Below are 142,818 nucleotides of genomic sequence, written 5' to 3'. Positions count from 1 at the left end.
TTACAGTCTACTTAAAAGAATAACTAACTATGACATGTGCATTATATATAGCCCATTCATAGACATTTCTTAGATTTTAGTTCAAATATAAGTGCAATAAACTATTTAAAGATATATATATACACGTGAAATATAAAAAATATATATAGGTGTAATAAGTATTTCTTCCGTTCCATTTTGCTTGCATGGTTTGACAAAATACACATATTAAGTATTTAGTCAATAAAAGTTATTTTGCTCTTTTTTGTACTCTTAATTCATTGGAGATATTAATAAAAGTCCCTTATCATGGAAAAAAATAATTGTTTACATGTATAAATTTAAAAACCTTATAAATATTTTGGGACATAAAAAAAAAAGAATAACAAGTAAACAAAATAGTACGGAAAAGAGTATAACTTTTCATATTGAAAATACTAAATGAGTATATCAAGAAAACCATTACATGTGCGTTGATAACATGTAATAGTTGAATAAACATTTATTGAGATTAATTGCAATTTATGACTCAAAAAAACCATTTTCTTTTTTCTTTTTGTTAATTAGTTGCGGTTTGTTGGTCTCTCACTTATATAAGAAATGAAAGATCTCGAATTTAAATAATCTCGATTAAAAGAGCTTTCACCAATTTGCTAAATTAATTTGATAAGTTAAGGGAGGGTTATCTATATAATTTAATCCGCAATGTTATTTAGCCCATTGAACTTCCCAATGAAAAAAAAAAAAATCATAACACGTGATAGTCCCTCTATTTCATAAAAATAGGTTGATTTCTTTTTTTTTTTTTTTACTTGTATCAAATTATAGTCTTATTTTCTTTCATATAAAAAAATAATATTTATATTTTCTTCTTCTATCTCTATTTAACATGTATTTTTATCACCAATCAGTTGTTGTTTGTTTAGTTTCCCCGCGTCTTGTAGAAGATGTGAGGAACGAGAGATTTCAAGTTTAAATCTTCTCTACCATAAAGATTATTTAAAGAGAAGTGTTACCCCCTACTGTATAGTTCACAATATTATTCCGAACCATTAAATTTTCTATGAAAAAAAATGCACCTTTATCGATTTAATATTCATCTTTACATGTGTGTGTGTCAAAGAGGATGAAGTGAAAATTGAGCAAAAAGATGAATTCTGATAGCTAGCTTCTAAACGCGTGAATATGTTACAATCTAGAGATAAATGCTATCAAGCACACTTTTTTTGGTAGAATATGTTCAATTTTTGGATGGAAAATGGTGATTTTTAGAACGAAAGGACACTGTAGTAAGTTTAAATAAATGTTATAATAATTTCTAAAAAATAGGGACACAAGTGTTAACCAATTTAGAAGCATTAAATTTTTGAATGCACAAAAATACAATAAAAGCAAATTTAATAACCAACATTAATCCGTAACTTGAATTTAATAACCAAAATACATACAAATTTATTTCTCAATTGTCATGGACCCAACACAACACTGGATGGATATTGTCCGCTTCAGGCCCTCTGGCCCTCACGGTTTTGTTCTTAGGCCAGGAACCACATCTTAACCCAAAACGCGTCCAACCATGTTAGCGACCACCCCTCTTTATGTATAGATCGTTTACCCTGTCCTTAGCCGATGTGGGATGAGGCGACTCTTCGCCCCTCCCACCATCAAGCCAGAGGGCACAGGGCCGGCTCTGATACCAAATTGTCATGGACCCAACACTGGATGGATATTGTCCGCTTTGGGCCTTCTGACTCTTACGGTTTTGTTCTTGGGCCAGGAACCACATCCTAACCCAAAACGTGTCCAGCATTTATTAATTATTACTTTTCCTTATTGGAGGGAAGAAGTAGGTACATTTTGTGGTAGCTAGTTCATGACGTGAAAGCTTTCTACTCTCTATGATATTAGAAAGCTTGATATGAGCTTGGGTTAACGCAATGAAAAACTTGTGAAATTAAAAAGCACGAGTCTATATAAATTTGTAATTCTTTTTGTTTGCGCTATTTATCCAACATTTGGAGGTTTGATTTAATTGATTGATCCAACTAAATAGTTGATTCATATCTTAAAATTAAGTTTTGGGTGTTTGATAAACTTTTTAATCTATAGGTGATGGCTGATATAAGTCTCAATCAGCTTTTGATTCTATCAGTTGTATTTTAAAGTTTTTTTTTTTATATTGATTTGTGTTTTTATATTATATTTTTTTATATTTACACGAGATATCCAGGCTCATGTCCATTTTAACAGTTCATAGACCTGACTAATTATCACTTACCCTCAGAGGTAAAGGGGTTGGACCAGGCGGGAGATGCATGAGAGACGTATTTCTTTTCCAAATGAAGATTTTTATGATCATTTTATTTGTACTTATTTAAAAATAAAAATTTTAATTAATATTTTTATTTATATAATACATTAAAATAAAAAAATAATATGTTTATACCTTATATATATATAAGAGACGTATAAGAATTTATTATAATTTTATAATAAAGTGTTATTACAAATAATACTTACATATGAAATTAGAATTAATTCATAAGTTTGATTAAAAATAAATCATTCATACGAAAATTAAAGCATTAATGATTAAGAAATTTGTAATATACACGTTAAAGAAAAAGTTGCTTAAAAAATAATATTTGGATATAAAGTTGAAGAGAAAGGTGTCCCAAAAAAATTAGGGTATATGTCCACACCATTTCTCTACATCTGAGTTATTAATAACAAAAAAAGCTGCATCATAACAAGCACATTTATCTTTTGGGACCATAACTTTTGAACCTTTATACTTACTTTGAGTCTTCTTAATCCTACAGCAACCCTCCAACAATTTTGGTTGGTTTAAAGATTGCAACTCATAACTACCTCTGCTTCAATTTCTAACTGTAAACTCTTTTTTTTTTTTTTTTTTACTGTATGTGTTTGTCAAGTTTACTTCAACCAAAAAGTAAGGAACACCTAAACTTTGAAATTACAAGCATGAGAAAAGAAAATAGAAACCACATTTTTCCCCAAATGTCATTTCTTTATCCAACATCAGAAAGATGCATTTCTAAGGATACTAATTACCAATTTTCAAATTAGCAACTAAAAGCTTTAAGCAATCCCTAACCTCCTAAATTTGTACTTATAAATATTGATTGTACACAAATTAGGAGCTTTTGAATCCCCACATTAATATGAATTTTACTACTATCAACTACTAATAAAAAATTTTTAAAAAGAAATTTTTATTTAATTATTAATGATTAATGTGTTTAATTAGCCGAAATCAATTATCAATTATATGAAACAATAATTGAACCAAACATATTCTGAATTTATATTTAATTAATCACGTAGAGGATTAGAAATATATTTTTTATTTAATTATTTTAATCAGCAGCTGATAGAAGCATCGATATAAATTTTGGAGTTTTGTTTTTATTAGCTGTTAGCTAATTTGCGTTATATATTGTATTTAAATTATATTAATTTTATAAAAAAAATTAATATCAAAATTATTTTCTTCAAATTAAGATTTTATATAATTATTTTATTTTATTTAAAATAATAAATAACCATTAAATATCATTATAAAAATTTTAATTAATATTTTGTTATTTATATAATATATTAAAATAAAAAATAAAATTTTTACCTTTCTTATACAAGCATGTATATACTCTTAAAAGACGATTAATTCAGCTAATTCATATAGCTGATAGTTGATTCATCCCCAACACCCAAGTTGTAAGTGTTGTTAATCTCATCAGCTATAATTTGGAGTTTTTTCGTATCAAGTGCTAAGTGATCTTTTTATATTTTAATACTAACTGCTATCAGAATTTTACCAAACACCAATATTAATCACCATTGTTAACCATCAACCACAATTTATCGGCAAATTGCTATTAGTTATCAGCCGGTATGAATTGCTATACCAAATGACCACTTAATTGTTATCTTACATATTAACAATAATCCTATTACAATTTTATCAAACAACAAATAAATCAACAAGCCTTATCAATTTTCAACTAATATAAACAACAAAATCAAATAGGTTCTTCATTTTAGTATTTGCTACATATATAATTTATTTTTCTCATTATATATTTATATATTTTTTAAAAGGATTATATATTTATATTTGAGTAACTCTAATTAGATACCCTTTATACTTTGAAGTGAAATTTTTGTGTGTATTTTTCTCAACCACAAGAATTTTCACTAATTTGGTGAGTCAAGAGAAGACTTCTCTTTTTGTGCAGTCTATCATGTTATTTCGACTCGTTGAGCCTTCTAACGAATAAAAAATTAGATACCCTTTATATTTTGAAGTGAAATTTTTGTAATTGCTGTTAATTAGTTGAACTTTATCTATAACTCTTTATGGAGAAGTCGACCTAAAAGTTAAGTGAGACCCAACAATAATTTATTTATCTAAAACATTTCTCATGCAAAAGATTACATGTTTTAAAATATTTAAGAAACTTCTGATTCTTTTTAAAAGAAAATCATTACATGAAAAGAAGTACGGTCAGGGAGCGTCCAAAAATTCAAAATTTCTGCACCTCTCTTTTTTCTTTTTTCGTTTTTTTTTTTTATGGAGACTTTTAAACTTTTTGTCAATAAATCAACACTTAAAAATTGAAATTCGCAAGTAATGGTCCCTTCATTTAAAAAGAAAATGAAGGTGGAAAATTAATTCACACACATAATTTTTCAATGAAAATCACAATTTAATTGTTGAAATTTTACACTTTTTTTTTTTATGTCTTTTGAATTTTCCCACCATCCATTATGTTAGGTTGAGTCCTGAAGCTTGATGATGATAATTGGACCGTCTTGTAACCACTCGAATGTTTAAGCGAGTAACGGAGATAAGAGATATTTTTTGATGGTGTAGATTAATTAAATTATTAATTTAAATAATTGGAGGACATAAACATTATTCTAGAGCAAATTAATGTTAGTTGAATTCCATTATTGACTAGTTCATGGTTAACATCAACATGGAATCAGCCTTTGATGGAGGGTATCACCATCATCATCGAAAACTCTAATGTGGTTAGGGGTGTTCTAGAATTTAAGAAATAAATAATATAAGTGAATTTAATAAAATGTGGAGAATATTTAGGAAAAATAAGAAATTACTAAAATTTTACATAATCTAACCAAAAATCAACACTAAATATTTAAAATTTTAAATTGAAACTAAACCGATTAGCTGTTAACTGTTTTAGTAGCGTTTAGTTATTTACCATTTGAATAAATTTTTATAAAATGCTAAAAGTTAAATGTTACATGAATTAACTTCTTATAAAAAATACTACTTTAATCTCGAAAAGTTAATTCAAATTCTATGTTAGCAAACACTATAAAAGTAGCGTTTAACGTTTTAATTGGTCAAAAAGCTAACTGTCATTTAAAAAGTTGTTGCGGAATATGGGTCAAAATCGCACATATTTTTGTTAATTGATTTCAATATAAAATGCTACTTTTTTTTATTATAAAATATAATAGGAGGAAAATCAATACATGTATAAATAATATGCACAATTTGGGTCCCTAGAGCCATATATACAAGGGCCATGACCTATATATGTAATGTAGCTAACATTAAGCATGTAGTTGTCTTTTTGCCTTTTCTCCTATGATTGGTACATGTGATGGATTTATATACTTGTCTTAATGGCACATGTATATTTATATGTGTGTGTGTGTGTGTTTGAAATGGGTCCAATATATAAGATTTGAAAGTTCATAATATTGGATTCTTACTTCTACATTCTACCAAAGCATCTCACTGAACTGGCAATACATCACTGCACTCCAACACCCACATGCACATGAGTTCCTGTATGTTTTATAAAATCTATTTTAATATATATATTTCCCTTTTTTTTTTTTCAAAGTCTTGAATTTTTTTGTGGGAAATTAATTAAATCAATGGATGCATATATAACCTTTTGGAAAATTAGAAAGAAAAAGGAATCAGTAAAATTAATTGAATTAAAGAAATCAATAACCTTTTAACTTGTTCTTGCTATTAAAAACCTTCTTAAGAATGATTGAAATTAGCAGATGTTTTATGTATATGGAGAAGCCAATTTTCTCTCTCTAAGATCGCTCGTAATTTCCCTTTTAGCACCCATGTTTTAGAGACTTCCCTCTTAAGTTGGATGATTGGTTGTTACATGATTCTATTGGTACTGCAATGTACTCTAGATTGTGCTTGTCTTCTTAAAGGAATCTTTCTTTTCCGTGCTTGATTTATTCCTTTCTTGCTAGATTTGTAAAAAAAAAAGAACCATATGCCATATGACATATGTCCATACATGGATGCACATATATAATATTTAATCAAAAGAAAACCTTTTAAGAAAAATTACCAATTTCTCCTTATAATTTGCAAAAACTTGCATATGGATCTTTGTTTCAATGAAATAAAAAAATCTGAGAATCATAATATCAATAATCATTATGCTAGTTTTAGCTGTAAGGGGGACAAGAGGTGATGAGGTTGATTATAGAAAAGAAAGCAAAAACAGAATAGAACCATCAAACTAATAGACATAACTTGTAAAACTACAATGCATTTTGTAACAAATAGAAAGCCAATTGAAAAAAGACAAGTGAAAAGAATAGGGACAAAAGAACTAGAAAACATTGCATATCTCTAAAATCTATAATAATTGAATGGTTGATGGGCCTTATTTAAAAGGTAATATACATATGTGTCCATTAACATAGGACATTGACAATTTGACATATAGACAATGGCTAGCCAAGGATAGAAATTAAGTGACAGTGTTTTTTTTTTTTTTTTTGTTATAAGAGAGAGAGAGAGTTGGTTGCCTGTCTTTCATTTCATGCTAGCTTTGTGAATAAAATTTTCAGTTCTCATCATTCACATCAATTTTTTAGGGTTTTCTTATCTTATAGCAATCATCCATGCATCAAATGATAAATATGGAGGAGGTCTACAAAATAGTGACTGGGTGCCCTTAAAGTAGTGGGCTTTGAGGGCACATTTCTCATATCCTTTTTTGATATATAGTTCTTTAAAAGGACTGTTGCCTTATTGGAATTGGACCCATATCTCATTTTTGCCCCCCAAATGGTTTCACTTTGTTAAATTGTTATATCAAATAAAACTTATGCCTAAAGAAAACATCTTTGCATCTCTTTTTAGAGGCAAACTAAACACATAGACAAAGCTTAGGTTTTCACAAGAGGGGGCATGTCTTATCATGCATTGATATTTTTAACATTCACTTACTCTTTAGCCTCAAAATATCTCTTCTTGCCTTCTTGGCATGGAATTAGAACTATGAAGTCTCTACCTTTCCTTATGCTAAGTAGAAGCAACGTGAAAGATAATTTTATAGGAGATTTCAAGTTTGAGTCCTCTCGACCACAGTTGTTTTTACCAATTTGATAAGCGAAATGAAGGATTACCCATGTTGTGTAACCCAAAGTGTTATTTCGATATATTGGACTTTCAACGAATTAAAAAAGAAAAATCATTTTGTCATTCTTTTAGAATTAGCAAGTGCAAAAGTATCATCTCAAATATATTAATTTGTAATCATTAACAATTATTTTCAAAAATATTAATTAATTTCGGTTTAATATTACTGGAGTTATTATTTAAAATGTGAGTTTAATTAGTAAAGAAGTATGTCTAAATATAAATATATTGTAATCATTAAATCCTAAAATAGCTAAACAACCATAACATCTCCACCAAAATTCATTCATTTCATCTAATTGATTTTTTATTATTAGGTGCAATAATAGAAGCAATAATGTATAAATGTTAAATGAAAACTAATTAAATTTACAAAATGGTGATGTCTTCAATATCAAATATTCTAAACTGTGTGGTGCTTTCTAGCTGTGTTGTTTCACTTGGCGTAGAAGTTATCCCTTGAGCTTGTAGAAAGTTACTTTATTTTTTTCAATGGCTAGTCAATATCATCTTACCTTTCTTTTTTTTTTTTTTTTCCTTAAAAAATATTTTTAATTGCTTTTCAATTAGTTTTTCCTGGTCTCCTGCACAAAAACGACATTATTACCATTTAGGTTGGTAATTCAACGATGGAGTAAATTTCTATAGTATGAAAAATAGAAAAAGATTTGCCTATATGGGTATGTATGAGCATCCATATACTAAATCAATAGCAAAATACCGTTTTGTAATTTATCCATTTTTCAAATAAAAAGTCAAGAATACCCTCATTTTCACCAAATAGCTCTACCCTATCAGCTTGATTACCCGTACACTAGGAGTAAGTAAGTCTAAACAAAATATTATAGCTCAATGCACAAAAGGACACCCCCGTCATTGTCCCAAATGAATTTTAATGAGCCATAGCCCATTATGATAATGGGCCTCTTGAACGTAATGTTTGTTCGAAGCCCATAAACCATTCCTATAATCACCCTTGTTTTACATGATAGCAAATTGGCAATTCCAAATTAACACGCAAACAGGTGACCTGGGCCCTAAATTTTGAAGATGCAGCCCAAATTAGAAAGCCCACCGGGATCTAATAAGGAACAAATGCTCAATATCATGGTCTTTATTATTTTAATAAAATTACTAATTTTATATTATGAGAATTTTCACAGTCTGATGTTGGAATGTTAAATTAGGTTACAAATTAATCTTTAAGATTTTAAAATCAATTATACCTTATTGCTTTGATTATAAGGAACTCCTTACTCATTTAAAAATTTTTATATTGATGTTAATATAAATTCTAAAATTGCTAATTTTGAAATCATAAATAGCTTAGCTTATTGTAAGACAAATTCCAAGTTCTTTTTTTCAATTAGGCCCAACTAATAATAATAATAATGTTTTTTATCATAGAATTTTAAAAAGAAAGAAGTGTGTGAAGCTTAGAATATATAACGTTTAGAACATTTGATACCCTTATGTTGTAAGCTAAGAATATATTAAACTCGGTTCGAACATACCCAGCTAAAGAATTGGGTGGATGGATCATTGATTTAATGAGTGGATTAATGGGTGGATCATAAAAATATTAATAATATATTAATTAAATAATTATAATTTAAAATAATTACAATAAAATAAAAATAATTAAAATATTAAAAAAATTCTCTGAATTAATCGGGTCTGCATGGATCGATCAATTCCACCTTCAATCAACCAGTTCAATCCAGTTTTTTTTTCCTTAAATGGTTCAAAAGCAAAACCGACTTGTATTTGAGGCTGGTTCACCAGTTCTCTGAGTTGACCCGTCAGATTAGGCCGAGTTTAATAATTATAGTTATGAGATATATTCTTGACTATGTTATGTTTGGCAACAGCTTTTTTAAGTAGCTTTTAGGATTTTGACTGACGCAATTTTTTACAGTGTTTGATAATATAGCATTTATACTAGCTTTTAAAAATTAAAATAGCATTTTATAAAAAATTAATATATGTAACATTTAGTTTTTAGCTTTTTATGAAAAACTATTCAAACAACTAATAGCTGAATACTACTAAAACAACTAACAACCATCAAAACATCTAATTTTACTGAATAGACTAGATATACTAAGTAGAAAAATAGTGATGATGGTGAAATGATTATACAAGCTGAATATAATTATGCTCCCATAAAAAAATATTAATAAAAAAAAATACAAATCATAAGAACAAATTAACAACAATAATAAAAGCTCTTAATATAATACCTAAAAAAAAAGGTAAACATAAAAAAGAATTCACACCAATCACCAATGAAGAGAAGCAAAAGAAATGTAAGAAGAAAACAATCCTATAAATAAAAATCACATACCCTTAATATAATTCAGTACTCTATATCACAGTAAGTCCTTTGAGCAATCTTTGTAGAAGGAAAGTGTACCGGCACTGAGGGACACAAAACCTTCAGAGTTCTATGCCTCAATTTCAATACTCCAACCTTAAATCTAATTCTTGCATGAAGCATAACATCTAATTGAAACTGTCCTGATCTTCTTTCAAGCCTCAAGTCTCTAGACAACCCATTTGACAATGCCACCTCTCTGGCTTCAAGCTTTGGCTCCAGCTGAGTAATATTCCGGCGAGGTTGATAAAATGGCTCAAGAGTGTTAAAAGCAATGGTTTGATCATCATAAGATAAAGAAACTTCAATAGAATCATAATATATAGAGATTCTGCGATTAGGGTTATGTGCCCTAATGACGAAGTCAAATGAGGCATTTAGGTGGTTATAGTGGAGGTTAAAGTTATTGATCGAACCATTTTCAACGGAGTAGACAATCTGTTTTGGCTTGATTACTAGCCAAGTGATTAGCACAGCTATACCCACAAGCACTATTAAGGTTAGTATGACTATAGCAATGATTCCCAGCATTTTCGAGTGGGCCGGCCGGCCAGAGGCTTGTGCTGTGGCCGCTGCAGGCTGTTGGGTAGTATTACCACCGGCCATTGTGAAGGATATGTGGATGTATGGTTCTTCTAGGAGTGATCCAATCTGGTTATAGTTTTATAGAGGATAAAGAGAAGGCAGGGATTAATACATTGATTAGGGCAAAGATAATCCAAGATTATGCTTTGGTGGGAAAGGATTTGCTGGACCTATATTAAATTAATAGGTTAGATACAAGAATTGAGAATCTCTCTTTTAAATTTGAAATTTCCCCTTTAATTTGCTTTTTTTCTTCATTGTTATTATATCACTTTTTCTCTTTAACATTTCTTGTGAGAAACTCAAGAGATCTGAGCGATTCTTTAGGTCAGATTGTTCTTTTCTTCAGATAGAATGTTTCAAGATTCATTAGAAATGTACTTCATGATCAGTTAGACATAGGACACTTTAAAGCTTTCATTCATCATTCCAGCGCATATTTGTTCACTCTATTCATAGTATAATGCTTTAATTTTTTTTTTTTTTTTGTTTATTTATTTCGTTTTTGAATCAATATGAAAAGAAGAATATGCTGCCACAATAAAGATTAATAAATTATATTATTACTTGATATATACCTAGTGTGAGGCTTAATTAATCAATATGAAAATGCTGGTTTTCTAAGTAAACTTTATCATTTTTGGATGATTTTGTTCAAGAGTTGAACTGATCAACTGGGATTTGAAACATCGAAAATGGATATATATATATATATATATATATATATATGCCATCTTTTGAAAGTGGATAATTAAGAGTTCTGTGAGTTTGTTCCTCATCCTACTTCTGAAGCTATCTTTTCATGGGACCTTTATATGCTGAAGCAACCTTTTTAAGTATGAAACTTTTCTATATACTTTGTTTTCCATATACCAATTCTTGCTTTGTCTCCAAGTGATGCCAAATCTATCCATTTCTAATTTCCATCAAAATAGGACAGGATAGTAATTTTGAACTTAACTAGTCTCCCTTCTCCCATCTAAGAATGAAATTCTTGCAAAAAATGGCAATAATGAGCTTATCATAGTAGCTTCTTGAAAATACTTGGATTTAGCAATAACATTTATAATATTTCTCTTCTTATTTTTCTGGTTTACATATCAAATTTCACGCATTGTACTGAATTATTTCTCTTATCTGATTGACGATATTTATATAATTTGATATTCAAGAATTTGTAATAAGAATAAATTTTTATTTTTAATCTAACTCAAAGAATCAAATTCTAATAAATAAAAAAGAATACAACACATCAGTCCCATTTAATTTAGCTCTTAATTATTTGCTTATGCTTCCTTTCGACGAACCATTTATGTTGAATTTAAGTAAACTTTTTTCAGGTTTCTTCCGGTAAACAGAGTTATTGGAATCCCCTTTTTTATCCGAGGGAGGGAGAAGCTACTATTGACCAAAGTCAGAAAACACAACCAGTCACTTGTACTGAGAGAAAGATTTATAGACCGTTTGGAATAAATAAATCATGGTTGTAGAATTCATTCGTAAATGAATTCCAAGTAGAATTTATTTGCAAATGAATTTGTCATATTTACTATGCTACAATTTAAAATAAAAGATTCAATTGAATTCACAAAATTATGTTTGGAATGAATTCTTAAATGAATTTTCGTTCATTTTTATTTCTTATAACCCCTTGACATAATTAATAATTTAACAAAAATAAATAACTAACACCAATTATATTTATTATGTACAATATAAAAACTTGACATTTTTTATTAAAATATAAATAATAAGTTTCATAAAAATAAGTATACTAATATTCCACGATAATTATTTAATTATATATACAGTAACATTCATCATGATAATAATTTTAATTGATGTAACAAATTTTGTTGATTTAAGTAATTAATTTAGAAACTAAAAAAAAAATATTAAGAATGTTATTATTGTTTTTAATTGCATGAAAATAGTTGTTGATACTCGGTTTTTATAGTTTCACGATAATAATAATTAACGTTGTTATTAGACTTCAAAAAGAAAAAAAAAAACTTCACTAATTTCAAATTTTCCAAAAAAAAAAAAAAACAAAAAGGAAATAAAATAAAAATATAAACTAACGTCATTATTGGATTAAAAAAAATAACTTGTTACAGTTTGGAATTTTTCAAAGAAAATAAACAAAAAGGAAAAAAAAAGTAAAAATGGTTGAGTTTATAGTGGAGAGTAATTTTGTCAATAAATATTTCAATGGTCAATTTTGTGAAATTCATTTACAAATTCCATCAATTTTAGTAGAATTTGAGTTAGGCAACCCAATTCCATAAAATTCAATTCATAGAATTCAAATCTGTATTATTTTTCTTTCCAAACATTATATTTTGAATTTCTAAATAAATTTCACAAAATTTTATGGAATTCATTTATTCCAAACGGGTCTTAAAGTTTTAGCCTTAATCAATCAAAACACAACCAGGCCCGGTGGGTATCGGAGACATCTTAAGGGATTTAAATGGCTTTGTTCTTTGCATTTTCTATAAAGGTACTGGAGTCATGGATTCAAATCAAGTTGAAGTGCTTGAAACTTTACAAGCATTGGAGATTTATGCTTCTTCTAATACAGATCTGTCCCTTTAATTATTGAATCAGATTCAAAAAATATTATTTTATATATGGGTTATAAATAAACTTTCAAGACTTCGGCAATGGTGGATAAATTTCAATAAGCTGGATTCCATCATTTTTTCTTTATCGCATGTGTTTTTCATCCATGCAATCAGATCTAAAAATTCATTTGTTGATACCTCAACAAAGAAAAGAGTTGATTAAGTGAATCCTTTTTTAGCTTGACTTTAATCTCATTTACTAGCTCTTGGGATAATTGATTGGGAAGAGTTTTATTTTCCCTCCTTGCTCCTTTTCCTCACTCATGAAAGAAGCCGAATTGTTTTTAATTCTCTATTTCTGCCTGTAGGCTTTTCTCCTCATTTTTAGATTTAGATTTTGAGGGTATATGGGGGAAAATCTGCTGATTTGGATGTAGAATCCTGGATTAGGGGGATTTTCCTACTTGCTTCAGCTATTTTCTAATAATAATATATTTATATTTGTTGATAAAAAAATTTATTTGCTTATATATATGCGTGTGTGTGAGACATATATATTAATGCTAATCGTGTCCTAATATTTAAAATTAGGTATCTTTGATATTCCTATATAGGTAACGCTATTTGAGTCTCCATATATAGTGACTTTCACATGTCATGCATATCAAAATCCAAATATCTTTCATTTCTTTTTAATATTTCCCCCCACATGGGCATTACGCCATCACCAAAATGAAATTTTTATCCTCATATATACTTTTCCTTTTTCAAGAATAGTGGAAGGAAACCATGCTTTATTAAACACCAGTAATGGAGACAAGCAGAAAAGCCATTGCAGGAACACTAGGATTTCAGAGTGAATGCCAAAAACCATCTCACGGTGTCATCACGCGCTAGACGGCTTTGCAATTTTGCTAGGATCGACGTGTGTTATTTGATTGGCCAGTGATGCTAGCCTGTCCTGATTGGAGCGTGTGGCGCGTTAGGGTTACAAAAAAGATGGTGTGTTCATCAGAAAATGCTGAGCAATGGGGTTGGTAGCCGCATATCCTTTGGAAGATGCTCCCCTTGCTAACTCATAGGAGAAGGAACCTAATTACTTTTAATTATTCACACTAAATGTTTAGGATTTTGTGGGTTTTATTAAGTTTATTTTATATATTATTTATATTGCGATTAACATTTTAGAAAAAAAAACATGTCATTATAATATAGAAATAAATATTTAAAATTTTACCTATTTTAAAATTTGACATTTTAATAGGAATGTACCGCATTTCTAGATAAATTTTACCCGTAAAATAGAGAATTCAAAATTTAAAGTCACTATTATATATTGGACACCTTGCCTGGAAAACAGAGAAAATCACTTTGTTTCTTCCTTATAAAGATAAAAATTCCACCTTTGATCATCAACATCTCAATCCACCTATAACTAAATAACGCAGCATATACATATATGAGCTACTTGAAGTTGAAGGTGATGATCACTAGCCATTTCTCTTAGCATTAGTGCCACCCCCCACATGTCTAAACCCCCACTAGGGTTTGGCTTTGGGTTGGTGGGAGGTGGCGCTATAAGCTCTAAACAAAAAATTTGGGAGAGTAAAAGACAATTAGTCTCCCACAGGGCAACCTCAATCCTTTGGCATTTTCAACTTATGTATCGGTGATATTCTCTTCCTTCTCTTAGATTGGTAGCTTCATGACTTGACATGGAGTTCCAAGATTTTGAAGGTATTAATTATTGATAGATCATCTTGAGAGCAAGTTAGATTCAGTTTTTTGTTCTTGTTTTTCATGTTGATTAGATTCTTATGTTCTCTTGTTTTTGTGCTCTAGAGATATATATGTATCTTTCAAGTTCTTGAACTGTATTCAAAATTAAGTGTAAGTTTATACGTTTAGAGCACAGATTTCGTTCCTTCTGGTGCTAAATTTAGTGCTTGTTCTTCTCCTTTTTCTTTTTTTCTGTGGAGAGTACACAATATATATGCTTAGCATAAGATTAAAAATTTCCATAATCCAATATAAACTATATAAATATAAATTATTGATATTTAATCTATAGTCCTAATGTTACTTTTTGAGCAAAAATCAGAGCTTATTGCATATGATGAAAGTTGAGTTCGTTTTTTTTGTAATTTGTCCTTGATTGCAAATGTTTTGTTGTGAAAACGAAATGATAAGGAAAATAAATGTCTAATTTGAAAATTCTTACTTTTAGAATAAATCCAATGTAATTTAATGATAATTTTTAAAGATTATACTCAAAAAATAAATATTATTCAATAAAAATTAAATTATTTGAATATAAAAATATATTAAACAAGATTTAAATTTTTTAGTTGGAGTTCTATTATTATGATTGTAGAACTCTTTGAGGTAGAGTTTAGAGATAATAGCTGATGGGTTGAAAAAATCCAACAAGAGAATGAAGAGTCAGTGATCCTGAAAGAGTTGCTTTACGCTTAGAATGATCCATCTCCGTTTAATTTTTATTTCTATCTTTTTTTTTCAAATTTTTTATGTAAACCACCGGTATCCAGATCCTATTATCAGGGAACGCCTAATTCGAATCGGGATTTAGTCACAGTTAAGGCTCTTCGCCTCTTTCTACAAGTGTGTTTAGTAGATATCGAACCGAGAGTTCTTCTTCCATACCTAGGGGCTCAACCCATAGGTTTATTTCTATCTTTTATAAAGATAACTAGTTAACTGGGTGAGACTTACAGATATTTTAGGAGATTAAGTGGAAATAAAATCTCCATCTATTTAATGGCCTGTTTGGTTCAGCTGTTCATACCAGTTGATAATTGATAGCAGTTACTGATAGGTGGTGGTTGATAGAAATATTTAGTAGCGGTTGCTATTAAAATATAAAATGACTATTAAGGACATAATTGTTTTTATATATTATGATGTATATATATATATATATATATATATATATATATATATATATATATATATATATGTATAAATTTTAAGGTGAATATATTATTTTTTATCTTAATATATTACATAAATACAAATATTAATTAAAATTTTAAAATAATATTTAAGAAATTTTTTTAAATACGTATAAATAAAAGTATCATATAAAATATTAATTTAGAAAAAATAATTTTATTAACAATTATTTTTTTATGAGGTTAATAAAGTTCAAAATAATATAAATACGAATAAACTAGCAACTGATACAAAAAAGCTCACAAACGTAGCTGATTGAGACTTCTATCAGCTGCAAGTTACTAATTAAAAAGTTTACCAAATACTTACAACTTAGCTTAGAAATAGCACTGATTGAGACCTCTATCAGTTATAAGTTGCTGATGAAAAAGTTTACCAAACTAAACTAATATTAAGTTTTGGTGAAATATATTTTTTGATTTTAGTATATTTAGACTAATTGTCTTTCTTCACGATGTGCTAGGCTTCTATTAAATAAAAAAAATTGTAAACTTTGCTGTATGCAGAATTCTCGAGACTAGATTGTATTTAGCCCAAAAGAAAAATTATATTGGACTTAAGCCCACATCGGACTTTAAATCGAGCATTCCATTAACAAACTACTAAATGGATTTGTTAATTAGTCAATTTAAAATATTGTCAATTTTATAACTATAGCTATATTTATCTTCGTTAAGACCAACCCCGACAAGAGTTTAGAGAAATCAATAAACCATGAGAAATCGAATCAAACCGGAGGAAACCACTAAAATTTGGAATCTTCTATTGAATCAACTTTGAACTACTTAAAATTTTAGAAGAGGCTATAAGTCGAACCAGAAAAGATCTATCCTTCTCACTCTTCAAGCGATTTGTTATTGCTTGCAGACTTGCAGTAATTAACCACCTGTTGTCATCCATTTCTAATCGGTGTCAGCCCTTTAAACGGCTATGAAAGCTACCAATTGAAGCTTTCCATTCCATTAAACATAATTCCTCACTAAATGTTCATTATGTAACCCTTATTTATGCAATTGTTCAAAGAGAATCAGAGTTGTTATAGTGATTGCAACTCCGTGATCATAGCTTGACAACCGACAGCTGAGGACGCGATTATCAATTTTTCCTTCTTTAAACTTGTATTCTTGACCTTGTTTTGTGGGTTGAGTATGAGAGAAGAATTCTGTCACTGCAAACTCTATGGTTGTTGAACTATACTGCTGTCCTATCACTTTATGAGTTAAAATCAGCTCAAGTCTCCCTCTATTACACGTTTCCTCAATTGGCTTGAATTCATTTGTTTAAAATGAAATAACTTTGTAAGAGTTTTCAGTCATGACTTTGCATTTTTATATTTTATTTTGGTAAGGGGGCATAATTATAATTAAAATATGAGTGTATAGGATCACAATAGGTTTCTCATAGACCTGAGGATGCCATAAGCCAAATTGCGTAAACTTTTTAGAAAAATTTATGCATTAGGCCATAGTTCAATAAATAAGGAAACAACCTATCATGATAAAACACCATATTTTTAAATTGCTTAAAGCATTTTCAATGCTAATATGGATTGTGACTGATGTATCATATAAAATAGAAAGTGTGAACGGTGATGTGGCTAAATGTCTATTTATAGACGTTGAATTTTAAAAATTTTTCTCCAATGCACTGCTTTCATATCCTCTTGCATATTCTTTCTTTTTTTTCTTTTATGGGTCCACAATATATTATACAACCAATCACTATAGAGTAATAAATGTCCACATTGTCTATGAGACCCTCTAGAAATAGAAGGCGTGATAGACAATATCTATCTATATTTTTTTGACACTTCATCTTAACATATCAAATATACAATAGCATTGAAGAGTTTTATTTCTTTTTTAAAAAAAAATCTTCCATTTTTCTGATGTGACAATTAAATAAGAGCAATCTACATTAGTTGTTATACCCTAATATCCTATAAAACCAAGGCACAGTTCGAAAATAACTTTTAACGTTTTGACCAAGTCAAAACTTTATCTCTATTAATGAAGGCATTTATGAAACATTACACATTTAGCATTTAACTTTTAATTAAATTTTTTTGACAACCATACTCATTGTTTTTCCCTCTGAATTTAGCTAATTAAATAACTAATGTCTTTATCAAGAGTGGATACGGAGGATCGGTGGTTATGGAGTTTGGAGAGCCAAGGTATATACTCGATACATAGTGGTTATCGGTTGGCTGTGGATCTTTCAACAAATGCGAATATTGTTGTTTCTTCAGTATGGGGTCTAATTTGGAAAACAAAGGTGCCAAAAGAAATTCTGCACTTTGTTTGGTGGGCTGTACAAGAGGTCTTACCTTATCGTGTGAATTTGTGCAAGAGAAGAATTGATGTTTCCTCTCTGTCCTTTTTATGGTTTATATGGTGAAACAGCCAAGCATGTACTAGTGGAGTGTTCTTTTGCAAAGGACAGTTGGCTTCTCTCTTCGCTAGGATGGCGACAGGCTACATCTATGTCAGATTTGATATTTACTGTCGCTGCTGCAGGTCTAACAAATCTCAAGGAAATGTTTATCTTGATGTGGAGTATATGGTGGTCCCAAAACCAGTTGATTTGGCAGCATCGCCCCACTTTTGCTAACCAGGCGGTGCGATATGCAGTTCAATTAGTGCATGAATGGCAGTAGGTATAATCGCCTTTATCTTCAACTCATGCACAACAATCCCATGTTACAAAATGGAACCCGCCATCTGCTGGTACACTTAAATGCAATGTTGATGTTTCTCTCGCTAATACTCATATTGGTTTTGGTAAGAGATCATAAGGGTTATTGTTTAGGGGGCAAATCAATGTCTATTTTGGCCATGTAGGATGTGAAATTGGGTGAAGCCCTTTGAGGCTCTTAGTTGGTTGAAGCAGCAGGGTCTCTATGATGTTAGCATTGAGACGGATTGTTTGCTTTTAGTTCAGGCATTAAACGTGAATAATTTGGATCTTTCTTACTCTGGTTCGATTTGTTATGGATTGTAAAGCCCTTCTTAGAGAGCTTTCATCCTTTTCTTATTGTTTTGTTAAGAAATCTGTGAATCAAACTACTTATACGATAGCTTGGGCAGCTGGTTCTTATGCTGATTTTGTATGATGTTTTAGCTTTTGATTCCAATAATATAAGCTAGCCAGCTCATTTTCTTTCAAAAAAAAAACTAATTTTTTTTTCACTTTAAGTTAAACATTTATTTTTACTGGGCACTTCTAATTTAAATTGTTATATAAACAAATACCAACTAAAAGTTAATAACTAACGCCTAACAGTTATTATAACAGTTAACCGCTACTAAAACAACTAATATTGCCGAATATATCTTAACTCATCTTTCGCCTCATTTAAATGGGCAAGGGATATATCCATCACCTTAACTATTAATGCCAAAAGCTAACAGGAGAAAAATTAGCCATTAGGCAAGACAATAAATTGCCACAAAAGCAAGATGATAACAAATTAACAAATCCATTCCTTTCATCTTAGTTCCTTTACAAAGACAATTCACTTGATTATATTTATATACTGATGATGAACTATATTTCTCAATCAAATAAAGTTCTTTTTAGAAACATACTCTTTATACCAATACCAATATTTTTTATATTTACATTGCATAATATGTTATAATTTTATTTATCATAAATTTAGTATTGGATTTCTTCTAAATTTCTTTTAACTAACTAACTCAAATAGTATAACGTGTTTATATTTGAGTTAGATTTAAAAAAAAATTGAAAAAATGTTCATTTTGCACCCTCAACTTAGGTTAAAAATTCAAAATGCTCAAATTTTAACTTTCTAGCCAAATAACTCCATAACTTTGTAAAAGAAGTTCAAACATTTTAGCGGGCATGTATATTTGAGATTAGGGTATGTGAGTGAGATAATAAAAATGAATATTTTCTTTCTCTCTCTCTCTTCTCAATTGATTATTCTATCCTCAACACAGACTTTTCTCTTGCTCTCTATCTCTCATTTTTTATTTTATTGAAACGAGATCTGATTGAAGGAAAAAGAAATCTTCTTACTATTAATCTGTGAGTTTTGATTATATAAAAGAATAAGAAGATAACAGAAAAGCAATAACAAAGGAGGAAGTTGTAACTGCCTATAGAGCTGTGCTAACAAACTAAAAATAAGTTACAACTAATCTATTGCCAGGTAAGCAATTAGTTACTTAGTGGGCCAGTCTTTTTTTTTTTTTTTTTTTTTTGCTTTCTTTTCATTTTTTTTTTGCATCTGCTGTGAATTTGTCACTTTCATTTATGGTTAATATCCCCCTCGCAAGCTGGAGAATGAATATTCACCATTCCCAGCTTGAGCACAAATGAGTGGAAGGATGGGGGAAGGAAGGGGTTTGGTGAAAAAGTCAGCTAGTTGGGCTGAGGAGGAGATGGGAAGGAAGTGAATGAGACCCGAATTGACTTTTTCCCTGACAATATGGCAATCAAGCTCAATATGCTTGGTTCTCTCATGGAATGTAGGGTTGGCAGCAATGTGTATAGCTGATTGATTATCACAGTAAATGCTAACGGGCTGAGGGTGTGGGAAAGAAAGCTCAGTCACATGTATTTTAACCATTGGACCTCACAAGTTACTGCTGCAAGGGCTCTGCACTCAGCCTCATAGGATGATCTAGAGACAGTTTGTTGTTTCTTAGATTTCCAACTGATTAAGGAATTGCCAAGATAAACACTAAAGCCAGAGATGGATCTTCTAGTATCAACACAACCGGCCCAATCCGAATCACTGAAGGCTTTAAGAGTGCAGGAAGAAGAAGCAGGGAAGACAAGGCCTTTTCCTAGGGCTGATTTGATGTACCTCAGTATTCTATGGAGTGCTTGTAAATGAACTGTAGTAGGCTTGGATAAAAATTGACTTAAGTGGTTGATTGAGAATGTGATATCGGGCCTTGTGGTGGTGAGGTACAGCAGTTTCCCTACCAATCTTCGATAAACAGCTGAATCTGATAATGGGGATCCAGAATGAGAGCTTAACTTCTGGTGGGAATCCATGGGAGTGGAAGCAGGCTTAGCTGCAAGATAGCCTGTGTCTGAGAGAAGCTCTAAAGTGTATTTCCGCTGACACAAAGAAATACCCTGCTGTGACCTTGCAATTTCAAGACCTAAGAAAAACTTTAAAGGACCGAGATCTTTAATCTTGAACAAGGAATCAAGGTTCTGTTTGACCAAATCAATCTCAGAAACATCATCACTTGTCAAGAGGATATCATCAACATATACAAGTAAAATGGTAAAGGAAGCTAACTTGTTTTTAATGAACATAGAGTGATCATATTAGGACTGTGAGTAGCCAGAATTGAGAAGGACTTCAGAGAACTTTGAAAACCATTTCCTGCTTGCCTATTTAAGGCCATAAAGGGACTTTTGTAAAAGGCAAACTTGCTTAGGATTAGAAAGAATTAAGCCCTGGGGGCGGGGTCATATACACTTCCTCTTTGAGATCCCCTTGCAAAAAGGCATTATTCACATTTAATTGGTGAATATGCCATGAGTGAATGGAGGCTAGAGCCAATAGTAATCTGAGAGTAGTCATTTTTGCAACTGGTGAAAAAGTTTCCAAGTAATCAAGACCCTCCACTTAAGTGTACCCTTTGGCCACAAGCCTAGCCTTGTACCTCTCTATTGAACCATCAGACCTATGCTTTATTTTGTAGACCCACTTGCAGCCAATAGGAATTTTCCCTGCAGGTAAATCAACTAGCTTCCAGGTTTTAGTGCAGGCAAGGGCTTGAAGTTCAGCAGCCATAGCCTCTTTCCATTGAGCATGATTGTTTGCTTGAGCAAATGTTTTAGGTTCAATAGAAGTGGAAATGTTAAGAATATAATGAGAATAAGAGGGGGAAAGGTGAGTATAGGAAATGACAGAGAAGAGAGGATACCTTGTACCTGAGCATGCTGATTTTGCTGAAACTAAGTTGCAATAATAATCTCATAGGTATGTGGGGGTTTTCCTAACTCTAGTGGAGTGACGTGTAGCTAATGGAAGGGGTTGTGTAACAGGAGAGGTGTTAGCTGGGTTTTGGGATGGCAAAGTGGGTGACTGTGAATATGTTTGTGGGGTAGCTAAATGTGTATGAAATGGGGAATCGGAAGGTGTGAGGTGCTGCTGTGAATTTGGAAAAGGATATAAGGTGTCAGCAAGGGAATTCAAAGAGGTAATTACAGGTGTGGAAGAGGGGTGAGAAAAAGGGAAGTGACTTTCAAAGAACTGAACATGTCTAGAAAGAAAAATTTCTCTAGTTGTCAAATCTAGGAGAATGTAACCCTTTGTACCAGGTTTGAAACCTAAAAATACGCATTTCCTAGCCCTGGGGTCAAGCTTAGTTCTGTGACTGGTAAGAGTGGAGGCAAAGCATAGAGAGCCAAAAACTCTGAGTTCATTAAAATCTGGTGAAGTATTATAGAGTTTTTGAAAAGGGCTTTTATTTTGAATCAGGGGGCTGGGAATTCTATTAATAAGAAAAACTGAGTGAAGGACAGCATAGGACCAAAAGGCTTTGGGCAGGTTAGACTAAAACATAAGGGCTCTTGTGACATTTAAGAGATGTTGGTGTTTGCTCTCTACAATCCCATTTTGCTGGGGAGTCTTAACACAGGTAGTTTGGTGGGAAATACCTTTGTAACCGTAAAAATCATTCATTAAGAACTCAGGGCAATTATCACTTCTAATGGATTTTACTTTAGTATTAAATTGAGTCTCAACTAGATTAATGAAATCTTGAAGTAATGATATAGTTTCTGACTTAGATTTCATAGGATAAATCCAGGTGTGCCTACTGTAATCATCTATGATAGTGAGAAAATATCTATGACCATGTACAGATGGAATGGACAAAGGTCCCCAAATATCAACATGTAACAATTGAAAAATAACAATTGAAGCAGTGGTGCTAAGGGGAAAAGAGAGTTTTCTTTGTTTTGAAAAATGACAAACATCACATGGTTCATGTGTATTATTATTACAATTAACAAAAGGAAAATCTTTAGAAATAGCCTCAATTCTAGAATGAGATGGATGGCCTAGTCTAAAATGCCACAGATGATTGGGAGAGAAAGTTGAAATGGATTGTACAATTGAATTGAAGATTGAAGCACTCTTGGTTGTATTTGAAACTGGTTGCTGCAAGATGTATAAAGCGTCTCTAATTTCAGTTGAACCAATCATCCTCGAGGTAGTTTGATCCTGTATAAGGCAATAATTGTCTTGTAAGTGTAGCATACAATGTAAAGTTTTGATAAGTTTGGTAATGGAGATAAGATTGAAATGAAATTCTGGCACATACAACACATCAACAAGAAACAAATCATTACTAAAATGCACTGTGCCTGAATATCAAGCTATTATATAGGTATTGTTGGGTAATTTCACTTTAATTGGTCTGAGTTTCTTCTATGAGGTAAAAAATGAAAGAGAAGTGGATATATGGTCTGTGGCACCTGTATTTAAAATCCAAGATCCACGGTCTGTCACAGAAGCAAGGAGAAAATGATTACCTACAATCTTTTGATTACCTTCTGAAGCAATTTGTTCGAGTTGTTTGGTTGGAATATCATTTGTAGTGGTGATGTGATTTACCAAGCTATTAGACATAGATTGATCTTGAATCAAAGATAAGAGTTTCTGGTGTTGCTCAGGGGTGAAAAGCATAGCTTCATGAGAGTGTTGCGTAGGAAAAGAGGCTGCAAACCAAAGTTATTTGATTTTTCAACGTTTTCTGCAGAAACAGCATTGGCACTTGCAGTGGAAAAAATTAGGATTCTTAAACTTAAATCCTGGTGGAAAGCCATGCTTTCTATAACAAGTTTCAATGGTGTGACTTTCCTTTCCACAATAAGAACAAACTTTAACACTAGTATTGCTATGAAACCTCTTCCTCTGAAGGAATTGTATTGTCCTCTGCCTGTTCCTCTGTGAAACTCAGATTTTGTGTTCCCAAGGTTGTTATCATTTCTCATTACTCGATTAACAAGAACTTTGGGCTCCACAGACCCTACTATCTGCCTTTCTTGTTGTATTACTAAGGAGAAAACCTTGTTAATTGAAGGTAAGGGTTCAATTAACATGATCTGAGTTTTGACGTTAGAAAAATTCTCATTGAGTCCCTTTAAAAACCTGACTACATAATCTGCTTGCATATAGCTCTTAAAAGTCGAAATTGCACCACAATTGCAGGTTATTTCACATGAACAAATAGGTATTGGCCTAAAATTCAACAGTTCATCCCATAAGATCTTTAACTGTGTAAAATATTCAGTAACTGAAAGATCACCTTGCTTGAAGCCATAGATTTCTTCTTGCAAGTCTGAAATTCGTATAATGTCGCCTTGAGAAAAACGATCTCGCAAATCATTCCAAACATCAGCAGCGATGTCTATCCACAAAACATTCTGAGCAATTGAAGGTGAAAGTGATTTAGTAATCCAAGATAACACCATAGTGTTGCATCTCTCCCAAGTTGAGTGCATCAGGTCTATTTTTGCTGGAATTATGATTGAACCATCTATAAAAGAGAGTTTGCTTTTGGAAGCCAGCGCCATTTTCATTGCCCTGGCCCAAGAATGGTAATTTGATCCATCAAGAATCGGTGATACAAGAATCAATGCAGGATTCTTGTTTGGGTGAAGGAAGAAAGGATTGGAAGGATTTTGAAGGTGATCCGCCATTGCAGATTAAAGGAAAATTTATGTAACTTTTCAAGCATAAGTTAATAACAAGAAGCAAATGAAGAAGCTTCTAGAAAAATGAATGCAGGAAAAGCAATTGCTCTGATACCATGAAACGAGATCTGATTGAAGGAAAAATAAATCTTCTTACTATTAATCTGTGAGTTCTGATTATATACAAGAATAAGAAGATAACAGAAAAGCAATAACAAAGGAGGAAGTTGTAACTGCCTATAGAGTCGTGCTAACAAACTAAAAATAAGTTACAGCTAATCTATTGCCAGGTAAGCAATTAGTTACTTAGTGGGTCAGTCTCTTTTTTTTGCTTTCTTTTCATTTTGTTTGCATCTGCTGTGAATTTGTCACTTTCATTTATGGTTAATACTAATCTCCAAATTTCTCTTAACATTCCATCTTTAAAGCCATAATTCTCCGGTTCACTCTATCTTCAAATTGTTTAATTGCTTGAAATTGCTCATTTTTCTGTCTGACGTAAATCTTTACCATTCTCAACTTGATATTGATTTTCAACTAACCATTAGAAATTTCGTTCTTGAGTCAAAATTTATTGGGAGTTTTTTTTGTTTAATCATGATATGTTTGTAAGTTGGTTGTCTCATTTTTTATTTATTTTATTTTTTTAAGGATTGATTGAACTTTTAGTTGTGGGATTTGCATATGGTTTCTAATTTTATTGCAGAAAAGGATAAAATTTACTGTTAGGGCTTGCCAAATTCATTTACATCAAGCCCATTGATTGTTGATTTTGTATAGTATTTGAAAAGTTATTTTCAAACTCTATACATGGCTTCAAAAATTGCTTCTTTAGATAGTTCTCGACTCTTCTAAAACCTAACTTTCTCATCCTTCTTCTACTTTTTTTTTTTTTTAATTAAAAATACCAGTTCCCTTGTAGAAGCTGCAATAGTTCTCCATCACCATTTAAACGCAAGATATCCCATATAATGTTTTATATGGGTTGATTTTGATTGATATATAAGAATTTGACAATGATATCCAAATTGATGAGCTTGACATAGATTACAAGTTTAGATTGATCTTCTCCTTTTTTTTTTTTTCTTTTATTGTGCTAGTTTAATAGTCGTTTGAGCTATTGTTACATGAAATGTTAATTTTCTTTAGTCTTCTTGATTCAAGTTGATTGGTAAACTTGATTATTTTTGTCGTGTTAATTTCCAGAGTTACTTATTAGAAAAGCCAAATAGGCATAAATAAGCACACAAAATGGAGACCTTATCTCTTTTGAAAAAAAGAATTTAATTCTTTTTATATTGTGTGCTCCACCCTCTTTTTCAGCATAATAAATGAACTATTTTGGACTCTTTTCCATAAGTTATGGGTTTTTTGGCCAAAAAAAAATGGGTATATTGAACATTTAATCTAAGTTGGGGGAGTAAAATGGGCCATTTTCTAAAAACTTTTGATATTTTTTATTAATGTAAAATTAAATTTTATCTCTCTTTCATGTTAAAATTCTTTTTAAAAGTGATTAAATTGACCAAATTAGGTATTAAAATATTTTACCTATATCAGATTTCCGTTTTTCTTTATATGATTCGATTGGTGAACATTTTTTTTTTTTTTTAATGATGATCGGCAAACCTAAATTTGAATGAGTTTATAAATGAGATAATTATATCTTTAGTATATGAATTTTTATGTTTTTTCTATTTTGATATGTCAACGAAAACAGTAACGATTGAGCGTCTCAATTTATAGAATTTTACAATTAGGGGTGTCTCTAAATGATATGGCTAATTGGAAAATTGATTTTGCATACGTGGCCCATTTTTTACTAAGGGGCAGTTGACTTGGCGAAACATGAGCTGAAGTTTTTGCCAAATAAGCCAAGGGTGACATGGAAACCACGAAAATCTCCATTATAACTTCCATTTAATGCTTCCCAACTACCTCCTTCTCTTCCTTCTATTTTCTATTGATCAAATTCCTAAAATCAAATGTATCTTACTTTTTTTATCTAAAATGCATTCCATTGAATCACAACCAAGTAGTTCAAAAGCGTGCAAACAACCGGTGTATAACATTCCAATGAACAACATATAACCTGCAAACTTAATCTTTAAAGCCCTATTTTGCTTAACATAACTCTGCAAGTCCAGGAAATCTAACTATGGTATCCAATCTCCAACATTCAAAACTCCATTAAGCAAAAACAAATCAGCTAACATTTCTTAAAATTCTTCAAGCGCTAGTATGTAGTGTACTCATCGGTGGCAGTTTGAGGTCTAGAGGCAAAGATCTGATAGTTTGATTTTAAGATTTGCTTTGCTATTTCTGTTGATGAGGCTACTGTGAATGGGAAGGAGCTGAACTTAAGTTGCATTATAGGTCCACATTTTTGTGACAATCTGTGTAGAGATTGATGTGGGAGAGGGCCATGGTTTTGGGCCTATGGAAGTTTCTGGGAATGGAATGCATTTGAGGTAAAAAAAAAAAAAAACGATAGAATTTGATTTTAGGGATTTGATATATAGAAGGAAGAGAAGGAGGTAGTTGGGGAGCACTAAATGGAGGTTAAAATGAAGATTTCCCACGGTTTTCATGTCACCATTGGCTTATTTGGTGAAAATGAGTTCAATTGGCTTATTTGGTGAAAATTCAACTCATTTTCACCAAGTCAGCTGCCACTTAGTAAAAAATGGGCCCGCACATGCAAAATCAATTTTCTGGTTAGCCAGTCAACCGTAGACATTCAATTGCAAAATTTTATAAATTTAGACATTCAATCGTTACTGTTTTCTGTCGAGACACTGGAATAAAAAAAATATAAAAATTCAGACACTAAAGATATAATTATCCCGTTTCTAAATTGATTAATATATATTTTGAGTTTTAAAATATTATAAGCTCTGATCCTCAATTAAATTATTAAGAAAAAGTTATTTTCCGAAAATAAATGAAATTTAAAATTTATAAGATAAATTATGGTTATTAATATCATATGTTATAAGAAACTATATTATGAAAGGTTTTTTTTTTTTTAAAGGAATATATCGTGAAGGTTATTTGGTGATACGTATGTAACACTAAGATATAATTGTAATAAAAAATCAAATTCTATCAAAATAAGTGGATTTTTCAAATAAATTCTATAAAATTAAACTATCTAATTATAAATAACAAAACTAACCTTGATTAAGCTGTAAGAGATGTTGTGTTATTTTTTCCCAATTGTTCTGCAATTTGTCTGCTTTAATCAGATTATTGTTTTTGAAGTTGATGTTCATTTATCAATAAAGTAATTTCAACTTTTTGAACGTATCTTTTTTTTTTCTTTTTTGTAAATTCAGATCGATTGCAAATAAAAAAAAAAATACAGATATATTTTAATCAAAAATAAATTTACATAATTTATTTTTTTAATTAAATTTGGTTCCAACTTCTATCATCTGTCTTATTTTTATAACTTCCACATAATATTTTCTTGATTGTACAATTAATAAAAAAAAAAAACTCCTTTAGGGGCATACCTACGTGATTCGTATTCCCTAGCAGAGGCCCTTTTAGAACAAAGGCTTCTATATCAGTAGCATTTACTCAAACTGCAAAATCCAAATGGAACTTAGGAGAAAATGTTAATTTCTCATATATATATATATATATATATATATATATATATATATATATATATTAATTTGTTTACAAATAAATTTCACGTTAATGATTCATTTGTTCTAAATAATAAAATATAGTGTTAAACTCTGAAGTCCAATGGGCTGGTGTCAGAATAAACCAAGAAAGCAGACCTTGATGAGCAAAAAATTAGAAACTACAAGGCCCAAACCCGGTTTCATTCAAGGAGGGGCAGTTTCGTCATTCTATTAAAAATACAGGCAGCATCCGTTCTGTGTCTCTCTGTACGTTTCTCTCTCTGACCCCACCTTCTCATTCTCTCTCTAAAATTTCCTGTTTTTCTTCTTCGAAAAACTGACGTCTGCGTTTCTCGTATCTATCCTATTTTTTCTCTAACCCTAAACTTTTCTATTTCAGTTACTAAAATCCGTACAGATTCTCCTCTTCAATTCAATCCAATCCAAAATCGTATACCGGCATATTTACTTATATTCATATGTAATTTATTCATGGGCAAATATAATAAATATTTGCTGAGATGATTCAAATCCCAATCTGAAGACAACCTTCGGCGTTTGAGAAGGAAATTGGAAACGCCATCTGATCCATATATGGCGAACGGAACGGACGTCAAGGATATGCTGGTGGCTAAGGTTCGACCAGGTCTAAAACGGGAGTTTGAATTTGCGTTCAGGGCTCTCTCGGAGATCTCTGGTTCGTTAGGTCGGACCCGTGCTAAACGGGTTCAGAGTGGAGCCTCCCCAACGAATGGAAGTGCGGAGAGATCTAATAACAAGAAAAGATTGAAGGCTAGTGGCTCAAAGGAGTCCGTGAAAGGGGAAAAAGTGAGGGATTTGGAGGAGAAAGTTGTGGGTTGTGGAGAGGAAGTGGAGGTTGTGAAGGAAGAGGAGGCGAAAAGTGATTTGGTGGAACTGGGGAGTGGAGATGAGGAGGCAAAGGTTGGATTGATTGAATCAGTTCCTCTTTTAGGAAGGGAAGTCAATGGTGTAGATATCGAGATTGTGGAAGAGAAGGATAATAGAGTTGCTTCAATGTGTGTAGAAGAGACACAGAAGAAAAATGAACTCGAAAAGCCAGTAATAAGTGAGGACATGCAGAGAAATGATGTTAATTGGAATGGTGTATGTGAGGAAAGGCCTGGTGGGTCATTAACAAATTCCTTGAATAATGAGGATTTAGAGGACAAGATTAGCTTGGATAAGGTTATGATGGATGAGGGTTTAAGAGTGGGTGATATGAATGATACATACGAGGAAGGAACTAGTGACTTGGTGCCAGTTTTAATGGAAGAGGAGTCAAAGAACAAACTGGAGAAGGCGACGGTTTTAGAAAGCATCAGTGATTCTGAATTAAAGGGCGACAGAAACATTGTATGTGCAGAAGGGACTAGCAATTCATCCGCAATTGTTGCTAACAGCGAAGGGGTTGAAATACAATCATCGCCAGTTTTGGTTAATGATATTAACGGTAAGGTGGAGGAGAAGCCTTTTAGGCGGTTTACCAGGTCATTGCTGAAGCCAAAAACAGAGACAATGAAAGAGTTCAATGCTAAACTTGAGAATAAGTTGTATAAGGTTATAATGGATGAAAGTTTAAAAGACTGTGATAGGAATCATGAATGCGAGGAAGGAACTAGTGGGTCGGTGCCAGTTTTAATGGAAGAGGATTCAAAGAACGTAATGGAGAAGGTGACAATAAACTTGGTTCTAGAACGCAACAGTGATTCTGAAGTAAAGGGCGACATGAAAAATGTATGTGAAGAAAGGATTAGCATGCCTTCTGCAGTTGTTGCTAACAGCGAAGGGGTTGATATACAATCATCGAGCTTTTTGGTTAAAGGTAACAATGGTAAGGTGGAGGAGAAGCCTTTTAGGAGGTTTACCAGGTCATTGCTAAAGCCGAAAACAGAGATAGTGGAAGAGTTCAATACTAAAGATGAGAATACCTTGGATAATTCAAAAGAGGTTGATAGAAATGACATATGTGAGGCGGGAACTAGTAGGTCGGTGCCAGTTTTAATGGAAGAGGATTCAAAGAACGAAATGGAGAAGGTGACAGTAAAAGGGGTTTTGGAAAGCAACAGTGATTCTGAAGTAAAGGGTGACAGGAACAATATATGTGAAGAAAGGATTAGCATTTCGTCTGCAATTATTGCTAGTGGCGAAGGGTTTGATAGGAATCATACACGTGGGGAAGGAACTAGTGGGTCGGTGCCAGTCTTAATGGAAGAGCATCCAAAGAAGGAACTGGAGAAGGCGACTTCAAACGGGTTTTTAGAAAGAAACTGTGATTCTGATGTAAAGGGCGACAGGAACAATTTATGTGAAGAAGGGGCTAGCTTGTCTTCTGCAATTCTTGCTACTAGCAAGGGGGTTGTTATACAACCATTGCCAGTTTTGATTAATGATAGAACTGTTAAATTGGAGGAGAAGCCTTTTAGGAGGTTTACCAGGTCATTGCTGAAGCCAAAAATAGAGACAGTGAAAGAGTTCAATTCTAAAGATGGTGTAGAAGGAAATAATGGGAGCGGGAGATCAAGTGGGGCTGATCATATAGGTAGTTCATCTGCTGGGCTTTCAAAGATGTTGAGGATTGATTCATCAAGGAAGTTCCCTACAAAATTGAAGGATCTTCTTGATTCAGGTATATTGGAGGGACTGAAAGTGAAGTATATGCGTTCTAAGGTACGAGTCATCATTCCCATAATAATTGATATGAATTACTTCTGGCTGGTCTTGTTTGAATTCTTAGCGAGGATTATTTCTAATTGCAGGCTAGGGGGGCTGGAGAGGCAGGGTTGTGGGGAGTTATCAAGGGATCAGGGATTCAATGTTTTTGTCGTGTTTGCAAAGGACAAGAAGTGAGTAACATGTATACTTTTGAAATGTTGTTATCCTGTTTGTATAGTTGAGCAACGGTATTTGATTGAATTATTAAGTGTACTTTGTTCCTGGATTGTAAATTTAGGTTGTTACACCTGCTTTATTTGAGTTGCATGCTGGCAGTTCAAATAAACGTCCACCAGAATATATTTACTTAGAGAACGGGAACACACTTCGTGATGTGATGAATGCTTGCAAGGATTCATCATTGGAGAATTTGGATGCAGCTGTGAGGCTTTCTAGTGGTTGTTCATCTTTGCAGAAATCTACCTTCTGCCTGAATTGCAGAGGTTTCTTTTACGCAATCTCTGTTATAATTTAATTTCTTTCTGCATGGGTACAATCTCAGATATTAAATGTTGGTGGAATCTTTGGTGGTTTGTAGGATCTATTGCTGGGACTGGCACTGGAAAATCAATGGTATTATGTAGTCAATGCATTGGATTCAAAGAGTCTCAAGCTGGCATGCCGGTAACAACAGATAATGACAAAGGGTATGCAGCACTTTATCACTCTGCTTTGAATGGTCACACCTAAATAGTTGGCAATCAGTAAGAATCGGGTAACATATTGGTCATTGTGTTTATATTTATATTACATTAGTTAATAATCTGTGTTGGTTAGACTTGTTATTGTTATTGGATGAACCCCTCCATTTTACATGGTATGCTTTTCCTTATACTTGAGGGATCCATATGTAATTAGTAATTGCTTATGTTCTTTTTCAGTAGATATTGATCATATATGAAAGCAAATTCCACATTTTCCTTTCTTAGCTTTTAATTATTAAAGTATCATCTATGGTTACGGCTCCACCAAGTCTCAGTTACTTGACAATATTTGTATTATAGATCATCGTGTCTTCATATGATTTGCTATCTTAAAAGTTGTTAATTGGTTTATCTTCTGTTTGAACATTTATTTTGTTGAACCTAATGAAACCTTTGCCTGTAATCAGGATTTGTGTTTTAGCTATACAGATACTTCTGCACATAGAAAACTGGGTGTTTGTGTTTGAAAGTAGATTCCTGCAGGCTGGAACTCTTTAGGCCTTTTCTAGTTTGCATCTTATAAAATTACTACAGAAATTTTGTTTTATTTTTTTCTGTTCTTTTGCTTCAGAACTCCAAAACAAATTCCTCTTCCAAAGTCGACTGAAAGTGCGATAAAGTGCAGCACATCACGAAGCAAGAGTCAGGGGAGGCTTACAACGAAGTAATCTTTCTCATTTTTCTCCAATATCTGGGATTCATCTTGCTTTCTTATATTAACTATTTTTTACTTAATTTTTATCAGTGTCTAGTGTTCATAATCTAGACAAAGGTCTAAGTTATTGGTTGTTCCATGTATTTTTCAATAGGGATTTGCGGATGCATAAATTGGTTTTTGAAGAAGATGTCTTGCCTGATGGAACTGAAGTTGCTTATTATTCTCGAGGACAGGTGTTGCTACATGATGTGAAGTCTGTTTTTTATGCATTTGATTCAAATTTATTTTTGCTGAGTTGTAATGTGTTGTTGGGCAGAAACTATTGGTTGGTTACAAGAAGGGTTTTGGCATATTTTGTTCCTGCTGCAATGCTGAGGTTTTTTTTTTTTTCTTCTGTTGGATTCGTTTCTTTGATGAATATTCTGTTAGAGAGTGATTTCTTAACATTTAATGAGCAGGTCAGCCCCTCCCAATTTGAATCCCATGCTGGTTGGGCATCACGTCGAAAACCGTGAGTTTATCTGTTCAAAATCTTTTGTTTATCTCCAAACTGATGCTGCCATTGACACTGTGCTATATTAATCAGTAATCAAAAACTTATAGTTACGCACCAGTTGGCATGTTTTAAATGGCAAGCCCTGCAATCACTAGGATTGCCTACTTTTCAATTCGAAGCAATGAGAAATTGGAAGCAAAGTTTTTTTTTTTTGCATTTCTATTTTATTTAACCTTAATTTCTTGCTTGCATTTTTTTTTTTGTTTGAGCAGCTATCTACATATTTACACATCTAATGGGGTGTCTCTTCATGAATTGGCATTGTCACTATCAAAAAATCGGAAGTTTTCTACTCATGAAAATGACGATCTCTGCCAGATTTGCAAAGATGGTGGGAATCTTTTGTGTTGCGATACATGTCCAAGGTCTTATCACAAAGGTGTGCATGTGTTTTGCTTATTTGCAAATGATTTCTAATATGTTACATTTAAATAATGAAGATGAACTGAAATACAGAGGGGACAATAGTTGAATAAAGGATCCACTATTGGCATTGCTTTGTTAGGTAAAAAGGAAATTTATAGAAAAACAATAAAGTGTAATATCTTTTTGCTGTAAAGGAAAGCACCATTGAAGAAGAGACAACAATTTTATTGAAATGATAGTTCATTTCTTGAGCCTTTCTGTTTCATTGTATATTCATCTAATTTTGATATTAATCCATGACTCATTGCAACTTTATAATCTATAAGCCATTGCAACTCTGTAAGGTGACAGTGCTTTGGGCCTGGTGTAGGATTGGAAGAGTGGACTGAGAAAGTTGTGACTAGCTTGTATTTTCCTAGGAGAAAGATGATTTGGAGAGAGATAGCTATTTGTCAAGGAAAGTTATGGTTGTCATCCATAAGGAAAGTAGATGGGGAACTTCTTGTTGGTATCTGTTAGCTCTAATTAAGCTCTGTGCAAACCATGAATCTTTTTATTTAGATCAACAATATAACATCACAAGCATTAGTGTGGAAATATCATAAACAAATTTAGGAAATTTTTTATATTATTTAAGAATCAGTAGAAACATATTCTCATGGTTTAAATATTTTAAAAACATTATTGCTCTTAAAATCAATAATAATGTGCATGTTTAACATTTTGAATTAATTTATTTCCAATATTCTTTTTGTATTGTTTTCTTTATATTCGAAATTATTTAATTGCATTTGGTGTCTCAATAATTCAATTATTTACAGCATTATTTTAGTTTTTAGTCAAGGATGAATGTTTCTCAATGAATTTTTGGTTGAAATAATTTTTTAATAAGAAATACTATTATATTGTATTTGGATTTCGGTATGATTTTTTTTCTTTGAACTGGTTTAGATAATGAGGATTCTGTCGAGTAACTGATATTGCTAATGTTTTATTAATAATAATAATAATAATAATATTATTATTATTATCATCATCATTTTGAGATGCAAATATGGGACGGAATGAGAGAAGAAATGGAAAAAAAAGGTCTAAAACATTGCCGTTGTACCGTATTGTAAATCAACAACTATTGTTGAAATTATCATTATAAGATTTCAATCATACAATATGAAGGCCTCAGTTGTCCATGTGAGTTTATTAGAAGACATTTTTTGCAACACATAAAATATATTACCCAACTAAAGACTTGATCCCCAAAGTCACTGTTCCTATGAACAGTGGTTTTGGGATTGTTTTAGTATATATATAATTTTTATTTAACTGTTAACCAGTTGGGTAAAGTATACCTTTGTATTCTGAATTTGTTAAATGACGTGAGTATTAATAGGCATAATACATCAATAAATAATTAGATATATAATTATGCTAATGTTATTGCAATGGTATGTGTCTTTGTCTGGCTTCATAACTTGAATTCCTGATCCAATTTAATGTAGTATGCTCAAAATTGGGTACCTAGGTTTCCATGAAGGTAATTCTGCATTGTAGTTTTACATTTATTCAGCATTGTTACCCATGAACATTCAGGTTGATTATCATCCTCTGTTTTGGTTATTTGATGTTCAATTATATTTCAATTGCAGAATGTCTTTCTCTACCAGAAATTCCGAAGGGTAAATGGAATTGCAAATTTTGCTTCAACAACTTCCAAAAAGAAAAGTTTGTGGAGCGTAATGCTAATGCAATAGCAGCAGGAAGAGTTGCAGGAGTTGATCCTATAGAACAAATAACAAGGCGGTGCATTCGTATTGTCAAAACGCTAGATTCTGAATTTGGTGGATGTGTGATATGCAGGTGCAGTTCTCTTATTTCATCATGTTGAATGTGAATGCATAGTCCTTTACCTGTTATTTTGATTCCTGTTCTTTGTTTAAACATATAATACCTAAGTTATCCTACAGTTAATATTAGATTGCATTTGCATCTGATGTTCTGATGTCTTGTTAGAGCTGTAGGTAGATTTAATTGATGCTAGGTGGCACAAGGTTGGTTCAGTATAAATCCTTTGATTTGGCAAATTTGATGCACAGAGTTGCTGTGTATGTTCTTTTCTTGGTTTGGGCCCTTTGATGTCTGAATGCATTGCTTAGGCCTGAGTTGTGAATTCTTTCCTCTTTTTGGCACACTGTTTTATGTGTTGCTTCAAGTGTAGTTTTTTAATATAAGCCTTATCTTTGCAGAGGCCATGATTTTGCCAAGTCATTTGGTCCTCGTACTGTTTTACTTTGCGATCAGGTACTCTTTGTTATATTATATTATATCTGCACTTGTAACATTTTTTTGGTTTTCTAACCATGCTGTTTACTAATTTTATTACAAAATTACCTGCTCTAATTTTTGCTGAATTTCTCTAGTGTGAGAGAGAGTTTCATGTTGGCTGTTTAAAGGATCAAAACATGGAGGATCTAAAGGTGCCACGATTTTGTGTTTTTATCATTCAAAAGTTTCTAGGATCTAGTTTTTATTAAATGAAGAAATATTGATATAATTTGTTCTGCAGGAGTTGCCTAAAGGGAATTGGTTTTGTTGCACAGAATGCAGCAAAATTTATTGTGCTTTGCATAGATTGGTTGCTCGTGGAGAAGAGAGGCTTCCAGATTATTGCCTAGATGTTATAAGAAAGAAGCATGGGGGAAATGATTCAGAGACTGGGGAAAAGAAGAATGAAGAAAGCAGTTCAGTTACTGGGAGTGGCATTGATGTGAGATGGAGGCTTCTTAATGATAAAATTGATCCTTCTGGTGACACTGCAGCTTTGTTATCTGAAGCCCTTGCTATTTACCATGTGGGTGACTTGACTTTTGCTATACTAAGACTATCTGTTTGAAAATAATAGGAAATGAATATGCTGTTGTTGTTTTAATAAAAGTGTTCATATTGCTGAAATTTGAGTCAAAAGCTACACAAGGAGGTTACACATCTGCTGCTTGCCGTTTGGGCCTGTGTAATTTGATATATTCCTTTCAATTATATTATTTAGGAGAATGCCATATTGTTATTTAGAGTTTAATTTTTATTTTTTAATTATTTTCTATACCTTTGATGTTTGCAGGAACGCTTTGATCCTATATATGTAACTGGAACTTCTAGCAAAGCTGACCGTGACCTCATCCCAGCAATGGTTTTTGGGTAAGCAATAATATGCACTAGTCTCTGCATATGGTATCTTGAATGTCTTCCTGTTGTTTCTTACCCATTTTTCACTTTTCTTTCTTTCTATGTGATTATTACTGCTTGTGCCGCATTGCATTTTCTGGTGAATGATTGTATTAATTTGTTTTTGTAGAGAGAACCTCCAAGGGCAGGACCTGGGTGGCATGTATTGTGCCATATTGCTTGTCAAGTAAGAAGCTTGAATGAATTTTTTCCCCCTCATATCTTGAACAATACTAATTACTTCTACGCTTTATGCAGCAAAGTGGTCGTGTCTTCTGCAATCATTAGGTTTTTTGGGCCGGAAATGGCTGAACTTCCTTTAGTTGCAACTAGTACCAAAGCCCAAGGACAGGTGATATGATATATGCATTGCTTGAATCACCCTTCATATGTTTTTTCATTGTCTGTGTATGTTTGAGGATATTTCATTTCGGACTAAAGTGGCCTGTTTAAATCTGTAGGGATACTTTCAGGCCTTATTTGATTGCCTTGAAAAGCTACTTGGGTTTCTCAACGTAAAGAATCTTGTGCTTCCTGCAGCAGAAGAAGCTGAGTCTATTTGGACAAATAAATTTGGCTTTGACAAATTGACCCAAGAAGAGGTGTGTGCATGTCATCATGTTTTGCATAGTACATCTTTATATCCACCTATATATGCATGTGCATTCTGTACTAGTATCCTAGTACTTTTGGACAATCTCATTCTGTAATTTGCAATAGTTGTAGCTATGAACATATATAGGCAACACATTTGTACATTATGTTTAACATATACAATCTGTTATTGCAGTTTATAAAATTTAGGAAAGAATATCAAATGATGGTCTTTCAAGGGACGGCAATGCTGCGAAAATCAGTCCCTAAGTGCCGGATTGTTGGTCGACCAGAAGGCGGTTAAATATTCTGAGGGATGTGAATGCTTTTTGTAGAAGAGGGGGAAGCAAATTTTTTCAGGAGTCTTTTCCTTGTGTACATGATCGGGTTTTTGCAGTGTAGTAGTGTACAGGAGATGTAGATGATGTTATAGATGAAGCTTACAATTCTTTTTGTAGAAGGAAAGTGGAGAAGGATCATTCATAGCCATAGGCACATTTAATAGAAGATAATACAGGAGTAAAAGTTTTGAAGGAGCAACAAATTTGGCTGTTGACTAGCTAAGTTTTGAAGTAGTTGAATAGATTTTGGGAGCTTAATTTTGTTCTTGGAAATGAAATTCTTTTGGATTTTATATTTTGCTTGAATGTTAACAACGCCATGATGCAGCAATTGTATTTGTTGATATTTGATTTTGGCATGTCGATGAATGGGAAGCAAAATATAGAACCAAAATGGTCTTTCATTTATTTGTTTGTAGGTCCAATTTCAAATTGCCAAACAAATGTTTCGTTATTCAATTACTCAAATTATAGTTATTTAATTTTTTTGAATAACAAATGTTGAAATTAAATTCGAAATTATTCCAAGAATATGTAGTAATGATAATTTTATATATTATTTTAATAAATAAATATAACTTTTAAGTATTTCTTCCTCTTCACCTAAAATTGTTATGCTCTCACTTTGGCATTTGAAATTCTTGAAGCATTTAAAAGGTATATTAATATTATAATCAGTTTTTTTCACTTCATAATAAAAATATTTTATATTTAATCTGCTTAATAATTTGTTTATGGTGTACTTTGATTATAATATGATAAAGAGAGTAAACTAGGAAAAATATTATTTTATGCATATTACAAAAAAAATAATATTAAAACAATAAAAGAAAGTTCTAGAGGAGCCGTACAGCTCCAAGGAAAAAGTAGAACTTCGTACTAAGGAAAGGATATCGAAAAAAGGAGGAAAGGAATTGAAATGTTGTGTGAACAATATTTGGAAAAATAAAAAACATTTTAAAATTTTCATTTTATTTTAGTTTTAGAGGAGAAATTATTTTTTTATTCGATTTCATTTTCATTAAATTCAAAAAAAAATTATTCAGATGGTCAATTTGACTTCTGTTTACTTCTATATGTTATCCGATTTGATTTAATTTTTATCTTTAACATTTGTTTTATATATTCAGTCAGGGTGATTATTAGGTTGGTTCCATCAAAATTTGATTAAAAGCTAGAAGCGGGAGGTATTCAAAATTTGAAATTCAAAAATCTTACACCTTTCACATTTTCAAATTAAATTAATCCTTTTTTTGGAAACCACATTTACTGTATGCCCCAATGAATTATTTCTATTTACGCTATTGTCCGCTTAATATCACAACCGATATATCTCTACGCTTTTTTTTTCACTCTGTTCATTTCTTACTCTTTCTCTCTCTCCCTCTGTAAGGTACGATTTGTCCTTTTCAATTCTCTGCTTATTGATCGGTCTACTTGCGATTCCATTTCATGTCGGTTTCTGTTTCTTGATTTGGAATTATTTCGTTTCTTTTACAGATCAAAAATCTCTGAAGAAAGTCGAAACAACTGACTCGAAAGTCGAATTTGATTCTAATCAAAAGCCCTAGTAAAAATGGGTCAGATCCAGTATTCTGAGAAGTATTTCGATGACACTTTCGAGTACAGGTATTGATATTACTAATCACTGTCGCTTTGATTTCTTCGTTTCGATCCTTGCTCTCTTTTTTTTTTCTTTTCCTTTTGAGTTTTTTAGTATTGATTGGATTGTGATTCTGTTTCCAATGGTATTCGTACAGGCATGTGGTGCTCCCTCCTGAAGTCGCCAAACTTGTGCCCAAAAATCGGCTTCTCTCTGAAGTGAGTCGATTGGTGTTTGTTTTTTCTTTTTTCATTTTTCTAGTTTGAATTTTCTGGTTGATTAGTAAATTGTGAGTTTGTCTTTTTTTTCTGAATAATTAAATTTAATTTGTTGCTTCAGATTCTTTATTTGGGTTAATTCTTCAAATTTCAGATTTAATTCGATTAGTAATAAGCTGCTCTACTTTTTAGTTCCATGTAAATCTAGAAATGAAACTCAACATCATAATGAAAAAACAATCGTGTCTTGTTAAAAAAAATAATTAACAAAAATAACTGAAACAAAGATATGAATTGACATGGTAGAAGAGGAATATGATATGATTCAGGAGTCTTATAGCTAGGTTTTTCTTGTTTTAGTATTTTTGTAATTATCTTTTGCTAATTTTCTTATTAAGATGTAACGTTCTAGGATAGTAAGCAATATAGAAGATGTGTTTTTCTTTGTAAGTGGTGTTTTTGAGTATATCAGCTGTTCAGTTGCCATCTGAAATTCTAAAAGATATTGTTTTTGTGTTTTGATTTGTTTATATAGAATGAATGGCGTGCCATTGGTGTCCAACAGAGCCGTGGTTGGGTGCACTATGCAATTCATCGCCCTGAGCCACACATCATGCTCTTCAGGAGGCCACTCAACTATCAGCAGCAGCAGGAGAATCAAGCTCAGCAAAATATGCTTGCTAAGTGATTATTTTTACCCTCTTGAATATGTCAAATACAAAGAATAGTTTGGTTTATGCGCTGTGTAAACTCTATGGATATGGATAATTTGGGATTTTCTAGTGGTGTGTTGTAATTTTCTCCTCTGGAGAATTTCGTTTTTAGGGTTCTTATTTCTTCTTTATATTAACCATGTCTTTGATGATTTCTTGTGATTGGCAGATCTTGATTATCGCCTATGGTTTACTTTTAGCATGTCATTGGATGATGTTTGTGCCTAATGGTGGATTTTGATTGATAGTCTTGTTATTGCCTAATGGTGTGTGTGGTTCTGGTGGTTGTTGAAGATTATCACCGAACCTCTTCGCAACTTATTTTACATTGCTCCTCAAATCTTGTATATGATTGAACTGTTTGTGCCAGACAAATTCTGGACCAAGAGAACTAACTCAGTAAAGCATGCAGTGAAAATTTTCGTACTCGGTTTTTCCTGGCAGGGAAGCACCGTAGCAGGGGCTATTCAACTTGTGCTAATTTTGCCCGATGAATATGAAAAAGTGATTTATTTGAATGCATATTTTTCTTTTAGTAATAAGTCTTAACAGCATGAGGATATATTTTTGAAATTGTTTTTGAATGTTTTTGCGAAATTGTAGCAAATTGACAGTACTTAATAATATACTTTTCTCAATTAGTGAAATTGTCTGGAGAAATTTAAGTTGTTTCTAAAATATTCCTGGTGCCCTCTCTGTTAATGAGACCCGGCTACGTGATTCTTCTCCAAAAAAGGTCTACAATACTTGACGCATTCCATCTCAATCTGGTTACACAGGATTGAATGAACTTTTATAGCTTCAAATGACAGCCACGGTATGACTACATATGGTTATTGGTTTCATTTTGATTTTTTAATTTTGAAATATTAATTAATAATATATGATTATATATATATATATATGATATTTAATGATCATGTATGAAGATAAGATTATAATATTTATTAAATTATAAAAAATAAAATGAGATGCTCATTTTTGCTCGTCGTTTACTTTTCTTTGTCGCCATTCTTAATGATTGGTAATGGGAATGGCTAAAATCACAATCAGTCGCGTTATAGACCTTAAAAAATATATCGGAACATAATATTTGTTTTAAATAAAATATGAAACTCATTTTTTATTATTATTAGGTTTGTAAAACTAGCGTAGATTTTTTAATTAAAAATTGAATAAATATTTTTCTCAAAATTGCCAAATATTCAAATCCAAATAATAGACAACACACCCTCCGCAAATAAACTGGGCCTAACCATTGCTAAATGAACCCAACCAAGTTAGTATTTCAAATCCATAGTTTGGGCCCAACGCCTATGCAATCGTATATTCGCCTTCTTCTTCTCCTTCTCTTCTTCTCCTCCCTTCTTCATTCCCAGTGTCCTGTAAAGCTCACTATCTTCTGAAACGACAAATTTCTGTTTATGCCGCCATATTTGACGATTCTTGTCCACTTACAAGCTCTTTAACTCGCTGACTCAGAATTTGTTTTGGCACCGGATCGGTCAGGTAACTAAGATTCCTATTAGCCTTTTTCCCCTTCGTTATTATTTTTTTAGCCAATTGAAATTATGATTAACTTGGTTGCTAATTCTTAGCTGTTTTAGAGAAAATTTTTCCTTTGATGTAGTATTGATTGCATTATTACTATGACATATCAAGGTTATGCAATTTGTACAATTAGAAGCTCTTTTATGAAATTATTATTTCTAGTTAAATACCTAATTAGTTTTTTTCTTTATAGCTAAGCATTTTAATGGATCTGAGGCCTGAGGCCTAGAACTTTCCTTGAAGCTTCTGTTAGATTTTTACAATGGATTTGCCAAATTATTGAAAAAAGAAAGAAGCAATTTCAAAGTCAAAAACTGAATTTGGTATTGGAACTGTAAATTTATGGTGACATCAAGTTTAAGGTTTTAAGCCTGTAAGTCATGATGTTTATTCCTAGCATTAATGGTGAATTAGTTGTATTTTGCAACCTTCTATATGGCATTCTTAATAGCAATAATAATTTCTTTTTGTTCTTCTTTGTCTAGATTATCCCTTTACTGGTTTGACATTGATCTCAATGACCCATAAGCGCAATGTAATTGTTGCAGCTGGCTTACTAGCTTTTGCTGCTGCAGGATTGGCATTTCCCTTTTACATGGCGTAAGTAAATGTTGCATTCTCAATTTCTCATTGATATTGCGGAGAATTTACCCTTTTTTAAGAATAATATGAACTGTGTTATACAGATCATCTAGGAGTAGGCCAGTGATTGATTCATCAAAGCCACTTCCACCACAAGCAACTTTTCGAGGGCCTTACATAAACACCGGATCACGTGACATTGGACCTGACCATCACACTTACCCAAAGAAATGATCTAGTTTTCTATACCATTGTTGTTGGGTGGGGGGTCAGAAAAACTCCAATCTCTTTTTGTGAATTTATCGCGACGTTCTTTTATGGTCATGCTATTTCTTTTTCTATTTGTTTCCCTCCTTTTGTTCTTTTTTGGTATAATACATATGGGGAAAAACTCTGTGGAGTCTGTACTAGGAATTCTTCTTTGATTACATTTCGAGTGAATGAGCAATAGCTTGAGAACTACTCTGTGAAAGTGCATAAATCCTGGGGATGAAATTCTTTTTTTTTTGTGAGTGGTTAATTCTTAGAATATTGAACAAGATTGTCTTTTTAAATAGGTGATTGAAAGCATTAGGAAGAAAGGAAAGCAGCAGATTTATTGCCAAGATAAATTGTGGGCTGCAATGGATTTTGACTTCATTACTCTAAACCCTGTACTAAAGAGGGATCTACTGCTGCTGTTGGCTTTTTAAATAGAACCTTCTTATAGTACAAGCTTTCTAAGCTCTAGTACAAGCTTTCTGAGCTCGCTTGGCTATTCTGTAAAACAGACATTAGCATTCTGTCATTTATCTTGGTACAGTGAAAAATGGGAAGAGTGGTAGTATTTCAATCATCTAATTCTGCATCAGAGGCATGCTTCTTTTTCTTCTTTTGTTTTTTTTAAGTAAATGAGAGTAGTAAAACCAGAATTTCTGTAAGTAGTTAATTTTTTATAAGACAAGGACTAAGTAGTTAATTTTACTAAATTAGACGGATTCAATAGTAGTAATTTTTCTACAGAAACTGATTTCCTCATGTAAATCGAATCGAACCAATTACTTGAGCCAAGCCAATTGAGTTTGATTCAATTCAATTATTTTTTAGTTTTGGCTATTGATAAATATAATTTGGTAAGATTTTTAATTTTCTACTTTTCAAATTGCATGATGAAAATTGGATTAAATCAAAGAAATTTCAATTTCTTCGTGTGAAAATAAAAAATGAATTAAATACTTTAAAAATCAAATCTAACTAAAGTCGTCAACTTAATTCAAATTTTTTCAGTTTAATTTATTTTTCTTAACCTAGCATGGAAAAGGCATATTGCTAGTTCCATCCAATGGAGTGAAGAGAATAAAAAGGCAATAATATTCAATAAATTTAAAGTTAATTTAAACAATTTAATAAATTGGTAAAAGTTGTACTTAAACCGGAGAAGTTGAATTGCATATGTAAATAGAAAACTATTTTCTCAGTTTTTTAATAAAACAATTTTCTTAGAAAATGAAAACTAGAAAACAGAAAATAAAAAATACGTTCACTTGATAATAATAAAAAATTATATTTTAATTTAACTTCATAAATAATATTCATAATTTTCATGATTAAAAGAAATAAAATATTTAAATAAATTTAGAAATTTTGTACGTTTACTATTGATTATTTATAATAAAAATATCATTTTTTTATCAATTGTAAAATTTTTTAAAATAAAGGATAAAATATATTTGCAATAATAAAATTAATTATTTATTAAAGCATAATATAAAATTTTATTTTACTTAAATATTTTTATTTTTTCAAATGAAAATATTTTATAGAAAAAATTATTTATAGATATTATAATTTTAATAATGAAAATGTCATTTTAAAAAAATGAAAAATAGTTAAAAAACATGTATTTTGTTATAAAGGAAAACTTTAGAAAACAATTTAAAGTTATTTTTTAAATCTTAATTAAATTTTGGAAAACTGAAAAACTATTTTTTAATTTTTCAATTTTTAGTTTTTCAAATAGAAAACTGACCGATTTGAATACAAAACTCTATTTTTTAACTTTTTAAAAAATTTTTCTAAAAAACTATTTTAATTTTCTACGGCTCAACACACCTACTGCCCTAATTCTTCTTGGTAGAACAAAGAAATTTAAGTGCACTTTCGTAACCTATTTATTGTTCTGTTCAATTCCAAAATTGTGGCTGTAAAGCCATCCATCTGTATTTTGACTCATCTTGGTCGGCATCATCTACGGACAGAAATGTGACACGTCATGGAAAATGGCATGACTGAAATTGTAGCCAGTGAGAAGATTAATTTGGGGATTACATGCCGTCGACGTGTTAAAATTTATAAGGGGGTGGTCCGTCCATCACTAATCACGAGGTCGAACACACAAAAGAAAAATAAATTCCTCCTGCGAGTATCGGCTTGCTGCTTCCACATGACAAAGTTTGAATCTTTTGTTTTCATTTCATGTCTAGAAAGTGGTAAAGATATTTCCACACTCACAGTAGAAGCTTGCACGCAAACTCCTCTCTGCTTTCTCTCTCTACTGTTTTGTCTCTCTCTGAAAACATCCCCTGATAGAAACAAACCAGAAAAGTTGCTATAAGCTAAACCGAGAAAAGAAGAAAAATCATCATTGAACTACTAATATGGCTTTAATTGTCTCTGCTTCTTGCATACCCAAGTCTTTACTATCACCAACATCAACAAACCAAACCCATTCCAAAGACTCTAGCTTTTTGTTTAACAGAAATTTTATTAGTGAAAAACTGCCAAAAAGAACCCAAAACTTCTCTCGTCTACATGTGGCAGCACCACCATCACCATCACCATCTATACAGAAAGAAGAGGAAGGAGAAGAAGAGTATAGAGTTGATGATGAGAGTGGAGAGGAGAGTTCTGATTCGAAATTCTCCTGGCGGGACCATTGGTACCCGGTTTCTTTGGTTGAAGATTTGGACCCTAGGTTGCCAACCCCATTTAAGCTTCTAGGTCGAGACTTAGTTCTCTGGTTTGATAAGGCCAATCAAGAATGGGTTGCATTTGATGACAAGTGTCCCCATAGGCTTGCTCCTTTATCTGTAAGTTCGTAACTTTATGATTGTTCACAATTGAAGTGGTTTCTTTGGTTGATTTACGATGAGAGATGTGAATACTCTTTTTCTAGTTATCGATTGAAGAAATGAAGTGGAAGTTACAATTTTGGTTCATTTATGTTCTATATCATACTTTTGATTTACTACAATTAAAAAAGATATCTTATATTGAGGTACTTCATTCAATGATTTGAGTTTCCAAAGTTAATTACTATATTTTGATCAAAGCTAATGTTGGACGCAAATTTGTTTCATTGGGTGCTAGATGAAAAAAAAAAAAAAAAAAAAAACTTGGATACTCTTTTTGGCTTATGATTTCTCAGGATTTCTTGCCAGCCAAAGATAGGAAGTAGTTTTATGGAGTTGATCTTGATCGATAGGTTCTTGCCTTTTGCTTTTTAGGAAGGCAGGATTGATGAAAATGGGCATTTGCAATGTTCATACCATGGATGGTCATTTGATGGATGCGGATCTTGCACAAGGATTCCTCAGGCCTCGCCTGAAGGTCCTGAAGCTCGTGCAGTCAAGTCCCCAAGGGCTTGTGCAACCAGATTTCCGACAATGGTGTCCCAAGGTCTTCTCTTTGTTTGGCCGGACGAAAATGGTTGGGAAAGAGCTCAGGCCACCAAGCCACCAATGTGATTAATCCTTTCTTATTTCTTTGTTCTGATTAAGTTTATATGATGATTGGATTATTGAATCTGATTATGTCATGCTTATATGAACACGCATATTTTTATTTTAATTGTTTAGGTTACCCGATGACTTCGATAGACCTGAGTTTTCAACAGTTACAATTCAGCGTGATTTGTTCTACGGCTATGATACACTCATGGAGAATGTCTCTGATCCTTCTCACATTGATTTTGCTCATCACAAGGTAAAAATGCTAGTCTAAGAATTGTAATTGTGAAGACTTGTCATTAAATACACAGAAAAATTTATAGCTTCCTTTGGTGTTTGAAGAACTTACTGCATAATTTAGTACCCATATTTAGTGTTAAGATAATCAACAGTTACAAATGTCACATATTGGAGTCAATTTTACAACATCCTGCTGTTGTTGACAATTATGCACACACTATAGAGATTGCAAGTTGCTAAAGGAAAAGTTGTCATACACCAACTTGTAAACTTCAAGGATCTCGATGGAGATCAACTCAGTGTTTTGAATTATCTGTTGAATATCATTGAGAAGTTGCAAATGTGAATGTTAGGGATCGACAAAAAGTAGATGACTCCGTATCTTTATTCTGCATATGCATTACCAATGATTGATCCATTTTTTTATCTTCTGTGCATAACAATCATAAGCATTTGGGAGGGTTTTAGAAGATGTTTAGAGGCAAGCTCTCTCATTCTCCTGTTGGCTAAAAAATTGTTTCTTCCTTAATATTATTTCCTGTTAAAAATTTAGCTGTAGATTATTTCGTTTTTTCACAAGGAACAAATTACTTGTGTGTTTATGCACTTCATGCTCTCAGTAATCTTGTCACACTTTCAAATGTGTCTTTTAGAGTGGCTTTATGCATATTTGTTGGTAATTCGTCTTTTGTACATTATCACCTACTTCTTCCTTTTTTCATTCTGGTAAATGTTGTTTAACATGGAAAATATCCTCGCTGTTGTTGAAGGCAGAAATTAAAACTTTGAAAAGTAAAGACATTAAATTATTCCTTATTATAAGAATTTAATGTATAGGTCACAGGAAGGAGAGATAGAGCGAAGCCTTTGCCATTTAAGTTGGAGGGTAGCGGCCCTTGGGGCTTTGCTGGGGCTAATGAGGGAAATCCACGGATCAGCGCAAAGTTTATTGCACCCTGTTACTACATCAACAAGTAAGTGTTGCCCTAATAAACTTTATTTTTTCACTCCTCTTTAATCTTTGATCTTGACAAATATTGCTTCTGTGATTCATCAGTTATTATTGGGGACCTGTTATTGGTTTGCTTTAACATATAAGCTTCAAGCGTCACTATCTCAAATGGTTGGTTAAACAAACTTTATCTTCATGAATGGTCCTTGTTTCAAGACTTGAGTTTTGGGTTCGTTGAATTCTCAATTACACAAATGGTTAAAAAGCTATACACAGATTTTTATTTTGAGGTTTGAGGTTGCTGTTTGGTTGTACAATGGAATCTTTTCTTTCTTCTTAATTTTTTTTTTTTTTTTTTTTTTTTTTTTTTTTTTTTAAGGTACAATGGGATTTTGGGATTTTGTTTAGTCTTTAGCTGCTCATTCAAGAGGATTAGGTTAGCTTGACACTTGTTGTAGTTCAAGGCCAGTAGACTACAATTTCTTGTTGTGTTTCCTTTAAATCTTCTAATTTGTTTTACACTTTGAAGCATTACTGATTCTGAAATTTCCATACTCGTTTTTTTCCAGAGTAGAGATAGATACAAAACTGCCTATAGTTGGCAACCAGAAATGGATAATATGGATCTGTTCCTTCAATGTCCCAATGGCACCTGGGATTACCCGCTCAATTGTTTGTAGTGCTCGTAACTTCTTCCAGTTCACAATGCCAGGTCCTGCCTGGTGGCAGGTGTGTTCATTTTAGCTGTGCTGCTTCATTTTCTCCCCTTCTTTTAATAAATCACATGAGTATTCCAATAGCTCTCACCATCTTTTATGGTATAACCTGTTGCTTGTTCTTTTGTCACTCAATGTTTATTGCTCCTTATAAAACTATTCTGTTATGTGGTTAACTCTATGGTTCTTCATTTTGAATAACATGACTTAAAATATCTGAGAAATCAATATGAAGGAACTTCACACCCATGTTTCGGGGTTTATATAACATCCAAAACATGGTTCTGATAATTATAATAAATTGATTATTAGTTCACAAATGAAAATGGTGTGAAAATCAAAGTAGGTCCCAAGTTCATCTGTTTTTTTTTGTCTTTTATGCTTACATTGAAATAATAAATTCACAGGATTTCTGCCCTATGTCATTTGTATCAAAACGTTCTATGCCGCTCGGCATTCCTCTTCATTTTTCTTGTTGGTTGGCATGGTAGCCAATATTTTTCTCATTTGAAGCAAATTGTGATTATGTGATGGGGATTATAGAGGAGAGAAGCCCATTGATAGTAAGGATGCTTTTTGGCTAGTCTTGTAGTGTTCTTATCTAGTGATACCATTTTATCTTCTGCCTGGAAGAGGAAATATGATGCCTTTGACTTGAGGGTTGAGAATGGAAAAATGACTTCATTAGACAGTTTATTTTGGGAACTGATATGTTTGGACATCTGGGGATTCTTCCTTCTGTAGTGATGAATTTGACTCCATTCATTCCTTATACTTTGAAGCTTCTGCCAAGCACATGGCGTTTATCAATTTGATTGTGATAAGCTATATAAAGACTGGCTAGTTCAAGTTGTGCAGCTTAAATTTGTGAAAGTACGATTTTATAACTGCAGACTAGCAAGGAAAGATTCTCTTTTGCTGCTTAAATTTAAAACTGCATCCTTAATATGTACCAAGTTAAATCACTGTCGATGACAAGAATTAGCTATGCAAAGCTTAGTTTCATCCATTTCTTTATAGCCTAGGGTGGAGTTTATTCCGAGATGTCTATGAGCATTGCTACTGTGAAAAATAAACTGTTATTTGGTTATGTTAGGTGGTTCCAAGATGGCACGAGCACTGGACCTCAAATAAGGTGTATGACGGAGACATGATTGTTCTTCAAGGTCAAGAGAAGATTTTCCTTTCCAAGTCAAAAGAAGGATCTGCTGATATAAATCAGCAATACACAAAACTCACATTTACACCCACTCAAGCAGATCGCTTTGTCTTAGCGTTTCGCAATTGGCTCAGGCGACATGGTAACAGCCAACCCGAGTGGTTTGGAAATACCAAGCAACCTTTGCCATCAACTGTCCTATCAAAACGTCAGGTACTAAAACCACTAAAACCATTCAACAGAAATACATACGAAGTTTGTTATGAACCATTCGCATATTTTGCTGATGAAATTTAGCATTTGAATCTCATTTGTATTTGCTTCTCTTCTCACAGATGTTGGATAGATTTGAACAGCATACACAGAAATGCTCATCATGTAAAAGTGCCTACTCTGCATTCCAGATATTGCAGAAAGTTCTAATTGGTGCAACTGTTGCTTTCTCCGCTACAGCTGGTATTCCTTCAGATTTGCAATTTAGGGTTTTATTGGCTGGACTTGCAATTGTAAGTGCTGGCTTGGCCTACATTTTGAACCAACTTGAAAAAAACTTCGTATATATTGATTATGTACATGCTGAAATTGATTAAGAGAAGGAAAGATAGAAACTTTGTATATTGTTAAACTTACAAATTAGAGGATTCATAACAGTTTTTGCAATTTACAAACAAAATTATAGGTCTATAAACTTGTAAAAGTTTCTAATCAGTTCCAATGAAAATTATTTCAGTTATAAATCTTGAGAGAATTTCATACCAATTTTCCAAGATTTGCTTACAATAATTTCTATTGTATGAAACCTTATACAATCTGCCTGAAGTTCCACCATTAGAGTTGAATTCTATAAAATTGTGAAATTGGGATTAATAATCCTAACTACGACTGAATTCCAAATCAAAAACATTTCAAATTTAATGACTGAAAATCACCAAGAAAAAAGTTATAGAAAAGAAAAAACGTAATAAAATATATTAGATTAACTTGCTAATGATTCAAAGAGCTACATTACATTATTAGTTACAGGAACCAACAAACAAAAACCAAAAAGAACCTAAACAACCCTAACCAACATAAAAATCCAGTCTTTATATATAAAAAGACCAAACTTTCAACCCCAAAATCCCAAAACAAAACCTAAGAGCTAGTGAACTTAGTGACTGCCTTAGTACCTTCTGAAACAGCATGCTTAGCCAACTCACCAGGCAAAACAAGCCTGACCGCCGTTTGAATTTCCCTAGAAGTAATAGTAGGTTTCTTGTTATACCTAGCAAGCCGCGCTGATTCTTGAGCAAGCTTTTCAAATATATCATTGATAAAGCTATTCATGATCCCCATAGCCTTGCTTGAGATCCCAATATCAGGATGCACTTGCTTCAACACCTTGAAGATGTAGATCTTGTAAGTCTCTACGCTCTTCTTTGATCGTTTCTTCTTCTTATCGGCAGCGCCACCTTCTTTTGGCAGCTTCTTCTCGGCTCTTGGCTTTTTCTCAGCCGGTGCTTTCTCCGCCTTCTTTTCTTCTGCTGGCTTCTTCTCTGCCGGTTTCTTCTCTGCTTTAGGTGCCATCGGAATCGTTAAGAGATTTGAAGATTTTAGGAATTTTGATTCTTCTACAACGAGTGAATTGAAAATGAAGGAAGGTATAGTATATTTATAGGGGGTGAAGGGTAAGACTTGATTGGTTGGATGGAATTGGCGCGGATTGATGACATGGAAAAAATATGGACCGTGGGATATTTGGGGTTTAGATTGACGCCGAGGATCTTCTTTTAATGGCTAGTGGGCTTTGAAACACGGATCCGGATGAGGTACGGATACCTGACGTGGACGGCGAATTTGAAGAGAGGAGGAATTGACGGTTAGGATTGATTTTAGAAGAGTTCTACAAAAATCTGCATTGCGCCGGTTTGAAGTTTAAGTAAGTCTAACTAAAATTTTGAGTTTCGCGGTTATGCTGTTTAACGCGGGTCAAGCCTTTAATGAGGTTGTTACTGGCCGTCACTATGGAGAAGTAAACGTCCATTAATATTTGTCCACGTGTCTATTCTGTGCCCTTTATTCGCTTTGAAAATGCAGTCGTTCGATGACGGTAGGCGTGTGTGTCGATTTTACCTGGAGAGCCATTGATCAAAGCGAAACGACATGTAGGTCAATACTTATTTGTACTTCGATTTACTTTTCCAGGTCCTTTGAAGACGAAAGGCCTGCTCCTTTACTGTGAAGGCCCGTTTGATTCAACAGTTCATACTATCCGATACTGATTATTAATAGTTGGTGAAATGGTGATTGATGGCTAATAATGATTAATTGTTTATTGCTCATGTTTAATAAATTTTGATAGTGGTCATTGTTAAAATATAAAATAATCATTATAAATATAACTATTTTTCTATTAGATATATATAAAATTTTGAGGTGAATATATTATTTTTTATTTCATTTTATATAAATAAAAATATTAATGCAATTTTGCATACTAAGGCATAGCATAATGGATAGTGCATATATGACTAACATTAGATCTGAGTTCAAATCCCCTTTCCCCCCAAAACTCAAAAAAAAAAAAAATATAAATGTAATATTAAAATGATATTTAAGAAAAAAAAATTTTTTAAATAATTATAAATAAAATGACCATAAAAATAATAGTTTGAAAAAAAATAATTTATTAGAAGTTAATAAACTCTAAAATAATATAAATACAAATTAGCTAACAAATTAGCTATACACGAAACGTACAAAACAACTATCAGCCTTCTAAAAGGACCGTTAAGTATGAACATAATTTACAAAATAACAACCTATTCAAAATAAAATGCTAACAATCTCATAATTATCATGAAATTCTCAATATTTAATATTTAAATTTTCTTTTGTTCCATAAAGTATTTGAATTATATTGAAAATGTAGACTATTCTAAAACAAATATGACATATGATTGAAAATCTTGGTAACTCCTTGAACATTGTTAAAGCCTAGAATAATTATGCTTTCATAAGTTACAATAAAATATAATCAAAAGTATGTCTAATATAAAGTTACACTAAAAATGCTTTTTATTACATTATATCAAATTGTATTATAACTTACGTCAATTCATTATAGTCAATCCAATCCGAATGATTTGACTCAACTTAACGGATTTTAAAATATAATAGGTTGAATTAGGTCAATTGTATTTATAGATAAAGTCGGAATAAGTTACGGATTCATTAAATAAACAATATAAATCCGGTCCAATCTATAAAAATTATAATAAGTACATATAAATATTTATATAATAAATCTTACATGACTATAAATTTTGTAAATTAATTTAGCTCAATTTTTATTTTTTATGTTGCTTAACCATAAATACTTAATTGCCCTTGTAAGTAATTAGTCCATTCAATTATAGCCCAATGTCATATTATTGGACAAAATAATTTTACCCCCAAGTTTTAATGATAATAAATAATTAGTATATAAGGGACAACACCTACTGCTTATCTGTTGACTCTTATTCAACACAAGAAAGAAAAAAAAAAATCAAATATTCTTAATCTTACGTTGTTGTTTTTAGGTTTTGTTACATTATTTATTTATCTTATGATTCCGAATAGCATTTATCTAAAAAAAAAAAAAAAAAAAAAGATTTCAAGTATCTAATTAAAGCACCATTTTATCAACAAATTAATGATATTGGTATTTTTTTAAATTGCTTGTTTTGTAATATCGCAATTGAAAAATTAATATTGTAATTTGTGAAACTTATAATATAATTAATTTACTTAAGTATAAGTAATTTTGTTAGTTAGTTATCTTAAATAATTGTATTTTGTTTAAAATTTTTTACTAAAAGGCTCACGTCCAACATGTATTCAACTCAACTCAACTTATTTACAACTTGTGAATTCACGTATTTGAAGAATTAAATATGGTAAAAAAAAATTGTTAACCCTAAGCATCATAGTATTTATAAGTATAATTTATTTTTTTTCTTTCAAAAAATAAAGTATAATTTATTTTTGTAATTAGATAATTCCAACTTTACAAAAATCAGGGTCCACTCAGATCCAAATATAAAATAAGAATTATATTTTTTTCTCTAAAAAATTAATAAATTGATTAAATTTCTAAATTAAATAATAAAAATTACAAAAAATCAAACAAACTTATAAAATCTTTGTCTTGCGAGATAACATTGCCAAAATGTTTAATGAGCCTTTCATTGTTGAAGTGTGTGGGTAATTAATTCTACATTGGATAAATACATATTGATAAAATGGTATATAATGAAGAGGGTAAACTTACCAAAACGACTTAGGTCATTTTGTTTTAAAGGTAAGTTAACTCTTTATAAGTCCAAATATTAAATGAATTACTAATTAAATTTGATTTGATTAATTTGCTCTAGGGCCTAGATTCTTTACAAGGCATTAGAGCTTGGGCCCTGTAACCTACATGAGGGAAGTTTCCGTGTGGATCATACTCTGATGGGTCTATGCTAGCTTATCGAATGCTTGTCAAGTGGCTTAATTGCCACTGATGGATGCAAATTTGGTCATCGCATGCTTATTAAATAGTCTAATTGTCACTTGAGAGGAGGGTGTTAAAGCGCGAGGGTAATCCCACATTAGATTAATGCATAAACCAACTAAAAAGCTTATTTCATTATATGTTAAAAAGATAAATCCAACTCATTATAAACTTAAATATTAAATAAATTATTAATTCGATTTGATTAATTTGCTCTTAAACCTAAATTCTTAACATTCATAAAAAGAATTAACTTCTTTAGTTAATCGGGATGGACTTTTTTGAATTTCACTGGTAATTTGATGGAGTTTAATTTTTGTGCAATTTCTGACGGAAGCTTAGTTGTTCTTAATCATCCTCCTTAATTATATGTACAAATACACTAATGTATGTTTCATGAAACACTTCCTCTAAATACTATTATAAATATTACACTCCCAAACATTATAATTAACAAAATAGTGTTTTAACCTTGGTAAAAATACTAAACTTTAACCTAAAATTAGATCTAAGTTATTGTCGCCCAAATATTGGCATTGATTGTTGCCTATATCTTGATATTTTGTTCTTAGATCTAGTTCTGAATTGTTGTTATCACCATTATGGTGATTTTATCGAATATATTTTATTATTTGAATAATTATGCAGAAAAAAATATAGATCTTCTCTCTAATAGTAGGAAGAAATTTGAAGGTAATCAGATCGGACCTGTAGAAAGACTATGGAGTCGAACAGTGACCATAAATAGCCACCAAACGGAGCAAGCGATCGCCTATGACACAAATATTATGCTCTGTTAACTCGATCAGATACTTTAAATCAAGATTATGTTTTTTTATTCTTTATATAAATAGTTTATTATTTATTATTAGACTTTATATATAAAAATATAAAAATATATTGATCTGTATTCCGTATCTGTATGCAGTTTCCAATAATGAGATTTCTAATTTGATTTTTCTAAAAAAAAAAAAAAAAAAAAAAAACTCTACCATGAAAACTCTTGCTGGATAAGAACTTAACTCTACACAGAATTTAAGATGCTCCAAAATTTTTACCAAAAAAACTCTAGAGATGAATTTATACGTATCTAAACTTTTTTTTTTTTGAAAGGAATATTTATCTAAACTTTGGTTGAAGTATTATCTAATTTCCATATTAAAAAAACGTTTTGATAAATTCATCATGAGAAAACAACAGCACATACGCATAGCTATTACGTTTCCATGTCAAGATCGATGAGTTAGAAGTAGAACTGTTAATACATGAACTATGAATTTGCAAAAGCGTAATTAACTACCTCCCTCATGCATGGTATCCTGCACAGAAATTAAAGACACAAAAAAAAAAAAAAAAAAAAGGTTAGATAAACCTATATATATTTAATACTATGTGTGTGTATATTTTCTTGAGAGCCATTTTGTCAGTGAGACTTGAATCCACAAATTGAAGAGCTAACCCACTCCAAATATATAGTTGCTTCTAGGGATGATGGAATGACTCCACCTGTTGGATATCCGGTCCGATCCAAGTTGAATGCTTCAGATTTTATCCGATTCATTTGGTGGTGAATCGGATATGGATTTTTAAAATAAATTTCATATATATATAAATCAGATATGAAAATAGCATAATTAATCTAATAAAATCCGATTCATGAAAATAATTTTTCTTTTTTCTTATATTTTTAAAATTGTTGATGGTAATTCTAGATGTGCAGTATCATTTATTATTCTCTTCTTTTTTTTTATCTTTAAATTATTATCTCAAACTCTTTTACCATTTTTGTTTATATTGTTTTCGATCTCTATTTCAAATAAAAGAATATGAGTTGAATATTAAGCCCACCAGTATGATTTCTTTTGCATTTGACAATTTTTAAAGTCTTTCTAGTTGTCATAATATACAATATTTTTGACTAGTGTTAAGATTTTTTGTGTTTTCAAGCACAATAAATAATATGAATCTTATTAAATTATTATTTTCTTTTTCTTTTTCTTTTAAACATAATAAAAATTGGATAATATCCGGTCCAACTCGATCTGTTCTGACATCTGATCCGAATCCGAATGGACATAAATATATGAAAATCTTCATGAATCAAATATGTATTTTGCATAATCCGATCCAAGTCTGATCCATAATCATCCCTAGTTGCTTCTTGCCCTACAACATAAGCGATGCATATAATTCTAAAACCCCAATTACTATATCTTCATATGTACTCTCTGAATTATAGTTTATCTAACATCTCCAGCCCTCCCCTTTTTTGAAAAAAAGAACAAAAAAAAGAAAAAAAAGAAAAATTATCAATCTACATGCCAGATTGAATCGTGGAGTTGATTGTATATTTTGTTAGTTTTTCAACCACTTTGTCTCATATCTATGTGTAATCTTCCTTTAGACAATATTTATATTATTTTTGTCTCTCCTATTTATAAATTCTGGCTTCGCTCCTATCCTCAGCACATAAAATAAAAAAAACTAATTAATTTGAAGCATATGACAAAGAACAAATGGTCTCTTAATCAATTGAGAAGTAATGTGTTTGATGAACATATATAAGAGCTTGTCTAATTAACTAAGCATACATAAAATTGAAAAGGACATATTTTTATAGTAAAATAAATATTTCATATTAGTTTCATCACATTTTACATGACTAATGTGGCAGATGGTAAATAGATTACATAAAAAAACTCTGAGGAAATGATAATCATGCTTATGATGATAATTAAATAAGTAACTAAATACATATTGCTATATACAAGATATTTATTAATTTACCTGATCTAGTTGCATTTGAATTCCATTTCTGTTGTAGCTGGCTTTGTAGAAGAAGAAGTAGCAGTAGTTGCTGGAGAGTGTCCAATAAACAAAGCAACATGACCCATTAATTTGTCTTTCCTAGAAAATGTTGTGCCACAAGAGCATTGCCATTTAACATCTCCACAATGCTTCTCATGAGTTCTCAAATCAGACAACACTGAGAATTGCTTCCTATTACACCTCTTACAGACATACATTTTAGGGCAATGACTTCTCTTGTAATGATTCTTCACACAGATCATAGACTTCAATGGCTGAAACTTCACATGTTTTTTATTCCACCTGCACCCTTCTTGCGGACACGAATATTTTCTTGGCAACTTCAAACGTGACTCCTTATCATTATTATCAATATCATCTCCTTCACTTCTACTATTCTTCATTGGATTGCTTAAAGCTGCGTGAGTCTTATATTCATCTCCATGAGCTCTCATATGCATCCTTAAATTCGCATCGCGCTTAAACCCCTTACCACAAACTTGACAGTAATGAGAGTACTTAGCCAATAAATCTGCTGCATCTAACTCAATTATGTCGTAATTCTTCATTACGGATGATAATTTCTCTTCTATATTATTTTCTACATTTTCTCTTTTATTTTCCATCTTATTATTATTATTACTAATAACAACCATACCTCGATTACTATTATAACTATTGTAGTTTTCACCATACCAATCAAAGGTTTCGCTAGAGAAGTAGCTTTTCCCTCTATCACTGCCACCAAAATTTGATTGCAGCAACTCGTTTTCTTGAACCCTATTAGCATTAGCTACAGCCGGTCGGTGCAGTTGATTGGTGCTAGGATTACTAGTACCCATTTGTTGGCAGGTGAAAACCATTGAAGATGCAGTAACAATGATTTCTTGAATCATGGTGCTCATTCTTGTTATTGCTAGAGACGTTGATTCAGGCTGTTGAGCAGTTTGATCCGGCGAGATGATGATACTAACCAACGATTGAACTTGGTTAACCTTTTCTTTGAGGAGGGAGAGACTATAAAGTAGAGAATTTGAATGAGAACTAATTTCCATGGTTGAACTTGCTTCAACAATAGAGCTCGAAACAAAAGTATCATCAGAATATATATCTAAACCTTGTGATAAATTAGGGTAACAAGGATTATTATTATCACTTGTCTGCCCTAAAATCATTTTTATCAAAAAAAGATGAACACCCTTTTTGTGTATAAGTTTTGCCTGGATAGGTTTTGGGTGTTCTCTGTTAAAAAGCTTGTCATCATACAAGACTAAGCTATATATATATGTGCAATGAAAGTATAGTTATCTAACTTGCAACAAAGACAAATTAAAAGAAAGTGATGACAGAGAGATATGGAAGTCAACTTAGAGGCAGCGATTGAGTTCATCCCCAAGTAAAACCTCCCTCGTATGTTACCAATCCAACATAGAGACAACTCTATCAAGAGATTAAGACAAGTTGGCAAGAATATGTATTTTATAACATTAATAAGCAAAAATCATTTACTTGTGTATTAATTAAATATTGTCTGCTCTTATAGATAGTCTGACAATTACATTTTTATGCTTTAGATTACGTTGTGCCATTCATTATATTATTCTCCTTTGAAGATAAAGGAAAAATAAAATAATAATTCTGAAAATAAGATCATTTTCCCACGTCAATCTCCACGCAGTAGTTGACATTTTCAAATGGAGCGATGCTTCCAGTGATAATTAACTACAAAGAAAATATTTGTCTAGACTCGGTTTATAGCTCTATTTATAGACTAAGCCAATAAAAATAACAATTAACGATAAGTCTATTCTTAACGAGACTCATTTTATCATTTTGCCCGTTTTTTCACAGCCAAATTAAGTATGCTTGATTGGTTTTTCTTTTTATCATATCAGAAGATAAATTTAGAGTGCAAGTTGAAGGATTTTGAATTATTAAATTTTTTTAGGATTTTCAATGAGCTTGGAAAAAAAAAGAATAAAAGACATCTTTGACTGAAAATCTGGTTTTAATTATTTTCACTTCAAAATATATGGAATAAGAGTTATCACTAAATTAAATCTAACCCAACAATTAAAATCTTTTCTAATTTTCTTGTTTAATACTATGGTTTCTGTTTTTCAATTCATCTGAACACATGTACATGGCATATATGAGTCACTAATTCAACTGTAAGAAATTGCTAACTCTAATATATGGTTTTATGTTCAAATAGTGGTAAAAAGTTTATAATGGGCCAAAAATAGAAATTTTTCTATATTACATATAAATGTGAGAATACGGTAAATAATGAGATTTCGAATAATGCTTCTAAAAAAATTTAAACATCAACTACCAATTAGAAAATTATAATTTATTAGTTGATTGGATATAATTTATTAAAATTATTTCTAAAACAAATAGATATAGATAATTAAGCATTTCAAAATTTTAAGTTTTATTTTTTTTCTAAATTTATTTTTTAATAATATACATATATGATAATGAGACATTTAAAAATTTTTAATATTTTATTTTTTAAATATTTGATTCTGTTTTATTATAATCTAAAATATTTTATTTAGGAGAGAGATAAAAAATATTTATCTTTTTATAATTTTTTTTCCTTTATATTTGTATAAATTGATCGGATATATTTTTTAAAAAATAAATTTCAAATAGAAATTTTTTAATTTTTAAAATTTATTTTTAAATAAAATGAACATGTGTGTAAGATGACCAACAGTTGAAAATTTTAATTTTAAAAATATATATAATATTTTTATTGTGATATATATATATATATATGATATTGTAGAATTATACATATACAATTATAATGAATTTTAGATAAATGATGACATAAATTGAATTGAAGTGTATGTATATATACACTGTTGTTTTATTAATTAGCCGTTATATCTATATTATTAATCTCATATGAATTTTGTTTTAACACTATAAAAATCTAAATATTATAAGACAAAAATTATAACCAATATTTAATATTAAAAAAATAAAAACGAATATAAATAATAAGTAAAAGCGAGCTATGACATAAAAAATTGAATAAATACGATTAACGAGTATAGTCAATGTACAACGCACGTCATAAAAGACTAATAACTTTAAAATAAGAAAAAATATAGCTATACTTTTAACTTTTAATCTTTTATGCGACAATCATTAAATCTTTCAGCTTGTAAAATTTTTATTTATCAAACACTTTAATTTTGATAATTGCATCTATTAAATATTTAAACTTATAAAATTTATTTTTTGGATGCTTATAAAATAGCTAATAGTACGATTTTAAAATGTTAATTTATTCAGTAAATGTAATTCTATAAATTGAAATACTTACTCGGTTAATATTGGAGGTGCCATTAAATTCTTTTCATATAAAATTTAAATACTAAGGCTACGTTTGTTTCCCTAAAATAAGTTGCAGGAAAATAACTTACTGAAAAATATTTTCATAGAAAACATTTTCTTTGAAAAATATTTTTCAAATGATTTATTTTCCGTTATTTTGTTGTAATATTGAAAATTAGTTAAAAATATTAACGTCTTTATCTCATAAGACCATAAAAAATATTAATAATAATAGAAATTTTATAATTTTATTGCTAAATATGAAAAGAATGCAAAAAAATATATATAAAAATTATGAAAGCCGCCGGTGGTGGTAGCCGATGGTGGTGGTCGGTGGTAAATGGTGGCTGGTGGTAATAACTATGATGAGTAATACATTAAAAAATATGGATTTATAAGGTTCATCAATGTTTGAAAAATGTTTTACTCTCTCGAGAATGAGAAGTTATTTTTCTTAAAAAGTGACTTAATTTTCTTTTAATCAGGAAAATATTTTCTGTTGACTTATTTTCCTGAACGCTCCAAACAACGAAAAATTGCGAAAAATATTTTATTGCAAGTTATTTTATGGAAACAAACGGATCTTAATAATAATAATAATAATAATATATACTAGTATTTTTTTTTGTGCTAGACTATAAGTGTTCACAGCCTATTGGATTCAGTTTAATCCTACTTGTACCGTGTTAGGCCTTTGAGAGAGATGTGCATGTACTCTCAAGAATAATTTTTTTCAATTACAAAACTCCAATACTTGTCCAAGGGACAGTGTATTAATTATACTTATACTCGAGGACTATTTACTTGAGATGGTGTTATTTTTACTTCATGCAAAGCCCAAAAGCATTTGATGATTTAATATGAAAAATATTATAAAAAGTTCATTTATAACTTCAATGTATTCAATGTACCAAAGAGCAGGGATGAAGCTAGGAATATTTATAAAGGATGGGAGTATACTCCAATAAAAATTTTGTAAAAATAATTTTTACAAGAGAGGGGCAATTGACCCTCTCCTCCATCATGTAGCTTCGCTACCGAAGAGTGACTTTACTCTGTGATTTTCTTTGTTATATATTTGTTCAATTCCTTAATTTGGAACAAATAATAGTTGGATGTGTAAATTAGAAAGTTCAAATAATATATGACAAACCCTTTATTATAATTTTTTTTTTCGGTGATGTTATTTCAAGAGTATAAATTGTTATTAGCTGAACAAAATTTTGTGTAAACTATCGGACCCCAAGTACCAATTCAGTTCAAGGCTTAACCATAATTAAGGTTTCTCGCTCCTTTTTGCAGGTGTATTTAGCGGGAATCAAATCCGAAATCTCTTTTTACATACTCAGTCTGTGTTACTAACTGAGTGACAACCCGTAAATAGTTGAGCAAAATCTATTAATAGATAAAATTACACTTTATATTCCTTTTACTTATCTCATTCTTACATCACTCTAACGAATTCTCACGTGAATGTAAAATTACCTGATTCTTTACTTTAAATGGTGCTAGAGTTAGAAAAAAAAAAAAAAAAAGAAAATCCTCTTTTACTTCCTTATCCTTTTTGGATTTGTTTTTTTACGAATCCATTTCCTATTTCTAAAAAGTTGATTGAAAAATAATGGAGGGTGAAACTTCATGAATAAGTCAAAAAAAAAAAAAAAAAAAAGGTTGTTTGTTTAATAAGGTGAAGAAGGAGAAAATAATGGAGGTAAGTGAGAAATTAAAGTACTATGAATGTGGAAAGTGAAGAGAGAGATTATGAAACCTACTCTTTCTATAGCCTTGAATATGTATTGAGAAAAATAATATGTATATAAAGGGCAATTTTGTTAATTAACAAACCTTGCCATGCTAATAATAATTTATAACATCACCTTTTTTTTTTAACTGAAAAATTATATTAATACCCACAAATTTTAATTGCAAACTCTCAGTGCTCCAAGTAAGTAAACCTATATAAGGAAAATTTATATTCGATAAGCTAACATAAATAATCTTAATTTTTAATTTAAAATCTAATAATAATAATAATAATAGTAATAGTAGTAGCTGTTGTCTTGAAATTTATTTAAATCTTTCCAACTAAGACTATATTTGGCAACAGGTTTTTAACTAACTTTTAGCATTTTTGATTAAACGCTATTTTTTATAGTTACGAAAAGTTAACTCTTGTAATATTTAACTTATAGCGTTTTATAAAAAGTTACTAAAATAGCAAACAGCTAAACACTATTAAAATAACTACATTAACAATTAATTTTTCCAGATAAACCCTAAGTAACCTTTAAAAATTAGTGTTTTGGTTGATTTGCTTGCCTGCGGATTCTGATAGACGTCTATACTGTCACTACCAACATCAAAACAATCTTCTAAAATTCCTGGGTTTTTTTTTTTTTTTTTTTTTTTTGGGGGGGGCGGCGGCTATGAATTTTATTATTGTTGTTTCTTACTACATAAACTAAAATTAAATTACTCTTAGGGATGATTAGGCCCAACTTAACCTCCTTCTTTAAATTATATTTATTAACTTCACCAACTCATGGAATTCGTAGCTAACTAATTAACTAAATTACTCTTTCAAAAAAAAAAAAAAAAATACAAAACAAACAACCTAAAATATTCTAATTACTTACAAAATATGTAATAATAATTAATAAGGGGGTTGGTGGCTGATTGCCTTTAGGGATTTGTGTGTGTTGTGAATTTGACATAATCAAACTATGATTAACAATTAGCTAAACCTCTTAGCTTTACATTTTTAATCTTGAAACACGTCAAATTTTGTTGGAACTAATAGTATCCTCCATGCGTAAATTTTGCATAAATTGTGTTATTTCCATATTAGTATCAATAATTTTTAAGAATTTCATTTTTTATATATACAGTATTAATATTATGTGTAATTTGTCATCACTTACTTCTTTAGCTTACTTAACCAAGTCTAATTAGAATTATCTCCATATCAATTATAATTTTATTTTTTCTTTTGATTTAAGAATTTAATTTAATTTTTTAAAATATTTTATATTAAATTTTATTAATTTATTTTGAAATTATAATGGATTTAAAAAATGAACATTTATATAAGCAATAAATTTATTTAATTATTTAATTGGATCTAAATCAATTTTATTTTATAAGTAATGTAAAAGAAAGGGTATGAATGCAATTCAAAAACTTAGAAGGGGTGACATTGTAGTTTACAAGGAACGCCAAGACGACAGATACGAATTCTAAAAAACACAACACAAAGCCCGAGCGCCCAACGGATAAGAGTAAGACCAGTGAAATAGAGAAGGAAAGGTTTTCCCGGGAGAGAGAGAGAGAGAGAGAGAAACTGGCAATGGCATCACCGTCAACGGCAGCAACTCTATCGTGGAGTTCTTCCTCTTGGCTTCATAGTTTTAGTGGACCCATTAATGAAATCTCCAAATTGCCTGACAAAAGAATGCCTATGGTGGTTTTTGCTCAAAAGAAAGCAAAAAAGACCAGAAAAGTAAGCATATTATTTGAAAACCTGAAATGGGTTTTTATGATTCTCGTTTTCTCTTATATGGGTTATTCATTTAATCACTCATTGCACTGTTTTAAGTTGCGAAAAAAAAAAAAAAAGACCCAGGTTCTGTTATTTTGCTCCATTTTATGTGTAGCTGGTAAAGCTTTTTTGATGGGTATTTTTAATTTTTGGTGGTGTTAGATAATATTGAAAGAGGATGTGGCAGATTTGGGGAAAAAGGGGCAGCTAATTGATGTGAAGGCTGGATACTACAGGAATTTTCTTTTGCCCATGGGCAAGGCCCAGATTGTCACTCCTATTCTACTCAAGTATGTTTCTTCTATTTCTCTGTTGATTATGAATTGCCTTGAATTTTTGTTGAAGCATCTTTACATTGTTTGAGAATAGAATTAGAATTGTTTTCAAGTAACGCTATGTCTGGTACCTGATGTAATTGAGCATAATGTAATCAAATGTTTTAGCTCATTTCTTCTTCAAACAAAGAACTTAAATTTGATTTGATTACATTTTGCTATGTTCAATTAAGTGTTATCATGTTTAAAGATGGTTACTTGCCTTTCACGGTGGACAACTCAATTTGCGCCAACTAAGTCTCTCTTAGGTTGAGAGAGTTCCACCAGAACAAGAAATTTAGCTTGAGATGCGCTTTATTCGGTCGCTCATTGTGGTTGCATGACAACAATTTTTCCCTTAGTTCCATATTTTATATGCTTTGAGAGCCCCACTAGAGCCTTGAGAAAATTGTTCTGATTGAGATATTCCTTGACAGCTTTCTATTTTGAGAAAGTAGTAAACATGGCGATTGCTTAATAGAATGAAAACTTAGAGTAAACATTTGGGCAGAAGAGCTTTAGGATGAGCATTTCATATCATAAAATGATTTAGTTTTTGCATGCACATACTGTTGTTACTTCCTAATCTGAAACTAATTACCTTGTGTTCTCTCAATTTTCAGGGAAATGAAAATAGAAGAGGAAAGAATTGAGGCTGAGAAAAAACGGGTAATTGAGTAGTTCATGTACATTTCGCTATTAGTTCTGTGTCTTATATGCCTCTTCTTCTAATTGCTATCATCATGTTTGAAAATCTTATCTTCTTCAGGTAAAAGAGGAAGCACAACAGCTTGCTCTTATGTTTGAAACTGTTGGAGCTTTCAAGGTGAAGCGCAAAGGTGGAAAGGGCAAACTGATATTTGGAAGGTAAGTAAGTGCAAATTTAAGGTCTTTATTGGTTTACAATTTCTCATATCATGTCTAATGGGCATATATTTTGGCAGTGTAACTGCTCAAGATATTGTTGACATCATCAAGGCACAGCTTCAGAGGTACTGTTTTCCAATATATTTTAACTTACCATAAGTCACCTTTCATTATCATTATCATTATCATTATCATTTTTATTACAGCACTCCAGGATTTTTTTCTCTTGGCTGGAAGTTATTTGCTTTCTCTACTCTTCATTCCATGAACTCCATATGATCTCTACAAGTTGCCATTAAGACACTTATTAGATGGCTCATGTAGATACAAACTCAAATTAGAAGTTCAATGTTTCATCTAACTTGTCTTGGGCCCAAAATCCCAACCACACAGCCCCAAAAAAGTTGAGATAAATTATTTTAGTTGTTTGTAATTATATGTTTGTTACCTAGCTACTTAAAAGAAAAAAAAGACCTTTGACCTTGTCCTATTATGTCAATTTGGGGTTATGGTAATAGACATATATCAATTTATCACTCTCAGTCAATGCCTTTCTATTTGCTAGCTGCCTTTGTCTGTTAATTGTATAGAGACAAGAAATGGAAGTTTTTTTTTTCACACTCGATTTGTGATTTAGGCCATGCATTGAGCAGTCTACAACTTGTGAACCTCCACTGCTATATGAATTATACTATTATAGTTTAGCTTTAGCAATTGGGCATCAAGATATGAATATAATCTTCTTAGAGAGGCACATGCCTAGACGTATATGCCTTTTTCTTCCATGCTTTTACTTGTCTAGCAGGTCGGGGCAGTAAGCTCCATCAACAACTGGGGGCTGTTCTCCTTTGTCGACTGCTTACTTGTGTCATTGACAAAGTCAATGCTACTAAGGACCGGGACACGGTTTTTTACGCATGCAGAGGAACTCTTTTTTGACAACTTGGACAACTTATACGATGTTTGTCCTGCTTATTGATCCAAAGAATGCAGAAGAACTTGTTCATGCAAACATGCTCATACACACACACATATATGCAGTTCATGCCTGTGCTTATTGCGTGCTCTTTGCTCTTCATTAATGCTAGGGATGTAGACAAGCGAATTGTTTCTCTTCCAGAAATTAGGGAAACAGGAGAATATATTGCTGAACTTAAGCTTCACCCCGAAGTGACTGCTCGGGTCAGGTTGAATGTTTCTGCCAACTAAGAAGAAGCATCCTTTAAGAATCCACTCTCTGACTGAATGATTTGTGTGAGCATCTTGCATCAAAAGGTATGTGCGCTAACCAAAATAATTTTTATAGCTTTAATTGTAGTGAATTCCTTACAATGGGCTGGGAGTTGCCAGATTAGAGGGGGGAAAAGCATTTACCAATTATGAAATAATATAATTATTGGTTCCCATAAATGCAAAATTTTAACTCAACAGATTCAACTTTCTGCTCAAAATTGTCAATGCATATTCCATAGTTCCAATTTTCGCCCTAAAACACATTTGATTTTCTTTAATATTGGTCTAATTTTAGAAATCATTTGAGAAGATTTAAGAATAATGGATCACTAGCTTTTGGCTGCCTGGATGTTCATATATTGCTGTGACTATTGGACTTTATGAGGCCAATAGGCTATAGACCCTTGGAAAATGATTTTGGCCTGGATGCAAATTTTTAGTCTGTTTAAGTTCTGTAATTGGGATAAATATATACACAATAAGAGTGCAAAATACAATTAGAGTAACTTTGAATTTTTTTTCTTCTTCAATGAAATGAAGAAGGCATAACTAGTTAAATACAGAGTACAGACCGATAACCTTCTATGGAAGAATAACAGAATCTTTTTGTCCAGAAATCTCAAAACTCGAACTGTACACTAATGCTAATGTTAGTATTATTATTATTATTGTTGTTATTAGTTTTATCATAGTAGTTCAGGATATCTAGAAATTTATCCTGCCTTTATCCATCAATCAAATTCATAGTTTTCCTAACGCTAAAGCTTTTCATTACTGCAGGGCACCGGCAACCGGCAAACATAGTAATCATATAGAGACTTCTATTGAGAAAATGAGAAAGTGTAATAGGTTTGGGCCTGAGATATGTACAAATCCTGTTTCTCCTGAACCTATATAGAATGTAGAATGTAATAGCTTTTTCTTGAACAGTTCTCTACTGTTTTGCTATATATTTTTACTTCAACAATGTTTGGATTTTGCAGTGTTTGTTTATTTATTTATTCCTGTAATTGTAGAATTTGCTATTTTATATTGGAGAGTGTAACTGAATCTGCAGATCTACTTGATAAAAACTTGTTCTTTTTTCCCTTGATAATCACTCTCCTTCCAGACATTTTGCACAAGGTGATTGTAATTTTTGATTTGAAACAATTTGGACTAGCTTTTGCCTTTTGGCTTTGCGTTGTGTCTGTTGAGTATTGAAGTTGAAAGTTAAATGAAAAAATTACCTTTGATGCCATTATATATAGCAATTGAAATTAATTAACTTTTTTGTAGTATTATGATATCAAAAGTATGTTAAATGTAATTTAGTATAGCAAAAATAAAATTTTAAATTTATAAGATTACATTATATAATTTAATGAAAAGTCTAATATTAAAATTAAAATTCTCCCAACATGAAAATGTTGCTGCCCAGGATCGAACTGGGGACCTTTAGTGTGTAAGACTAACGTGATAACCACTACACCACAGCAACTTGATGGCAGTTTATGTAGAAATTTATATAAATCAATAACTACTAAAATGCAACTTTCTTTCCCTTTTCACCATATGTGCACGCATACACGTGTATATGGATTGAAATACCACCGCATAATTTTTAGTTCTTTTGGCAAAAGTTCATATCCATATTTGAAAATGAGACGCTCTTTGGTCCAACATATAAATTTATCCTAAAATTTTACAAATTTTAATCTCATGATATTTTGAATTTTATGAATAGTCTATTTTACATTTGAATCTGCAAGTTTTGGTAACATTGAATATATTTCTTTATTAATAATAATAATGTTGAGGATTTTTTGGTTTTTATATAGAAAATATAGATTTAATATGCAGTTAATATAGCTTTTGTGAACAATTATTTTTACATTTTCAACCATCTAGTAATTATTTAATTGATTTAATTTTGAAAATTGAAAATATTTAATAAAATAATTTTGCAAGTTGAATTTTAATAAGTGTAATTATATAAATTAAAGTGTTTGATGGACTAAAATAAAAAATAAAAATACTACAAAACTAAAATAATAAAATTCAAGGATGAATTTATATATTCATTTCAACTTTTTCTTCCTTTTCTTTTTATTTCTTTTGTGCAATATTTTAGGCCACTACATTTTGGTTTAGTCTTAACCACTTATTCCACAATCCTAATTAATTTATTTTCCTAATTCTATCAATTGGATCAATTTTTTAATAACTATTTATCAAAAAAAAAAAAATTAATAACTAGGCATCAGGGTAAAACTTCACCACTAACTACAACAATAACAATAATAAAAATTAATTTTAACAAGACATTTAATTCACTTATTCATCTAATTGATAATTGATTGGCACCTGATAACTATAATTAATGTGTCTAGCTATTGATTTTAATGGTTGCATTTTACAGTTTTTTGTCGGTTGGCTAATTTGTATTTATTTTATATTTAGGCTCTTTTAACTTTATAAATATAATGGTTATTATTTTTTTAAATCTAATATTTTTATATAATTATTTTATTTATGATTAATTAAAGATAATATATTACTATTAAAAATTAGAAAAAAAATTATATTTATATATATGATAATTTATAAAAAGGAGTCTCTTCCTCTTTTCTCTCTGGTTTATCTACCCCTAGCTTTTGTTTGGGTTGTCATTTTTAATCAGCAGTAGCTCCCTACTTTTTTTTTTCTTCTCGCTCTTGATCTTTTTTTATTCATTTTTTTATAAACTCATATCTATTTTCTTTTAATATATGTTTTTTTTTTTTTTTTGCTTTGTCTTTATATTTGGAGTTCTTTTGTCTTTTCTTCCATGAGGGTTTAGTTCTTTCTTTGTGAAAGTTTGTTCTTAAATGGTACGATATTTGATTTTATTTGGTTGGAGATTTAGATCTTGTTTTACCTATGTGTATTTTCGATCAATAGAGTTTGGTGGTGCTGACATATTCCTCTATTGATGCTATTAACGCATAGCGGCTTGAATTCATCCGTGTACATCATACACAATAAGTTTTTGGAAAAGCAATCCAAGCATAAAAGATCCAGAAAAATTATTTTTTCATCCAAATCAATTAAAGAACCAGTTGCTACTATAAAGATTTATATCGATCAAGGTTATCTTCATGCAAAAAAATCCAATATTATTGTAGGATCAACGAATTTTTTATTAATTATAATAATAAGTTCTATATCTGGTCTAATTGAATATATACTTGATTTTATTATTAATGAATTATATTTCTAAAAAAAAAAGATAATTTATGAAAATAATAATATCCTTAACGGTCATTTTATATTTCAACGACCGCTATTAAAATTTTACTAAACATCAACATTAATTAGATATTCGCTACGAACTATTAGCGATCACTATTAACTAGCATGAGTAGCTAAACCAAGTATGCCTTAAGGCATCAATAATTAGATATTTGCATAACTTCGTTCAACATGATATAATATAACGTAATCATGTGCATTTTTATTATGATATTTATACTAAAAAGTAGAAACGCATTCGATTACTTCACATATTATATTACATTAAAACTTACTCAATGAAGCCTTAATTAATGAAATGCATAATAAACTTTATAAAAAAATATTAATCAAATGAAAACTTGAAATAAAATTGTAAATCAAATAATCAAATATTTCATCAACGTTCGATCTAAAGAGTTTTGCATTAAAAGAGAAAAAAAAAGAGTATATGTTATGGTACGATAGAATTGTAGCCATATTTTGTGGCTCGTGCAATGTCTCAGATTGTACACACACTCTTTGTATTTTGTAACTACCATAATCTTCAAGTACCAACCTAAAAACATAATCATTAATTAAAAAGAAAGATGGGTTGTTAGAGATCTATCTGTTAAGAATTAATCTCAAATAATTCCATAATAACTCAGATCATGCAAACTACTAGATTCAACAAAATAGATTGAACAAAAAAAAGTTGCGTACCTGACATCGTTGTTCGTCGATCTTGATGTGTAGAATTAGGTTTGCAGCCTTCCAGAGAATTGAAGAATTGATTTAGCGGAAGCAGTACGAAAGGAACGTAAAACTGAATCGTATTCGACTCCTCTGGGGACCACGACCTTTATATACCTGTAGCGTTAGTACAATTCCTATTTCGGTCCTTTAACGAAATATGAATTATATAATGTTCTCTACACTTAATATCTATAATTAGTTGATACCTCAATAGTCAATTATTCACAATCAAGACCACATTTGAAATTGACTTTACAATTAGACTGCTGTACATATTTAATTTTACATATTAAGCCCACAATAGAAAATTAAATCCAAAAATCTCCCACTTGGGCGAACATATGTTAAATAAAATACATACACCAAAATGAGCTCAACAAACGCAGTCATACAAGGTATCCAAAAACAATCTCGTCCATTAGTTATATTGATAAAGAGCTGAAGAAACATTCGCCATAGATCTCATGACTAAGTTCATCATCAACTACATTACCAATACCCCTAAATGACATAGATTCATTATAGAAGTGTAGCATGAAAACTACATGCAATGTGATCATCATGTCTGTTTCCAACTGGTCACCAACAAAAGTGAGATCAAGCAAAACAACAATAATACAGAGTGTAACCATCAACCAAAATGAGTACTCAACAAAATTTCATCAACATAATAAAACATATCCAAAACAAAATAGAGCATTCAAAAACATAATGTATACAAAAAGAGCAAACTCCCACTAAAACTAGACAGTCTCAAACAAAACGATACCCATATGAGCGGTGTGCTCATGGAAAACTTTCGGTATCACTGCCTTCGTAAGCGGATCCGCAATCATAGAGTTTGTTCCAATATGCTCTATGGATATCTGTCCACTCTGTACCCTCTCCTTCACAGCCAAGAACTTAATCTCAATGTGTTTTGATTGAGAAGAGCTCCTGTTATTGTTGGAGAATAAAACGGCTGACCTGCTGTCACAATACAACTTCAGTGGTCTTTCTATTCCACCTACTACACGCAGCCCAGTGACAAGGTTTCTCAGCCAAATAGCTTGATTGGATGCCTCATAAGATGCTACAAATTCAGCTTCCATGGTGGAGGTTGCTACTAGAGTTTGTTTCACACTCTTTCAAGAAATAGCACCGCCAGCCAATAGAAAAACGTAGCCAGATGTGGATTTTCTACTGTCTTGGCATCTAGCGAAATCAGAATCAGTATACCCAATGATCTCAAGCTGATCTGATCTCCTATATGTGAGCATATGTCCCTTAGTCCTCTGAAGATATCTCATGACTCTTTTGGCTGCTTTCCAATGATCCATTCCTGGATTGCTGAGATATCTACCTAACATGCCAACTATAAAAGAAATGTCTGGACGAGTACAAACTTGAACATACATAAGACTTCCTACAACTGACGCATAAGGAACCTTTTGCATTTCCTGAATTTCAAGTTCACTCTTTGGACATTATTGATTACTAAATTTATCACCTTTTGCAATAGGGGTATCCAATGGTCTAGAATTCTGCATACTAAATCTGTTGAGCACTTTATCAATATAGCTCTTTTGTGATAATCCAAGAATACCTCGAGAACGGTCTCGATGTATCTGAATCCCTAAAACAAAAGAAGCTTCACCTAAATCTTTCATCTCAAAATACTTTGAAAGAAAAACTTTGGTTTCATGCAGCAAGAATTTACAATTAGTAGCAAGAAGTATGTCATCCACATATAAGACCAAAAAGATAAACCTACTCCCACTGAACTTATGGTACACACAATTTTCAACAGCATTTGCCTCAAAACCAAACGAGACAATTACTTGGTTGAACTTAAAGTACCATTGACGAGAAGCTTGCTTGAGTCCATAAATGGATTTCTTTAATTTGCATACCAGATGTTTTGGATCTCCAATTACAAAATTTTCTGGTTGCACCATATATATCGTTTCATCAATGTCGCCATTGAGAAACGCAGTCTTAACATCCATTTGATGAAGCTCAAGATCAAGATTTGCAACTAAGGCCATGATTGTCCTAAAAGAATCCTTCGAAGAAACTAGAGAGAAGGTTTCTTTATAGTCAATCCCTTCCTTTTAAGTAAAGCCTTTTGCTACAAGACGTGCTTTATATCTTTCCACATTACCTTGAGAATCCCTTTTGGTTTTAAATATCCATTTGCAACCAATGGGTTTCTTTCCTTCAGGTAATTGAACAAGATCCCAAACTTGATTGTCTTGCATAGACTTATACTCTTCGTTCATTGCCTCAATCCACTTATGAGAGTCAGAACTCTGCATGGCATGATAGAAACTAACTGGATCATCATCTATCATGTCTATAGTATCCTCATGTTCCTGAAGAAACACTATATAATCATCTGGAATAGCACTTCTTCTCTCCCTAGTAGATCTCCTCAAAGGCATTTGAACAGGCTCTAATTCTTGAGGTTGTTGAATTTGTTCTTGAGGAAGAATAGCATTGTCTTGAATTGGATCTTGACTAGCGACAGGAGCAACTGGAGTCTGTACGCTATCAGAAACAACAAAAGGAATGAGAACCGAATCATCCTTACTTGGTTCCTCTTCAAAGACAATGTTTCTTTCTTTATTTCTCCCTCCAAAATCAACATCCTCAAAAAATGTTGCAATTCTCGTTTCAAAAAAAGTTCTGGAAGTAGGATTATGAAACTTGTAACCCCTAGACCGCTCAGAATATCCAACAAAGTAGCTGCTGATAGTTTTGGAGTCCAGTTTTGTTTCATTCGGCTTGTAAGGCCTTGCTTCAGCTGGACATCCCCAAACATGAAGATGCTTTAGACTAGGCTTACGTCCAGTCCAAAGTTCATAAGGTGTTTTAGCAACTGCTTTAGATGGAATCCTATTGAGAAGATAAGCTGCTGTCTTTAGCGCTTCACCCCACAAAGACTCTGGTAAAATAGAATGACTAATCATACTTCTTACCATATCCATAAGAGTCCTATTACGTCTCTCAGATACACCATTCATGCTGGGAGTACCAGGCATTGTATATTGAGGGACAATTCCACATTCTTGTAGGAAAAGCGCAAAAGGTCCTGGACGTTGTTCGCCTGAACCGTCATATTTACCATAATATTCACCACCACGGTCAGATCGAATAGATTTAATCTTCTTTCCTAGTTGATTTTCAACTTCGGCTTTATAAGATTTAAACACGTCCAAAGACTCAGATTTTTCATGAATGAGATATAAGTAACCATAACGAGAATAATCATCAATGAATGATATAAAATATCTTTGGCCATTTCTAGCTGCAATATGGAATGGACCGCAAATATCTGTATGAATCAGTTCTAAAATATTGGATGACCGAATGGCACCTAGTCTCTTTTGTTTAGTCTGTTTTCCTTTAATACACTCAATACAAGAATCCAAACTTGTGTAATCAAGTGTATCTAAGATACCATCAGAAACAAGATGCTCAATTCTTGATTTGGATACATGACCCAAACGTCTATACCAAAGTACAGCTGAGTTATCAATATTCAACTTTCTTTTGGTACCTGTTGTAGTAACATGCAGGGATTCATGATAACTAGTATCAATGTCTAACATATATAGATTATCACATTCATTCAAGCAACCAGTACCCAAAACTTTTGAATTCATAGATAAAGTAAATACACTGTCTCCAAAAGAACAATGAAAACCAGATTTGTCCAAAAAGGAAACAGAAATCAAATTCCTTCTAAAAGAGGAAATAACAAAAGTATCTATAAGATCCAAAGAATAACCAGTACTTAAACATAATCTAAAATGTCCAATTGCCTCTACTTCAACCGGATCGCCATTTCCTACATAGACGTATCTTTCACCGTCAGTTGGCTTTCTGTAGTTGAGCCAGCCCTGCAATGAAACACTTATATGAGCGGTAGCACCAGAATCCATCCAATAAGTGTTTTTAGGAGCTGAAGTTAAATTAACTTCACAACAGACTAAAACAAGGTACTTACTCCTCTTTGCAAGCCAAATAGCAAATTTAGGACAGTCCTTTCTCAAGTGATCCGTCTTTCCACAAAAGAAGCATTTTGGCACATAAGGCTTCTTTTGTACTGGATCTACAGCAGTAGTAGCAGCAGGTTTCTCAATAGCCTTTTCAACAGTCTTTGCAGAAGGCCTCTTTCTTTTCTTGTTCTTGCCCTTCCCAGCTGAAGAAACAAAATGAGCACTCTCTCTTTTGTTAGAATTCATCTTTTCCTCCTCATCAACACAATGAGAAATGAGCTCGTTAAGAGTCCATTTATTCGGCTGACAATTATAGGAAGTCCTAATTTGTCCATACTGAGAAGGAAGAGAATTCATAACCAAATGGACTAAAAGGTCATCTGGTAAAGCCATACGCAGCGCCTTCAGTCTCTTTGCAATCTGAGACATGCTAAGAATATGCTCCCGAACACCACCATTGCCAGCAAACTTCATGGAGGTTAATTTTCCTAAAAGTGTTCCCACTTCGGCTTTGTCATTCTTGACATAAGCCCTCTCCAGCTCGGCAAGATAGTTTTGAGCATTGTCTTTTTCAGCTGAGACAGAGTCTCGAACATGTTCTGGGACTCCTTTCTGCATGATCATTAGACCTAAGCGATTAGAACGCTCCCACTTCTCATACTGAACCCTTTGAACATCAGTGCTCGTATCAGTAAGAGGAGCAGGTTCGTCCATCCTGAATGCAAGATCCAAATCCATACACCCCAGAAAGATCAAAATGTCTGATTTCCAAGACTCAAAATTTGATCCCTCAAGTTTAGGGACACAATCAGGATTAAATGACATGTTAGCTGACATCAGAGAAAATAAACAAATAGATAAGTATAAGCTCACAATCCACAAATGAAACAATTCACATAAGTAGAGATCAAAAATGGAAATAAGATACAGACACAACATTAATATTCTCATCTTTGGATGTAAAACATTAACTTGTAATTAGTATCTTAACGAAGCAATCAAATATTGATAACATAGTCCTGACAAATAATAAATCTTCCTTTGGGCCGATATATCATTGTCATGGAAAATAATCAAACAATTATCACATACTTATTGCTAAACATGTATTCAAAACTCAGCCAGATAGCAACCTTCCTTTGGGCCGATTAACTATCTGCAACGAATTCTAATACACCTGTCTAATATTCTAAAATAAATCAATTCAAGCAATAGAGGTCACTTTGGTGACTTATTGATCAAATCAATTTATTTTAACAAATATCAAACACAATAGGGACTTAATCACTCTAAAATTTAATCTCAAGTCGACAAATCAAATCATTTAATTGTAATTAAAACAAAACAATTGCAATTAAATGAATTGATTGTCTAAATATTTAATAATCTAAAATTATTTAGCCCAAAAAAAAATTATAATCTAGTCTTTAAGTCACTAAATTAGAGACTAAGTTATAAAATAGGACTAAATAAATTTGAATAAATAAAGTTCGGAGTCTAATTTAATTAAATATATGTCCATGGGTCTAGACGAAAGAAAACAGAAAATTAGGGGCCTAATCTGAAGTTACAGAAAATTAGGGGCCTAATACAAAATTTTCCAGGGACCTAACTGTAATTTTCCATCCCTAACCTTAAAACCAAAAAACGATGAGAGACAGCTCCTTTCCGCCGACTCTCTCCAAAGAACAAAATTGGAGATTCGGCCAGCAAAAAGGTTTTTTTTTTAAACAAAATCCGGCCAGCAAAAACAAAATACTACCGACGTGAAAATCAGGGTCCAACACATGATTGAATCAAAAGAAAACACAAAACACTAAATATCAAAATCTCTTACCTGTTCTTCGTATTCCCCAGTGAGAAAGAAAAAAAATTTTTTTTTTTATTAAACAAAACCCTTAATCCGTAAACAGTAGGGAAAACAAAAAAAAAATACGAAAATCAATCTAAAATCTAGCAATTATGCACAAGGCTCTGATACCACTTGTTAAGAATTAATCTCAAATAATTCCATAATAACCCAGATTATGCAAACTACTAGATTCAATAAAATAGATTGAATAAAAAAAGGTTGCGTACCTGACATCGTTGTTCGTCGATCTTGATGTGTAGAATTAGGTTTGCAGCCTTCCAGAGAATTGAAGAATCGATTTAGCGAAAGCAGTATGAAAGGAACGTAAAACTGAATCGTATTCGACTTCTCTGGGGACCACGACCTTTATATACCTGTAGTGTTAGTACAATTCCTATTTCGGTCCTTTAACGAAATAGGAATTATATAATGGTCTCTACACTTAATATCTATAATTAGTTGATACCTCAATAGTCAATTATTCACAATCAAGACCACATTTGAAATTGACTTTACAATTAGACTGCTGTACATATTTAATTTTACATATTAAGCACACAATAGAAAATTAAATCCAACACTATCGTTACATAAATCATTTGTCATCAAGATTTTATCTTTTATCTACCGCTATTGAAAAGTTATTTTAGTATAAAATTATTTTTTTTTCTTTGAAAAATTAAGGAATATTAATTTTTTTTCCATTTTAACTTAATTTCTACTAAATACAATAAGACCATGTTTGGCAATAATAACTGTTCTACTAGCTATTAGTTGTTAGTTACTCTCTCTGTATTAAAATATAAATCGTTTTAGAGTGATAGTTTTGTCCAAAGTATAAATCATTTTGAGTATTTAAGGAGTAATAAATGATATTTTTTCAATATTACCCTTATCTATATTAGATATATTAACTATCTTCTCATGTTATCCTTGATTTTGAGATAAAAGGGTAAGCACCTTATTACTCCTATCTTACATCATTATATTATGTCTAATGTAAATATAAATAAAATTGAAACAAAGGTCACTTGTTACTCCTTAAACTACTTATATTTTGAGATAAAACTACACTCTAAAATGACTTATAATATTTTGAGACGGATGGAGTAGTTTAAAGTAAAAGTGTTAGGTAAAAGAAAGCTACTCTAATATAAATCATTTAAGGTTTTTACATGGTGATTAAGAAAACAATTAATTCCTTAGATTAAAACAAAGAGTTCATTAATTAATTTGACTATATTATCTCTATATGACATCATTAAAAATTAATATATTTAATGTGTATAAGGGTAAAATTGAAAAAGATTCATTAATTACTCCTTAATTTTCTCAATAATGACTTATATTTATAGATAAAAAAATTACTCTAAAAACGACTTGTGTTTTTGGATAAAGAGAGTATTTAATTAGTTTTTAATAATTAATATAAAAAAGTTCAATTAATTATTATCAAACGCTAAATGTTAGGGGAATGAGGGCTCTCGATCTATTACCGAATAATACAATTGACAAAGGTAGTTTTTTTCACCTTAGTCAAAATCTTAAACGCACCTTAAACGCTTAAACTGTCGAATAGGATCTAATTATTAATGTACAACTCAAAACAAATTTTATCACCACCTTGTTTCTCTTAAATTTATATTATAAAAATTAATGGAGAGAGAATTGTTGAAAAAGAATAATTAAGCAAGAGGTAATTTATGTGATTTTACTGCCTCTTTAACAATTATGTAAAAACTTAGAATCACATATAAAAATGGATAGAAAGGAGTAGAAAATTAGGTATTTTTTTATACTATATAATACAAAAACCCTAATTAGGCTTTGAGCTAGGTTATAATTGCGTTTAAAACCAAACTTGATTGATTTAATTTCCTTATTCATGTGTAACTATGAATTGTGATTTGCGAGTATAGAGATTAGATGACAAAAGAAGAATGGGTGGATTGTGTTATGACAATTTTAGTCATTTGGCAAAGCATAGATAGAACAACTCAGAAGACTCACAGACTGCACATATAATAATTATTTTGTCTCTATCACATAAAATTAAAACGTGCCAAAATATGTGACTTATAAAGCAAAAGGCCAAATTCCAATCAATTAATAGATTTTTTTTTTTTTATTCATTGGAAAAAAATAACTAATTTCCTATGTAATTGGAAGGCTCTGGGTTTCCATAGCCATCCAGCTGGGAAGTTGAGGACACACCATTTTAAGATAGGAACTGTACATATTACACCATATGACAACTTAAATCCCTATATACTTATTATCGGTAATAAAACATATTTGAGTTCTGTACAAAATATCTAATCGTAGGAAAAATTGAAATTCCATTCTAAAGAACAGTTAAAAAGAGATTATGAGTTTAAATCTCAATACCAATTTAATTAATGAAATATGCAAATTAAAATTTCATACTTTTGATTATCAATATTTTAGTGTAAATTTAGAATTTGCTAATTTGAGTAGAGAATAATGTAGAAGAAGAGCATATTAGGAAGTTAAATGACAAGAAGAAGATCTCCCCACTGCATGTGCTAGTGTTTATGATGAATTGATGACTGTGTTGTGTATTTGGCCATCTCACGCAATGTATCCACATCCTTCGCTTACCATTACCCACATTCACCAAAACGTGCACTCAACGAACTCCATTCAGTTTAGTGTTTCTAGTGACTATACTCACCCATTTTTTATTCCCATCAATTGAATGAAACTAACTATACTTTAGATTATAGGTATGTTCAATAATATTAGCTGTTTTAGTATTTAAGTTGTTTTCGACAATAACTTTTAAGTAGTTTAGTCAAAACGATAAACGCTATTTTTTTATAATGTTCGAAAACATAGCGTTTCAACCAATTTTTAGAGATTAAGGTAACATTTTATAAAAAATTAATACATATAACATTTAGCTTTTAGCATTTTATGAAAAACTACCAAAACAACTAATAGTTAAATGTTAATAAAATAACTAACAGCTACCAAAAACAGCTAATTTTTTCGAACAAACCTTTATTATAGTAACGTTATCAAAATAGCTACTTTTACCTAACAAACTCTTATTGCAGTAGTCGTTATATTGGCTCAAGGGTCAATTTTATCTTGAGATTTTGATGATTATACAAAACAAATAAATTTAATATTCTTGTATGTGCTAATATTATTTTATGCAGATTTTTAAAATATGAAAATTATTGAAGAAATGAAGTTCCTACAACTCAAGATTTTTATTTGAAAACCATGAAGATTAATAAATATTTTCTATTGGTTAGTATTATAATAAGTCTTAGGAAATTATTATAAGATAGAGAGTAAATAATTTTATAAGCACAAATCTATTTTATCTCTCTCAAAATTGTTTTAAAGTGTTTTTGAATAAATTTATTAAGAGGATATAGCCAAAATCTTTACTCTTACCTTTTCCCATCTAAAATATCTTTAGAGTAAATATTATTGGTGGCTATTAAATGAAATTCTGCAAAAAGTGGTTTCTGATCTAAAAAGCAGTTTCTGATTTAATACAGCTGTCTGTTTCTCATACAGCTGGCTGTTTCTGCTGTATAAGTTACACTGTTTTCTAAACTAATCCTTTTACCTCCAAACCTTGCATGTGTGAATATTAAATGTGGTCTGACAGCCCTTTTAATTACAACCCATGCATTGCCTCTTTAGTTTAAAAATGTCAGAAACTTCATTTTTCATTAAAGCAATAATCTCAACGTTAACTTTTAAAGAGAATATCATATTTTTATATAAAAACATTTCCTCTTGTAAAAAGAATGGGTTTTTGCAAAGAGTATGAGTTCATTGTTCAAAGTTTAAATCTCTGTAAGCTCTCTCTTCAATCCCCCTATTTCTTTTTGTCTTTTTGCTTCAAGAAAAATTTTTAAGAGAAAAGAAAATTTATTAACATTTTCTGAAGAACGGTTCTGATCTTTAAATCTGTTTTCTAAATTCGTTTCCTGTTCTTCCTGTGATTATATTTGCATTTCTCTCTGTCTATATAGATTCTATAATCTGTTGTAGACATGCTTTTTATTTTGAAAAACTTTTGTGTAATAGCTTAGGTAAAAAGCTATGGTGTAATAGGCTATCAAGCGACCTTCTCCTTGTGTGAGATTCTAATGTCTTGATTTGAGTTTCTGTTCTCTGCAAAAATAGAAAGGGTTGAGGTTGACTAGAACCTTTGGAAAATCTAGTGGGATAAATGTTAGATCTAGGTATTGATCTATTTTCTTGTATTGTTGGTTCGTCTCTTACCCTTGAAAAGAAATAACATAGTGGAGGATCTCAAGATGCGTCTTAGGGAGTGGATGTAGGCGAGTTAGTGTCGAACCATTATAAATCTCTGTGTTTATCTTCTTTTACTTTTTGAAGTTCTACTTGATTATATTCTATTTACACAACTGTTAATCTGTTTAGAAATGCAAAGTTGTTAATGAGTTTCTGATTCTAATCGTGAATAAGCTTTATCTCTGTCGAACACTAGAACTCTGAATTTTTGTATTGTGATTATACCAAATTCTAATCTGTCTTTCTATATTCAGTGTAATTCACAATAAGAATTATAATCAGTTTTCTAATATTGCTTAAGCTTTGTGAAGCTGTTTTAATCGCAATAGCCGTTCTTCACATAGTCTTTCTAAAATTGCTCAAGCTTTGTGAAGCTGTTCTAATCGCAATAACTGTTCTTTACAGAGTCTTTCTAATCTTGCAATAAGCTTTGTGAGGAAGTTTTAAACTTGGTAACTAACTCTCACAAATGCTTTCTAATCCCGCTGCAATAGAATTCCGATTTTTTATTTTAAAAGTTAAATTTTTAGAAAATCCAATTCACCCCCTTCTTAAATTGTGCTATATATAAACGGGACTCACACGTTAATTATTTTATTATCTATTAACTATTAACTATTAATTTTTAGCAGTTTATATTTGTACGTCCAGAGTTTAGATTCTTGTAATTACTTGAAGAAGCAAGAATCCACCAAGAGTTAATTGGTGGCTACGTTTTTTTTTTTATCAAGTTAAAATATATGTAAGTTAATTGGTGTCCTTTAGGAATAGTTTTGGCATATGGGAGATTTGTCCACCACGTGTAAGCACAAATTGACAAGAGGCGAAGGATCTTGTGGGTGACAAGATATATGCTATGGACCTTGTGGAAGGGATATATTTTATCCATATGTTTGTGGCACATAATAGTTAGCTGTATCTTTCTTGGGAATACCACCGGAAGCCTTGGATTGGACCCCATGGCTTGGCTTTTGTATTTTATATTCTTAAAAAGTTTTGTTAAGTGACTTGCAAAGTAAGAGACAGTCCAGTTGGTTAATTAGGTGTAACAAGCAAAGCAAAGTAAGAACTAGCTAAAAGTTTAATCAAGGAATGGAATACCCAACTAATTAAATATAATTAATTAATTAATTAATTAATACTAAATTAAGTAATCCAATTATTATTACTTATATAAAGAAAATACAGGTGGATTCATATGGTATGGACTGTTACCAACTCAGCTTTGCTATCCATTTATTCTTTTGTCATTTAATGAGGAACAGGCCACAAGGACAGTGAGTTTAGTTAAAGGTTTCTTTTTTCTCCCTTTTTTTCCTAATTTTTTAGTTGTTGTTTTTATTTTATTTTGCAGTAAGTAGACATTATATAAAGATTACGTGAAATTTCATTTTATTATGATTAAATACAGATTATGTGATCCTTAAACGAATTTATTTAAAATGTCAGGAATTCGAAATTTAAGGTTACTGAATAATATATGAACAAAGTTCTAATTAATTATAATTTTCTTTTATTAGTTGACCTAAAATTCATATATATAAATGAGATCATATATAGATATATCACTAATCCTACATTTTATAACTTTTCTGAAAAATAAAAAATATAATTAAAGGAAGAACAAACACAAGGGGAAGAAGAACCTAATCCACGACTTTTGGTTGTGGTGGTGGTGATGCCAAACCCTAACGCTAGCCATGCCATTTCCACCCCATGCTATCTTCTTAAGTGTCACACGTCCCCTTCCCACTCACATGCTACCAAAATAAATAAATAAATAAATATATATAAAATAAGAAATTCCCATCATTCACTTTTCGTGCATCAAAGGCAACCATGAACCTTGCTTGCTTACTCAGAGTTTTCAACTTCAACAATTAGATTATCAAAACAACATTTATGTATATATGAACTCTAAAAAAACTAAAATTAATTAATGAAAAATAAAATCAACCAGAAGAAAAGAAAGAATTTGGTAAATTTACCAATAATATTGAATTGAAATATAATAAATGCTAAAAATAATTCACATAGTTGCATTTTCTTTCTAATAATCAGTAATGGCAATCCACCAAAGCTGGCGCGGCGGAGAACACTAGAGCTTGTTTTGTCGTGGCGGACGCAAATGGGAACTTGGTTTCACGGTGGTGGTGATCATCCTCCGGTGCCGGAAGGTTAAGATCCAAAGATAAAATATTTTTAGGCTTGGTCTGAATATTATTAACATCATTGATATTAACTTGATTGATAATAATATTATTATTGTTATTGACCGTATTAGCCCTATGTCTTCTCATGTGACCGCCAAGTGCTTGACCAGAACTGAATTCAGATCCACAGATTGAACACTCGTGAATCTTGGATTTACTGTTATTATTTCCAAGAATACCCTTTTGAAGAGAAATCAGATGATGATGATGATGATGATGATCAAGATTAGTACTACAAGTACTAGTTTTATTTAATTGACAATGATCATCAAAATTATCATCGATTACTGGTGGCGCCACCGGGAGGGGTGGCTTCTTCTCATCACCTACGGTGGGTTTAGGCTTTTTATGACTTGCTCTGTGACCGCCTAATGCTTGAAAAGAAGGGAAACTTCGGTTACAAGTTTTACACTCGTAAACGTAAAAACCTGTCTTATTGGTCGTCGTATTAGCGAATTTATTGCTCGCCTGCACTTTTGGACCCTCGCCTTGAGCTAATAAGATCAAACAGTTGGCCATATCTTCTTCTTCTTCTTCTGTACTTTGATAAACTTCGCTGCAATTACTCGTCGGTGACGAAATTGAGCCATAACCGCCGCCACAACCGCTAGATGAGGTGGAAGTGACGGCTGGAGCAGCCTTATGCGGCGAAATCGAGCGTTGGCGTTTTGTTCGCTTGCCTTTGGCGATTTGAGTGAGATCATAATTGTTAACAGAGCCAATGAATATCTCTTCTTGATGTTCCATTTCCATAGAGAAGAAGGAAGAAGAAGAAGAAGTAGGAGAAATATAGGATATGTACAAGTGACCTAACGAAGAGGAGATGGTAATAAGAGAAAAGGGAGAACTAAAAAAAGCAAAAAGGCTAATAAGAGAGTAATGAAAGAAGCAAAGGTGGGGATAGTGGGTGTTTGTTATATATAGTGAATGGTAACCACGGGTAGTTGCTCCTGTCATAATATATATATATATATATATATATATATATATATATATATATATATATATATATATAATCCAATCCTAATATTAATTAGTTGGATTGGTAGTGTTTACTTTTTATAATTATAATATTAGATTATAAGGATTAAGAAGAAATATATGTTTTTAATTAGATATTCAAGAATTAATACGATTTTACCATCACATGAGGCAACAACTTTTCATTATATAACCTGTAATTAAGACTATTTTTATTATTTATAGTTTTCGGTAGAATAACATTCATAATAATACTTAGAAGTTTGAATTGAGAGAGCGAAGATGAAAAAATTAATTAAAATAGCTAAGAGTTATTATGACAACTAATTGTTACTAAAACAACTAATTTTGCGGATAATAAGCTCTAAATTCCTAAATTACAGAATAAGAGTTATGAATTCAAAATATTATAGTAGTTTTTTTTTTAAATATATATAAATACACCAAACAAAGATAAAACACGTTTTAAATAAATAAAAAAAAGGAGAAAAATAACTTGTTTTAATAATTAGAGAAAGAGTAGAAGTTTAAACTTTAGATAGTGCGTGTTGATACGGAAAACTAATTTAAGAAACCAAATTAAATAGCCGCATTTATTAGGGGAAGAAGGTGTCCAATCCAATAGCTAGGTGAAAATTTGATGTAAGGATTTGGTTAGGTAGAGAGAGAGAGATGGAAAGACATAGTAACTAAAATATGCACTCCAAAAAATAAAAATAAAAATAAAAACTAATTTTGAAATACATAATAAATAAATTTATTATTTTATATTCATTTAGTTATGAGATTAACTTCATTTCGAATTTCACAGTTATACTTCTTTTAAAATATTTTTTTCATATATTTTTCTCCAAAAAAAAAAAATTTTCCATATATCAAATCTCTACATTTTTTCTTATTGTTTTGCAAAATGATATAAATATTTTTCTTTGATTTGTCCCATAACTCTTAAAATCTTCATAGATGAATTAAGGATTTATATAATTAATTAATTGAAGAGAAGCAAGTCACGAATAAACACAAACCCAATAAAAGCAAAGGCTAGCAATGCACGTTAAAAGCATGCTATAGCCTCATTCACTCCATGTCTTGCTAAAGTAAAGTATCAAGACTCCTCCACTATTTGAGAACTATATTGTGAGATTCGGTACCCTTTTAGCAAAACCCATTACTACTCTTTTTTTTTTTTTTTTTTTTTTTTTTTTTTTTTTTTTTAAATTATCTAATTATGTCCCTCTCATGTAAAGCTTGTGGGAATAGGATAGAGAGTAAGGAGAGCCAAGTGCCTAAGGTAGCCATAAAAGAAAAGAAAAGGACACTAGTGATTGGAGTTGGGTTTTCAGTTAAGAAAGAAAAGAAAAGAGTATGTGATTGGTATTTTGTTAGCTTAGCAATCAAAACTTAATTAAAGTCATTAGTTTCAGATTCGTTAAAGCAATGTTCAGTTTGCAACTCATATTATATTAATTTTTAGTTTGCTTCTTTTAATCATTCATCAAACAAAGTGAAACCCTTTTTCAGCCTTTTCTTTTTTTTTTTTTTTTTTTCAGATTTGTTTATTTATTTTGAATCTCTACTTTTTAATTCTGTTGTGTTTTCAGTTCACTGTATGATCAAAATTTTTTTGTCCTCTCACAAGTATGCCTACGAAATTAATACCGTTTTAAGTGTTTTTTTTTCAAAAGTCATCTGCTGAATTTAAACGCGGCTAATCAATATAATTTCGCTCTTTATGAGGAGAAGAAATAATATTTTTTTTTATTTAGGGTCTGTTAGGTAAAATTAGCTTTTTATAAAACGTTACCTTAATATTTGAAAAATAGTTTAAAAACTTGTCGAACACTATAAAAAAAAGTCAAAACGTTAAAAGCTATTTAAAACATTATTGCCGAACAGTGTATTAAGGTATTAAGTGCTTATTTAATGTTAAATAAGAAAAAATTATACTACTCAACCTGCAAAAATTCAAGAAATATGTATATTTCAAAAAATAAAAAATGAAAATTTCCTTGTTATCTAATTTTAATAATTATTTTACACAAACACATGCCTATAATTATTTTATGCATATAAATTAATGTTCAATTTCATCCGTGTAAATTCTCTTTTTCTTAATACTAAAAACAATTATTTTACACTTAAAATAAGAATGAAATGTTTATTATTAATTTATAAAACTACAGTTAATGAATTGCTAAATATATTTTTTTTCTTTTCTATGCCAATAGATGAGTCTTGAATCCAACTCTATAAATTAATTGCAAACCCAATAATATCCAATATAATATATAATGAGATCTTAACTTTAAAGTCAATTCCTAAACAAGGCAGGCATATATGTCATATTGCACAAGGGTTTGCATCACACATGGGGCGGTAAAATGACCAATTGAAGTCCCTCATCAAATATAACTTCACGGGGGAGAATAAAAAAAAATTAATAATACCAACAACTAATTAGTAATAGGAGGTGCTTTTTAGTCCATTAGACTTTTCACTAGGGGTGACCAAAATCACCGATCGAATTAAACCGACACTGTTTGGTTCAGTTCGATTAATTTGCTTACAAGAACATCGATTTTTAGTTTAATAGGTTCAAACTGAACTTTTTTTGGGTCAACTTGTTTTTATAAAAAGTATTAATTAAACCAAACTAAACGAATATTGCAACTGGTTTGGTTCTCAATCCTCTTAAGTTGTTTGCATTTACCTTATAAAATAATTTGTCATAGACAGCATTCCATGTATTTGAAAGCAAAGGAACTAAAATCATAGTTGTACTAATCTATATTTAATCCTTCTATTACACTAAATTAAAATTGATTTAATCAAAATTATTCTATAATCAAAGTGGTTCATGTACCGTTGACCTCTCCATTCTCCAATATCATTTCATAGATCCCTAATTCAAGATTAATTTGGTATAATATGATGTGTATCTTTATGTTTCTAATATAGGTTAAATGCAAATTCGTGGTTAGATACATCGTATATATCCAAAATTAAGATTAATATCATATCTACTCTGCCTTTCATATGATTCTACATTTTTAATTTTTTGGTTTGCCAAAATAATAATAATAATAATAATAATAATAACTGAAGCCATGCAAGTGAAGGAAATTATTGAACTTACAGTTCGTCACGTTGGTGTATAAAAATCTTTGCACCTATATATTAAAAGTGGTTCTCATGTTCCTACAAAGGAATAATAGATAGATTAAGTGTATCAGCCAAAGGTATTTGTTTAATCATCCTTGATTCTCTCTTGCTTATAATAATAAAAATAAAACCCACATTTTTTCCCTTATTTTTTTTTTTAGATTAAAGCCGATAATGAATCACACATTTCCATTTATTTTCATAATATTAATAAATTATATAATAGATTAATCTTTTATGTACGTGTTCTCTTAAATTTAAGGGTTTTGCATTAATCCAATAAGACTAATTAGTCAAATTAATTAATTACAAACCGGTTGAATCAAATTCCAGAAAATAAAACTCGATTTTTAGGCCAATCTGCCAATAGTCAAATTAAAATAAAACATAGTTTACTATAGTTTAACGGTAAGTGTAAAAAAAAAAAGAAGTATAACTGGGACCAAGTAGTGGTTAGGGCTGGAAATTTTATACGTAGACTTTAGGAGTATTTTTGTTTTTAAAAATAATTTATTTTAAAAAATTAAAATATTGTCTTTAAAAATCTATATATTTTTTAAAATAATTTGTTTTTAAAATCTCATGTATACCGATAGCTAATCAAAGTGCAAATACTTTTTATATATACTTCACTTTCCTTTGCGTCTCAGCCAACCTAACCCACAAAATTTCTCACTATATACTCTAAATTATCTTATCATTACAATAACCAAAACCACTCTAAAAGCCAAAATTGAATATGCAATTGATTTTACAATCTAAGCTATTCAAAGAAAATAAAAGCTTTTCCTTCAATTATTTTTTTAAATAATTAATTTAATTAAGAGGTTGAGTGTTCAACCCTTTTGAATTGAAAAAATGGAAAAAATCTTCGCTGAGAGTGCTTTCTCCTTTGGATTTGATACGGTGCAAATATGGTTGGATTTAATTTAATGAATTGAGGACACCTGTGATATAAAAAAAAATAGAAAGAATCAACTACTAGTTGGTCCAGTAGGATAAGACGTTAGATCCCTTAAATAAACATCCAATATTCGAACCTTGGCATTATGAGTAGAGAAAACTGACTTGAGAAGTTCACCCTTAAAATAGCCTCTATAAAACCCAAATTTGAATTAGTCGGTTGTGTCCGATATTGATTGGTTTAACCACAAAGAAAGTTTTTGTAATTATTTTAAAAAATAAAATTTAGGTGGGGTCAATCTCTCACTTTCTCTATCTCTTTCTTTGCCCACTTTATTACTCTTCAATCACTTTATGAGTAATTAACCTTATTGGCACACTACAACACTACACTACACTGAAGGAGTGAACTTAATACTCACTCCACTTCACACACGTCACTTGCTAAGATAAAAAGATTGCTCTTTTTCAGCCACAAAGTCATCAGAAAGCATTGTTGGTTGCAACTAAGCAAATACACCTCACATTTTTTAATTTTTATTTTTATTTTTTTTTTAAAAAATTATAATAACTACACAACAGAGCTCTCCTTTTCTTTCTTTGTATATTTTCTTGGTTTATCAGTGACCCAGCTAACTGTCTTTGATGGTGATATTTTAATGTTATCCTCTATATGTAAATATATATTTTTTTTTCTTTTTGTGTGCAAATAGTCATTTATAGTTACGTTTTGTGAAGATTAAGATGGTTTTTGGTAAATTCTAAGGGAAATAATAAATTTTTTTTTAATTCATTGGAGGCTTAATGGACCAAAATAACACCGTAAGCTATACAACCGGTGTATCCCTCCCATTGACTCACCAAATTAATGAAAACAATGGTGATCAAGAGGACTCAAACTCAAATCTTCACTCCTCATATAGATAAGAAGACCATCCAGACCACTACCTAATTGGCTAAGTGAAATTTAATTTAATAAAAGCTTATAAGTGTTATCATATATATAATTTAAAATAATGAGATTTAAGTATTTTAATAGTATTGTTATCAAATACTACTTTCAACTAAATTATTAACATTAAATGATTAAATTTTAGAAATTATCATATGATGATATATAATAATTAAATGTGTGTGTTGAGTGTACAAAACTTCCTACTTTGCTAAAATATAAAATAATACCCTTCCAAATATTTAGAGTAATAAGAAAATGTAATCCAGTTAAAAAAATTTAATTATGGTGCTTAAGATTGTGGCTTATCTATTTTAGTGGGTGAGAAGTAGGAGTGGAGTGGGAAATCAGAAATTTTTATATTTCAGAAATCTAAGTAAATCTTGGCCCTTTATATGTTAATATTTATTTATTTATTTATTTTGGATTAATTCAATTTCCTGTGGGTTTTTAATTAGCTTTATATTATTCAGTCAGACTAAGTATGTCTGTCATGCCAAGGAAATTAAAATGCTTTAGTTGAATAACAAGGATGATTAAGTAAGAAAGAAGCTAATTAGTTTTGAAATCACTTTTGGATCATCCTGAAACTACCAACGGAGTGGTCAATTAAGTAATTAATAAATGCATGGAGTCAACAAGTAATTAAGTAATTAGTTTTTTTCTGATCTATGAATTGTTAATTTTTTTTTTTAAATTTCGATTAAAAGTTTAAAAAGCTATAATTATAAACGTCACGTGTGTCTTAAATGTTAAAGATCATGCATGACTGTACATCAAAATATAATCTAATAATAAGTATATATACGGCCTAGTAATAGATTTAGGACTGAATTTCCCTCCTCCCTCGTAAATGTCATGCATGACTCAAATGTTATAAAAAGATGTATACACTAGTGGCACAAGTGAGTGGTTGGGGGATATGTATAGTAGTAGTAGTAGTAGTGGGTATTAGTGAAGTCTGTTAAGAAGTAGTGATGTGTTGTAGAAAACCACTTTGGAAGTTGTAACTAATGCACACAAACCACATAGAAGAAAAAAAAAAAAAAAAAGAAAAGTAGTAAGAAGGAAGGTGTGGCCATCAACCCCCACCTTTCATTGACAAAATTGACAATGACTCTTTGCCAACTACAAATATTGAATTAGGTTTACTCCATTCTTTACTCACTAATTTGCTCTGCTCTGTGCTCCCTCTCCCACTTTGCCTACTCAATATTGACTCTCTCTCTCTCTCTCTCAAAAGAAATAACAACTGGCCCAACTCATTGCCACACTCGGATGCTATTACAAGTGTGTGCATCTAAGTGTTCATGTTTGAAAATTTTTAGAATGGATCCAATCTTATTATTATCTCTAATTCATGGTAAACAAAATTCATTAGTAAATTATATTGATTAAAACGAAAAGACTTATTTATACTCGGTGTATGTGCTATCTATACACTAAATCAATTATAAACAGTATTTTAGTTCAAATGATATCATTTCTGATCATACATTAAGATAAAAAAAAAAAAAAAAAAGACAAAGCAATATCATTTTTTATCAAAACCTTTTTTTATTAGCTGAGTGTGTATAAGACCATCCACACACCGAGTGTAACCAAGAAATTTTCATATTTATAAACACTCAATTCATTAGTAAATTAGATTTATTGAAAAACAACCATATCCTCCATGATATACTCTTTATTTACTTTTTGATATCTTCGTGATGCTAGCGGGATATCTTACTTAAATTTTCTATCTTATCATATAAAAAAAAAATTATTTTTTTAGTTTGCTTGTATGGCTACAATTTAAATTCAAAATTTCTCAATTATGATTTAATTGTATACTAATAATTGGTTACTGAGAGTTTTTTTTTTTTTTTTTTTTCATGTGTCTTTGCATTTCAGTTATTGATTCAATTAAAATAATTGTGATGAAAGAAATGAATAAAAATAATCTACATCACATCTATTTTTATATTAAAATAAAAGATTCTCTCTTTATGTGAAAAGGCTCTCAAGAAATATAATGTTAGGCATGGAAAATGCCTTTAGTCTATTTGATGTCAATGTAATATATTTTGTAGCTCTTAAAATGTTGAAAATACATAGGGTATTATATCCTTCATAATTTATATATATTGCAAGTGCATTCTTATTGGTAAACTAATAGGAACTTAACTACTAACTTATACTCATCAGTCCCAAAATATAAGTCGTTTAAGTTTTTTGTACAAATTTTAAAGAAGCAATTAATTGTCCTAAATTATAACAACACTAAAGGTAATTTAAAAAAATTGTTCTGTATTTCAAAACCAATAAATACTTGTGAAAGTATTTATTATATCTGATGTAAATAAGGGTAACATTGAAAAAATATAATTTATTACTTCTTAAAATACTTAAAACGACTTATATTTTGGAAGAAAGTATATATATATATATATATATATATATATATATATATATATATATATATATATATATATATATATATATATATATATATATATAGTTGTTTTATAAATGAGTATTTAGCCCATAATACAAATTTGCAAGAATTCAAATCATTGTATTTTTTTTTCTATCTTATTTTTCTTAACAGAGCACAAAAACAAAACCAATAGTTTTGTTCTCTTTGATGCAAGGAGATGAGTTTTTTTTTTATTATTTTCAAAAAAAAAAAAAAAAGAAAAATTAGAATATGGAAAATGTTATCAAAGTAAAGAGAATGAAGTAAGTAGATTGAGAGATTGTTTACCTAATTGGATTGCTTGTTGAACGAAAGCACGTATGGTTTGTTGGTAATTCTAATTAATTAGAATGATGGCATGAATATGATCATGGATTTGTCCAGTAATAAATATAAATCGTACATAATACAAAAAGCCTATGGATTTGCTGAAACTTTATATGATCTCAAAATATATTACTCCATTTTTTCCAAAATATAAATCATTTTGAATATTTTGAAGAGTAATAAGATGTTTTTTCAATATTACCCTTATACAACAATTAACTTTACAAGTAACTATTAATTTTAAGATGAATGATTATTTGATTAAATTACTTTTTGCTTTGTTATAATTTGAGAGAATTAATTGCTTACTTAATTCTTGTGCAAAAATCTTAAACGTAAGATTTAAATCTCGTCCCCCAATAATTAGAAAAAGAAAAAAGAAAAAAAGGAAAAAAAATATCAGAATGCGGAAATGCAGATATCAGAATGTTGAACTGTTCAAGAATCCTCCCTTTTAAATAATTTCACGTCTTAAATTATCAAATCAAATCAACCATTTAGATTCATTTAGGCTTAAAAATCACTTCAAGACGGACTTCAAAGTTTTTAGAATATTAACTCAGCACCTGCAACAACTCAATTCAGTTCTAACATTAATGGCAAATAGACCCAACCTGTATTTCAGCTCTGATGATAGCAATAACGCAAGAAAATATTGTATTCTGGAGGAGGATGGAAATGCACGGCCAAGGTCATCAAATTCGAGTAAGTCAAAATGTTAAGTTCTAATTTTACTTTCACACGCAAAGATTCAACTTTATTAGTAGGCAAAACAAGAAACATGATGAACATCTGCAATACTTTCTTATTGCTTGCTGTCTTGGCAATGATATAACACCATTTGCTTGGAAAATTAAGACAACTCTATATGGGAAACCGGTGAATGCAAGCAGCAAATTGTACAGAACAGTAGGGCAGATTATTTCAGAACTACAGTTGCCATCATACTGGTGTCAAACCGACAACACCTGCATACACATAACACCACAGGAAACAGGAAAAGGAAGGTTCAAACAAGTAATTAAATGAAGATCTAACAGATGAATATCTATATGCCTGCATTAAAGTAATTTGCTATTAGCATTGAAATTCTAGATAAGCATGAAGGACGTACATGGTTTGGATAAAAAAATAACCTCCTTAAGTTCTAGTTCTACATTAAATGAAGGATACAATCATACAATGACTCAAAAAGGTTCCTATAGCAATTATTCAATTATGGACTAATGGATGTATAGACTTCTGTTTGACAATCTACCGTCACTTTCTTGAGCCTACAGATTCCAATGGGGTGCGTTTAAACATTAAGGTATTCTCAACTGTTATAAAAGCAACACTTACTAATGATAAACAAGTTTTCATGGTTCAAGCATTAGACAAAATCAACTTGCTACAAATTTTGGAACCTCGAGAAAGAATTCAAACGATCATCGTGACTTCAGTAGATGACCATACTATATTGTTGATTCAAGCACAAACTTGAAAATATATATTTAAAACTGGAGACATTAATAGGCAAAAATCTGGTTTTATCATATAAGGTTAAGTAAAAGTGCAACCATGATAGTAATAATAATAATAATAAATAATAATAACAATAATAATGTTCAGTTGGTTCACGATTATCCTGACAGTATCTGAAGAACTATAAAGATTGACGCTGCATGAAACATGATAATATGCTTGTCATCCTACCAACAAAATCCTGAATCTGTCTTCTCTAATACATGAATAAACCATAATACTCTGAATCCTTTTCTCTATCTAAACATCAGATTTCTTAGTTCGGTTCCTACATTCTCTCTCCCAGCTCCACTTCAAAATACCTTCCGTAGCCTGTTGAATTTTTTTTCCTTTTTTGGGGGAAGCCCAGGCATTGCACCAATATGGACTAATAGCATTTACTCCTTTTTCAAATTGTCGCACAAAAAACTTTTTGATCTACCAGTATATAGAGATTTCGCTAATGAAAAGGCTTTCAACGCCGCCCAATATCCCTTCCTTTTCCAAATATTTTTACGAATACGCGTTTTTGATATGGAAGTACGTTTTTTGGGAACTGCGGCAACTGCCATCAAACAATAAAGACATTACTCATTATGTACTCGCTCTTTATGCCTGAACAAGTGTACAGGATGCAAACGAGCACATACACAAAATCACAAACAAAAAAAATATTACACATGGCACAAGCATTCAAACAGACACAAAGCTAAAACTTTTATATTTATGTATATTTCATTTTTAATTATTACCTTTCGTCAATTGATTCTTCATTACTAAAGATTTGCTTCCCTTAGATTTGATTGCTGAAAAACCTAATTTCTCAATCGATTTCAATCGAGAGGGTGACAGAAGAAGAAACAGCTGTTGGAAGGGTTTCTGGAGCAGAAGTGAATGGTGACACATTCAATTTGTTGAATTCAGATAATCCTGGTCTAAGTTTAGCAAAAATACCTATATTTGGCTAGAATTACTTGAAGTAGGTCAATGATAATTTCTCTTAGGGCAAAAGATAAACTAGGATTCATAAATGGAAAGTGTGAAAGGCCTGATACTAATTCTTCATTGTTTAATGAATGGATGTGTGCTAACTGTATGGTAGTTTCATGGATTCACAATTCAATTCTGAAGGAATTAGTTGAGGCCTTCTTATACCAGTGCTAGGGCATCAGCTTGGAGAGAGTAATGGGCCTTTGCTATATCAAATCAAGAGAGATATAAGTGATTTTAGCCAGGGAAATATGAGTGTAATTGTGTATTTTACAAAAGCTGAAGAAGTTATAGGACAATATATCATGCTTATGGCAGCTTCCTACTTGTAGTTGTGGTGTGGCTACGATTATAGCTGATCTTGATAACGAAGACAGGTCGATTCAATTTCTTATGGGGCTTAGTGAGTACTATGACCATGTTAAGAATCAGATATTGCTGATGGACCGTTTCCCTAGTGTAAACAAAGTCTACACCATGATCTTGAGGGTTGCGAAGCAGAGGGAAGTCCATCACTCTTTGATTGTTTTAAGTGAGACTACTGTTGTAATTTTAGCACGAGGAGGCACTGGGTATAGGAGGAACAGTTATAAAGATGGGAAGCCTATGTTCAGGAAGAAAGAGTTTATAAGAAAGGAAGATAGGTATTGTGAACATTGCAAGACAGGAGGGCATACCAAGGATACATGTTTCAAACTCCATGGTTACCCTAAATGGTAACAAGAACTGAAGTAGAAGAAGGCAAAATCTCAAGCTAATGTTGCAATGCAGATTGATGATACACCCATCTTGAATGTTATGGAAGCTGGAATGATGGGATTTCCTAGTTCATTCAACAAGAAAACAATCAAAGGAAAATCAGTTCAGTGCACAAATTCTGTTGATGCAGCTATTGCAAATGCAGTTAGCTTTGCAAGTAATTTGTTCAATTCTCATCATTTTAACATGCACAATAGAGTTGTTTGTGATTGGATAGTTGACACAGCGGCTACTGATCATATGACCCCAAACATGACCTTGTTTGATCCAATAATCAAATTACCTAGGCCCAAACCAGTTCATTTACTAGATGGCTCCTGTAAACTGGTCACATATAGGAAAAATAAAATTGAGCCATAGAATTACCTCATACAATGTTCTTTATATACCAAGTTTTAAATGCAATTTGATTTTAGTAAATGCCTTAACCAAAACAAACCATTCTGTCAATTCACTTCCAAATCATTGTATTTTGCTGGAGTTGCAGAGTAAAGAAACTATTGCCATTGGAAGTGTACAAGATGGTTTGTAACACTTAAACAATCATTCTTTTACAACAAATAAACCTTGTAATGCTTTCACAGCTTGTAAGGACCATTATATACCCCTTTCTTTGTTATGGCATTCTAGGTTAGGACATGTTTCAAATAAGTGTTTGAAACAGATACATGATATACCTGATGTGAATGTAGATAGAGAAATGTGTCCTATATATCTTTTATCAAAACAACAAAGATTGGCTTTTCCCATTAGCAAGACCACATCAAGTGAATTGTTTGAGTTAGTACATATAGACCTGCGGGGACCTTACAGAGTTACTTCCATAATAGGAGCTATATACATGGTATCAATTGTTGAGGATTTTAGTAGGTAAACATGGACCTATATGATAGCTGCTAAGTCTCAAGTTTTTAGTGTTATCACTCATTTCATTCAATTAATAGAAAATCAGTTTCAAAGGAACATTAAGAAAATCAGAAGTGATAATGTGACAGAATGTAAATAAAGAGTGTACAAATCTGTTCAATACACCAAAAGTCGTGTCCTTACACACCCCAACAAAATGAGGTAGTAGAAAGAAAGCAGAAGTCTTTGTTTTAAATAGCTAGATCCATTATGTTCCAAGCCAAATTACCCAAAACCTTCTAGTTTGAATCATTATTAGCAGCTACTCATATGGTAAATGGAATACCAACAAAAACCTTGGCTTGGAAATCACCTTATAAGGTTTTATTTGGTAAACAACCAAATTTGGGGTATTTCAAGGTCATAGGCTCTCTATGCTATGCAACAAATATTAAATTTACCCTCTAAGCATAAGTTTGATATGAGACCAATACCCTCTATTCAACTAGGCTATGCGCCACAACATAAGGCATATAGGTCATATGATTCATGTTCCAAATGCTTGTTCAATTCCACGGATGTAATTTTTCATGAGAATAAATTCCTTTTTTACAACAGATCTTGAGAATACTTTGTTATTTTCTTTGCCCAATCGTATTCATTCTCAAGATGAACAATATTTCTCCATCATACTCATAACAGATCACATTATACATCCAACTCATGACACAACTACATCTAAGTCCTAATCACATTCCGCAAACTTCTACACCTCATTTACAAGACAACAATTCTATTACCCCATCAACATCCCTGGATCACAATACACCTTTATTACAAACAAATCCAACTCAAACAAGTTCAGTTTTACCAATTAGAAGAAGTAAAAGGCACATAAGTAAACATGCATGGATGAGGGATTTTTTAGCAAATGTAAATGACAATGGCAATATTTCTTCTACTGTTGCCGCCGATGCACCTCTCCTAACTATTGCCCATATATTCTGGAATAATCTTTTTAAGAGGGACAATTTTACATATTTCTACCAAATCCTTCTATTGCAATTCACTCAGGTACTTCTCATTTTCCTCACCTATTACTGATATAATTTTTTATAACACCTTAGCCTTTCATGCTAATGTGTCAAAAATTCATGAACCTACATCTTATTATCATGCTATGCAAAATGAAATACACGCATGAGAAGCAAATCAAACTTGGACATTGACAGATTAACCTCTAGGTAACAAGCCAATAAGGTGTAAGCGGGTATACAGAGTTAATATTTACCCAATGGAGAGGTAGATAGGTATAAGGTCAGGCTAGTGGCAAAGGGGTATAACCAATTGCTTGGGTTAGGTTATACTGAGACCTTTTCTCCTGTAGCTAAATTAGTCACATTAAGGCTGTTCTAGCTATTGCTACCTCCAAAAACTGGTCAGTCCATCAATTGGACATTAACAATGCTTAACTTCATGGTCAACTTGATGAGGAGATTCAAAAAAGTTAATATGGTTGAATTAGGTTGGAAGACAAATGCAATAAGGAGTTTGCTACAAAACTCAAATTTTATGGTTTTACACAATCATCTCATGATTACTACCTTTTCACCAAAGGTTCAAGATCCGAGTTTCTTGCCCTCTTGGTTTATGTAGATGATGTTTTGTTGACAGGAGTCACAGACTCTTTGATTTTGCAAGTCAAATCTTTTCTTCATAAAGAATTTACTATTAAAGCTTTGGGATTTGCTAAGTTTTTTGGATGGTTTTAACCCAAACCAAATTTGTGAAAGACCTCATTTCTGATGCTGGTTTAGATACAATCACCCTCCTCTTACACCCCTCATTCAAGGTACCAAACTTACACTAGATATGGGCCTATGTTAACAAAACCCCGACCAGTGCAGAAGATTGGTAGGTAGGCTTTTATACCTTAGCCTTACTAGACCTAATATCACCTTCTCAGTCCAACAATTAAGTCAATTCATGCAGCAACGTGAATATCACCTTAAAGCAGCTATGCATGTGTTAAAGTACTTGAAAGGTTGTCCATTTAAAGGTTTATTTTTTCTTTCTCATAATGATTTCTCCTTGACTGCTTATTGTGATGCTAATTGGGCTACCTGTGCTACCATAAGAAAGTCTATATCAAGCTAATGCATTTTCTTAGGGAATTCCTTGGTTTCTCGAAAGTCAAAGAAACAATCCACAATTAGTAGATCTTCAGCTGAAGAAGAGGATAGGAGTATGGCAGTCACTTTTGGTGAGTTATAGTGGATTTCCTATATTCTACAAGATCTTTAGGTATCTACTTCACTTCCCATTTCCTTGCATTGTGATAACCAAGCCGCTTTACACATTGCCAACAACCCTGTATTCCATCAGCACACCAAGCATATCATATTGTCCAGAATCAATTGCTTGCAGACTTTATACTTCCACAACACATCTCCACCAAACAACAGTTGGCACAGTTGGTTGATTTCTCACCAACACCATCTTGAGGAGGGGTGTAAAGTATATTTATGTAACAGCTTAGCTATTTTACTCGTACAATTGTCAATATATGATTAGTCTCGGGGATATAAAGTCAAGATTAGCGGTTACTTTACTCTTTTAGTGAATATAGTCTAAAAAGCTTTTCTAAGCTCATTACATTGTAATTCCCAATCTATCAATGACACTTTCTCAGAGATTATTCTCTCATCTTTCATCTTTAATATTCATACAAAGTTGTTCAAACTTTAGGTATGCATCTGAGGAAATCAGCACACAACTTTTAAGATTTTAATTAGCAAGCTTTGTACATGTTTCTCGATCATGGGATATAATCAAGGAACAAATAAGCAAAAAGATGTCATCCAGCAACCAAACATATGCAAAAATATGGAAATGTGTGTATCAAAAAAAGAAGCATCTATTCTTTAACTTACCACAAGCCAATCTTCCACCTGCATTGCCAGTGGTCAAACTAAGTTCATGCCCACCTACACATCATATATAGGAAGGAGAAATAGATTAAAGACATGAAGAATGCATTGGCCATAAAGTAAAGTTATAGATACCACATTGCAATAGTGATATGAGGAGAATTTTCTAACTATCTAGAAATAATACCATTATGAGCTTCTATTGCTAAAGATATGCCTTTATTTTTGCATTACTACTGTTATATGACAGTAAATATAGCAAGTTATCACTACTGTTATATGATAGAAAAATCGCAAGTTTATGAGCATTTAAAAGTTAGTTTCACCTCCATGTCCAACACTCCTCCAGTCCTTCCCACAACAGCCAATTCACTTTATTTCTAATAAACATAAAGCTGTACCATAATTATGAACAACTTTCCATGCAAGTGCAAGACAAAATGCAAGCCAAGTTTAAGATATTGATAGTAAGCATATTTCAACAGGTATGATATTGTCATTGCCCAGTGAACCTCATGATGCAACGAGTACCTACTGCTTACTGCCCCACTGCTACAATAAATACGAAGTATCAAAGGAAGAAATTACCCTTTCCAAGGTCATCTTCAAGCTCATGGACAACAAGTGCTCTTCCGACTACTGCATTTGGACCACTCAATGGTATCTGCATATTTTCCATCAAAACTCAAAAAACTGAGTAATTGCATGATGCTAAATTCATAAGGTCTAAATAAAGAGCATAAAACATGCGCACAGCAACATAAACCCAATCCAAAAAGCTTTTAGTTTTTGTTTGGGACTTTAGGAACATTAAAAAAAATAGAAACTCAGGTTTCAGCTGACAAAGATTACCTGGTTATCCACAATTGTTGCTTCTGCCACCCCTGTATTAACAACATTTGCACAAAATGATTTATTAATTGGTTCAAGCAAGCATGCAAAGACCAAATGAAATTTCACAAAGGTATTACCATCAGCGTTAGCAACTATGTTTCCCAGGTCACCCGCATGACGGATTTCATCTTCAGGAGCACCATGTGTCTTGTTGTTCGGATTGAAATGAGCTCCTATTATTTGAATCAAAAAAGAAAATTAAAAATATGAGGGAAAAAAAAAAAAAACAGCACTAGAATTATCCCACATTAACTCACGTTACAAAATCCAGAACTCACAAAACTGAAGCCTTTCAGTATTTTCAAGTCTTACCTGTAGAAATGCATCCATTTGTTGTGTCACCATACTCATGCTACACCAGATAGTGATTAGAAAGAGAAATTAGCACATGAAAAGTATATCAAATTTCAAATACATAACAATAATTGCTAAAGCCAAAAATGCTCACTAGGTGGAATCCATGAGGCCCTGGAGTAAGGCCAGTGACACGAACATTCACTGTTGTGGGACCTGTTGAAAATACATTGCAATTTGCAAATAATCAATGAATTACCATGATAGCTCAATTTTCTTGCCAACAGAATTTTATAACAAGAAAATTTTCTTCTCAAGACATTAACCTCCACTTAATTGAACTCAACACGGTTCTCTCTATTTAGGCAGTTCTTTGAGCTTATCATATGGAGGCAATGAAACAGTTGATGCCGCTCCATCATTAATTCGTTAAAATTTCAAATTATGGTACCAAAATCTTTACAGAATACGATACTTTTATCATAAATTATTAAACAAAACATCAGAAACTAGAAAACAGATATCTGCAAGCCAACTGCACTTCTTCTTAAGTTATTGAAATAGATTTAATGAGCAAATGAAAATTTCTGATTCTTCAAAAGCAAACATATCAAAAGGAAATCAAAGGAGCAAAATTATATTCTTCGCAAGTCAACAAATTCTGTAGAAATCACTCCTAATGAACCAAAAAAAAACATTAAACCCGTCAGAGCAAACAGAAAACCGAACACACCAATTACTCTTGTTCCCTCGTTTTCTCATCAGACAAAACTGAGAACACAAAAAGAAAATCAACCTTAAAAATAGTAATCTAAAAGGAGAGATGACAGACCATCGTCTTCCTGGGTCAAAGTGACAACGCCTTCAACATTGGAGGTACCCTTAAGGACAGCGACGGCCTTTTTGGTAGCAGCAACGACAGCAAGGGGTTTTTTTGGGGCGGCGGCGGTGGTAAGAGAAAGAGGTAGCGATTGACGAGGAAGTTTGAGAGAAACACCATGGAATGAGGAATGCAGAGGTGAAGAGTGGGAAAGGATAGGGTTTGGGAATGGATAGAGGAGAGGATGAGAGGATGGAGAGGCTGCAAGGATTGTATGAGCAGCCATGGCTGCTACAGCAGCTGCTGCTTGCATTTTTTCCCCTTTAGAAAATGAGAGAGAGAAAAGAAATGATAATGTGAGTGAGAGCTTCTAGCGGTGGCTACTGGCTATTATTGTAACTTATTGGATAGTGTCTAAGGCATCAGATATAGAATTGTGGGAAAATTTTACCTCCGACCAGGTACATGGACCGTTCCGAGAGCAAATTAAGGAAGATAAAATTTTTTATTAAAACGAAAATATTTTTAATCGTACAGAGAAGATACAATGGAAATATTAAAAAAAAAAATATTTACCGTTATTAATTGGTCATGAGAATGGCAATAGACCCTTCTATACAAGTAATTTCTTAGAATTGTAATATATACATTAAAAATTTGGATTTATTATTGGTTTGGTCATAAACTTGGCAATAGAGGCGTCTACAGAAGTAATTTCTTAGAATTATACTGTATACGTTATTTGGATTTGTTATGAGATAAAGATGTATTTTAGAAAAAAAAAAAAACATTTGTTGGTGATTTTTTTTTTCTTTTAAAAAATATAATACTATACACTACGTAACAAAATTTTTGTAAGTATTATTATAAAAAATAATATCATATACATCATATATGACTATAATAACTTGATTTTCATAATTATAATCAGAGTTACGAAGCTTTAAAAATCCATTTTACACCATAATTTCTCACAAGTTTTATTTTCTTTTACTTTAAAATTTACTAATGAAAATTTCCTTTTATATTTAAAAGTGCATTACTTATTTCTAAACAAAAAATAAAATTGTGATTTTTCAAAATAAAATTAGCAAACCATTGATAAAGAGTATAATATAAGTACATCATAATATTCCCATAATAGGAATAAAAAATATAAATATATACAATTGAAAACTTTATTCAAGAGCGGCTTGATAGGACTTTGTGTAACACAGACTGGCGTTGTGCCTTTCCAGAAGCTTCTGTTATATCTTTGCCTCGCTTGGCTTCTGACCATATCCCCCTGTTGCTTGGTACTAAAGGGGTTTCTCCTTTTTCTGTTAATAAACCTTTTCAGTTTGAAGCCGTTTGGGCTACTAGGGAGGATTTTACAACTGTGGTAGCTTCTGCTTGGAGGTTGCCTCATTCTTCTATTTCCGAGGCTCTTGCTAATTTGCAGGAACATGCTTGTCGTTAGAATAAGAAGGTTTTTGGTAACATTCATTTTAATGAGAAGACTTTATTACATCACATTAAGGGGGTTTAGACGGCTCTGAAATGACATGTCTCCTCTTATTTACTAGAGCTGGAGTAAGATCTGTTGTCGCAGTATAGTTTGATCTTGCGCCAGGAGGAGGTTTTCTGGTTCTAAAAATCTCGTTCTTCTTGGCTTAAAGATGGTGATCGTTGTACTAAGTATTATCATACTGTCACTCGGGTTCATCAGAAAAAGAGTAAAATTGAGTGCCTGAAGAATGAAGATGGGGTGTGGATTTCGGATCCGTTACAGCTAAAGAATTTGGTTTGTTCCTTTTATGAGAATTTGTTCTCGGTTGATGCTAAGTTCTCTTCCTCTTCTCTCTCAAACATTATTTTTACTTGTTTGTTGGTGGATGCTGTCGGGTTTATGATGAGGACAGTTTCTAGGGAGGAGGTATGGGAGCTTTGTCTAGTATGGGTTCTTTTAAAGCCCTTGGACCTGATGGATTTCAACTTTTATTTTTTAAGAAATATTGGGATGTTGTGGTGATGAGGTGGTTCCGTTTGTTTATCATACCTTTTCTTCTGGTGTGATGGATTTGCATATGGCTCAAGGTTTTATTGTTCTTATTCCTAAGGTGGTTGCACCAAAGGTGATTTCCCAGTTTCGCTCGATTATTCTTTGTAAAGTTTTGTACAAAGTTTTTATGAAGGTTCTTGCTCTTCGATTGCGGCCCTTTATTGATGGTTTGATAGGTCCATATTAGAGCAGTTTTATACCTGACCAATCGACTGTTGATAATATTATTATTACTCAGGAGCTCCTTCATTCTTTTTACTGGTTTAAGTGTAAAAGGGGTCATTTTGCTTTGAAAGTTGATATAAAGAAGGCTTATGATAGAGTTCACTGGGATTATCTGCGGTTTATTTTGCAGTCTTTTGGCTTTTTGAGTCTTTGGGTTTTCTTAATTATGAGTGCCCTTTCTCAGTCCTCTTTGGCAGTTTTATGGAATAGGAGCCCTTATGCTTTTTTCTCGCCTATTCGCAGCGTGCGGCAGGGGGACCCTCTTTCTCCCTATCTTTTTGTGTTATGCATAAAGGGTCTCTCTTCATTGATTGAGAAGCAGGTTAGGAGGAAGAAGTGGGTTTCAATTTATGCTTCTCGGGGGGGTTCGCCCATAAGCCACTTACTTTTTGTTGATGATTTAATTATTTTTGGGAAAGCGACAGTGCACCAGGCTAATGTGGTTTCTGATATGATGGCTAGTTTTTGTGATTGCAATGGTCAGCATGCTAATTTGGCAAAATCCCGTATCTATTTCTCTAAATCAATTTCCCGTGCTACGAAGCATAAGCTTTCAGCAGGTGTTAGCTGTTGCTATTACCTCGGACTTGGGTAAGTATTTGGGTGTTCTTCTATTGCACGGTCGCTCTTTTATGGCCCATTATCAGTCTCTGATTCAGAAGGTGGAGCTGCGTTTGGCTAATTGGTAGTCACGTTTGCTTAGTCCTGTAGGTAAAAAAGTTCTTATTAAGTCTTCTATCTCTTCTTTGCTTGTTTATTCAATGCAAACTGTGTGGTTGCCTTCTTCTATTTGTGTCAGGTTGGATCGCTCAGCCCATAATTTTTATTAGCATTCTTTGGATGACTGTCGCAAGATGCACTTCATAGGTTGACACTGACTTATTAAGCCTAAGAAGTTGGGTGGTTTGGGTTTTCGGAGTGCTCAGCTATTGAATGTGGCTTTGCTTGGTAAGTTGGGTTGGAAAATGTTTACACGTGACTCAGCTTTGTGGGTACAAGTGGTCTATAAAGTATTGCCAAGGGCGTTCTTTTCATCCTAGGTTGAAGAACTCTGATTTTAGTACATGGAAAGGTATTATAAGAAGTTTCTTGCAATTACAACCTCTTTCCTTTTGGTGATGGTCTACAAATTAGCCTGTGGTATGATTTTTGGTTGCTTGGGGGTCCTTTGATGCATGTTTTGGATTCTATTACAAGGGATGAGGAACATTTTAGGGTGGCTACTCTCATTCGGAATGGTTCTTGTGATTTTTCGAGTTTACAGACAACTTTTCCTAGTGTGATTAAGTGTTATATTCAAGCGATTCCTCTCCCTGTGACAGTAGTTATGGCTGACTCTCATATTTGGAGGTTTTCATCTAATGGTAATTTTACAATTAAAGCAGCTTATTCTTCTCCATTTTTTTTCGAGTCTCCTATGGATTCTATTGCTTTGCCTTTTGCCTGGATTTAGAAGATTGATAGTTTGCCTAAGTTGAGGCATTTTTTATGGTTGATTCTTCATTCTCGTCTTCCAACTAATTCTTTGCGGTATGTTCGAGGTTTGTCTTCCTCTAATTTGTGCGGTCGTTTAGGTATGTCGAAAGAATCCCTTTTGCATCTTTTGCGTGATTGTGTTGTGATGCAGGGATGGTGGCAGCAATGGGTCTTGCCTTCAACTTTCTTTGGTATGTATGATTTGACTATGCAGCTGTGGAGTAACTTGTCTTGCAATGTTCCAGGTCCTTTTGGTATTTCCTGGCATCTTTAGTTTCTAGCCTCTATTTGGTAGGCTTAAAAGGCGAGGAATTTATTTGTTTTTCAAAATGAGTCCCTTGCTATTTTTGATTTAAATCGGTGTGTGTTTAAAGTTGCCATGGATATTACTAATTCTTCTCATGCTGCCACCGTTAAGGTTTGCATGCCGATTAATGTTGCTTGCGTTGCTCCGCCGGAGGGTTAGGTCAAATTAAACTGTGATGGTAGTTGTCTTTCTAATCCTGGTCTTTCTAGTGGAGGTGGTTTATTTGGGGGCTTCAGGGGAAAATGGTTGGGGGATTTTTCCATTAATATTGGGCACTCTATGATTTTGGTAGGAGAGTTGACTGCTATTAGGACTGGCCTTGTGCTTGCTTGGGATTGTGGTTTTAGAAGATTATTGTGGAATCCGATAGTTTGGAGGCGGTTTGTTTAGTCCATTCAGCGTTGCCGTCTTCTCATCCATTGGCAGTCCTCGTTCTGGATATAAAGAATTTATTGGTTCGTGATTGGGAGTGTTCTCTGCATCATGTTTTTCGCCAAGCAAATTTTACTACTGATCATTTGGCCAGGTTAGGTCATTCTAACCCTTCCACTTTGTTTGTTTGGGATTCCTGCTCGGCGCTTTAGATTTAATTCTTTGTACCGATACTTGTGGTATTAGCTTTCTAAGGTAGTTTCTGTGTAGCTCATTTATTTCACCAAAAAAAAAAAAAAGTTATAACTTTTAGCCTAGCAGTAATCACTTGATTTAATAATTAGTATCAGAACCAAGGTTGTGTATTTGATTTATAGTCCAAGCAATTGTTGAGGGTAGATCGTTGGCCAAGGTTGTGGTAGCAATTGTCTATGGCAAAGGCCTAAGTGGGGTCGAATCATAATTGAAATGTGGCACTTGAACTGATGCGGTTAAGTATAAAAAGTTACAAATTGATTAACAATTATAGCTTTTGACTTAGTGGTAAACGCTCAATCCAATAAAGCAAATACTCCCTTTGTTCTGTTTGGATAGAGAAAACTAACTTTTCACACAGATTAAGAAGTTAGTTTAACAATAATTTTTGTCAATTTCTTTCCTTATTTGCCCTCAAATCAGCATGAACTCCCTCACAACTCTTTATGTAAGGCCACACATGTAGGACAGAGAATTTTGGTACATTTAATAAGGGATTAAAGATTTCATTTAGTTTTAGGCGGTAATTAAGCAAAGAAAAATTGAAAATGAAAAGTTCAAAGTGATTGAAAACATGTTTGGCAGTAGAAATCAAAAATTTTGAAAAATAAATTTTGCTCCAAAACTAATTTGAAATTGCAAATGAAAATTTGGGTGTAATTTTTTAACGTTTGGAGCAAATCCTTATTTTTTTGAGAATAAAGAGTCTCCTCAAATTCTACAAACTTGCCTTATATAAGTAGAGAATATCTCACAACTAAAATGAATCTATCTAGAGGTTCAATATGAACCCACCAAATTAATTTGATCTTAACCTGGTCCCAGCAAAATCGCATGCAACTAAAGAAGATGTGTCATATTTAAAAACTTATGCATAGATCTTAACTTTGTTCCCATGAAGAAGAATAAGATTTTGCAGATAATCCAATCGTATAACCATCAAATAGTGTTCCACAAATGACAAGAAGAGGAAACAATGAAAAAATATTTCTCAAGAAGTAAAAAATTATGTTCGTAAAATATTGCTTGCTGATATGAAAAAGGGTGTGGGATATGTGCGTAGTATTAAACAAGTTTGTAGACACATTTTCTATTTCTGTGAAGTCAATATCCAAAATTTGACACAATGCTAAGGATAAGTTAAAAGATAATGTTGGAGTCAAATGTCCTTGGAATACAGACAAGCAACGAGTTGAAATCCCTCCTAAAAGTATAAAACAAATCCCTTTGACAAGCAACGAGTTGTTCTCTTTCTCATGAACTAGGCCATTTATTATCATGTGTGAATAGACTCATAAAAAAGGGCAACATCAAAGCACACTCTAATGTAATCAAGCCACTTCTGAAGGATAAGAACAAGAGCAACAAAGTTCAATTTAGCCTTTCAATGCTCGATACAAGTACAATTGACAATAAAATTTCATTCCTCAACATGGAAAATGTTATTTACATTGATGAAAAATGGTTTTACATATGCAAAGAAACATAAAAATTTTATTTTGCAAATAATGAGAATGACCCTTTACGCAAATGCAAAAGCAAGCGCTTCATTCCTAAAATTATATTTCTAGCAGCAGTTGCTAGACCTAGGTTTGAAACAAATGGACGACTCATTTTCAATGGTAAAAAAATTAGAATTTGGCCTTTTGTTAACAAAGAGCCAGCTAGAAGGAATAGTAAAAACTGGGTAGTAGGAAAAATGGAAATAAAGCTAATTAGGTCAATCACCAAAGATATAATCAGAAACATCTTAATTTGGCAAGTGTTGCTTGCAATCAAAGAAAAATCGCCACAGATGGGTTCAAACACCATTTTAATCCAACAAGACAATGCCAAACCACATAAAGATGTGACAGATACTGAATTTGCACATGAAACATTTCAATTATGTTTAAACATAAATTTGCTTTGCCAACCACCAAATAGTCCTAATTTAAATATTCTGGACCTTAGTTTTTTTCGAGCTATTGACTCAATAAAACACAGAGAGGCTTCTACAAGCATTGATCAATTACTAGATGCAGTCACAAAAGCTTATCATATTTTCCCTCCACTTGAAATGAATAAAGTTTTTCTAACTTTAGAGACTTGTATGGTGGAGATCCTAAGGTGTCAGGGTGGCAACAATTACAAAATCAAACACATGTCCAAAAACAACTTAATTAGAAATGGCAAGTTGCTTATTGTGATCGAGGTAAATACTATCATTGTAAAGGAAGCGGCATAAACAATACAACATCCTCTTGCAAATATGTTTACATATTGATGATTAGTGTCCTAATACTAGGTTATATGTTCACAATTTCATTATTAGTGTCCCAATTCTTAAGTTTATGCATGTGGTTCTCATTAATACATGTTCACATTTAGTTTCACATTTGTGATTCAGTATTAATATATGTTCATAGTTGTTTCTCCAAGTTTGTGCTTAATTACTTTTATTTGCTCACGGTTTTATGAGTAGTCTACCAATTAATGGATGAGAAGTTCTTAACACCTGGATATCTTTGTTCAAAAATGGACCCAAAATAATATTGTCATATGAAAACCCTAGAGCGCGTGTACTACACACGTTTTCTTAGCTCTAATAAGGGACATAATTATAACAAAGGATAAAACTTGAGATACATAAATGGTTTTCCGTAAAATTGAGGAGGACAAGGTTTTTTTTTATTATGAAAGTACATGGGGCAAAATACGCATTCAACTTTTTTTTTTTTTTATTGGAAGATATGCAATTTATAAACTACTTGTTTTATATATGATCTTCATCTTTTGAAGTTTGGTAGTGTTATTTCTTTCTCCATCGAATTCAATGATTGAAATTCTTTATATTCGTCATAAGCAATTAGTTTGTGGATAATCAAGACATGCATGGAAAAGTTTAAAGAGTTTACTTATTCAACCGCTTCAAATAAGGCGAAATATATAATTTAACCCTAAATGTTGGCAAAAAAAATTTATTAACACCTAAACTTTAAAATCAATTTTCTGTCATTCTAAATTTCATTTTTTATAATAATCTCATACCTCGTTACAATAAAAACAATAATTTTAAAAGCTCTTGACTTTTATGTGAAAAATATTGATTTGATATGTGGATAATACAATTTTTGTAACAATAAATTTTATATTTTTTTAATTAACCAATAAATGTTCACTCAATCTAATTTTATAAGTTGATATGTTCAATGAGTCAAATAAAGTGTTTAACATATGTAATTTTATAAATTGAAGTGTTCAATAAAATAAAGTAAAAATTGAAGGCACTATAAAGTCTTTTCATAAAAAGTATAAGGTGAATTTATGTATTAAGTATCTCAAAACATCATTCATATATCATTAGGATTTCTTATAAGATTAATGTATTATGTTCTAATGTTTAGTTATGATAGTTTTGTTTTATGTTTGCTCTGTAGTGAAAGGGTCTCGTCCTAAGCTATTTGTACTGATTTGAATTTAATTATTGAATCATAATAAATTTCTTTTTTAATTTAAGCGTCTAGATTTATTATTAGTGTTAGGTGTGCTTCTAGATACATGGTTTATGTTTAATTACATAGTCAAAATTTAAAATGCTAATATTATAAAGGAAATATATTTAATTATTAAATTATTTAATTTAATAGCGTGGTTTGTTTTTTATTGCATTTGTTTTAATTTAAAGGTCATGGTTTAGGGGTCAAACATCTTTTTAGAGTCAAAGAAGGAAGGATTATTAATAATCTATCAACATGTTAGTCCCAAAAATTAATAACAATAAAAAATAATAGTGGGCTAATAAAAACTTTAATAAAATCAAAATTACAATGGCTCGTTTAATGTTTTATACTTTGGAGTGAGAAGATCCAATATACACTGTCTTAATCTTTCTCTACATATAAAATAAATATTCCTTGAATTACATAAGATATTATCAATTTGATGCCATGAAAATTTAAAGTGTACAGGCTTTCAACATCAGAGCTAATCAAACTAAATTGAAACAAGAAATTAAACCCAACAAGCCAACCTATAAAGGTTTCTTTGGTTTGGATTAGAAGGTAAGCCAATAAATCTGTTCATACACTTGCCAGAGAGGCTTGTTCTTTTGCTTGCTTTCAAATTTGGGGTATAATCCCTGTTAACGTAGAAGCACTTTCTTTACTCGATGCTGAAGGTTAATGAATAAAGGTTCTATTTCTCAAAAAAGAAAAAAGAAAACGCACAATTTAGAAGTTGTTTTTTTGGGTTGAATGCCGGATGCTAAATTTAAATGAACAATTTATTGAACTGAATGATGGGTGAGTGGTATTAAGAGTTTATTGATGAATGATTAAGATTGTTTGCTAAATGAGATATTTGAATAATTTGAATAAATATATTTTTTTACATATTTGATCTTCTGTATTTTTACATATTATATATTTTTATGTAATAATAAAATTGACATTACATTATATAAGATAAAACCAAACATTAAATTTAATTTATTATTCAATTATTTAGTATAATATGATTGTAAATCATATAAATGTATATTATTCATATATAATATAAATTTAGTTTATTGATGAATATTACTCCCTCCGTTTTTTTATGTAGGAAATGTTTTCATTTTGGATTTTTTTTTATACAGAAAATTTTATCTAATTTGGTAATTTTGAAAACTATGTCAATGTGAAAAGTCTATTTTATCATTGTTTTAGTTCTTTTGAAACTTTTAGCGTGTGAAATTCTCAAGTTAGTGGCAGATAAAGATATAGATAAGTATTTAATGTGAACAAATTTTGGAGAATGAATTTTTTATAGGAATTTCTGTTGAAAAAAAGAAAGTGCACATATGGGTCATATGAACACTGATTAAAATGGGTTTGAATAGAAAAATGCCACGAAATTTTCAAGTTGATCGCATTGAAAATAATTCTTACGGACCGAATATTTAAAAAATTGTGTAATATTTAAAGTAGGTTTGCAATAACTAAAGACAGTTGGTGTAACATCCCTTCCCGGTCCACCCGTTAACTCAAATGAACCGAGCTGAGACGCTACAATCTGGTTGAACCTATGTCCTTTCATGCTAATATCATGTTGTATGCTGATTATGATGTCAAGCTGTTGCTTTTTACATTAGGAAAATATAGATATGTACTTAATATTTTTACAAGACATGATACTAATTTTCAAAATGAAATGGGCCCAACTGTGTGCCCTGTACATGCCATGATAAGGATAGACAGAATCAAAATATCCAAATGAGTAGCTACCCTGAAGACTGAGTCTTCCACAGATGAACTGCAGCAGTTGTAAGCTGATTCTCTACGGTCCAGTCTCGAAACCTACGAGTTAAATAAATAACTCGCTGAGCAAATAATGCTCAGTGGATATCTCAATTTAATAAGAAATAAAACAATAAGTGAGATCTGTGGTAGAAGACAAATTTGTAGCCTAATGTGTTAGCTAACCATAGAAGGCAGAATCACCTAAATTGGAGTTATATATTGAGATCTGTGACCAAAATAGTATAACTTGTGCAGGCTGGAACCCAACAGCAGGGCAGACTGACAGTTGCTACTTGAGCTCAATGTTTGACTACCTTACCAACGTAATTAAGAGATGTGGTAGAAGACAAATTTGTAGCCCAATGTGTTAGCTAACCATAGAATGTAGAATCACCTAAATTGGAGTTATAAATTGAGAGATATGACCAAAATAGTATAAACTGGGCAGGCTGGAAACCAACAGCAGGGCAGACTGGCAGTTGCTACTTGAGCTCAATATGTGACTACCTTGCCAACGTAATTAAGAGATGTGATAGAAGAAAACTTTGTACCTTAAGATGTTAGCTAACCATAGAATTTAGAATAACCTAAATTGGACGTATACAGAAAGAGTTATGATAGGATTTGTGAAACATGTACAGGCTGTCTGACAGATTTCAAGAACACATTAGAAATGATGTTGGAATGCATATGTAGATTCATTCACCCGAAAATTATTACTGCATTTTACCTTCTAAGTGAACTTAATTCAAAATAAGAATTTCCTTAATCTGAATGGTAAAATTTAGTTACATAAATATTAGTAAGAATTGCATCGCGGGTGCAATAGCTAGAGTATTTCCATGCAAGTTACTTTATACATTATCAATGGTATGCATTATTCCTCATTAGATATTTTCTAAATAATTCTTGTATTATCACAATACACATAATATGCTCCATTAAGGTTAGGCAGAAACCACGTAGATAAGACTATGTCGCGACATAGGATAGCAGATCTGCGCCCCATACAGTTTGGTACTCCAGCTATAGGCTGTTGAGTGGATATGATTTATATACGGGCCATAACAGCCCAGCCATACAGTATTCATCCAGTTTCATATAGTTCATACAGTTTTTCTTATCACTTTGGTTTCACTATAACCTTATGGAGCCATGCAGTTATGTCATTTTCATGTGATTTAAACACTAAATTCAACCTAGAACTCTATCCAAGTAAGTAGCCCTTCTTGATTTTCATACTTTTGTGATATTTTAGATGATTTCTAAGAGTTATTATGTATAGGAGAGGGGAACTCAAAGTTGGAAGAAAAGGAAGCTAAGAAGAGGATTTAAAGCTCTTTTGGTTGAAGGTTTGATATCTCTTTTAGTTTTTCACATTTTCTTGCATGAAAACTTGTGTAGTGTGTTGATAATGAAAACATATATTGCTGAATGTTGAATTAGAGGTCTGTAAATGGTGATAAAGCATGGGATGAATTGAATGAATGAAGTAGATATTGATTTCATGCTGAACCCAGTTTGTTGGACCATTGACCAGTAACTTCACCCTGATTTTGACTCTGTTTAACGATGGAATTAGGAAGTGGTATAAAGAGTTATTTGTTCCTCTATGTTTTATCTGTCCATGAGTTTTTGAATCACCTAATTTGGAGTTATAAATTGAGAGATATGACCAAAATAGTACAGACTGTGCAGGCTGGAAATCAACAGTCTGGACGGACTGGAAAGAAAGGAAGGAGATGAAGAGAAAGATGAAAGGAGATGAAGAGGAAGATGAAGATGAAGAAGACGTTGAAGATGAAGATGAAGAAAATGAAGAAGGCAAACTGAAATGGAAGTCTCGTGTAGTCCAAATTTATCTTTGATTGTGTGTTAAAAATTACCAAATAGTACCTATATTTTCCATATGTTACATTTTAATACCTAAACTTTATATTTTAGTGCAAGTAAGTCCTACTCCTTATACTTTGATCTTTTTGTTTCATTCAAGTAAGTCCACTTCTTTTACTTATTTAAGTTACATCCCATTCTACCCCACTCTGGATTTAAATGGCTCGAACCGGGTTCTTGTTCGGCCCAACTCGACTCGACTCTATGCAACGATTCGATTCAGTAGGATGTTACAGTTCTACCCTTCTAAATAAAAAACTTCGTCCCGAAGTTTACCTGTTGTGAACAAATGCGGATACTGTTGTCGCATGATTTCTTCAGATTCCCAAGTTGCTTCTTCTGTTTTATGATTCTTCCAAAGAACTTTGACCAATGCTATTTTCTTGTTTCGCAATTCTTTAATTTCTCTGGCTAGGATCTGAACTGGTTCTTCTTCATAAGTGAGATCTGGTTGAATTTCAATCTCTTCTGCTGATAACACGTGTGATGGGTCGGATCTGTATCTCCTTAACATTGATACATGAAAGACATTATGAATTCGATCTAATGTCGAAGGTAACGCTAGGCGATAGGCTAATGGTCCTACACGTTCCAGAATCTCGTATGGACCAATGAACCTAGGACTAAGCTTACCCTTTCTTCCAAACCTTAGGATCTTTTTCCATGGTGACACTTTTAGAAATACTTTATCACCGACCGTATACTCAATGTCCTTTCTCTTTAAATCAGCATAGGACTTCTGTCGATCACTTGCTTCCTTCAGCCGTTTTCTGATGATTTCCACTTTCTCTTCTGTTTCTCTAACCAAATCTGGACCCAAAATCTTCTTCTCACTAAGTTCTGTCCAACACACAGGTGTCCTGCATTTTCTGCCATACAACGCTTCATATGGTGCCATCTTGATGCTCGATTGATAGCTGTTGTTGTAGGCAAATTCCATGAGATGTACATATCTGTCCCAACTGCCTTCAAATTCTATAACACATGATCTCATCATGTCTTCCAGGATTTGAATTACTCTCTCTGACTGGCCATCTGTCTGAGGATGAAAGGCACTGCTGAAATGTAGTTTCGTTCCTAATGCGTCTTGCAGTTTACCCCAGAACTTCGATGTAAACCTTGGATCACGATCCGATATAATGGATGATGGAACTCCATGTAGTCGAACGATTTCTCTAACATAGATTTCTGCTAACTTGTCCAGAGAATAGTCCATCCTGACTGGTAGAAAGTGCGCAGACTTGGTTAATCTGTCAACAATTACCCATACTGCATCATGCTTCCGCTGCGTCTGAGGTAATCCAGTAACAAAATCCATCGTGATCTGATCCCATTTCCATGTTGGAATTGTTATTGGATGAAGCAACCCAGCTGGCAATTGATGTTCTGCTTTTACTTGTTGACATGTCAAACATCTTGTTACGAAGTTTCCAATGTCTTTCTTCATGCCTGGCCACCAATAGCCTTTCTTCAAATCTTGATACATCTTAGTACTGCCTGGATGCATTGTATATGGACTGTTGTGAGCTTCATGCAGAGTCTTCTGTCTGATTTCCCCTTGTGGTACAACAACTCTGTCTTCATAGAACAATACTCCACTGTTATCCAATTTGAATTTCCCACCATGGTCTTCCTGTACTTGTTTAACCCATAGTGCTATGTGCTCATCTTTCTTCTGTGCTTCTGCAACTTCCTGAACCCAAGATGGTTGTACTTGCATTTGTGCTAGAATAGCTCCCTGCTGTTGCAACTCCCTGTTGATTCTCATTGCTCTCAAAGCATACAATGGTTTTCGACTAAGGGCATCAGCTACCACATTAGCTTTACCCGGATGGTAATTAATGACATAATCATAATTAGCCAGAATCTGCATCCACTTCCGTTGTCTTGAATTCAGGTCTTTCTGTGTCGGTAAATACTTTAAACTCTGATGATCAGTGTAAATGTAACACTTTTCACCGTATAGATAATGCCTCCATACTTTGAACGCTAGAATAATGGCTGCCAGTTCTAAATCATGGGTTGGATAATTCAATTCATGTGGCTTCAATTGTCTGGAGACATAAGCTACCACTTTACTGTCTTGCATGAGTACACATCCTAACCCAGTATGAGAGGCATCACGGTAAATCTCAAATTCTTTACCTGACACTGGTTGGGTCAACACTGGTGCTTCAGTCAACTTTTTCTTCAAAGTTTCAAAACTCTGCTGACACCTATCATCCCATTGGAATACAACCTCTTTCTTCAATAATCTTGTTAAAGGTGATGCAATGATGGAGAATCTCTTTACGAACTTTCTGTAATAGCCGGCTAAACCCAGAAAACTTCGAACTTCTGTAACATTCCTGGGTGGTCTCCAATCAATAATAGCTTCAATCTTCTTAGGATCCACTCTGATACCCTCTGATGACACCACATGTCCTAAGAAAGAAACTTCTTCCAGCCAAAACTCACACTTACTGAGCTTGGCATACAGCTGTTTATCCCTCAGTGTCTGAAGTACAATCCGCAAATGTTTATCATGTTCAACCCTGTCTCTGGAGTAGACCAAAATGTCATCTATAAACACCACCACGAACTGATCTAGATATGAATGAAACACGTGGTTCATAAGATCCATGAAAACCGCTAGTGCATTAGTGAGACCGAATGGCATTACTAAAAATTCATAGTGACCATATTGGGTCCTGAATGCCGTCTTGGAGATATCTTCTTCCTTTATCCGCAACTGATGGTATCCCGACCTGAGATCGATCTTAGAAAACATGCCTGCACCCTTTAGCTGATCAAACAAATCGTCGATTCGAGGCAATGGATACTTATTCTTGATTGTCAGCTTGTTCAGCTGTCTATAATCAATACACAGTCTGAGTGATCCATCTTCCTTCTTTACGAATAACACTGGTGCTCCCCAAGGTGATACACTGGGGCGAATAAAGCCTTTGTCTAATAACTCCTGTAGCTGAAGCTTTAACTCTTTTAGCTCTACTGGTGCCATTCTGTAAGGTGCAATTGATACTGGTGCTGCTCCAGGATAGACATCTATGGTAAACTCCACTTCCCTCCTTGGTGGTAACCCTAGTAACTCTTCTGGAAATACGTCTGGATAATCACATACTGTTGGTATGTCTTGCACTTTTAACTTTTCTTTCTCTGCTTTCAATGCACAAACTAAGTATGCTTCACAACCCTTCTGAATTAATCTCTTTGCTGCCATGGCTGATATCACATTACCCAGAAAATCTCGTCGCTTCCCGACGACTGTAATCTCTTCCCCTGCTGCTGTATATAATGTCACCCTTTTCTTTGCACAATCAACTATAGCCTGATGTCTAGATAGCCAATCCATACCCAGAATAACATCAAATTCTCTGAATGGTAACTCCATAAGATCTCCTGGAAACTCCTTTCCATGAATAACAATTGGACACCCTTTGACTACTATATGAGTTTTTACTATATCTCCTAATGGATTAGTAACCAAAATACCCTGACTCACATGCTCAATTGCTAACCCTTTAACCCAGTGTTTAGGTACGCTAATGTATGAATGTGATGATCCAGGATCAATTAAAGCATAAACTGTATGATCAAATAAAGAAAACGCACCAACTATGACATCTGGAGCTTCCTCATCTTCCTTGGCTCGCATAGCATAGACCCTGGCTGGAACTCTGGTATCAGGTCTGTCCACAGTCTCTGACTGCTGTCTCTGCCCTCCGGAGCTCTCACCTCTACTCCGACCTCTACCTCTGCCTGCTATGAACTGTGTAGAAACTTCTGCCCTCTTAGGACAGTCCCTCCTCTGATGGTCTGATGCTCCACATATCATGCATCTACCTGTCACCATCCAACAATCTCCACCATGCCGTCTGCCACAATGCTCACAAGGTGGAAAAGTATAACCATCGGACCCTGTGCCTCTACTGGTGCCTCTACTAGCTCCTCTGCCTGAACCTCGACCACCACCGGCAGAACTAGCCACAACTGATGCCGCTGGCGCATGAGCACCCCTAGCTGTGCCGTGGCTAAAAGGATGCCTAGGACCAGCTGAAGTACTACCACCTCTGAATCTCTTGCTCTCCGACTGATATGTACTGGGTGCACTCTGAGTCTGATCTCTCTTCTGCTGAGACCGCTGGCATCTGGTACGCTGACTGGCCTGAATTCGCTCTATCTCCTGAGCTGCCTCTACCAAAGCTGAGAACTCTCTGAATCTGGAAGCTACCACTCCCATCTGAATCTCATCGTTCAGGCCCTCCTGAAACTTTTTACACCTCTCTGCCTCTGTAGCCACTATCCGGTCACCATACCTGCTGAGTCTGGTGAATTCTCTTTCGTATTCTGCAACTGACATTCTGTTCTGTCTCAGGTATAAGAATTCCTTCCTTCTAGCATCAAGATAAGCCTCTGTGATGAACTTTTTCTTGAATTCATCCAAAAAGAATTGCCAGGTACGCTGCTCTGCTGGTACTCTCTGTTGAACAGTAGTCCACCATGTGTATGCCTCCTCTATCAGTAATGACGTGGCACAAATCAACTTGTCCTCTAGTGTACACTGTAATTGCTCCAGGACTCTTAAAGTACCATCTAACCAATCCTCAGCTGTTTCGGGATTGTCGTCCTTGCTAGCTCTGAATTCTTTTGCACCATATTTTCTAAGCTTTTCTAGTGGGGACTTTCTTTCTCTATCTACTACTACTGATGCCTGAGGTACCACCCTTGCAATCTGTCTAAACGTATCTGCAAGTTGCTTTAACAGCACCTCTTGACCTGGTGCTACTGGAGCCTCACCCTCCACAGCTCTGGAGGCGTGTGACTCGCTTTCACCTTCCTGTGACATCCTCCTATAAAAATAACAACTGCTTAGTTCATCAGGGTAGTCATGGCATGTACACTATAATGACATATGCATTTAAGCCCGAGGAACTAAACTAGTGCTCTGATACCAAAATTTGTAACATCCCTTCCCGGTCCACCCGTTAACTCAAATGAACCGAGCTGAGACGCTACAATCTGGTTGAACCTATGTCCTTTCATGCTAATATCATGTTGTATGCTGATTATGATGTCAAGCTGTTGCTTTTTACATTAGGAAAATATAGATATGTACTTAATATTTTTACAAGACATGATACTAATTTTCAAAATGAAATGGGCCCAACTGTGTGCCCTGTACATGCCATGATAAGGATAGACAGAATCAAAATATCCAAATGAGTAGCTACCCTGAAGACTGAGTCTTCCACAGATGAACTGCAGCAGTTGTAAGCTAATTCTCTACGGTCCAGTCTCGAAACCTACGAGTTAAATAAATAACTCGCTGAGCAAATAATGCTCAGTGGATATCTCAATTTAATAAGAAATAAAACAATAAACATATAAGCACACATATCATTATACTTTCATGATTTTACCTGCTGTTCATGATGCTGTATAAATTTTGCAACTTTTATTAACCATCGTATACTTTATAAATAATAAATCACATAACTGCATGGCTCCATAAGGTTATAGTGAAACCAAAGTGATAAGAAAAACTGTATGAACTATATGAAACTGGATGAATACTGTATGGCTGGGCTGTTATGGCCCGTATATAAATCATATCCACTCAACAGCCTGTAGCTGGAGTACCAAACTGTATGGGGCGCAGATCTGCTATCCTATGTCGCGACATAGTCTTATCTACGTGGTTATTCTAAATTCTATGGTTAGCTAACATCTTAAGGTACAAAGTTTTCTTCTATCACATCTCTTAATTACGTTGGCAAGGTAGTCACATATTGAGCTCAAGTAGCAACTGCCAGTCTGCCCTGCTGTTGGTTTCCAGCCTGCCCAGTTTATACTATTTTGGTCATATCTCTCAATTTATAACTCCAATTTAGGTGATTATACATTCTATGGTTAGCTAACACATTAGGCTACAAATTTGTCTTCTACCACATCTCTTAATTACGTTGGTAAGGTAGTCAAACATTGAGCTCAAGTAGCAACTATCAGTTTGCCCTGCTGTTGGGTTCCAGCCTGCACAAGTTATACTATTTTGGTCACAGATCTCAATATATAACTCCAATTTAGGTGATTCTACCTTCTATGGTTAGCTAACACATTAGGCTACAAATTTGTCTTCTACCACATCTCTTAATTACGTTGGTAAGGTAGGCAAATATTTACCAAAATGAGCAACTTCCAGTCCGTCCAGACTGTTGATTTCCAGCCTGCACAGTCTGTACTATTTTGGTCATATCTCTCAATTTATAACTCCAAATTAGGTGATTCAAAAACTCATGGACAGATACAACATAGAGGAACAAATAACTCTTCTATAACACTTCCTAATTCCATCTTTAAACAGAGTCAAAATCAGGGTGAAGTTACTGGTCAATGGTCCAACAAACTGGGTTCAGCATGAAATCAATATCTACTTCATTCATTCAATTCATCCCATGCTTTATCACCATTTACAGACCTCTAATTCAACATTCAGCAATATATGTTTTCATTATCAACACACTACACAAGTTTTCATGCAAGAAAATGTGAAAAACTAAAAGAGATATCAAACCTTCAACCAAAAGAGCTTTAAATCCTCTTCTTAGCTTCCTTTTCTTCCAACTTTGAGTTCCCCTCTCCTATACATAATAACTCTTAGAAATCATCTAAAATATCACAAAAGTATGAAAATCAAGAAGGGCTACTTACTTGGATAGAGTTCTAGGTTGAATTTAGTGTTTAAATCACATGAAAATGGATGGAGAAAGGAAGGAGATGAAGAGAAAGATGAAAGGAGATGAAGAGGAAGATGAAGATGAAGAAGACGTTGAAGATGAAGATGAAGAAAATGAAGAAGGCAAACTGAAATGGAAGTCTCGTGTAGTCCAAATTTATCTTTGATTGTGTGTTAAAAATTACCAAATAGTACCTATATTTTCCATATGTTATATTTTAATACCTAAACTTTATATTTTAGTGCAAGTAAGTCCTACTCCTTATACTTTGATCTTTTTGTTTCATTCAAGTAAGTCCACTTCTTTTACTTATTTAAGTTACATCCCATTCTACCCCACTCTGGATTTAAATGGCTCGAACCGGGTTCTTGTTCGGCCCAACTCGACTCGACTCTATGCAACGATTCGATTCAGTAGGATGTTACAGTTGGAAAGTTAAATAACCATAAATTTTCATATTTCCATACAATTTTCCCAAATAAATGATAAAAAACGAGTTTCTCTCCACAAGTCAGAGCATAAACTTCATTTGTGCAACTGTTTGTATTCACTTCATTCTAACAAAGTACACAAGTTAGAACATAAATGAAACACCCCGTAATTTTATTTTCAAAACTTTTGAATTTTTATTAAATAAAAAATCCAAATTTTTGACGGTATGGGCCGTAAATAGTGAACAATCTTAATTTGAGTTCAAGTTTTGCAAATTGGGCCCAAGCCCAAATATATTGTCGAAAATTTTGAATTGAGAACAGTTAAGTTTTCGAGTAATAATATGAAACTCTAACAATTAATCTATTATGTATATATATAAATTAATTTTCCTAAAAATCAAATATGATTACTAATTATATATTTTTTTTATTTAGTTAGTGGAAGAAATGTTACGGAACCTAATTAAAATAACCAAAATAAACCGAACCGGACCCGAAAATCAAATTGATTTGTCGAAAACCAGCTTGAATTTTCTAAAAACCAAGTGAAAACCCTGCAAATCGAGCAAAAATCGAGCCAAATCATTGAATCAGACCAAATCAGTTCGAATCAAGCGGAATGATCTAGAAATCGACTTAGTCCCTTTTTTCTTCCTCTCTTGTTCTTCTTCTTCTGGGAGGTGCGCGACAGCCCCGTTCTCGCTGGTTCACTGCGATCTCCGGCCACCGGCCATGGAATTCGACACATGAGCACTACATCTTGATCCTCTCGTCGAAATGAACTCCTCTGTGGCTTTGGTTCGCGCGATAAGGGCTGGAATTGAGAGAGATCGCGACTGGGAGGCTGGCCACCGCGTGATGGAGTTATCCGGCGAAATCTCGTCAATTCCGTCGACTTCAAGTGCTGGGAGTGGTCTCAAACGACTCCTCTCATCCACACGAACATTTCCCCTCCGAGAAATTGACTATCTGATGAGAAATGGCGAAACCACCATTAATGGCGGCGCCAAGCTACTGTCGGGGCTATTTCAGCTAGATGGAGGACCGACCTCGCACAACCTACATCAAAAACGGACTCCTCGATGAAATTTGAGTGGGGTGGCGTGAAGAATGGTCAATTCTGGGCGGTTCCAACTTTTCCAGCCACCATGGACGGCAGCGACGGCGGCGGTCTGGCGAGCCTCCGGTGATGCACCAAGGGACAAAATGTTCTTCTCTTCGCGAGGAACGTGGAATCGTCGCCCAAATTTCAATCGGTATGCCCTAAGACTCAATTCTCAATTTTTGTATAAATTCTGAATTAGTAGATCAATAAATCATTACCATTATTATTCATTTAATTATTCAATTATTTATTTATTTTCATTATCATTGTTTATTATTATTATTTATTTTATCGTTGTTGTTTATTGTTAATATTATTTATTTAATTATTTAATTGCATTTGAGAATGGATGTCTAATTGTGCATTGCATTACGATGTTTAATTGATTAATATGCTTGCATTTAATTGCAATACTTGATTAATTGTGTTGTGATATTGCTGTGCTTTGTTTGTGTGGAATTGGGATGAAGTGGGTCACCATGGGTTTGTGAGGACGGTCGATAAAGCATGGATCCTGATTATGATGAATTATGAAATTAGACCATCGGCCGGGAAAATGGGAGATCGGCGCCCCCGTGTGCACCTACTGTTGTGATCTGTATGATATGGAAAACCACAGGTTGGCTTCTTTATTGGGTGCACTTGATAATCTAGATTTGATCGCAGCCCGTAGGGTGACCTCCTGTTGTGAGTGCCTGATGATCTAGATTTGATGGAGACGACCGGGTTGCCTCCTGTTGGTATGGAAAAGAAAAGAGAGAATGGAAAAACAATGAGAGGGCTGGTCAAGTAAGGATTAGACCGGTCGGCCAGAATGGGGGATCGGCTCCCTGGTGCACACGTGAGAGGATGGGCCATGTGGGAGGACGGCTCATCGGGGGTTTCGGTGACGCCACGGACCAATTTCCATGTGATGTGATTATATGAAGATGTTAATGATTGTAAGTGCTGGTGATGTGCCATTTGTGTGACTGGCTGCGTGAGCATATAACTAGTCGGATGACTAGATTGATATGTTTACACATTTGTGTGACTGCGTGTGTTGTGCAATAATTATTACTCCTTAGAAAACTCACATGTCTTGTTTAATTTTTTCAGGAAGTAAGTTTCTCTTTAATTCGGTTTAAGTTATGTTTCTTCGCCGCAGGGCTATAAAGAAGTTTTCCTAGCTCCATAATTATTTTGCTATGTAACTATATGTATAAGAAGCTATGTATATCAAACAGTTAGTGACTCCGCAGTTGTAGAATTTGCGTACAATTAGTCGTGTATTACCATAGACGATATAATTATGTGAGCCCATATTAAAAATGTGATGTATTGTTAATTGGACCCGAACTGTGGAATGTTATAGCTGATAAATTTAAGGCCGAGATTTAATAAAATTTTGAGGTTTATTTTCCTATAAATATGGGCTGAATGTTTAAAATTATATTGAGATAGTAAATTTTTAGTGTTTCAAGCTTACTACGGGCCTTGGGGGCCTTAAGCTTACCTGGACCCTAGTGTCGGTCCGGCCCATGGAATCGGGTCGTGACAATAAAGTTCATTTTTGCAACTGTTTGTATTCACTTCATTCTAACAAAATATTTAAAACCTCATTGAAGATTGAAACATAATTTAATACATACATTGATATTAGAGAATGAATAAATGAGATATTAAAAGTAAAATAGGAAAAAAATGACAAAAAAAATTGTTAAAGTACTTTCTTAATCTTGATGAAAAATTAATTGTTCCTATATAAAAAGAACGAAAGGATTATAAATTAATTATGTAAAAGTTAAAAATAGTTTACACTAATTTAATAAATCACTATAAAATATAAAGTTAAAATACATCACCCCTAATTCACTGTACAATGAAATATAAAGTTAGTATATCCCCTCTTTTTTTTATTATTAATGATTACTATTCAACCGTAAAAATGAGATGCCTCTGTTGATTAGAAGCCTACACTACTAGACTTTGCAGTTTATCTGCTCCTTGTTGAACCATAAATTACAAGTTAAATTATATCCAATATAAAATCCTTTAGCAACTAACATGCTATCAATACAAATTTCTTTCAGTGATGAATATTTTTGTCTTGGTCAAAAAAAAGTTATACAACATACCGAATAGGCTAAGAAAGTTTAATCAGCTGCTTGTCTAAAAGTACAAAACATACAAACTTATTCAAGATTTTTTTTTTTTTTTTTTTTTTTGGTTAAATGGAGGGCAAAGCTGAAACAAATTTATAAACACATCCGAGCAAGACTTTTAATTTTATAGATAATCAAAATATCCCTATTAAATATTTTTAAGAATTTTAATTTTATTAGTTAAAAAATAAAAGTAATTTAATTTGATAGATTATATTGGTTTATTTAAATTTAAATTCTATCAATTATTAAATAGAATATAAAAATTATTAAAATAACATACAAAATTAATATAATTGGTTTATTAATTTTCTATTTAAAATTTAACTATATTGATTGAACATAAATAAATAATTATTAAAATAAAATAAGAAAAAAACAGTTAAAATTAATGTAATGTGGAAATAATTAATAAATTGGATAACTTCATGTTTCAGTTCTTTCTTCCAAAAGAGTCATCGGAATGTATAATATTGAAAAATAGAGAAATGCACTTCAAAACAAGGCTTCATTTTCTATAATTCTCCGCAGAAAAACAAGACCCATAACTTCGATCAAACTCCTAACTTCATGAAGCTTCTTCCCTAGTAATCCTTCTCCCTCTCATCTTCCATTCTTCATGGACTCAACGAGCTCCAACCGGCCCTCCATGCGGGTCTTGACCCGCCCACCTGCCCCTGCACCCGCACCAATACCCACTTCTACTCCAGATGCTCAACCATCTTCTCAATCACAGCCTCGCTCTCTAGAAGGCGTAGTAGTTGTTGGATTTATTTCGCGGAGCCCCGACTGCTGTTCTCAGCTCATTAACCGTGTTCTTGACTCCAACACATTTGGGTCGGGTAACATCGACAAACTACTGTTTATTGATAAAGACGAACTGAGAGATTGGTTCAACTGGAGGAGAATAAGTTATTACCATGAAGAGGATAAAGGAATCTTGTTCTTGCAGTTTTGTTCAACCCGGTGCCCAGCTGTTCATGGGTCTTCCGGTACGGGTTCCGGGTTTGACTCCGCTTTAGAAGAGCGGGAGTTTGAGGAGCTTCAGGGGTTGCTTTTCATGTTCTCTGTAAGTTCATCTCTTAGTTTTGGTTATTGATTACTTATTACTTTTTTTTAAGCAATTGCTGTTTTGTTGTTTAAATTTCATTTGAGATTAGTTAGCTATATGTTGACAGTGGCTTTTTGTGGAATATTGATATATGCTTAATTCATTTTAATCATTTACAAAACAAGGGTAGAATTGTATGGATATAGTCTATATTAGATTTGTTTAATTAGGTGATGGAAATGTTTTGCTTCATGTTATAGTACATATGTTTGGCTCTGTTAACAAAATATATAAACTAATATCCTCTGTTAGATAGTTAACTAGCATTTTATATGATGGGATGGGACAAAATTTCACCAAAATATTGCAAAATATTGCAAAAATTTAGAAATCCTTGAATCGAATATTTTTGTACTTGAAGTTTTTGTTTAAGGTTTTAATGCAAGTTTGATAATATGGGTTATATATCTGATAAATGACTCAATTAGCAATGCAGGTGTGCCATGTAATTATTTATATTCAGGAGATGTCACGCTTCGACCCTCATATTTTGAAAAAGTTTAGGGTGTTACAAGCATCCAAGCATGCATTAGCTCCATATCTAAGATCCAGGACTGCCCTACCATTGCCATCTAGGTCTCATTCTTCTTCATCTTCCTCTAGGCCAACCCCTTCTACCAGTTCCTCTCCAGGGAGAAGTGGTGGAGTCATGAGTCATAATGCTTCTGCTATCTCTCTCATGTCAGGTTTAGGTTCCTACACATCGTTGTTTCCTGGACATTGTACTCCAGTCATACTCTTTGTCTTTGTTGATGATTTTTTTGATATACCTAATCCTAATTCTAACACTGAGGAATCAAAAGATGTCTCCTCACTTAATCAGTCTTCTAGTTTGACTAGTGTATCTAGACCGAGCTTACCTACTAAGAGTTCTGGTTCAGTTGTTGTGCTAGCACGCCCTGTTAGTAAATCTGAAGGTGGTTTCAGGAAGAAACTGCAGTCATCTCTTGAAGCACAGATTCGTTTTCTCATTAAGAAGTGCCGAACGCTCTCAGGTTCTGAAAGTGGTCATGCTGGTTCTAGAAGTGGAGGTGGTTCAAGTTCTACACCTTTGTTTTCACTTGACGCATCAAGGGCGGTTGTGCTGCTTGACAGGTTGATAAATCAGAAAGGAGAAGCTCTAGAGTTTGCTACCGACCTTGTGGAAGATGTTTTGAGTGGAAAAGCAACCTCAGATTCACTTTTACTTGAAAGCCATGGTCAGAATGCAAACAAGGAGGACATCTTATCCATAAAGGAGTTCATTTATAGACAGTCTGATATTCTGAGAGGTAAAGGGGGGCTGGTCACTGGCAGTAACAGTGGTCCAGCAGCTGGTGTAGGTATGGTTGCTGTTGCTGCAGCTGCTGCTGCAGCCTCAGCTGCATCTGGAAAGACATATACTACTCCTGAACTTCCGAGTTTGGAAACATGGTTGTCATCAAGCCAACTTATTCTACTTGGAATTCTCTCCGCCAAACGTGGGAGTGTAGATGAAACTGAAGCTGGTAAAAGGAAACCTCGACAACGAAACTTTGGTCCAACCCAAGTTGAAGGGTTTGCTGCACGAGGTATGGACCCTGTAGATGTTGCAGTTTCTTTGTTGGATAGTGGCAGAGGACTGAACACAAAATTTTCGACTTTATGGTGTGAAAGGACCCTTTCAACTGCCAAGGATGTTTATCTGAAGGACTTACCTGCTTGTTATCCCACATCAGAGCACAAGGCCCATTTAGAAAAGGCTTTAAGTGCTTTCCACTCAATGGTCAGAGGATCTGCAGTCCCGCTTTTTGCAAAAATGCTGGAGGATGAATGCATGTCCATTTGGAAATCTGGTAGACAACTATGTGATGCTATTAGTTTGACAGGAAAACCATGTATGCACCAGAGACATGATATTGGTAGTGATAAGCAAGAGTCACCTACAGGAGCCCCAGTGAAGCCCCATTCAAGTGGATATTTTTTCCTTCATGCTTGTGCCTGTGGTCGCACACGTCAGTTACGCCCGGATCCTTTTGACTTTGACGCAGCAAATGTTACTTCTAATTGCTTTCAAGACTGTGACAAACTACTTCCTGCAGTCCAATTACCTGAGCAAAGCAATGCTGGACCTGTGCAGTCAACCTCTTGGAGTTTGATTCGTGTTGGGGGGGCAAGGTATTATGAACCGTCTAAGGGCTTGCTACAGAGTGGATTTTCTGCCTCACAAAAGTTTCTCTTGAAATGGACAATAGTTTTGGAGAAACCAGTGAACTCAAATGGTTTGCCTGCCAAAACTAAAAGACAAAATTCTGTGAGGCAAAGTACAGATCCCCAGGTTGAAATTGATGCTGAGATAGATAGAAAGAAAGTTGGTTCCACTCAGTTGTACTCAGGAGATCTACAGTCTGGGGTTGAAAATCAAAGGAAACTCTCGGAATACAGCAAGATTGATGATAAAAAAGTTAGTTTTGGTAGAATGATACCAAATTTAACGATGAGAAAACCTTTTTCTGAGGTAGTTGCTGGATCATCAACTGCTGATTCAGGATTTCCCCCACTCCAGCAAACAAAACAGCCATCATCAGGGTCAGAGAGAGGTTTCAAACAAAATAACATAAGAGATAGGAACATAGAACAGGTTATGAATGTTGATCAAGGATCTCAAAAGTTTGAGGATATCTTACCTGGTCGTGAAAGCTTAAATGTAATGTCTAGCAGTGGTGGTGCACATGATGACCCTTATGTGCAAATTGGGAGTAATGTAGTTCCTGTGAGCATTAATGGTGGTGAAATGGTTAAACTGGATCCCAATTTGAAACATTCAGTTGTTTATGTTGGTCTTGAGCATGAGTGTCCGCATGGCCACCGTTTTTTGTTAAGTCTGGATCACCTTGATGAGCTAGGATCCCCATATTCTTTTCCTAAAGATTCTCAAGTCCCTTCTGTGGAAACATCAGACCATAATCTGGCAAATACTTCAAACGTGGGTAAGAATGGTGGTCATGGCAGAGCTCATAGGAGCTCAAAGGGTGCACATGTTGCTGCCATGAGTAAGGTTCGCAATGTGGATAAGTCAAAAGAAAAAAGGGTGAACAGTGGTCTATATGTTGATGCGTTGACACCATTCTCCAGAGCAGGGAAGGAATGGAATCAAACATCTACAAACGAACCAACATATATAGATTCTGTAAAAAATCTTGAAGCAGGTTTCCATTCTATTAGCCTCGATGATGGTGGAAGTGCTTTCTCCATGTTGAATAGAAATTTACCAGTATACATGAACTGTCCATACTGCAAGCATTCCAAGAACAAGAAGGATCTACAAAAGATTAAGTTTGCTGGTACAGTATCGCAGTTGCAAAGGATTTTTTTGGTATGTAATGCTGCTGCTTATATCCTTCTCATTTATTTTATTCAATTTCCTTAAACTTACAGAATTATTTTTTCAATTTGGGTTATCTTGTATCCAGAACCTGAAATTTGTTTCAGTCCATAGGAGGATTGATATTTGCAATGAAATAGGAGTGCTGGTCCTTTTTATGCTTGTTTAACCTTATGGAATTTGAAAGCTCCATACTTTCTGTAGGTGGTCTGTTGAAAATATTTAGCTTATTGCATAAATATTGTTAAACAAATAGGTGCTTCATATTGTTTCTAATGGAGAAGTGTTGGATGCTTTATAAATATGGACTGTGATGCATGGAAATGCATGATGCGATTTGAGGGATTGGTTGTCTTGGATTATACGAGCTGAAATTCTGTGTTCTTGTTGTTGCCAAAACAGTTGGCTATTGGTACAGTCAACTCCTTTTCTAGCTATATGAATCTGCTAGAATGATTCAAATGATTCACTGTCTTTGGTGCTTGAAGAGTTAAAACAATTGACAAGCTGAATATCTGCTCGGAATATTAGAGTTGTTATCCTTAAGCTAAACCAGTGGTAAAATATTCCTGAGGTTGAGCATGTAGTCAAAAGTTTTTTTTAAGAAACTATAATTTCTGCTTTCCATAAACTTTTTTTTTTTGGGTTTGTTACAATTAATAGTCATGAGAAGTCCTCGCTTTAGTTTGACTAAGAATACAATTCGTAGCTTGTAGAATGATCAGTCATACACGAGGTAATTAAAAGTGATATGTGCACTTCAGCACTAATGGCTGATGGAGCCTAGGCAAGTATAGGAGGAAGACTAAGCAAAGTGAGGTGCATACTTTTTGAATAGAATGTACTGACTTATATTGGAAGCTTTGTAAAGAATATTTAGAAGAGAGTTCAAGAATTAGTCATAGATGCTTGAAATCAACCCAATCACTTTTGCAAAGGTAAGAATATGATTTTTCCAATATGCTTACTTTTGTCTTGTCCTCTGAGCATTTCTTTTTATTTCGTTTTCCTATTTTATATTTCATAGAATTCTTCAAGACTGTTCAGGTACTCTATTGATATAGGGAAACAATTGGCTGCTCCTATTTTCCTATTTCATACATTATGCACAAATTTTTGCATGTAAACACTCTTCCTGGGTGTGTGCTAAGTGATGCATCTCAGCCAGGGACTTGGAGGTGCATCAGCATTGGGGTTTTGTGCCTTAGATTTATGTTGAGCAACACTGTTCATACATACAATATTCGCATGCTGAGAGATCTCTAATGCTATTAGATCATGAATTGAAGTTAGAATGAACTAATTAACTTTGTATTGTCAATTTTGATATGGTTTAGCGCAGTCATAATTTAACTTCTTTTGGGGGTTCAAGTGATGGAAACTGAAAGACTTTGTTTTTGTATCTTGGTGAAGATTTTAAAATACTTTGAATTATCAAATGCCTAATTTATGGAATCTAATTGTAGGTCACACCTCCATTTCCAGTTGTATTAGCAACATGCCCTGTTGTACAATTTGAGGTACGTCTTTTTTTATTTAAGATTTTAACTATGTAAGCATGAAATTTTATGTTTTTCTACCTGAAGAACTGCACATATATTACATTGTGGTCAGTGTAGATGTGTCAATCTGCCATGGCGATAATGGTTACAGTTAATGCATCATTGTTGTGGTGATTCACCATTAAGGTTGTATATGCTACATTACTTTTGATGTTTAAAACCATGATCGATGTCATATGTAGATGTCTTTATGGACTTCCTGGTTTATGTTGATGCCAATGAAGAAGTCTTTGAATAGCATTTAAGATTTCATTCTTTCATCTTTTTATTCTTGTCTTTGCTTGACAGTTTTTTCTTTCCAATTATCATTTTTGGCATTGATACATTATTTTTTTTGTAAATCTGATGATACCGGTCGCTTTTGCTGTATAGTTTCCTAATGTTTTGGTAATCTTTTGCTCTAAAGGCGTCATGCTTGCCGCCATCAATTGCAGACCGTGAACAAAAGTTGCAGTTTAGTCTTGGATGTCGAGTGGTCCTACCGCCAGAAAGTTTCCTTACGCTAAGACTACCATTTGTGTATGGTGTGCAACTAGAGGATGGGAAGACACTTCCTCTTAATGCTTTAGAACATCAACCAGAAATGACTGCTTGGATTATTAAGGGCACAACATTGCTGGTCATTTCTAAGGGAAGCAGTCTCAATGAGGAAACTCTGACATAGTCAAGAATTCTGAACTCTGAAATTTGGCCATGATGGTGATCCATGCCTCTTTGAGTTCATAGAAGCAGATTTCTGTGTCCAGCTTTTCCTTGACTAAGGTGAGGTTTAGCAAAACTTCATTCTATAGATAGACGTTTTTTCCTTTCAGTTTGGTATTAAAGTAATTAGGATATAGTTTATCATGTGTGCTTTTCTCTTGTTTGGATTTCTTTTCTTTAACTATTTTTGTGCTTCTTCCTATGCTCGTCTCCTCATTGAAAGGATTTTGCATGAGTTCTTTTAATCTGAGCAAAAATTTGTTTCATCTAAAGCTTTGATGACCTGGAAAGTTATTGACATAAGAATATTCTTGTTATTGAAGAAGATGGTATATATACAGATTCATGGCAAATATGAATTTCCTTAGCCGGTCCCAAATGGTTGGGATTTTAGCTTTCTTGAGTTAAGTGGAGGCTCTATGTCAAATTAGAAACTCAATGTTGATACGTGTTTTGCAGCTCAAGATTCTAAGGGGTTGTTGTGAGAGTCATAAAATTGTATTTGGTGATCAAGCTGTGACCAGAGAGTGGAGATGTTGGGAGGATTCTGCTGTTTCCAGGTACACTTCTCTCATATTTCATTCTCAATCAGGATTCTCTATAATTTATTTTTCCTATTGTTGGCTACTTTTTAATTATGTATAATTTGGACCTCTAGGTGGCGGTTTGTTTCTAATGGAGACTCCTATTGCCATGGTATGTGACGCTGTGTGTGCTCAGAGTGCTGATGGATGACTAGATTTTTTTTTTTTGATCAGCAAAATAAATAATTTTATTAGAAATCCAGGAAAAACTTATCAAACTTCAGCAATAATCCCAAGTCAATAGACTTCCCCGATACATCCAACCTAGCTAGAGAATGATAAGTGAAAAAACCTGGTCCATGGTACATCTAAACAAAGAAAACAAGTTACAAAATAGAAGCCTATTCTTGAATAAGAACAAAGAAGTCTTTTGCAATGAATCCATTTTACATATTGAGAAGATATAACCTGGTCCATTTTACTAGATTAATATGCACCACCACTTAGAATGATGTCTTGCGAATTCATTAGAGTTTGGTTTAATAGTCACCACCATTTCGTGAGTTTGAGATGCTACCGACCTCGTTGATGGTAGAGTCCCGATTATGTGCATTATTGTTGGTGCAATTTTAACAATAAGCTTTATCTGAAAAAACAAATCACTCCATCCCACTTTATTTAATGCCTTATGATTTTTGGCAGAATTTTAGTGTTTGGGTGTTCTTGTATAATCAATTAGGAATATTTCTCACCTTCTGATCTTGCTTGTGCTCTCTAGGGACGAGGTAGAATAAGTTTTACACAGGCACAGCATTGGTTTATTTTGGAACTTTCTTTCTTTTATGTTCTTTTCCCCTGTTTCAGTTGTTCTTTTATTTTATCTTCCCCATTGCCCTTTTGGTATGCCAAATGTCTGTTCGCAAGGTGTTGCGATGTGTAAGTCGAGGTCCCAGTCCTGTGGAGACCTAAAATAGCTAAAATAGAACAAGTGATGCCATATAACACCTAGCTTCCTAGGACTTCGAACTTGAATTTAGATGCTATTTGTGTTTCTCCAATTATGAAGTCGTGAAAAATAAGAAAATAAATGATCGAAATGGCAGATAATTGCTGTTCTTTCTGCTGAATGAAAGAGAATAATTGCTTGGAAGAATATGAAAAGCTATTGATGGTTTGGTTATGTATTATGATAAAGTTATTCTAGATGACCTGTGTAAGAGTGCTTAGCTGCTCTAATAGGGTATTTTTTCATTATTTTACTTTTGACAGTTATACTCTCTAATAGCATGCCGGTGAAATGAGCAATGTACAATGTGGAGTTCTGGGCAATACATTACTGTAGCCCCAGATCAATATACTGGAGGAGACTTAGAAATTCTGGTTGATTGACTAGCGTGACTGGCCACTCTTGATGTATCATTGTTAAAGGTTGAAGCTTGTAGTGTTACGGTTTGTCTTTCTCCTTTGGTACATTTTTGTGGTTTATCCACAATGATCATATAAGGCACATAGGACCCAAGTTGTTTAAGAAATTTTATTTTGCATAAGTCAAAGCATTGGGGGAGGCTGTTTTACTTTTCTTTTTCTATCCATTTTTTTGCTTACATCTTTTATCACTTGCTCTTTGTTACATTTGACTCGGATCTATCACTATTGATGCTTTTCTTGAAATCTTCCATTTCAAAAAGTCAGCAATTTTATCGCCCTCTGGTATAACACGGATGATTTTTAGGCATGTGCTTGAATCCAGCCTTGCGATCACAAGTACCCCTAAGGTGTTCATAGCCATGGAAATTGGTTGCATAGGCGAGGATGGAACTCAATTGGTGATCCTATTTCCAATGAGGTTCGCTGTTCAAGTTTGCCATGGTTGAAAAAGATCCCAATAATAATACAAGGGTTCCTTTACAAGGACCTTAATATTTACAATCCTTAAACTGTTGTTTTCATCGTCAATACTTGCATGGATAGACCATCTGCTATTCGTTGAAGTGACTGGAGATATTGCAGTAGAAGTAGAGTTTCATAGATGCAGAATCCCAGTTGTTTTGTTCTTACTGATTCAAAGAAATGATAAATATCATGAGATAGGCAAAAGTCTCCACCTACAACCTGCAATTTAAAGAGACAATTAATTTATATGTGGTCTTGTTAATTACATACATGTTAGGGTGTGCACAAAACTGGGGGAATCTTGAGCCTCCAACCCGACCCGTTTTCAAAAACTATTCTGAGAAAAATCGATATTATTTAATATTCTTGTTCCGAAAGTAATTATGGAATGATTTTGTTTCTTTGATTAAAATCGATTCATACTGATTCAAGTCTTGTCCCATAAAATAAATCAGGTAGTTTCGTCTCATTTTATCTTTAAAATTTTAATTGTCTTTTTTTTTTTATGAATTTCAAATTATATCCATAAACAACTTTTCATCATTTTTATTTTTAGTTTTTTTATGGTACCAATTACAAGGAAATAATAATAATAAAAAAAATAATAGTATGTGTTTTTTTAAATATGAAATAATCAATTAATTAAACGTATTTTTTAATATAGGTTTTTCCTTTAGTATATGTTAAGTAAATCCTTTTAAATAAGTTTTTTCTATTAAACAAAAATGGAAAGACTAATCAATACAAGTAAAATATAAACTTCAATTAATTTGATTACTAGATTATTGATTATTTTTAATGCTATCATTATTTATTTTTCAAGTGATATTCATGATTAATTAAGTAAATATCAAATCAAATCAGCTTAAAAATAACAGTAACAAAAACAACGATGAATTAAAATTCATACAATATATATAAAGTCAAATTATATATAATTTTTGCATTATTTTGTTTTATTATATTTAATATTTTTATTAACTAAAAAGTAACTACTTAAAAATTTTCTAATATATATTAACTTTAGTAGTAGGTCATCAATGATTGAAATTAATTATTTGATTTTTTTTAATTCACTTATATAGATGAATTTTGTTAATATAGTAATTTTATCTTTTTTTATTAAAAATAATTTAATCCTAATTGATTTCCGACCCGACCTCATCTATTCCATCCAATTCTTTAAACTCAAATTTCCATCCCGTTCCGTCTTAAACATTAGATGGAATTGACAACTCCATGTTTTATGTTCGGATGTTTTGGAATGCAACTGAGGCGAAGACGCCGGCAAGTCTATCTCAGAACTCACGAGATTGAGCTCTTGAAGGACATGGATATAATGATAAAAAAATGTAGAGAACCATTCATAATCGCCACATTAATAGCTTCATTCAATTTTGTTTAACTCACTAATTAAAATGATTTAATTGTATGAACGTATAGGTTATTTTGAGTGATAAATTGGATAAAATATGAAAAGTAGAAAAAATAAAAATAAAAGAAAAACTAGCTTCAAGCGTTATTCGGGAACAATTGTTTAAGTAGCTTTTAGCGTTTTGACAAGGCTAAACACTATTATTTATAGTATTCGATAACATAACGTTTGAATTAACTTTTAAAGTTAAGATAACGTTTTATAAAAAGTTAATCGATATAACGTTTAGTTTAATGTTTTATGAAAAGTTACTCAAACAACTAACAACTAAACACTACTAAAACAACTAACAGCTATCAAAACGATTAATTTTGTTCGAATAGATGCTAAGTAGTCCAATGATCAAGTGTCAACCGGATAGACGATTAAATTTTTAAATCTTGACACCTAATTTCCATTTGAATATCTCCATTATTAACTATCCATTTTGTTTAACAATATTATAAAATTTCTTTAAACGAGAAAAATGTTGATCAATACTTATAAAATAAATTAGAAGATCATCTATATAAGCAATTGAAAATTCTTGGTTGTCGTTAAAAATGTCATTTATAATATTTTGAAATTTGGGGCATTTTTTAATCTAAATAGCATAACATTTTATTCATAGTGTCCGAAAGGAACATTAAATCTAATTCTATATTTATCTAACTCATATATTTGAATTTGCCAAAATCCTTATTTCATATCAAATTTAATTTGAAAAAATAATTGCACTATGTAATCTTTTTAATAAATTTCTTTTGTTATGTATTGGGTATTTTATTAATAGTAATACTTTATTTAATGATTTATAATTAATAACTAATCTAGTCATTCATCTTTCTGTTTTTGCAGCATTTTGGACATAAAAAGTTGTGCAACTTCAAGGAGATTTAATAATAATTATTTAAAAAGAGAGGTCCTTATGTCAATTTAATTATAATTTAAGGGTCAATTTTACTTTTTTTTCCATATCACAATTGCAAATAACAGTAATTTGTGCCTAGTATACGAGCCTACTCATATATCAAGCCAATCTAACAAATGCATTTAAGATAAACGAAGATATCAATAACCAATAATTCACGAGCAAAAGAAGGCAAAAGAGTTCTATACAATAATAAAATTTTGAAATAATAATTATTCCTAGTGTACGGGTGGTTCATACATGAGGAATAAGCAAGTAATTTCCAATAATTGATATATGAAAAGAACAATTTACAATTCGTCCTAAAGTAATAATTCTATTTTCAATTAAATCCAATTATATTCCATACAGGTCCTAATAATACTCTCACTTTTGGATAAAATATGAAAAATTGAAAAAATAAAAATAAAAGAAGAACTAGCTTAAGTAGTACAATGATCAAGTATCCTACAGGATAGACGATCAAGATTTTAAATCTTGGCACCTAATTCCATTTGAATATCTCCATTATTAAAAATTCATTTCGTATAACGATATCATAAAATTTCTTTCAACGAGAAAAATGTCATCGATACTTATAAAATAAATTAAAAGATCACTTATATAAACAATTGAAAATTCTTAATAGTAATTAAAAATATCATTTATAATATTTTGAAATTTTGAAGATAAATTTTCTAATCCAAATGGTATAACATTCTATTTATAATACCGAAAAGAACATTATATATATATATATAACACATTGAATTTGCCAAAATCCTTATTTCATATCAAATTTAGTTTGAGAAAATAGTTGCATTATGTATCCTTTTAATAAATTTTTTTTGTTAGGCATTGGATGTTTTATTATTGATTGCAATATTTTATTTAACGGTTTATAATTGATAACTAATCTAGATGCTCATCTTTCTATCTCTGCAGCACTTGGTACATAAAAATTTGTACAACTTCAATTAATATTTAAAAACAGAGGTGTTTATATATTAATTTGACTATAATTTAAGTGCTAATTTTACTCTTTTTTTTTATTATTTTGTATTACAAAGGAGAATAACACTTATCTATACATAATATATGAGCTCATTCATACATCAAACCAATCTAATGAAGGCATGTAAAATAAACTATTCATGAGGGAAAAAAAAGGACAAAAGAGTTCAACACAGTAACAAAATTTTGAAATAATAGTTATGCTTGGTGCACGATGCTTCCATACACGAAGTGGTAAGTAGCTAATTTCCTATAATTGATATGTGAAAAGAACAATTTACAATTCATCCTAAAGTAACAATTCTATTTCAATTAAATCCAATTGTATTCAATACAGGTCCTAACAATACTCTCATATTTTCGGAAACGTTCATAGTCGTTTCCCCTATAAAAATACCCCTTCTTAGTGCACAGTTATATTCAAAATGTTGTTTCTTCTTAGTGTATAGTTATATTCAAAATATTGTTTCCCTGTATCGTTCCTATGTTTCCATGTTTCTGCGTTTTCATTTCCATCAATATAAAATTTCATCCATCAGATGCCCTTAATTTGCTTTTGTTGTTGTATAACCAAAACAGAAGTTCTAGTGTCGAGATCACTGGACGCAAAAAAGTCTCCAACAATACCTAACTCTGGAAGTTCACTCCATTCTGATAGACCATCTGTTTGAGAAGACACACTGCCATAACGTCTTCCCATTATGAAAAGATCATAGTCATTTGCAATGGAACGAATAACTAATAATGTTTCTGGTCCATCCTTCACTACATGTTCTTTAAATACTATAGATTGTTTGCTAGTAGTAATTCGCTTCATATCCTCCAATGCTACATCATCCAGAATTTCATCCTCAGATTCTATTATTCTCTCTGTATCACCTTCTTTATTAGCTTTGAAATGGAGGATTGTTAGGTTTACATTTGGATTATTATTAGCCATCCGTTTGGCTAAACTCAAGGCTTCGCGGTCATCATTGCCTCCGATGAATATCAAACAAAGAGAGAGAACTGATTCTGGTGCCCTTAAGGCTTGTCGTCCAAGCCTGCCACGATCAAAAAAGATTCCTACAGAGCAAGGGGCTTTCTCGAGGACCTTAAAGTTGAGAGCCCTTAAATTTGGATCCTCGCATTCAATTTGTCCATGGAGAGACCATTTTAGATGGAGCGGCATTAGTATAAGGGATGTGAGTTTATCAAGAGCAAGGGTGCATATGTCCTCATACATTAGCTCCGGTGAAGATATTGCTGTAAAGGTCTGGACTGAGACAGAATCCCAATGCTTTTTCTCATATTGACCGAAAGCATGGATGATAGTTTGAGAGAAAGAGTTAGAAGTTGGCTTTTGCTTTGAGTGGGATACTAGGACAGGAGTTGATTTACCAACAAGCTTGATTAGGTGAAGTACATTAACATTTATAGGAGTTTCTTTGCTGGGGTTTGATGCGTCGAGCAGTCTTGAGACACAAAGTACATTATCAGGTCTGTGAATGCAAGCCAGAACTCGGAGCTCAGAGCGAGGCTTTAAACTCACGATATTCCTCGGCTTATAGCCAACATATTTTCTTGATGGGTTGTACAGGCATTTAATAAGGATTGGATAAACAGTTGCACTAAAAAGAATGTATAAAGCTTCAAGGGCAAAAAGTTCTTCACTTATTACCTTAGTTTCCTTGAAAATAATGCATCCACATAGCTCCACAATGCCTTTGTAATTCATAATGAGAGAAAGTGCAAAAGAATCGATTAATGGCATCCCTGAAAGCAATGGAGGTGCCAAACACGCCAGGAATTTGAAACCATAGGTCATGAATATGAGAGAGATGTACGTTTTCAACCTGGGAAATTCATTTACAATAAGAGTTAAATCTGCCTTCATCATTGATGTAGTAATCAAGATTCGTGAAAGGACTCCCCAAGTAAAGGGTGAGAACTTTTCTACCAAAGCAGAACCTAGTGGAGCTCCAGCAGGCACAACCAAACCAAAGATAAAAGGACCCATGAATTTATATAATCCAAAATTATGGAAATACACTTCAGAACCTAAGGCTAGTGCCAAAATGATGTTAACGTAGTTCATGTCAATAGGCTTCCCTTCCGGAGTCTTTCTAATCACCCAAAACATTGCAGGTCGGACTATGAATATCAGAACAAGGACAAAGGCAATAATTGGTAGAACACTTGTTGCAAGACTAGTCATTGTGGAAGACCTTATTACTTCTAGAATAACTGCGGTAAATATGCCCAATATGTCTGCAACTAGTGCTGAGGATAGTCCTAATCGGCCGAGTTCTGAATTTGAGATTTTCAATTGATCGCCAATAAGATAGGCAGTGACTGGATAGTTTGTAAGAGATGTCATTATCATAGAAGTCCAACTTCCTTTGAGTTCCTTTTTGTGTGTTGTCAATTCTTGGTGAGCTACACCAAAAATCACAGGGATCATTACAGATGAAATTCCGACGGACAAGGCATCCTTTCCTGTATTAAGAATCATTCCCGCATCCATCTTCACTGCACTTAGGAACAAGAACATGCTAAACCCTAATAGTGCAAATGAACGTATTATATCTTGGCTGTCAGGAGGAAAGATCACTTTCCTCATTATGTTATATCTCCCAAGAAATGTCGGGCCAAGAATTATACCACCCTGTTTCACGAAAATCAATACAGTTGTTAAACCTAAAAACAAAGAAAAAAGGAAAAACAATCAACTTAAATAAGAGAAAGAGAGGCAGGGAATCTAGTATACATACAATCATGCTGGAGACAAATGTGGAGGCTCCAAAATGCTTGAGAAAATAATGGATTACGTAGTTGAAGATGAAAATGACAGCCATCTGCAACTCCAAAAGGGGTATTGTGTATGTTAGCATATTTGCCGGATCATTTATGTGTGCGCAAATGCCATGAGAATTAGTCTTTGGGGGTATCAGAAAGCAAGTGAAAGTCGTATTAGGATAGTTTTTCATAACATCAAAGTCCAGAAAAGACATGATTGATTAATTTCAGATTCGATCTGAAAAAAAAAAGAAGAATAAAGAAAGAGAAAATACTAATAAACAAATTCTAGATGATTTTGAGAAAACTGGTCTAGATGAATAGATGTGGATTATCTAATGTTTGAAGAAACACAATCTATCATGTTCGTACAATCTCAATCCTTGAATTCAAAATGAACAATCGTTCACCTGAAATCCAATGTTGAGATTGTATCAAACACAAAAGATTATGCTTGCTTAAACATGAGATGATCTTAACGTAAAGATTATCTTAATCCTTAATGTGTGTGTATATATAATGTTTCCTGTTACTCTATTGTAATGAATTAATTAGAGCCAACAATTTCCAACCACATATATTAGGGTATGCATTAATCATAGATTGTTGGCAATAATAGAAAAAATTTGTTGTATAAACAAAAAATTTCCTATAATAACCCAACAAACTTATATCTTTAGTGAGTTTTCAAAATCCATTTACTTTCTTTGGGTGATAATACTATTAATAAGCTTCTACAACAATAAATTATTAATAGATATACGTGCCTTTTGGGTTATTGTTTTAAATCTAATAAAGCTCTTTTTCTATTTAGAGCAACTCACTTTTAAGTGTGTGGTTCTAGCTATTACAAAAGAAAATTCTAACAAACGTGTATGCACAAATAAAACTAAAATTTAAAATAGTATAAATTGTTGTATTCTTTCAAGTGGTAAATGATTTTGTTATTAAAATGTTAAATAAATTTATATTTATTTATAATTAAAAATCAATAATAAGCTCAAAAATTTTAAATACATAGTTAACGTTTTCCTCTAGTTTGAAATAATAATTAACAACGAAATAATTGATCATGGAAAATGAATTATCCCATGATGATTAAAAATATTTGTACATGTAAATAATTTCTTTATTAAGAATTTAAAAATGAATTCAGAATAAATATTAAATATTAAAATATTAATATTACATTTCATATTTGTAATCATTCTGGGTCTTAACGGACTTCGATATTTTTTAAACTATTGTAAAACAGTAAAAATCTGAAACGGTCAATTTGGGATTCTGACGGAGGTCAGTATACCTACGAGTGTACATAACCGAAGCTCAACACAAGCTACTTGGTCCTTATCAAGGACGGCCACGTGTCAGTAATACATCTTTAGAGGTGAATGATGAGCTGGATGTACAGTATGCTTGGTCCCCAATAATGAATGTCACCGGAAACTGGATATACAGGTCTTTCATGGCCTCAAAAGCTTAATATAAGTCTGGTCGTTTCCATTTCAAGAAATTCTCATCAGATCAACACTGCCTGAGGATTAACCAACCAAAATGCCGCCGGTCAATTTTCGGATAGCTGTCGGTCTTCCCCATGAAGATATTACGCATCCTGGTGCGATTAAGGCTGCATTAGCGGAGTTCATCAGTACGGCCATTTTTGTTTTCGCCGGAGAAGGTTCTGGTATGGCCTTTAACAAACTGACGGATGATGGGAGTAGCACACCGGCTGGAATTATTATGGCTTCATTAGCACATGCATTTGGTCTTTTTATTGGAGTAGCTACCGCAGCTAATATCTCCGGCGGCCACGTGAACCCTGCTGTCACTTTTGGTGCTTTTGTTGGTGGTAATATCACTCTCCTTCGTGGCATTCTCTATTGGATTGCTCAGCTCCTTGGTTCCACTGTTGCTTGCTTGTTGCTTAAGTTTTCAACTCATGGCATGGTGAGTAACTACCTGTCTAGACTTAGTTTTTATAGTTGTATTACCATAAACAAATATAGTGCTTTTTTTCATAACAGAAAGACAGTAATTTACTAGTGGCTCGATACTTTTCGTCATAAGTGAGGTCAAGGGTTTCCTCCTATTAGTTTCACAAGCATATTATTTTTTTGAGCAGATTATGAATTATTTTAAAGTATTTTTAACAAAAATTGCAGACAACATCGGCATTTGCATTATCCTCCGGGGTGAATGTGTGGAACGCACTAGTGTTCGAGATAGTAATGACCTTCGGTCTAGTATACACAGTATATGCAACAGCCATTGATCCTAGAAAGGGTCAACTGGGGACTATTGCGCCCATAGCCATTGGTTTCATTGTCGGAGCCAACGTTTTAGCCGGCGGAGCATTCGAAGGAGCATCAATGAACCCAGCCGTGTCATTTGGACCTGCTTTGGTTAGTTGGGACTGGACTCATCATTGGGTTTACTGGGCAGGACCTTTGATTGGAGGTGGACTAGCCGGACTTATCTACGAAACAATTTTCATTTCTCGCACTCATGAACCAGTACCAAGTCCAGAATTCTGAAGGAAAATATTGGAGTATGAATTGATTGGTTGTGGTTCTTTCATTTCCAATTTTTCCATTTTGTGTTATGTGGGATTTCATTGTTGTCGTTGGAATTCATTTTTTTTTACTATTCTCAGTTGGATCATGGTTTAATTTATGTGTGATTATCTTATTTTTCTTACGGTTGGATAATTCCCATGATCATGTATCTTATTGAGATGGTTCTATTACCCCTGTCACGTATGTTCCTCTCCTGTGATTCTTTTCATGATTTTACGAGTGCCTTTGATTTTGTTCTATCCCTAATTTGTTTTCTTGTGACAAATATCTGATGCCTGCAGAACCCGAGTTCAAAAAGAATTGCTATCAATTTATACTTAATTTAGTTTTGGAATTTGATATCATCATCTATAGACATTACAATTTAAAATATTCATTAATCATGCACTTAAATTTTTTAATTACTAAGTCAGAATTTTAACTATAAATACATAATCAAGATATATATATATATATATATATATATATATATATATATATATATATATATATATAAAGCATGCTTGACATTAATTTTCAATATAAGATAATATGAATCGAGCATAATAAAAGTAAAGAGGATTTATATAGCAAAGCATTTAGGCATTTCTCATATCCATGTTGAATGTGACAATACAATAGAGGTTCAGCTTATTAACGGGGAAGACGTCTTCTGGAGGAGTGCAGCAACTGGTTTGGGCAATCAAAAACCTCATTAAGAGAGAGAGACTAACTTTAGTGCTAATTATCTTTCAAAGTTTGCTAGAAATTATCCCTTGGAGGCCCATGTGTTGTTAGAGCCTCCTGGTGGGATAGCTTTATGGCTCACCCATGATGCTAGTGGGGTAGCTCACTCAAGATTATGTTTGCAATCCTCTGAGCTCTCCTCTCCTTTTTTTTTTTTTTTATTTTGATGTATATCTAAACATAAAAAATTTACAATGAAGTGTTTGAATTATTAAAAAGTTGCAATCAAGTACATTTCACCAATTCTTTTACCAGAAAATTAATGATATTTTATTCAATAAATAATATCAACCACAAATATCAATTCAATTCATCTTTTTTTTTTTAATTTTATTTTATTATCTAATATTTGTTCTTTTAAAAAAGTTCAAAAAAATTCCTTTCATTTTTTAAATTCCAAAACAATATAAAAAAAGAACAGAAAGTAAGACAAAAAAAGGTAATAATCTAGAAAAACAAATAAAATAAAGACCAGTGAAAAAAGAAAAATAGTTCATCTTGATTTTTTAGCGAGAAATTTCATACACTTAGTTGGAGAAAAATTATTAATTTCAATACTTAATTGTAAATTTCTTTTCTATTAAGAAACATAAAATGATATTATATACTTATATATATATATATATATATATATATATATATATATATATATATATATATATAAAAGGCATACCTTATCACTTTTGTATAAGGATAAAACTTGCATTAAGAGGATGAGAGCAAAAAGCCTTAAGCTTCTAATATGGTAAAGTGCAAACCATATTAGCCAATCAACTACACTCCTGCAAAGTCAAAATTAAAAAGAAAATGAAAACCTCTGCCGTTGACAGGAAGTTGCAATTTGGTATTACTTGCAGATTGGCAACCTGGTCCCCTGCCCAAACCAACCTACAACTACTAGTCGCCCCTATAGCTATCTACTATCTGTTGGCATGCTCCTCTACTTCATCTTCACGTTCCAATTGGATGGATGAATGGATAAACCATATTGGCTTAACAACCATTTTTGAAAATAGGAGTTAAAATTGAAGCTCTGCAGAAATTTCAGATTAATAAAGTTTTCTATGCAAACTTGAAACTGAAAATGGTTGAAAATGACAAATAAAATTCATTCCAAAAGCCTTTGAAAAGAAAATTTATGTGAAGATTTCGGCTTTGTTTCCAAGCCCAAAAACGCAATTCAACAGGAAATAAAAGGTCCAGAAGACTGGTAGGTTTCTTTGGATTGTCAAAACTAGAAGAAGCTTTTATGCAAATGCAATTATTATTTGATTTTTTGGCCCTGCAAAGCCATGTGGATTGTCAAATGGGAGTCCTGGTATGGATTGTGGCATGTTCTGGCAATATTATTATTTTGTGGTGTTTCGCTTTTGGATGATTAGATGGCTAACTCAGACAGTGACCTTCCTTGTCTTTCACATGGTTGTGGTATGGCTCTGAAAAAAGATCTAACGTGGGTACTAAACGCAGCATTAATTTGGCCTTTGCAAACCCTATAAAATTGCAATTTATTTCATATAACGGCCCAATTTTAAGATTCATTACTGGTGTGCAGTTAATTGTAGTTCAATCACAAATGCCATTTATATTAGTGGTCATATGTAATTTTAAATATTTGAACAACAATCTTTTTTATTTTTTTTTATTTTTATATCAGCAAAGAAGAACTTTTTATTGAAGAATTAAATAGAAAATAAAGACATCTTCAGTAAAAATTTAACTAACCAGCTTATTATATTCAAACTATCAAACTTTCTCCAATATACCCTATTATGTCTTAGAAAGTTAAATAAAAACCTGAACCAACACTCAATAGATAACTCAGACACAAGAGTTCAATGGATATTATAGAATATATATTTAATTATTCCTATCCAAACTTTCAATATCATGGATTATCATCAGATTTCAGCCTCTCAACTACACATTCTTCGTTAATAAAAATAAGTTATCAAGTTACATATTAAGAGTTCACACCTCGATTTATTCTCTATTACAATACCACATATAACGAGTATTTATCAAGAATCGTTCATTTCATCATCAACATAATTAGTAATATTTCTTAACTTCTCATTAACATTATTCATGCATAAGTAATTATCATTTTGCCCTACTTATACAATATAAATTTATATATATATATATATATATATATATATATATATATATATATATATATATATATATATATATATATATATATATAAAATAACAATTGCATATCTTAATTTAATTATTAATTGGACATATATAATCTTCAACCGCCGCCGCACAACCAGGGGAGCACTTCAGCACCACTCACGGAGGCAGGGGGACTGGAGGAC

General features: G+C 32.4%; 14 protein-coding genes and 1 non-coding gene across 24 annotated transcripts; 7 read left to right on the top strand and 8 right to left on the bottom strand.

Annotated features, from left to right (window-relative positions):
• Window positions 1–9,596: 9,596 nt before the first annotated feature.
• LOC105627994 (Late embryogenesis abundant (LEA) hydroxyproline-rich glycoprotein family) lies at window positions 9,597–10,585 on the bottom strand. The gene has a single exon (XM_012209279.4). It carries the CDS (start codon window positions 10,425–10,427, stop codon window positions 9,804–9,806), a length of 624 nt encoding a protein of 207 aa, XP_012064669.1. The 5' UTR covers window positions 10,428–10,585; the 3' UTR covers window positions 9,597–9,803.
• A 17,970-nt stretch (window positions 10,586–28,555) lies between these two features.
• Window positions 28,556–37,860, top strand: LOC105627995 (uncharacterized). Of its 4 annotated transcripts, XM_089721064.1 has the most exons (19): window positions 28,560–30,969; window positions 31,059–31,145; window positions 31,253–31,457; window positions 31,553–31,661; window positions 32,290–32,382; window positions 32,528–32,609; window positions 32,693–32,752; window positions 32,835–32,887; window positions 33,145–33,311; window positions 33,669–33,806; window positions 34,945–35,155; window positions 35,542–35,596; window positions 35,716–35,772; window positions 35,862–36,146; window positions 36,414–36,490; window positions 36,648–36,704; window positions 36,776–36,869; window positions 36,979–37,119; window positions 37,308–37,860. In XM_089721064.1, exons 1-19 carry the CDS (start codon window positions 28,876–28,878, stop codon window positions 37,413–37,415), a joined length of 4,173 nt encoding a protein of 1,390 aa, XP_089577190.1. In that variant the 5' UTR covers window positions 28,560–28,875; the 3' UTR covers window positions 37,416–37,860. The 4 variants fall into 4 exon arrangements, 3 of the variants coding, with proteins under 3 accessions (XP_089577196.1, XP_089577190.1, XP_089577193.1); XR_016320807.1 differs by lacking the exon at window positions 37,308–37,860 and having other exon boundaries at window positions 28,558–30,969; window positions 36,781–36,869; window positions 36,979–37,118; XM_089721067.1 differs by lacking the exon at window positions 33,669–33,806 and having other exon boundaries at window positions 28,561–30,969.
• An 833-nt stretch (window positions 37,861–38,693) lies between these two features.
• Window positions 38,694–40,148, top strand: LOC105627996 (cyclin-dependent kinases regulatory subunit 1). The gene is made up of 4 exons (XM_012209282.4): window positions 38,694–38,845; window positions 38,953–39,081; window positions 39,213–39,273; window positions 39,809–40,148. The coding sequence occupies exons 2-4, from the start codon at window positions 39,029–39,031 to the stop codon at window positions 39,959–39,961; spliced, it is 267 nt and encodes an 88-aa protein (XP_012064672.1). The 5' UTR covers window positions 38,694–38,845; window positions 38,953–39,028; the 3' UTR covers window positions 39,962–40,148.
• Window positions 40,149–41,304: 1,156 nt separating this feature from the next.
• On the top strand, window positions 41,305–42,954 carry LOC105627998 (uncharacterized). 2 transcript variants are annotated; one of them, XM_020676845.3, is made up of 4 exons: window positions 41,305–41,495; window positions 41,731–41,910; window positions 42,023–42,137; window positions 42,224–42,954. In XM_020676845.3, the coding sequence occupies exons 3-4, from the start codon at window positions 42,055–42,057 to the stop codon at window positions 42,351–42,353; spliced, it is 213 nt and encodes a 70-aa protein (XP_020532504.1). In that variant the 5' UTR covers window positions 41,305–41,495; window positions 41,731–41,910; window positions 42,023–42,054; the 3' UTR covers window positions 42,354–42,954. The 2 variants fall into 2 exon arrangements, with proteins under 2 accessions (XP_020532504.1, XP_012064673.1); XM_012209283.4 differs by lacking the exon at window positions 41,731–41,910 and having other exon boundaries at window positions 41,311–41,495.
• Window positions 42,955–44,479: 1,525 nt separating this feature from the next.
• ACD1 (Pheophorbide a oxygenase family protein with Rieske 2Fe-2S domain-containing protein) lies at window positions 44,480–49,630 on the top strand. The gene is made up of 7 exons (XM_012209284.4): window positions 44,480–45,187; window positions 45,605–45,840; window positions 45,956–46,082; window positions 46,904–47,040; window positions 47,588–47,747; window positions 48,831–49,106; window positions 49,229–49,630. Exons 1-7 carry the CDS (start codon window positions 44,756–44,758, stop codon window positions 49,481–49,483), a joined length of 1,623 nt encoding a protein of 540 aa, XP_012064674.1. The 5' UTR covers window positions 44,480–44,755; the 3' UTR covers window positions 49,484–49,630.
• Window positions 49,631–49,833: 203 nt separating this feature from the next.
• Window positions 49,834–50,535, bottom strand: HTB2 (histone B2). The gene has a single exon (XM_012209285.3). The coding sequence runs from the start codon at window positions 50,457–50,459 to the stop codon at window positions 50,028–50,030; it is 432 nt and encodes a 143-aa protein (XP_012064675.1). The 5' UTR covers window positions 50,460–50,535; the 3' UTR covers window positions 49,834–50,027.
• Window positions 50,536–56,015: 5,480 nt separating this feature from the next.
• LOC105628306 (C2H2 and C2HC zinc fingers superfamily protein) lies at window positions 56,016–57,481 on the bottom strand. The gene has a single exon (XM_020676916.3). The coding sequence runs from the start codon at window positions 57,393–57,395 to the stop codon at window positions 56,205–56,207; it is 1,191 nt and encodes a 396-aa protein (XP_020532575.1). The 5' UTR covers window positions 57,396–57,481; the 3' UTR covers window positions 56,016–56,204.
• A 5,344-nt stretch (window positions 57,482–62,825) lies between these two features.
• RPL9 (ribosomal protein L9) lies at window positions 62,826–66,493 on the top strand. The gene is made up of 7 exons (XM_012209287.4): window positions 62,826–63,073; window positions 63,275–63,402; window positions 64,050–64,095; window positions 64,196–64,293; window positions 64,371–64,418; window positions 65,382–65,568; window positions 66,307–66,493. The coding sequence occupies exons 1-6, from the start codon at window positions 62,921–62,923 to the stop codon at window positions 65,500–65,502; spliced, it is 594 nt and encodes a 197-aa protein (XP_012064677.1). The 5' UTR covers window positions 62,826–62,920; the 3' UTR covers window positions 65,503–65,568; window positions 66,307–66,493.
• A 440-nt stretch (window positions 66,494–66,933) lies between these two features.
• On the bottom strand, window positions 66,934–67,006 carry TRNAV-UAC (transfer RNA valine (anticodon UAC)). Its single transcript has one exon. It is a non-coding gene; the product is annotated as a tRNA-Val (tRNA).
• Window positions 67,007–81,623: 14,617 nt separating this feature from the next.
• On the bottom strand, window positions 81,624–82,778 carry LOC149498869 (zinc finger protein ZAT5-like). The gene has a single exon (XM_089715982.1). It carries the CDS (start codon window positions 82,620–82,622, stop codon window positions 81,714–81,716), a length of 909 nt encoding a protein of 302 aa, XP_089572108.1. The 5' UTR covers window positions 82,623–82,778; the 3' UTR covers window positions 81,624–81,713.
• An 8,583-nt stretch (window positions 82,779–91,361) lies between these two features.
• On the bottom strand, window positions 91,362–100,098 carry CSD2 (copper/zinc superoxide dismutase 2). 3 transcript variants are annotated; one of them, XM_089722683.1, is made up of 8 exons: window positions 99,704–100,095; window positions 99,026–99,087; window positions 98,890–98,929; window positions 98,655–98,750; window positions 98,536–98,567; window positions 98,272–98,347; window positions 97,687–97,740; window positions 91,362–91,623 (listed from the first exon to the last, which is right to left on the bottom strand). In XM_089722683.1, the coding sequence occupies exons 1-8, from the start codon at window positions 100,002–100,004 to the stop codon at window positions 91,598–91,600; spliced, it is 687 nt and encodes a 228-aa protein (XP_089578809.1). In that variant the 5' UTR covers window positions 100,005–100,095; the 3' UTR covers window positions 91,362–91,597. The 3 variants fall into 3 exon arrangements, with proteins under 3 accessions (XP_089578809.1, XP_089576492.1, NP_001295663.1); XM_089720366.1 differs by lacking the exon at window positions 91,362–91,623 and adding an exon at window positions 92,431–92,723 and having other exon boundaries at window positions 99,704–100,098; NM_001308734.1 differs by lacking the exon at window positions 91,362–91,623 and adding an exon at window positions 97,036–97,124 and having other exon boundaries at window positions 99,704–100,028.
• A 9,350-nt stretch (window positions 100,099–109,448) lies between these two features.
• On the bottom strand, window positions 109,449–116,177 carry LOC149498868 (uncharacterized). Its single transcript, XM_089718733.1, has 3 exons — window positions 116,120–116,177; window positions 115,134–115,724; window positions 109,449–109,685 (listed from the first exon to the last, which is right to left on the bottom strand). Exons 1-3 carry the CDS (start codon window positions 116,175–116,177, stop codon window positions 109,666–109,668), a joined length of 669 nt encoding a protein of 222 aa, XP_089574859.1. The 3' UTR covers window positions 109,449–109,665.
• A 6,207-nt stretch (window positions 116,178–122,384) lies between these two features.
• Window positions 122,385–131,485, top strand: LOC105628004 (uncharacterized). Of its 4 annotated transcripts, none has more exons than XM_020676889.3 (7): window positions 122,385–123,007; window positions 123,486–126,383; window positions 127,859–127,912; window positions 128,361–128,716; window positions 129,116–129,216; window positions 129,315–129,352; window positions 130,913–131,485. In XM_020676889.3, exons 1-4 carry the CDS (start codon window positions 122,558–122,560, stop codon window positions 128,616–128,618), a joined length of 3,660 nt encoding a protein of 1,219 aa, XP_020532548.1. In that variant the 5' UTR covers window positions 122,385–122,557; the 3' UTR covers window positions 128,619–128,716; window positions 129,116–129,216; window positions 129,315–129,352; window positions 130,913–131,485. The 4 variants fall into 4 exon arrangements, with proteins under 4 accessions (XP_020532548.1, XP_012064681.1, XP_012064684.1 ...); XM_012209291.4 differs by lacking the exon at window positions 130,913–131,485 and adding an exon at window positions 130,450–130,871; XM_020676890.3 differs by lacking the exon at window positions 130,913–131,485 and adding an exon at window positions 130,450–130,871 and having other exon boundaries at window positions 122,866–123,007; window positions 123,478–126,383.
• A 3,092-nt stretch (window positions 131,486–134,577) lies between these two features.
• Window positions 134,578–137,662, bottom strand: LOC105628006 (cation/H(+) antiporter 10). Its single transcript, XM_012209296.4, has 2 exons — window positions 137,165–137,662; window positions 134,578–137,058 (listed from the first exon to the last, which is right to left on the bottom strand). Exons 1-2 carry the CDS (start codon window positions 137,402–137,404, stop codon window positions 134,947–134,949), a joined length of 2,352 nt encoding a protein of 783 aa, XP_012064686.1. The 5' UTR covers window positions 137,405–137,662; the 3' UTR covers window positions 134,578–134,946.
• Window positions 137,663–138,690: 1,028 nt separating this feature from the next.
• Window positions 138,691–140,004, top strand: LOC105628007 (aquaporin TIP1-1). Its single transcript, XM_012209297.3, has 2 exons — window positions 138,691–139,136; window positions 139,352–140,004. The coding sequence occupies exons 1-2, from the start codon at window positions 138,744–138,746 to the stop codon at window positions 139,721–139,723; spliced, it is 765 nt and encodes a 254-aa protein (XP_012064687.1). The 5' UTR covers window positions 138,691–138,743; the 3' UTR covers window positions 139,724–140,004.
• Window positions 140,005–142,818: the final 2,814 nt, after the last annotated feature.

This window comes from Jatropha curcas, chromosome 1, assembly GCF_041381405.1.
Source record: "Jatropha curcas cultivar XTBG-Jc1 chromosome 1, XTBG_Jcur_1.0, whole genome shotgun sequence".
NCBI classification, from domain to species: domain Eukaryota; kingdom Viridiplantae; phylum Streptophyta; class Magnoliopsida; order Malpighiales; family Euphorbiaceae; genus Jatropha; species Jatropha curcas.
The sequence above is the reverse complement of the archived record's forward strand: the minus strand, read 5'-3'. Positions and strand labels throughout refer to the sequence as shown.

Bases quoted from the DNA above. Each gene is read 5' to 3' on its own strand.
- LOC105627994 (XM_012209279.4), bottom strand. From the start codon at position 10,427: ATGGCCGGTGGTAATACTACCCAACAGCCTGCAGCGGCCACAGCACAA.
- LOC105627995 (XM_089721064.1), top strand. From the start codon at position 28,876: ATGGCGAACGGAACGGACGTCAAGGATATGCTGGTGGCTAAGGTTCGA. The intron at 31,458-31,552 runs GTTTCTTTTACG...GGTGGTTTGTAG, and splicing joins CTTCTGCCTGAATTGCAGAG to GATCTATTGCTGGGACTGGC. The intron at 36,705-36,775 runs GTAAGAAGCTTG...CGCTTTATGCAG, and splicing joins TGTGCCATATTGCTTGTCAA to CAAAGTGGTCGTGTCTTCTG.
- LOC105627996 (XM_012209282.4), top strand. From the start codon at position 39,029: ATGGGTCAGATCCAGTATTCTGAGAAGTATTTCGATGACACTTTCGAG. The intron at 39,082-39,212 runs GTATTGATATTA...GTATTCGTACAG, and splicing joins GATGACACTTTCGAGTACAG to GCATGTGGTGCTCCCTCCTG. The intron at 39,274-39,808 runs GTGAGTCGATTG...TTGTTTATATAG, and splicing joins AAAATCGGCTTCTCTCTGAA to AATGAATGGCGTGCCATTGG.
- LOC105627998 (XM_020676845.3), top strand. From the start codon at position 42,055: ATGACCCATAAGCGCAATGTAATTGTTGCAGCTGGCTTACTAGCTTTT. The intron at 42,138-42,223 runs GTAAGTAAATGT...TGTGTTATACAG, and splicing joins GCATTTCCCTTTTACATGGC to ATCATCTAGGAGTAGGCCAG.
- ACD1 (XM_012209284.4), top strand. From the start codon at position 44,756: ATGGCTTTAATTGTCTCTGCTTCTTGCATACCCAAGTCTTTACTATCA. The intron at 47,041-47,587 runs GTAAGTGTTGCC...GTTTTTTTCCAG, and splicing joins CCCTGTTACTACATCAACAA to AGTAGAGATAGATACAAAAC. The intron at 49,107-49,228 runs GTACTAAAACCA...CTCTTCTCACAG, and splicing joins CTGTCCTATCAAAACGTCAG to ATGTTGGATAGATTTGAACA.
- HTB2 (XM_012209285.3), bottom strand. From the start codon at position 50,459: ATGGCACCTAAAGCAGAGAAGAAACCGGCAGAGAAGAAGCCAGCAGAA.
- LOC105628306 (XM_020676916.3), bottom strand. From the start codon at position 57,395: ATGATTTTAGGGCAGACAAGTGATAATAATAATCCTTGTTACCCTAAT.
- RPL9 (XM_012209287.4), top strand. From the start codon at position 62,921: ATGGCATCACCGTCAACGGCAGCAACTCTATCGTGGAGTTCTTCCTCT. The intron at 63,074-63,274 runs GTAAGCATATTA...TGGTGGTGTTAG, and splicing joins AAGCAAAAAAGACCAGAAAA to ATAATATTGAAAGAGGATGT. The intron at 64,096-64,195 runs GTAATTGAGTAG...TATCTTCTTCAG, and splicing joins TTGAGGCTGAGAAAAAACGG to GTAAAAGAGGAAGCACAACA.
- LOC149498869 (XM_089715982.1), bottom strand. From the start codon at position 82,622: ATGGAAATGGAACATCAAGAAGAGATATTCATTGGCTCTGTTAACAAT.
- CSD2 (XM_089720366.1), bottom strand. From the start codon at position 100,004: ATGCAAGCAGCAGCTGCTGTAGCAGCCATGGCTGCTCATACAATCCTT. The intron at 98,348-98,535 runs GTAATCTTTGTC...GAAAATATGCAG, and splicing joins CAACAATTGTGGATAACCAG to ATACCATTGAGTGGTCCAAA. The intron at 92,724-97,686 runs GTAAGTTAAAGA...GTTTGATGGCAG, and splicing joins AGGTGGAAGATTGGCTTGTG to TTGCCGCAGTTCCCAAAAAA.
- LOC149498868 (XM_089718733.1), bottom strand. From the start codon at position 116,177: ATGGTGCAAAAGAATTCAGAGCTAGCAAGGACGACAATCCCGAAACAG. The intron at 115,725-116,119 runs GTTAGATGGTAC...GAGAGTTCTCAG, and splicing joins CCCGAAACAGCTGAGGATTG to CTTTGGTAGAGGCAGCTCAG. The intron at 109,686-115,133 runs GTGCGTTTTCTT...TTTAACTCGTAG, and splicing joins AGCTCCAGATGTCATAGTTG to GTTTCGAGACTGGACCGTAG.
- LOC105628004 (XM_020676889.3), top strand. From the start codon at position 122,558: ATGGACTCAACGAGCTCCAACCGGCCCTCCATGCGGGTCTTGACCCGC. The intron at 123,008-123,485 runs GTAAGTTCATCT...TTAGCAATGCAG, and splicing joins GGTTGCTTTTCATGTTCTCT to GTGTGCCATGTAATTATTTA. The intron at 126,384-127,858 runs GTATGTAATGCT...ATCTAATTGTAG, and splicing joins AGTTGCAAAGGATTTTTTTG to GTCACACCTCCATTTCCAGT.
- LOC105628006 (XM_012209296.4), bottom strand. From the start codon at position 137,404: ATGTCTTTTCTGGACTTTGATGTTATGAAAAACTATCCTAATACGACT. The intron at 137,059-137,164 runs GTATGTATACTA...TTCGTGAAACAG, and splicing joins CATTTGTCTCCAGCATGATT to GGTGGTATAATTCTTGGCCC.
- LOC105628007 (XM_012209297.3), top strand. From the start codon at position 138,744: ATGCCGCCGGTCAATTTTCGGATAGCTGTCGGTCTTCCCCATGAAGAT. The intron at 139,137-139,351 runs GTGAGTAACTAC...CAAAAATTGCAG, and splicing joins AGTTTTCAACTCATGGCATG to ACAACATCGGCATTTGCATT.